The sequence below is a fragment of the Cupressus sempervirens genome, chromosome 8 (genome assembly GCF_028749045.1).
Source record: "Cupressus sempervirens isolate cs-2001-9-10 chromosome 8, ASM2874904v1, whole genome shotgun sequence".
NCBI lineage: Eukaryota > Viridiplantae > Streptophyta > Pinopsida > Cupressales > Cupressaceae > Cupressus > Cupressus sempervirens.
Window position 1 is genome coordinate 352489555 of NC_143125.1, and position 144179 is coordinate 352633733.

The 144179-nt window shown below is 34.0% G+C and overlaps 1 long non-coding RNA gene across 4 annotated transcripts; it reads left to right on the forward strand.

Annotated features, from left to right (window-relative positions):
- The first annotated feature begins 12682 nt into the window (after positions 1–12682).
- Positions 12683–56745, forward strand: LOC149542790 (uncharacterized). 4 transcript variants are annotated; one of them, XR_016355520.1, is made up of 4 exons: positions 12683–13040; positions 54773–54955; positions 55110–55633; positions 55724–56745. It is a non-coding gene; the product is annotated as an uncharacterized LOC149542790 (long non-coding RNA). The 4 variants fall into 4 exon arrangements; XR_016355521.1 differs by having other exon boundaries at positions 55110–55391; positions 55481–56745; XR_016355519.1 differs by having other exon boundaries at positions 55110–56745.
- Positions 56746–144179: the final 87434 nt, after the last annotated feature.

Consider the following 144179-nt stretch of genomic DNA (forward strand, 5'->3'; position numbering starts at 1 on the left):
GAAGAACTTCACACCACAAATGACAAAGTGTTTTGTGAGCTTTTTGACCAATATAGAGAAAGCATCTCTTATGAAACTTGAGAAAACATCATCATATAAGATGATCATATGTCAAAGATGCTTTGGAACCATGTCTGTGCCTGGTTTTAATGACTCAAGGACCTACAAGAAAGTGAAACAAGGAAGTTGAAACAAGTACAGATAGTTGAACTTGAAAAATCCTTAGTAAGATCAACTAACTCTATTCCTTATGGTTTTTAGATGTTTAAAGGGATGGTGAGCACTCCTAATGTGAACACTAAGGAGAGGCCAAGGCCTAAGCCTACACTTGAAGAGATCCATACAACTAAGGACAAGGTCTTTCAAAAGATCTTGTTGAATCTTGAAGAGACCCTCAACAAAGGAGATGACCCCAAAGAAAGGAAGATATGGGACCACCTCTGAAACCAATTCCACAATTTGAAGAACCAACAAAAAGATAAGAGAAAGGAACTGAAGTTCAAGATAGTATCTACATCTGATCAAGAAGCCCCCATGGTAATGTCACTTGATTCTAGTTCTCATATTATTGTAGTCTTTGGTAGAAAAGAGGTTATTCCTTATGTTATTTATCAAGGTGACAATACTCCATCAGAGCCCTTTGAAGAAGGATCTTCTGATGATCATCTGCCTGCACTAGAACATTTCACTTGTGATCTACCAATAGTTACAAATATAACTCTTGTTGAAGAAAGAAGCAATGAAGCTCAGCCCAAAGAATGGTTGTGTCAACATGAGGAGGAACTTCACGAACCCACTAGTAAGACTCTTATCCTTGATAAAGATGTGATTGAAGAAAATAATCCTGAGATCAACTCTCAGTCTGAATAAGAATCAATTCCATTGGTAGACACAACTTTTTCTTATAGTGAGGAAGAGGAGATTGTATATTGGTCCTTGCCACCCTCAAAATAAAAGAATCATTTGATGGCCCAAATACAAATCCAAATCAGGCTAAAGAAGAGCCATTAATGGTTGAGCTTTCTCCCCCTTCTTCTGGGATTATTCCTATTGTTTTCATTTATGAAGATAACAAGGATGCATGGGAGGATAGGGAGAATAGAGATTATAGCATAGCTGAGGGGGATTTGATTCTTGAATGCAATGAATTGGGTACCCATCCAATAACAAAATTTGTGCAAGAGAAGCATTTCTCTACCCTGTTTGATGAAGCCCAATTATGTGAGATTATAACTGAAAACCTCAGTTCTAATCACCTTACTCATAATAAGGAAGTGTACAACCATCTTCCTCTCCTAGAAGATTATCAGAAGGAGACTATAAGATGACCTAAGGAAGATGAAGTAATCTATGATTGGGTATGGTTGTTTGAACCTAAATGGGTATATAGCTAGCTAGTGAATATAATCAAAGAATCATTTGGAGTTTCCATGTTGTTGCTGCTACAAGTAGGAATCCTATTTAAAGGGAAAAACCAATTTTGGAGGAAGGGATCCTATTTTAGTCAATCAGTAAGCGGATTCACTCGAGTATCTTTTGTTATTGGTTTCATAAGATGAGATTCATATCACCTATGTAACTATGATGGGTTAGGTGTGTGTTTAGTGTAGTTGTCTTTCCTTGCTTTCCCACTTTCTGTGTGTTTACTTTCCTTTGTGTTGTTTGCCCTGCTTCTCCACCACCCAAATGCAGAACATCTCCATGTGCTACTTTAGACTCTGCAACCCAATGGACTAAGGCACTAATCTTTGTTTTTTAGTATTTTTTGTAATAAAGGAAGTAGGTAGCCTATTGTTGTGTGTTTTTGCAAAACTTTTTGTGAAACCAGAGATTATTAGGTTGTTGCCTAGGCAATAATATGCCTAGTTCCCCAGTTAGAGCTAGTTGTTTCCATGATTTCAATACACCATATTTTTCAAGCTTCCAAGTCAAGTGTTAAGTCATTGTTTCATGTCATGTCTTGGTATAGGTTGCCATTAGGGTTTCCTCTCTCATCTTTCCCTCTGAGTTGCCTAGGTGGGAATAGAAGACAAATGAAAATATTTTCAGTTGTGCTAGGTGATTAGGATGGGAAGGATAAGTTAATACATTCCCCAGATGAGAGAAAGAAATAGTTTTATTCATAAGAAATCCTAACTCTATGATCAAGTGTTCCATTGACAACATGATGCAGGTTGAATGAAAAGATTATGAGCATATCCAGAGAAAAATGGTAGTGAAGAACACAAGGACTAAGAATAAAGACCATGTTGCAAATGCGTAAACAAGCTAAAGAATGATCAGTTGACTTCGATGTGGAATAAGTACTAAAATATGTACAAGTATGGAAGAACATGGTCAAAGGTGGCAAAGACCAAATGTGCTCTTAGAATAATAGTGCAAATCACATCTGAATGTCCACATCCCAATTTGAAAGGATTGCATGGTCATACTTGGCTTTGGCTTAGAAGACTTTTAAGTTGTGAAGAAGTGAAAACCTAAAGATCGCATGCTATTCAAATTTACTCGAGGTTAAGGTCATGAAGATGCAAAAGATGGTTGTAGTTAAATCAAATGGGTTCTCACACCATTACAACTAATATAATAGTTAAGTCCCTTCAAGTCATGAGGATGTGATGACGAGCCCAACAATTAAGATTTAAGCTTTCTCATAGTCACATGTAGTTAGGGTTAATCATAAGCTAAAGGTGTGAAACCGCAAAAAGTAACCTGAATAGTTAAATTAAAAAGAGTGCAACATCGTACGCAGTCAACCAAATGATTCAAGTTCATGTTGCAAAGATGCGAGAAGTATTTGCAATTAATTCAGACAATTGTCACACTATTGTAGGTGACATTGACAATTGAGCTTTTCAAGTTGTGAGCTTGCAAATGAAGTTAAGATCAAACTCGAGGCAGTCGTCACAACTTCAAAAGTAGCAATATAGTCAAGACAAATAGTTGTGAAGATGCGATAAAAAAAATGGGGTGACACATGTTTACATGGGCCCTTCATATTCTATAGTCACTAAACTTTCTAACCAATGAAATAGCACCAATTTCCTACCATGATGTACACAATTGGAAGATGGACCCGCACTGCAAAAGTGAACAAGAGAGTTAAGACCTTATGATCTCATTCGCCAAATCTTAAAGATCAATGCTTATCACAAGTTTGTAGGTGATTAAAGATAACCCAAAGTTAACATGACGAAGTTGCAAAAGCCTTAGGTTGCATGGTAACAAGGGTTAAAGATAAATCATGAGTTAATATGGTGAAGCAGTGAAAACCATTATTCGCAGGGTCATAGGTGAATAAAGTTAGCTCGAGGTTAAGGTTCTCGCACCATTGCAACTGATATAATTTCCATAAAAAAAAAGATCCATATTACAAGCACAAAGAAGACATAGGTAAATCAAAAGATTTACTATGATAAACTCTACAGAATTCCTACCTCGATCTAATGCTAAATCTGACAAACACTTGAAGAATGCGAAAATTCCTGTCTCCCAAAATCCTTTAAAAAATTGCTCCTCCAAACCTTGTGTGGAGAAATGAGCTCTAATCTCCTAATTAATTTTTTTCTCATCCTAGGGTTTTAGTTTTATGAACATGCAAAAGCCTTTGCTTATATTATTTTAATTTATTTAATTCTTTGTGCATATTTTTTGCTTTTTAATAAAATAAAATTTATTTAAAGGATTCCCACTTCATTTTTATTAAATAAGAAGACATATTTAGAAAATATATTTATTAATTTAACTAATAATAATATTTAAAGTTCATTATTTAAATGAAACTTCTAAATTTATTATTATTAAATTAAATTAATATAATTATGCCAAGTTTGGTCTTTTAATTAAATCTTTAATTTTTTTCTTCTATTTAATTTATTTTCCAATTAATTAAATATAATTAAAATTTGATCTTTCTTTATAAAATTTTTGTTTACTTAAATCATTTCATAATATATTTGTTTGATTTAATTATAACTGAAAATCACAACAAACCCACAAACTTAATAAGAAAACTCATCTAAATGATCAAGTATGAATTCAAACTCAAAGGTCAAAAATCTTGAATTCATGTCACTTGATGAATTCAGAAAGGTAAATAACTTAGATACTTGTCCTATATTTTAGGACGATTGGCTCAGGTTTAGGATTTGGATTTGAGAACTATCTCTCCTCTTTTACCATTGAGATACTATGAAAGGGCATGCTCATCCTTGCAATTTAGGGAAGTCAATGTTTGGTACCTGTAATCTGCATAAAAGTCAAACACGTACATATGCATGTATATATCTAACTAAATAGACAATGTTAGGGAGTGGTACATCATGTAGATCCTGATTAGCAGGTGACTATGACTCCCTCCCTCAACCACATTAGAAATATCAAACATAAAGTAAAATATACATTTACAACATACACATGCAAGTATGGGGATAAGTAACCATAAAAATCGTATATAAATCATCCATCTCACTATCATCATGAAAATAACTAGAATCACTATATGAAACATACAAGCATCACCATCGAAAGAATAACCATGAACACATAAAATAACCGAGTATCAAGTAGCTCATCAAATATATAATCTAAGTATGAAAAGCAACAATCAAATTAGGTAACCAAGTACCACTAACTCATAACACATAGCCATAGAAGTTGGCCTAAAAGAACTCGACAATATAACATGAAAAGTAAACTAGGGGTAGGCACTACATAACCCTTCACTTATCCTATGTCCCACCTTAATCCTTACTCTGACCCTTAACCTAACCTTACTCCTACTCCTAATCATAGGTCTAACCCTAACCCTAACCATACTACTAAATGTAACCCTTTCCCCAATTGTAATTCCTAAGCCTAACTATATTGTTGAGTCTAAACCTTAATCATAAGCTTGTAATAATCGTAATCATAACACCAATCCTCATTGTAAGCCTAACCCTAGCCCTAACCATATTTGTAATGTTGACTCTAATTGTAACCCTATCTATAAGCCTACTTATAGCCGCAAGCAGAATTGTAACCCTAAATATAGGCATACCTATCACCTTAACAATTATCTTATTGTAACCCTAACCCTAGCCCTAACCATATTCTTAATGCTAAATCTAACTGTAACACTATTTTTCACCCTAATCCAAAACCTAACCCTAAATATGGATCTAACTATCATCACAACAATTATCTTATTGCATGTCTCACTCTAACCTTGACCCTAACCTTAACCCTATCCCTATCACTAGACCTAATCTATCTAATTATAATCCTAACCATAATCCTGATGCTATGTCTAACTATAACTCTATTCATAACCCTACTCGTAATCCTCACCATAAAACATATGAATTAAAGATTACAAAATAAAAAATTAAATAAATGACTAATATCATACTAAATTGAAGAAAATTAATTATGTCTTCAAGTTATGCAAATAAAACACTGCATATAAAATATAATTTAAAGAAATCAAAGAATAATTTGATACTAACCTTAAAAAATTATAGAAATAATAATTGTAATATGAACCCTAATCCTATTTGTAATCATATCCATAATAGAGATTTAAAAAAATAGAAAATAGAAATTTAAATAAAAATATTATCATCCAATTTTTTTCAAAGTGAAAATAATTTAAAATAAAAATACTATATTGCTTTCTCCTAACCATAACCATCCAGATTTCTTGTCCTTTCATGTGCACAACAAGTACTCCTAACTTATATGTACTTTGACTCTAGGTGTCTATTATCATCAAATCTTATGAGTTTCTCTCGAGTTAGAATTTGATGAAAATAAGCACCTCAAGAAGGATGACTCTTAGCAAGCGCACACACATATATAAACTAGTTGTATAAATAAGTATATTTTTTTAAAAATGTATATATCAGATAAATATATTTAAATATACCAAAATAAGAATAGAATATAAATATGATATTAGAATAGAGTAAAAATTGCTTACATTAGGTTCATCATGAACTATTTAGCATGAGCTATCAGAATACCATATTTAAGCACTACCATAATACTATAAAACATGACTTACAGGTTAGTAAGCCCAATTGTATCACTCTAACAACTATCAAAACAGAGTTAGTTTTAAGCTAAACAACCAAAGGATTTACATATAGATGATTATCAAAAGTTGTATTGGGTATTGATTATCAAAATAATACATGTTATTTATTTATATTCGAACCCCATCCATCATTAGACTCTAGAGCTTGTAAGAAATCTGCATCAGCCAGTTCATCATTCCATCCCGCTAGCACATAATCATTTGTCAACTGAACCTTTTCACCAGTAGAGACATCAAAAGCAGATTGTTGGGTATCAATGGAGATGTGCAGATCCTCCATCATTCTAACAATTTTTTTAATGTCATTCGGGTCCAACATATCCTTGAACTAATCAAGGTATTTGAAAGCCTTAACCTCATCTTTATGAATAATTAAAATTCTATCCCTGACCAATGTCATAAATTGCACCATAAAGATTTCCAAAGAGAGTGACACCTAAGACATAATGGAAAAATGTGTGAGTTTACAAGTAAACTTAGCAATTCCTCTATCCTTCTACCGAAAGACCTCTTCATTTATCGCTTTCCAAAGGAACCATACAATCTCACATGTAAGAACAAAACAAAAAGAATTAAGCTTAGAGTCAAAAACTTCAACATATCCAGCTAAAATTTCACTCCAAGATATACCTGGTTTTGAGTTCCATACAATAGGCTTGCCCAAAAAGATTGACCAAATCATAATAGCAAAATCACATTGAAAGAAAACATGTTCAAAAGACTCAACAAAATCATAACTTTGCAATGCCCTAAAGTAAGCCCTAAAGCTTCTAGATTAGAACCCATGGCAAGTTTTTTTAGCAGCAAAAGCCATTTTTAAAATACTTTTTTGGATTCCACTTTTGACTGTCATAGGTACTGGAAAAAGAAAGACCATTCAGAAAAAGGAGAACACATCCCCCACCCTTGGATCACTCTATGAAAGATTTCAGGATCAGACACAAGCATGGTATATAATTGTTTTATTATTACTTCATTAAGCACCGTTCCATCCTTCCACAACATTTGTTCGAGAAAATTGTCTAAGTCAATAGCCTTGTAGAAGTTACATTTACCAAGTGCTTTTCAAATTAATGTATATGTTTTCTTCTAAGTTTGTGTGATACCATATCTAGCTCTAATTTCATCCCAAGTACCCATCTGATTATCAACCATTAAGTCACAAATTAAAGATATTCCCAGCATGACATTCCAATGTTTTGCTTAGCAACTTCGTGTAAGTGCCAAAGGTTTTCCATTTAGGTGCAAGCCCCACCAAATTGATCTATCTATGACAACAAAAGATGGAGACAAGCCAACAACATCTCTAACTGGTAAGAATATCCTTGAATGGGTCCAAGCCTTCTAGAGGGTAGTAAAAACATTAGAACCAAATACCTTGATCTTAAAATCAACAAAAAGAAAATCACAGAATGGCATGTTCATCCAACTTTTACCTTTGGAAATGATAGAACATTGAATGTTATTTCTGATAAGGACTTTCCAAGGTTCATTACCATAAATGACCTTAAAAATCCACTTAAAAGCAAGTGCAATAGCATGATTTTTTAAGTCCTTCAAACCTAATCCACCATATTATTTGGGTTTACAACACCACTACCAATTTACACAATGTCGCTTTTGGTTTCTCATTCCATCAGACCATAGGAAATATCTCAAAAAAAATTCAATTTTATCCATTTGTTGATTACTCATTAACCAAGTAGAAGCAAAGTAACGATGATGTGAGGACAAAACTTTTTGCATAACTTGTATCCTTGCTACCAAAGAAAGATAGTAAGTTTTCTATTTAACATGCTTCTTTTGAATTTTATCAAAGACCCACTCCCACATGGCTTTAGTTGAAGGATTAACAACAAAAGGAATACCAAGGTATCTGACAATCTCATTAGGGGCTTTCCATTACCAGGACATCGACTGCATCTAGTTGCTCGAGGAGATTTAGACCAACCTAAAACTGAGGATTTATGGGGAGTAATTTTAGCACCTAAAGCTAAACAAAAGAAATACAATCTATCCAAGGCACTATGAAAATTCAATTCCTTGAGTTCCAAAAATAGAGAAGTATCATCAGTAAACTGAGAATTGAGAACAATATCATTATTGGAAGTAGGAGACCTTTCATAGGAGGACCAAGGGAGGTAGATATGAGAAAATAAAATAAAGTATCAACAACATTCACAAAAAGGGCAGGAGCAATGGGACAACCTTGTCTAATTGATCTCCCAAGAGGAATAGGGTTGGAAAGAGTACCATTCACATCTATGACATTGGAAGTCTTTGAACAACACCTTTATCCATTTGCAAAAATATTCAGGAAATCCAAAAGCTTGTAACATCCCAATAACAAAAGGCCATTCAATTCTATCACGAGCTTTTTCAAAATCTAGCAATACCATAGCCACATCCTGCTTACTCTTCTTAGCCCAATGCATGTCTTCCCAACTAGTTATTAAATTTTCTAGTATATATCTGCCTTTGATGAAACCAATCTGTGTAATTGAAATAAACCTATTGAGCAAATTCTCAATTCTTTTAGCTAGCAGTTTAGCAATAATCTTATAGGAGATGTTCAATAATGTTATTGGCCTCCTTTTTTTTAGCTCAACTTTGTGACCAGTCTTTGGGATTAATTTGATCATGCCTTTTCCTAGGGATCCTCTACTAAAAGAGTCTTCATAAAGTGTTGACAAATCACTAGCAATCCATTCTATGTTGATTTTATAGAACTCAATAGGAAGACCATCACATCCCGGTGATTTATCATTGGCTAAATAAGTAATAGCCCACTTAACTTCGTCCAAAGTAATAGGCATGTTTAACCTATTACTATCTTCTTCTGACACTTTTCTGGGAATCAATTGAAGACATTTATCAAGTGCCTCATAATTGGTATCCGACATCTTAGATGAAAAAAACACTTTTCTGGGAATCAATTGAAGACATTTATCAAGTGCCTCATAATTGGTATCCAACATCTTAGATGAAAAAAACAATTTTCTGGGAATCAATTGAAGACATTTATCAAGTGCCTCATAATTGGTATCTGACATCTTAGATGAAAAAAACACTTTTCTGGGAATCAATTGAAGAAATTTATCAAGTGCCTCATAATTGGTATTTGACATCTTAGATGAAAAAAGCTGAGAATAATAAACAAAGAAAGCTGACTGGATTAGTTATGGGTCCGATGACTTTCCTCCATCATAGTGAATGTGTTCAATATATTCCCTTTTGTTTTTTGCCTTAATAATATTGAAGAAATATTTAGACCCCCTATCACCTTCCAAATTCCAATTCAATTTGGATCTAGCTCTTTGCCCTTATATCTTGTAATTTTGGATCTTCCTCAAATAATGTTTAGTCTTAACCAAGTCAGCTTCTAGCTCCATATCTTGAATTCTGACTTGAAGATCTTTCTCTATCTAGTTAAGATTAGTCTATGCCCTAGTTTCTTCCTCATTTAAATCCATATTTTTTTCTTCCCAATAATCTGGAAAATCTTTTGCCAAACATCAACTAATCCTTCCCACAATTCTCTTGGCAAAACATCACCACTAGGCAGTTTAAAAATATCAGTGACCTATCTAAGAGCACTAATATTATCCTGGTCTTTAAGGATAGAAAGATTAAGTTTAAATGACTTATTAACCTTAACCCTAGAAACCAAAATTTCATCTTGCAACCTGATCTTAGTAGAGATAGGAGAATAATCAGAAACAAAAGCTAGAGTAACTGTGATAGGTGAATGCCCAGAATCTAAGTGAAAGCAAATAAGAGTATAGTTTGCATAAACTCTATCCAATCTACAATAAACCCTTTGAGGGCCCTTTTGGTTATTGCACCAAGTAAACCATATATCTTGAAATTTTTCTTTTCTACCTTTAAGAGGATCTAACAAATTAAATTTCCTCTTAAAAATTTTCCAGAAGAAAAATTCATTACCTTTCCAACTGAAAGAGTTACCTCCAATTTTATCCTCCCTATGTTCCACCATATTAAAGCCACTAATAAAGATCCACCTGGTGTTAGGAAAGTTATTTGCAGCCCATTCCCAAAGTTCTACTTTGTCTCTATAGTCATTAGGTGCATAGAAATTACAGAACCAAAAACTTTGGCCATCTTTACATAAAATGATCCACAAAGCCCTATGACAGGCATAAACACCTCTATTAACTATATACTTCACCCAATTAGGTCCCACAAGAATAACAACTCCTCCCCTTCCTCTTTCATGGTTGGAGTAAAAAGTAATACCATGATCCCAAAGCATTTTTAAAATAGTGTGAGCTTGAAATCCAACAACCTTAATTTCTTGCAAACATATAAAGTCTTTTTGTTTGAGATTACTGCACCACCTTCTGACAATGTACTTTCTATCATTAATCTCCAACCCTCTAACCTTCGAGCTATGAACGTTGATCATGTTCATGATTTTTAAGGTTGTTCTTACCATTGTTATACAATCTGTTAAAGCAATCAGTGATATCTCCCTGTTTATTTTTATAACCATCATGATTGGTTAATATCTGATTATCATTGCCCTTTCTTTTCTCATTACTTTTATTGGCGACATCAACAAAAGGGGGCTTGATTTTATTCTTATCTAGAGAAATTTCCATCCTTGAAGTCTTTGAGCCATTCAAGTGCATATTCTTATCAATCAAAATGTGACTAGTATTCTTAACCAGCTTTGCCCTCTCAACTAGATAATTAAGAGCAAGTTGTTGAGCATTAAGTTTGGTGGGGGTTTCTACCAAAGGAACAACAAGAACACTATCTTTAGGGAAAACAATGGATTTTAACTGGGTAGAACCACTTGGGATGATCTTAAAACTAGAAATGGGATCATAGGTTGGAGTTAGCTCAATATCATACAAAGGATTAACAATAGTCTCAAATTCATCTCCTAGAACATCATTAGAAGTTTTATTATTATCATTTTCCAAAGGCTTCTCTATCCCTGGAATGCTTTCAGCCTTACTTGAGGAGGGTGTCGAGGGATTCTCTGTATCAGAACTAAAAACTTTATTAGCATTACTTTTAGAAACCTCAAAGTTAGCAGTTTAGGGTCTAAATAAATCCAGACAATCCTTTCTTGCATGTCCATTCCTCTTGCAATGAAAACAAGCACCTAAATTACCAAGAGAAGAGACTTTACATGAAAAAGCTTAACATCAATATTAAGAGAGATTCTATTAGGGAATACAATTTCCAATTCAAGAGCAACCAAAACCCTAACATTTAAATGTCGGAGGGTGGTCTTAGATTGCTCAATTTGTAGAACCGAGCCAATAGGGTTCAAAAGCTGATGGATAAAAGGCCAAAACTCAACATTCAAATTCTCAATTTCTACCCAATTCGGTGAAGCTCTAGCAAACACTTCTTCTACATTCCCAGTCGACGACCATGGGAAGGCTCTAAAAAGAGATTTACCCACATTCCAAAACTTCTTATTAATTATTCTTTCTTGCATACTATGAGTCTTGACAAATACAACAAAGAACCCTCTTTGAACCATTCTACAAAAAGTCACATGAATCCCGAGTTTCTTACCCCAAACACTGACCACCCATTCATCAAATTTTTTCGAGAGGGTAAGAACCCTTTATCCAAACATGCAAAGAAAATTACAAATTTTTTTAACCGAGATTGCTTTGATTTAATAGCTCTTACCATATCCTCATTTAGCGAGAGAGAAAGGGTCTTCAGTTTATAGGGTGGGATCTTACCTTCCTCTTTTCCTCCATCGACACCAGAATTGGAGTTGCCTCCATCCCTGAGTCTATCTCCATTGGTTGCAGCTTCGTCTCTGTCGCTTCAAATTCCATCTCGAATGACCCTGCAAATCTTACTAGAAAAGAAAGCAGTTGGCGGGCAAGAAGTTGAAGATTCTTCCACCACTGCCTTATATGACAATTTCTTTGGTACTTCCTTCTATTGGACATTAGATTTATCTTGTTCATTGGTGCTATTAAAAACCTCATCAACTTTCATCATATCTCCAAACGCCTCTCCTCCACCATCGACCATAATTTCCATCCCTTAATTCCTCACGAGTGATCCAAGGTGGGAAGATGATGGCGAGCGGGGTAAGATTTAGCAATCACTAACAGGGAATCCCAAATGACACCCAAAAAAACACGAAGGATACTTAGTTAAGAACACCAACAATGAAAAAACAAGTACCAAAAACATAAAAAGCAATGAAATCCAGGGCACAAAAGGAGAAAAAGTTTGCAGAGAGCACGTAGCAGGGTACGAAAGCCAAGGCACATAAGTATCTGGCTAATAGAATATAAATATGTATAAAATAACATATAAATAAGGAAAATGAAAAATAAAAATAAAAAGAAATATATAAATATATCTAAATATACCCAAAAAAAAAAAAAAAAAAAAAAAACTTATATAAAAAAATATATATAATTAATAAAAAATGCTTTACATATATTAATCTATTTACGACCAAGTACATATGAATGAAACTTTAAAAAAACTTAAAAAGAAAAAACACCAATTAAACCTGAAAAAGCAATATATGAAAAAAAAGGCAAAAAGCAAATAAAAGCTGAAAAAGCAGTCATAAGTAAAAAATAAATATATACGTTGGAAGGAGAGCTAAAACAAACAAAATTTAGAACAGGAAAACAGAAGAGCGCGGAGAAATTTGAATGGTCTCAATGGACATCTCGAGCTCGAGGTCTCTGCAATTGGTAATGGCAGCCCTGGTTGGGGCCACCGTGGGGGCGGCTTCGGCTTACTACATCTACAAGCAAGCTTTGGTCCAGCAGGGGGAATGCTCGGAAGATAATCAAACAGTGGCACAGAGGAAATTCTAGGCATACAAACCCCAAGGAAGGGTTGGAGTGGTATGGCTTCGAAAATGGTGAAGATCAGACGATCAATGGTGAAGAAAATGCTTCGAAGCGTGCTGAGCGAGATGATAATTCTGTTAACCCAAGTATGCAATATGATAGATTTCAAAATCAGACACCTGATGAATTAGTACAAAAGAAAGATGTTGAACAAGATGTTTCTTCTTGAAATTTTAGTCAGAAAGTGCATGAAAAACATATCGTGAGAATTTGGAAATCTCGAAAATCAATCAAAAGGAAATGCGGTCTTGGTTATAAGGCTTCTGCTGGATCTTGTTGTTTAAAGGATTCAAAACCCATCATCTCTGTTTGTGTATGTGGAGGAGTTATCAATGCATGCCAAGTTGAATCTTCTTCTACTACTGTTCTATTGCCTAAAACAGAGTTGTGTTATTATTGTGGTTGTCATGGTCATGCATCGGTGTCATGTTTTGATTTACATCCGTGTTCTTCATGTGATCAAGATACCCATAATTCAATTCATTGTTTTCAGAAAAAAGTGCAAAACCCCATGTTGTGTTTCGTTAATCCTTTGTTTGAACAAGAACCGGGGAGGACTTAGGATGCTTCTCTAGATTTTGCAGTTGTGGAATCTTTAGTAGAAATTCAAACAGATGCTCCAAATAAGGCTACCGTTGATCACAATATTTATGGTGATGAAAATTTATTGGTGAAAATGATTTTGATAACATTGGAGATACAATTTCTGATGATTATGATGATGTTGGTCCATACTAATGTATTCCACCTATTCGAGGTTATGAAGGTAAATATGTCACCTCTGCCAAGAGCAAGTGAGTGGTAATTATCATTCAATGTGTGCTATTAACAAATTGTAACATTGACAAAACAATTCCATTGAACAAATTGTAATATGGACAAAACAAGTCCATTGCATCCAATGTATTCTATTTTTCATGTTTGTGTACCCAAAGTGTGCTAATTCAGAATGGACAAAACAAGTCTCAATTTGAAACCTATTAAAACAGTAGGCTCATTATCCAAATTTGAGACCAGCCAAAGCAACGGGCTCAATTACAAAAGTTTGAGTCCTGTCAAGGTAAACAGATAAGTTGAAACAGATTTTAAATATTGTCATTAAAACAGGCTTTCTAGAGATGATTCAGGTCAGCGAGCAATGTTTCCACCAAAGTGCTTGACTTTGGTCTAAATACGGGGAAGTTCAGAATAGTCTCCATTGAATGATAACCCTTTCATATTAAAGGGGAATGTTAATATATTAATCTTCGGGTTATTCCCGTTAGTTTTATTTTCAGTTTTGTGGGGCAGGTATGTTCCAACTATTTAACTGTCTTAAATGCCAATGTAATCCCACTTTGTGAATAAAAGATAACAATGTTGTTTTGGTCATCTGTTGTTCAATTGTAATTCCCCTTCATATTAAGGAGGGATGTTAATGTATTAACCTTCAGGTTATTCCCGTTATTATTATTTTCAGTTTTCTGAGGCAGTTATGTTCCAAGTTTTATTTTCATTTTTCTGAGGGAGCTATGTTCCAACTATTTATCTGTCTTCAATGCCTTTAAATGTAATCCACCTTTGGGAATAAAAAATAATAGCGTCGTTTTGGTCATCTGCTGTTCAATTGTAATTCTGGGAGAAAACTTGCCTTCACGGAATAAAACATGCGTCTGTAAAGTTTCTGATCAACTCGATGGAGCTTATTCATAAAATATTGTTGTCGTAAGAATTTCCTCTCTATGCTGGCTACAACTTTAAGGTTTCAGATAATTAAAAATTTGTATAAGTTATCTGCAAGGACATCTGTTTTTTATTCCTAGAATTTCTTTCCATAATGTTTCAACGGTCAACCAGAGACACACTTCGGTTTTGGCCATTCCTCTTTAACCCAGATGAATTTTCTATATTCCTGTATGTTTGATTGTGCAGAAATTTTCAAACTCAGGTAGCCATTTTTAGCAGAAAAATTACCAATGGAGTTGCCACTCCAAACTAAATTCATCTGCACCTCTTCTATTTCTGACGTGCATACATCTGACCCATTTTGAAGCTTGGGGCCATCACGGAAGATGGCTTGTTATTGAGGTAGAAAAGCTTGTGTCACCTGTATCTTTGTGATATCATCGCTTGCTTTCTGTTCCTGTTATTCAACATTTTCAGGGTGGCTTCCAGCTCCTCAAGAAGCTAGCAAATGTCTTGCAATTGCATGACACTTTTTTGTTTTTTTGCAAAGTTGCATGGATACGGATACAAATACAAATATGGGCACAGTATTGGATACAAATACAACCATTTTTAAAGATCTCTAACATGGATATTCATTAAAAACAAATGCACATATTTTTAACGCAATTTTCTAAGTTAATACAGGATTTTTCATTACTTTAAAAGGAATATAGACATTTAATTGTTACATACATAACTACAAGTTGATTTAAATATTACAATATTCTGAAAATGATATATTTGTTTTGGAATGTAATCCAGAAAGAGGTATCTAAAATAGAACAACATCATTTGTCTAACTCATTTGTGTTACAGGATTATTAGACAGAAATATAATAGAAGGATTAAGACACACTGAAATAGAGCAAAAACCACAGATTTAACATGGTTCACCAAATCTTGGGCTATGTCTACCAAATAGAGAGTCCAATATTATTATCCAGTAATTCAACCTAATTACAATTTGCAACCCTTTACAACTCAATATTGTTGTAAGAAGCTACTAAAACCATCATATCAAAAATCCCTAACCCTAAGCCATTTAATACAAGACTTTTGTCTGTTACAAAATAAGGGTTAGAATATGGCGGAGAGCGCTTGGGGCCCTGTCCCAGGATCTCATCATGAGGACACTGCCCCTAAACCCCATAGATAAATCTGGGGGAAACCGCGCCAATGGAAACAAGTAAATATTAACATCCGAGTCTGATTAGGCTCCACATAACAACAATTTGGTGTAGGTTTATTTTTATACGAACCAAAAAAGTTGCATGATTAGAATTTGTTTTAAATTAAGGGTGATTTATATCAAATTTTTTAAAAATCAAATCCCATAGTAGTTGGCACAGTCAGAAAATTAGGGACTGAGGGAATTCGAGGTGTATCCATGCCATATTGTATCTGTATCCAATACAAATACATGGATACACATGGCCAATGAAGGGTAGGGGAGTTTCTAGCTACTCTGTTTTTTGTATAAGCAACATCCTTCCAGGAGCTGCGTTTTGTGCCCTCTTCATATTCCAGGTGATTTCCGTTGTCGGGACTTATTTTCTACACCATTTAAAGTTCCATATTCGGGAGCTTGGATGGATAGTGGTAGTTGTAGAAGTCTGGTTGGCTCATCACTATGTAATAGGGACATCAGATGTGGCTCCACAATGTGTTACATTCTTTAACAACTCTCCAGCTTTTGGTCTTTGTCACCATGTCTCATGTAACGAACAGGATTTTATTTGTCTTTGGCTCCTTCAAGGAAGAATTACATTGCATATGGTAAATAAATTTTGTTATTTTGTGAGGACAAGGTGAATAGAAAACATGTAGTGGGTATAGCTTACAACAGTTTTTGTAAACTGTAGATTCTCCCTGCCCAACAAAATAATTTTACCCTCTATCAGTCAGCTGTACTTCAGTCAACTCAGTCTTAATCATAACGATCCATACCTTCCAGTAGTTTTGACAGTCCACCAACAAATGAGGGAGTTGCAGCCACAGTTATGTTTAATTATAGTTATTACATAGGATTTTTCTATTGACGTGTTTACTTACCCATTTTCTTCTCTAGCTGAAATGAGCTAATGGCTATAGTTCAGATCTTTGTTTCTGGTGCCAATAAGTACCATATGAAATTGCACCTATCCCTATCAACAGTGCGAATAACTGTAGTATGAAGGCATTATCTCCTTCCATGGATGCTAATATAAGCTACCTTAAGTTTTACTTGGAATCTAGCAATTAAATATAATGAAGCAATTATTTGTTTGTCGGTTTTCAGTAAACTCTAAAGAGGATCATCCATAATTCTCTTCTCTGTGGCAGTGAACTATAGATCATGGACTGAAAGGACCATGCATAAGATTGAGGACACTTGGTGAGAACAATAACCACTTGGATTCTGGGCAGAGCTAATTCTCCTAAAAATGCTTGTAGTGCTTATTTTGTTGAATATCATAGCTTCTTTCAAATATTTTTGCAGCATTTCCTTTTCCTGGCAAAAGTGAGTGTCTAATTGCTTTCGTACACTTTTCAGCTAAATGTTTGAAAACCTGCTGGATGGACTGTATCAGAGATATTTTTATTTAATTAGAGACATATTAATTGAAGTGTAGTAACTCGTAAAAAGATCAGTTTTTAATATTTTATGCTTAATAAACTCATATATAGATCTCATAGGGGGCTCCACAATGAAACCCATACATATTCTCAATAATGTTTTCAGAGTATACATCTTTTGACATTTCCTTACATTGCTACTCTAGAAGCAAACAGAGTAGCATGTTCTTTTCAACATAGTTGCTTAACTCAAACTTTGCATTTAGGTTCAACAGAGGCTTGACAAAATGCAAACACCATGAAAGATAGAGATTTTGCAAGGAATACAACTTTTACCATTCACCCTTCCTTAGATCAACGTTTAAGACATTAAACTAATCAAATGATTAAATGAATACAGAAGTGTATTTGAGTTGAAGGAACTGACGTTTTTAAACAAAAGATATTTTCAGAGTGTTTCAGATGTAAAGAACTTAAGTATTATGGCACCCATGGCATAAAAAACAAAAAACCCAACATGGACTTATGAACTACGGCAGAGAGGATCCTCTGTTACGCAGCCCAACATGACTAGCCAAGTCCTCCGTTCTTATTTCAGACAAGTTTGCGATACTGATGCAGACGTAGTAGCGTTCTTGAGATTGGGATTGAATTGGAAAACCAAAACTATAAATATCATTCAATTAGTTGGATTTAATTTTGGGAAAAGTCAATAATAAAAAGCGTTGCTTTTGCATCCAGCCTGGCTCAAAATAATTTTTATTATTTACTTCTAAAAACTAGAGTGAGATCTGCTATTCCCAGCAGGGTCAGGGACTGTGCTCATTGTGAGGTCTAGTTGCAGCTTCCAAGGTGTGCTCTCTAATGTGATATAGGGTAGGGTTGTAGGGGAGGGAGCACTCACCATCAAGCCCACACGAAGGCCTTTGAGAGCACACTAATCTTCATAGTGCATACCATTTGTCATGATTTTAATACTTTAAGTAAGCTCCAAGAATCCAGACACCAAGCCCTTTAAAAAATGTGTGTCAAAGCCATAGACTGCTAATTATGCCCTAACCATGTTTATTTTCCAGGTTTTGGAATTCCATACCATTTAATTCTTGTTTTATTTTTAAGGTTATTTATACTTCTAAGTTTTGATCCCGAGTCTCAGTGAATCAACTGGTAACCTGTTGAGGCTCATGGTCAAGTCTATATGCCTTGGATGGCTTGTCTCAACTTGGGACTTGCCAAGTCCCATCCTAGGTATTATAAGGTTGAGAATAATTAATCATTTTGCAAATTCTATCGTGTGCATTCTATTTCTTGCATATAGATAGAAATATGTCTCTTAGAAGCCTAATACTGTGCCCAATTTTTTAACGCAAACTTCTTTTTTTATCAGTCTTGGGAATTTGTTGTTTTCTGCACATTTCAGAATACATTGTATTTTTCAATATTGCTCACTACTAAACCATCTTGTAGCTATAGGACCACCATAACCCTTTATTTCTAAGCAACGCTTAATGCACAACCGACACTTCCACTGTACCACATATCCACAAGTATACAACAAAGTGGGGAACTGCACATGTAATGTACTCTATCAATGCAAATTTTGAAGTAGAACATACACCTTATCTGTTGGTGCTCTAAAGATAGAGTTGCTAGTTGATGCAATAAATTCTTTTTCTAATATAAAGCATTTTTGTTAGTGGTTCTTTTGTGGCACAATTGGTGGTCTTCTTATCCATATACGTAGCGCCTATTTATGCGAGTATTTGGAAACCCCATTTGATGACAACCATGCTTGTTCCCGTTCTATTTTTTCTTGTTTATCAAAGAGCTTTGATTTGGAGACACCCTTGGCTTCAACAGCCTCTAAGGTTAATTCAGTTTTGAAGTGTTCAGGAAATGTTTTCTCACTGCTATGCGTTTGTCTGCACTTATGTTTTATACCTTTAGCAGTTCTGTAGTCCAATTATGGGTGGTTTGGCAATGTCTAGATTAAGTCCAAGCTAGTTATGAGGTCAAAACCTAGTTGAACAAAATTTGAATTGTTAAATTTTAGGAACTAGAAATGCATAGAAAGAAAGAACAGATAAATCAAAACACAAGAACACCAGATACCCTAGGAAAACTCCCCTACTTGAGGGAAAAGCCCAGCCCCACCAAAAGTTCTCGTTTATTGAAGAATAAATCACAGAGTTCAAAATCTCAGCTCATTAAACTCTTGAGCTTTCACAACAGCACACAACGAATATTACGGATACAGATAATAGTGATCAATGTTTTCACTACCTCCGACAGCAGAATAATAATATGCTCTACAAAACAGAAATATTCAATGGCAAATGTACAGCTTCAATCCCTGCGGCAGAACACACAAGAAAATATCCTCCAAGAATACGTAATGCAGCGAAGATCAAATTGAAGCTGCAGAATGATCACTCACGCTCGTAAGTCACTATCCACTATTGCCAGCATTGCCCTATTGGAAGACAATAGTTACACACAAGAAATTGATTGAGCAGTCCCCTCCCCTACCCCCATCATACACACAGTTCTCCTTAAATTCTGAGAGTATCAACCACCGTAATCTCTCACAGTTTTTTATACAACTGATACTCAACAAGAACCAAAAAGACTCTTGTGTGTAATACTAATAGATGCCTGTTACTAGAACATGACAAGTTGGCAGTTACAACACGACATATAATAAATACAATTTATAGGAGACTCAAGTCATCGTAAATGTCATTCCACCAATGTTTGACCTGAAGAAAGAAATGCACAAACAGAGCTGACAATAAAACATGGATGACATAGGGGCACAGATCATACAGAGCCCGATAATGCTATCATAAATCTGGGTGGTGACAGTTCATGAAAGATACATAGCATCTGCTAAATAACAGCGAACAAATATGAAGGAGTCTCTTTGGAGATGAGAAGCAGCTGAACAGCCAAAAAAAGTGATCAAATCAAATGATAAACACAAGTATGAATGAGCTTTCACGTAGCTACCAAAGCATTAACACTCCCTCTTAGCAAGTCACATGACATAGTGTCTCAACCTGACAAGCACAATGGTTATGCTCATATGTGTCAGCAACAAAACTTTATCATTGATTCTCTTGACGTGATATTGTCATCTCAACATGACATTCACCATGGCTACTCCCAGAGATTGAAGAAACGAAAAACTAAGTCATAGTTTCACTTCCACCATGGCTACTCCCAGAGGGTGGATCCACCATAGCTAGCTCTAGGGGGGTGGAACAAGGGCTTTTACCTAATACTTCTCTCGCACAGAAGAATGCATTAACAAGGGATTGCACCTCGAACTTGTTCGTCACAGAGAAGAATTCATTAACAAGGGATTTCACCTCGAACTTTTTCGTCAGAGAAGAATTCGTTAACAAGGGATTGCACCTTGAACTTCTTCCTCACAAAGAAGAACTCATTAAGAAGGGATTGTGCTTTGAAATTCTTCCTCACAAAGAACTATTAATAAGGTATTGCACGTCTGACTTCTCCCTCACAGAGAAGAACTCATAAAAGCACATAAAAGATCATTTGAATGCTGAGACTCCCTTTCAGTCGAGACACCCTCTCAACAAGGACAACACCCTCCAACTTTGATTTTCACAATAATTAATTGACTCCAATGTTTGACCAACTAGGAGCTTTTGCAGTCACACTGCTAAGTAAGCTTGCTGATCTTTTGCAAAGGACTTGTCACTCTCCCTCTGCCACACAAGCTCCCGCTGAATCTTATTTCTTCCTTGGAATGCAAATACAATTTGATAGGTTCTCCATTTTTAATGAAGTTATGTGCCATTAACCCAGTCGCTTGACTGGAAACAAAGTGCTCGTGTTTGTTCATTTCTCCGGCTTGCAAGACTTTGCATGAAATCTGTCATCGTCCTGTTGCTTCTCGATTCGTATAACATTCAAGAGAGATTAATAATAATTTATAGAACCAACCTATCATGAAGAGAAATATCTAGATCAATGCTAAAAGCGTACAGTATTCCCAGTGAAATAACATTAATTAATATTAACTACATAAAATCACGATCCATATTCAAAGATATAATCATAAAATACTTCTTTTTATTGTCTAAATTTCCTCACAATCCAGAAAAGAGCTTTGGCTACCACAAAATTATAGTACAGACAAAGTGTACAAAATTTGAACACCAGCACATCTGCCATCAAGGGCCTACACGACCTCAAAAGAATCCCTAATTCTTGCATTTCTTATATTCCCAATTTTCTTATTCTGATTTAGGATCTTTACTAGACCTGGTTTGATAGCATGCTAAATTTTAGGAACTAGTACTGCATGGAAACAAAAAACAAATAAATCAAACACAAGAACACTAGAGATACCCTTGGAAAATTCTCCTACTATAGGGAAAAACCCAGCCACACTAAAAGTTCTTCTTTACTGATTATTAATAACAGAGTTCAAAATCTTAGCCCATTAGAGTCTTGAGCTTTCACAACTTACACAGAATGAATTTTACAAATACAGATAATAGTGATCAATGTTTTCACTATCCCCAACAGCAGAAAAATAATATGCTCTACAAAATAATAATATTTAATAGCAAATGCTTAAGCTTCAACAATTGAGGCAGAGCACACAAGAAAATTCCCTCCAAGAATATGCAATGCAGTAAAGATCAAATTGAAGCTGCAGAATGATCAGTCATGCTTGTAAGTCACTATCCACTATTGTCATCATTGCCCTTTTGTAGGATAATAGTCACACAAAAAATTTCTTGAGCAGTCATCACCCCATATGCACAGGTCTCCTTCAATTCTGAGAGTATCAACCACTGTAATCTCGCACGGTTTTTTTATACAACTGATAATGAACAAAAACCAAAAAGAGTCTTGTGTGGAATACCAGTAGATGCCTGTTACTAGAACATGAAAAGTGGGTAGTTACAACAATAAATGTAATAAATACAATATATATAAGACTTAAGTCATCGTAAAGGCCATTCAACCAATGTTGAGCTGAAGAAAGAAACACACAAAGACAGCTGACAATAAAACAAGATGGATGACATGGGAACACAGATCATATACAGCCCAATAATGCTATCATAAATCTGGGCTGTGGCAGTTCATGAAAGGCATCACTTCACCTTCAGTAGAATGCAAAGCATCTAATAAATAGCAACGAACAGATATGGAGGAGTTTCTGCAGAGATGGGATGCAGCTAAACAACCAAAATAAGTGATCAAACCAAATGAAAAACACAGGTATGATTGAGCTCTCACACAGCGACCAAAACATTAACATGAAAAATATATCAGAAAAAATCACAATAGAGTTCTCATTAACCAAATTAATGTTTGGCTTGGCCACGGCTTAAAAGAACCACCTTTACCTTTGGATACTTTGCTAACTTCTTTGCTGAATAGATTTTTTGTGATCAAGTTGAGCTTTCTGAATCATCACCTTAACAAGGACATTGTTGCTATAGATAATTCAATTTTTTTGAAGTTATCTGTTGTGCTTCTTAGCTTTGAAACTATCCTTTTGATAGAAAGTTTAGCCACTTGTATTATTAGAAATGCAGAAATAAAAAAGAAGAGTGTTTATCTAATATTTATAGAAAGGATATTAGGAAACTTATGTTTACCAATTTTATTCTTCATAAACAAGTCAGTGTGGTTGCAAAACTTAACAGCAAAATTAACAAATGGTAAAACGTTGGGATAGAAAAATAGGGGCTCCAATAAATTTTGAAGTACATTACTTTTAGAAGTAAACAAAGTAATCATCTAATGAATTTGGTCTTAATGGAGTAATATTGAGATTAGTGGTTGTGTGGAAGCCACCTCTTGTGAGTTTGGTTAAGCTTAATTTTGATGTTGCTTCAAGAGGGAATGTTGAGTCGGTTGGTGCATAAATTAATTTTATTTATATTGTATAAGGTTCATTAATATTATCATATGTTAAAGATATTAGGGAATATGTATATTTTGTACGGTTTATAGGAGATCGGTCCCTGTTGGGAGTTTACTTATTTTATCCTATATTTCTCTATTGGGGTTTGGATTGTTATGTCCCTTGATAGGAATAGCTATTTATCTTATTAGATATAAGCAAGGCTACCAGGAGATAGGGGTACTTGGAGACTGGTACCAGTTTTGGTACTTGGAGACGTAAATTTTTTTCATAATTTAAATTTAATAATTTCTAGAAAATAACATGTCATAGAACTTTGAAAGAAAGAACAACAAATAAGATTAAGTTTAAATGCACAAGTGTCAAATGACATAACTCACACTACATATTTCAATGTTTCATATTAGATTGTCATTACATATTGAAATCCAAAAATATTGATAGTTCAATGGAAAATGCTGATATACAAACAAAAAAACAAAAATCAGAAATCTATCATGGGTTGTGTTTTGATTTTTAATTTTTTTTGTTTTTGATTTTGACTTTTTTCAATGCGGGATGATTTTTCAACGGGAGTCTGCTTGAGACATCATTGTTCGAACCTTAAGCACTAACCAAGTCTTTAGAGCCATTTCCGAGACGAGAGACGAGTACTTGTACCTGGAACTCATCTGAGGGGTCTGGAGACGAGTCTCTTGGTAACACTAGATTTAAGTAATTTGTACAAATTGATATCATCCATATCCACTTTCTTACTACTTCAGCTCAATGAAGGAAGGATTAGGCATGCAACCAAGGTGCCTAGAGACCGATTGCAATGGGCTCCCTCAAAGCTTGTAGACCCAAGCCCGTAGCCTATCTTCGGACTATGCTTGCAAGGGGCTCAAGGTCGCTGGTTTGTGCCCTATCTTGAGACAGATAGTCATTGCTTGGATTTATTCAAGCCCCTCCTTGGAAACATAACAATCTTCCCTTCTTGGATTAAAATTGTAATAGGTCTTGACTATATATACATCTGTACAATATAATTGATATTTAATTCTTATATATATATGACCCTCTAAGGGTTCCTTATCATGACTAGGATTCAGATATATCTTCCTATAAATTAGTATTAACTCATAGACGTGTTACAACATAGTTTTTTGTCACCCAACGCTTGCCAGCATTGCAGATGATTTACTTCTTTCCTTATCTTATCCTTGCGAATAGTAACAATTAAATTTTATCATTTTCCTATTCTTCCTGTTCGATATATAATATAGACTAGTTTCCCCTTTTCATGATCGTATTAGATTATCTTATAATATATTCAAAAGACATGTATCTTGTCTCTTCCCATCGTTCCTCTTCATTAATCACATTAGTGCTTGCTGAACAATCATTGTATAATCCTAGTCACTGCTGCTATACTGCTGACTATGCTAGGACTTGGCAAGCTACGTTGAGACTCAGCGTCCAGACTTGGCAAATCGAAAAACCCAAGAAATTCAAAGATTTTTTAGAATTTATTTATTATTTATGCATCATTTAGTGAATTAACTTCAAGTAGACAATATTTGAGATAAATAGAAGCTACTTTGCACACACACAAGTTTGCATTGATCACTTAAGTATAAATGGAAATTTATGAAGGAAATTAGTTAACGTTAAATGAAATAACAAAATAGAAATATAGTGTCACTGTCAAATGTCTACAATATTTATGGGATCTGAAATCAACAGTATATATCAAAATAAATGCTAGCGTTTAGAAGACTAAGGCTCATAGGAGCCTATGTCCTATGATAGGTCATGGAAGACTTCAGAAGCATCCTCTCTCTCTCTCTCTCTCTCTCTCTCTCTCTCTCTCTCTCTCTCTCTATGCTTGAGGCTGAACCTAAGGAACATCCTCATCCTCCTCATCCTCATCATCTAAGTCTTCATCATGGAAGATAGGATCATCAATCTTAGCGGTCCGCCCTGCTTGTGGATCAACATCCTAATACAATAGGTGATGTGTCAGTGCCCAAGATTTGTCTGTGACGAAGGCAAAGGTCGTAGTAAACAAACACAAGATCATTCAACTTTTTCACTGTTAACTTGTTGCACTTCTTTGAGTGTTTATGCTTGAACAAACTCCCATTGTGTTCGCATCCTGAAGCACCACTCAAGATACAAATTGCAATCCTCTGTAGATTTGACATCTTAGTACCAAACATCTACCACCATGCATCTAAAACAAGAAAATTTAAAATCAATTCTATAACATTACTTTATCATTCTAAAATGGTAATAGAATTAGAATTTAGAATCATAGGTTTTTACCATGCATTAGTTTTATCCGTTTTTTCTTGCATAACTCTCGTGCAAATAAGTCTCCTTGAGCTTTCTTATACATTTCTAGCTCACAGATTGCAACTATTCCAATTGTTTCATTAGGTGACATTCTCTCTATAATATCATTGAGCCCACTCTACACCTTGTCATCAACCTTGAAACTTGGGCTAAATTGGAATGCTGGATTAAGGAAGTGGGTAGCTGCATCAACATGTATAAGCATGTGAAGTAGATTTTGCCATTGCCTATCAATGACATCCCATATGGGATCATATTTATCCTGATTCCTTGCACAAAAAACTTGAATGGCCTCTTTCACCCTATCCATGCCTTCATAAATGTATCTCATTGAGAGCTTCTCTCCATCAATAATTTGTAGGAGAACAATAAGAGGCTCTATGAACTGCAATCATTGTGAAAGTTGAAACATTAAGCTTTAAGTTTTAACTTTTTCTTTTTAAAAATGAACAATGAACATAAACAAGTGCAAATAAAATTGATGTAATGAAATGGAAATGAAGACCAAAAGAAAATTACCTTCATAATCTCCTTGGCCGGTTTCCAAAAGCCAGTCTCATCAAAAATCTGATCAATTGTCTTAGTCTTTGCTTTGCTCTTTACATATGATGATGTCGTTCCCTCCTCAATTACAAGCATGCATTTAAAACCAGCCTTTGACTTAAACAAGGATTGCAATGTGAGAATTTTTGTTGCAAATCTAGTGACCCCTGGACAAGACAATTATTTTTGATTTGTGTGTTGCCTCATAAGGTTGAGGATCCAAGCATGATTATATATGAATTTACTAAGATCTTTCGACGTGAGGTCAATGCTGAGCAACACAAGGGGTCCAAAGCAAGTGGCGGTGCCTCTGCATAAGAAGTTTACTTGCAACAATATAATTTTCTGCATTATTTGTGAATTTTTGCACCACAGTCTTTTCACACACCTCCTTTAACACTTCCTCCATTACCTCACAAAGATCCTCTGCATTTTTTGTTTTCCCTGAGGCATAAATTGATTTCAAAAACATTGTGGCACTTGAAGAAAAAGAAGCAATTTAATACAATAATCAATCATGATTTATAAATTCTAAGTTAAAAACATAATCAATACTTTACTACTAGTAAGTATTACTACTAACTTCTAACTTTCTAAGTACAAGCTCTACTTCTAATGTCTACAATTACCTGATGAGAAGACAAGAAAATTCAGTAATGTTCTATTTCTTTTGTTAATCCAGCCATCGGTCACGATGGTGCAACCCTTCGTCCTCCATACCTCATGCTACTTTTCAATTGCAACTTTTACATCAACCACTTGTCGGGTCGAAACATGACCTTTTAGCTTTTCATCATTAGGGGCTTTGAACCTTGGACCAAAGAACAACAACAACATCTATTGCAATTTGCCAATAAGGAGAACTAAAACAAATTAAATAAACAAATAAGTATACTTATTAAGTTATTAGTATATTATTATTAAATTTAAATTAAAGTAAATAAACAAATAAGCACATTCTTGAGTCTTGAAAGTAAGAGAAGTAAGACATAAAAATTAAAATGATAAGTACCTTGCTGCATTAAAAGGAAGGTTATAGAAAAATAAATCTCCAAGTGCCATTTTTTGCTTGTTCATGCTTCTCCTTATTCCAACCCATGCCCTCAAGCAATGGTTGTACGCTTGGAGTTGTGCGTGGGAAAAAGATGGAATTTTGTGTAGATTTTTTCTTATGAATCTGAGGCCCAATGCTCACATTCGCAAAAGCAACAATAGTATTAGGTGGAGATAATGGAGAGTGCAAGCTACAAACTTGCACAAACAATTAGCAATCGATATATGAGAGCCAACTGATTTGGTAATCTATTTCCTAAAACCTTAACACTCTTCTCTCAAGCATTTTTTCTCTCTTGTTTGTGTTTACAAGTGATAAAATGACCTTTTTAGGTCTAAGACAATGCATACAAACCCAGAAAAAGCAAGTTAAAATAAACAAATTGTGTTTTTATCAGTTTATTATTGTTGGCTTACAAAAGAGTCAGACCAACAGGATTTGCCGAGTTTGGTAAGTTCATGGATGCGACTAGTCTAGCCAAAACTTGTCCAAACTTGTCTGAGTTCAAGTCTGAGTCTAGAGTCTGGTAGCCTCTGGGAGCCTGACTTGGCTTGGGACTTGCAGAGTCCTAGCTAGACTCCCAGAGTCTTGGAACGCTGGTGTAATTTCACTACTCACTTACCTTCTGGTCGCTATGTATTATATTTACTTCTGCCATGTCCACGAAAGGACGTGGTTTCAATCATTTTCTTATTTTAGGAGTCCCTTATTATAACATTCTCTCCATTGTGAACATAGAAATGAAAGAATATTTTTATCTGCTGTACATCTCTTTCTTTCTCATCCATGTGTGGTGTTATTCCCCATCTGCTGATAGCGATGTAGGATGTGTCTTTGGTGTACATGTACTTGCGTTCTTATTTTCTTAATCCTTATATGTTGATTGCTTCTTATCCTCTATCCTCTTGCTGCCCTTTTTATTTTCCCTTGTTGTCTTTTATATCAAATTTTGTTTTAGAATAGGTTCGTGGGGAAAGTGGTTATGAAGAGAGTTGACGGTTCATAGTCATCGTCGAGTAGAATGTGATCTTTGTCGACCATAACCCATAGTGGTTGGTTTTAATAAAAGTAAATAGTTTTGATCAAATTATTATTGTTAATATTTATCTAAGTTGCCGGTTTGGATTCAGGTACGGATTTGGGTTCATATTTCGTTCAATTTTTTTGGGGATGGGTTCGGATTCATTTTGTGTTTTCCTATACAAGAATATCTATGAATATGTATATGTATAGGTACAAAATATGCACCAGCAAATAAGTTCATACATCACTATGCTAATTTTAAAGCAACATAGCAAAAAACACAACCGTATCAATGTTTCAGTTCGAAAACAGTAATGTCAACATTAATAATCAGCCATCCTGCTGTTGCAAATTAGAAGAACAAAAAGTAATGCGATAGGCCTGTTTGAGGTCAACGTTGTGATTGTGCCATATTGTAAGCTTCACACATGAATTGTTGTACTCGACGATTCAAAGAAATCAGCTTTGGATCAGGCTAGATGAAGCCAAGAAAGCAGGCTTTGGATCCAGATTTAACCACAATAAAACTCTCTTTAAATTTTGTTTAATCCATAGTTTTCTATACATGTAAGCCTATATGCACAACATACATTCCATAATAGATGTGTGACACTTTTATACATCTTGATTCTTCTCATGTAGCATTTAAGTCAAATAAAAAATGATAAGTAATTTGAGTCCAACCATGTGCTTGAGTCTAATTTGTCATTAAAAACTTTTTGAAAAAGTAAACAAAAAGGTGTTTTTTGACCAAATTCTATGCAATTCTATGTAGGTTCCTATGTTGGAATCCAAAGTTGCTCAAAGGTTGTCTTAATTTTGTTGGGGTTACTTGGAGAGAATCCCCAACAAAATTTGGTCTCTATGGCAGACTTTTGACAAAATCTGACAAGGACCAGACTTTTGAGAGAATTGAACCAGGAATTCCTAGGTCAGGAGAGAATCTGGTAACTTAGATATTTATTGATAATATTATGAACTTTGATTAATATCATTAATATTATTGATAATTATATTAATATTATAGATAGCATTGATGATAAATAAATTATATATATATTGATTATTTCTTAATTCTCTTATTATTTATTTGATATCTAGGTTTATTATAATTTAATATTAAATTTTATTTCTAGGAGGGGATATCACAATATACCTATTTTTCAAAAATAAAAGGAGGAGGGGGGGGGGGGGGGGGGGGGGGGGTGCTTAGAGATTCCAATTCAAAAAACTATAATTCAACAATCAATAAATTTGCTATATTAAAACTTGTTGGTAAACAGATTTGTCATTGTGAGTGCTTTAAAATTGACAATGTTTTCCTTGTGAGAAGTGACACTGTGCCAACAATTACAGAGATTGAAATCCAATCACGATCAAATCACTATCTTCCTCTGTGTTTGAGAGGGGTAGCTCCCTCATATGATAGGAGTTTTTGTTATTTTTGTGTACTTTTCACCTAAAAGTATAAAAAAGAGAGTAGAAAAAAAAAAAGAAAAAAAAATTCCAACAATAGACATATGAATACCATTTGAGATTCCACATGGATGATGATTACAAATGGGACTTTCTAACCTTGACATACAAAAAGATAAGCTATACCATCACATTCAAATCAAGATACCAAGAATTGGGTGCATTCTGCCCCATCCGTTACATAAGACTAGAAAAACAATTGGGTTTCACCCTTGCATAAAGAGATTACCAGCTTCAACATATGAAGAATTAGTAATAATCATTCATGAATACATTTCAGACATACGAATAAATGTATACTTCATCACCTCTATAAAATTATGTAAGTTCAAAAACACTTTTGTACAAATTTAAAACCCAAAAGTCTGTTAGGAAATTTCTCCATGATTTCTCCTTTGCAAAAAGTCCCTTTTTACATTGCAAATTGCCCTTTATTTATAGGCTCACAAAATAACATCCTTCTTTTCTAGATTAGTAACTAACTAAATTTTGTGTGATTTGAACAAGGTTATTAACTTCAGAAATTTGTGCAAAAATAGTCAAATTCTTAACTTTGGCCAAAATTTTATAAATATAACTTGAAACCTACACATTTTGGGAAGAGGGTTGAATAATTGATCTTAATGAAGTAGCCACCGAGTATTCTCTTGATCCTAGAATCATTCACCAATCAACAAATTAAGCTTCAAGAAAACATCTCATCTTTTATTGGCAACCTGTATAATTTTGTCGACTGTCTTTGGAAAACCTTGCCATTATAAAATTTCATGCCTGTTAATTGCAATTCCTTAGAATCCATTTGACATGATATGAAATGGGAAAGGTGAACATATTCACTTGATAAAATTGTGAATCCTCCATATCTTAACATGCTTGAGAGAGAGATTTAGAGTATGTGTGAAGCATGGATTTCCAATATTCTTACCTTGTTTGTGTCATCCCCTAGAATGAAATGTATCCATATAGAGACACTGCTATATGCTTCTAGAGAAACCTCAATTCCAGTCCAATATTTTTGTCCTCTTTTCCATATAGAGCCAGAGATTGGGTAGCTTCATCCGAACAGGACAAATCAAAATTCCATCTAAAGAGGAAAATAGGCGTAACCTATTAATTATGAACTGAATTCTCCAATAAAAGTACAATTACAAGCACAAACTTGTGGTGCTGTGAATGAAAACTAGTAACACTTGACGGTTGAGGAAGACTAATTAAAATAGACTTGCATGCTCTGGATTTATGGCTACTAAATCAACCATCTCAACACATGCTGGGATACTTGGAGGCCTAGAGCTGTTTTTCAACTCATTTATGTCATTTGTCATTGTCCTTGGCTCACATGCCTTCCATACAGTGCATTCACATATTGGAGCATCCTTGTCAATGGTGCTATTGTTTTAAAAATCTTCAATCCTTTTGATTTATTTCCAAAGTTATAAATTAGACCATTCCTCAAACTGAAACTACATTTCTTGTAAGGCATTGAGATAAATGATTCACATGCCTATCACATTTTGCATACATGTTGACTATGACATGTGACATAAATCCTATTCCTACTTGTTTCAAACTTTAAATATTTTCAACAGACCTACAATTGTACATTCCCCTTAGATAAAATCTCTTTGAGGTTCTCTTCATACATTTTATAATGCATTGTCTATGATTCCAAATCTGTATATATGCTAAGAGGAGCACCTGTGACAAATATTTCACTATTGATATGTTTTGATGCATGTTGATAACTTGTTTACAAGTTCCTATTTTGTGCAGACATGGAGGAGGTTCTAGCAAAGGTTTTAAAATTCAACTTTATGTTAGCCAATCGTATTATCCTTGAAGTTTCTTAAGCCTTTTCAGTAATTTCAATCTCTGCATATTATGCAATCATTGCATCCCATGTTTGGACATTTGTTTGAAACATTCAGTCCAACAATTATGGCATAGTCTAACCTTTTCAACAAATTTATCATGTGTATATCATTATGCTTTGGAGTGTTCATTCATTGTTCAAAGTTCCCGCTTTGGCGTAGTTGGGGAAGGATGGGCAAAAATCTTGTGGAATTGGCTATATGCTTGTCAGTTAGATTTGTGCTTTCAATAAAATCATTTAGTATGAATTCTCTGCAAATTACATTTGCTTGATTCCATTACCTTTTCAACAAATCTAATTTATATATACTTTGCGGTCATGCTTACCAAGAGTGTATTATCCCGACACCGAATATTTACTAAACTTTCTGTTCAACAATATATTCATAAATAAAACATTGCAGATCTTTTTCGGCACAATCGTACCCAGTAGAAAACCCAATAGATATTTAATCAAATTCTTCTTAAATATAATATCCAACTCAACATGGACAGATATAATATGATGTAACAATAAAACCAACAGATTCTCCACAAGAAAATAATCGTCTTTCCAAGATACTATTCAGGATTTGAACATATGAAAGTACGTCACAAATTAGTAATATAAAACCAGCAATGTAAACCATAGGAAATAATCCAACTGATAGATATCTGGTTGTTTCTTCAAATTGATATTCAACACTTGAATACAGGTAGATGAATTACGAAACACAATAGAAAATCAGAAGATTTACCATAAGATATTAACCTGTTCTTCTCACAATAGAATTCAAGATCCAAGCATATAAAATGCATTACAAACCAATAATATAAAAGACGAGTAAACTCTTATACAACTCCTTCTCCTTAGAACACGTTATTGCATTATAAAACAGTAATACAATAATTGACTTCCAACATCCAATCCTAAATACAGCTTAACAGTCAAATTGGAAAATAAAGAAAAGAACTTGGTAAGCACATGCGAAACACTTGAATTGATGTCTCTCTGGACAATGGGTTTGCGTCCACTATCTGCCAGCACGAGGGGCTACATCCTCATACTAGCTAAAAGCTGAAGCTTTCCAAACACTCTCGCAAGAGAGAAATTGAAATATGAAATAATAAATCAAGCATACCCAGGAATGAGCCTCTTTCCCCTTTTTAATACACAAACTAAGACTCTTCAACTCCTTTCAGGCTTTTTTCCTATTCCCTTGTGACTCTTCAACTTCTCTCTAATAATTTGTCGTATCCCTCGACCTTTTGTCATTTTTATAACATTAAATTGACCTTTTAATATTTTGGGTCTATGTCTCAGAGTCAATTTTAACATTATATAAAATAAGACTTCAATATTTCTAATGTCCCAAAAAGGGGACATTACAAATCTCCCCTCCTTAAAATTGCTTGTCCTCAAGCAATCAATACTAGGATCCCATACGAGTCTATAGGTAGCCCTATAGTCCAAATTGAAAACAATTCCGACCATATTGCGAAGCAAGATGTCACTCTGCAATCTATCTCTCAACTGGATTCTTGGATCCCATATAACTCTTTGAAACTCTGCACTTGTAAACTGAATAACTTTGATCATCATTAATACCATCGAAACCAACCTCAAACTGAATAGAATCATAACAAGGTCCTCAACAAGCCAAAAATACATATGATCAACACCTGGATCCCAAACCCTGCTGTCATAACCAGCCGATATGATAAGACAGAAATGTATTAGTGAACTATGCATAACCCAGAAGATGATGACAGCTCGACCTAAATAGATGATGTAACAAACAAGTCACTCAAAAACTGAGTGTAGCACCCTGGGCGTAACAAATACCAAACTGTCACCTTTAATCTGGAGAATCTCCGAGAACATCGGGTACTCTGAATAATAATGAAGCTGAAGGAGCATTCCCTATGATCAACACTAGCTCTCCTCAAACTACACCAAAAACTACCCAAAGGCTAATGTATGCAATACAACCAACTTTTGCATGGTGTGAAATCGGGAATCCTACTAGGATTGATCCAATGACGAACAACCATAGTCAATTCACCTCTTCCATCATATGACCTATATTCATTGCTAGGAATCGTATCAGGATACCATATCCTGAAATTAGAATCATCCTTTTCATGGTATTCAAAAGGAAAGTCCTCTTTCACCTCAAACAGGGGATTATCAGAAATCCAATCAGCGTCAACTTCAAACACGGGGTTATCGATAAGCTGAAAGTGATCTGAAACTTGGGTACTTGATCGCTTGGGACAATTATCCAAGGCATATGTTTGCTGAATGCTATCAAGTTCATCAATTACCTCTAGGAAAAACTCCTGCCTCTCTTTGTCCTCTGCTCTTTTGAAAGATCCCTAATGGATGCCCTTGCTGATTTGCTGTAGTTTTTAAATTAATAAACTATATTTTCCTGTGATTTCTTTGATGGTCTTTGAGAATAGATAGAAGTTGCAGAAGGTTTTTTTTTGTTTTGTGTTTTTTGATAGTTTTCACAATAGTAATGAATAATGAACAATAAACATGAAAGGAGACTGAAAATAAATAAAAGCATAGAGCCAAATTAGAATTGCTATAAATCGTACTAGACAGATTTTTGATTTATAAAGCCAAATAATAAATCCAATGCAGTTCTAAGGAGCTTACATCCAACAATGATACCAAACTAGATGGTGAATAATGAACATGAATCAAGGATGCATCTGAGGCTGAATACAAGCATTCCCTATATTCCACGTGGGTTGTACCTGCTGCAAATGGCAGCCCTAAGATTGCAAGGATCACGTCCCAGCTGAAAGAATCAATCTGCAACGCTAAAACCATAAATCTGCAACCTGAATCCACAATAAAGAATGGTGTACTCTATCCCTAATAGCAATGCACATACTCTGAAGAATCCAATGCCAATAACTGCTGAGGGCTACGTCCCAGCCAATCAAGAACCTGGGGTTTGCATCCCAGATGAAGAATTGCTCTCTTAGAGCCAATTCAAAAAAACAAGTTTTTCAATATGCAAAAGATAATAAGAAATTAGGTCTCCATCTCCTTATATCCCCTTCCAACTGTAAATCGAACCCTAAAGGGAAATTACACTTTGCCCTTTAAATAAAATATAATAAAATAACATTTTTCCAATTAAAGTCGTCCATGCTATAGGAAAAACATTACTTTATTAAAATTCCATAGTTGAACACACCAAAAAGTCTATAGATAGTAAAAATCATGTATAATAATTCGAGACCTTTCCAACGAGCTATAACACAAGTGTACCTAATCAACTGAAGCCAGAATCCCCTTATTACTCCAAAATGGTTACATTATTAACCTTATTTTAATTTATTTAATCACCAACTTAGAAAATATTTAAATATATTAAAATATTTCCCAAATGGTCCCACAAGGCCCAAAATGACCAATCAAACATGAATTTGACCTTGTCACCTGTCTGAGACTGATGCCGAACAAGATGGGTCAACTAGCAGTCCATCCCTAAAATCTAGGGATGCTCCTAAAATGTAGGAGACAACCCCAATCAACCAAAATTGAGTCCCAATGACTCTCCCCTACTGTGTGCACCTCTGAGAGAACTATCACTGAACTGGGAGTTCCTCCTAAAAAAATAGGAATGCCTCCTAAAAAATAGGAGATGCACTCTAAGTCTCCAAAACGTTCGCCGAGGTCTCCAAATGCCTCCTAGACCACTCCTAGTCAATCTCTACAAATTAGGAATCCCTCCTAAATTGTAGGAAACTGTTGTCTATTGCTCCAAACTACTTGGGAAGCTCATGCACGACTCTCAAAGCCCTTGGGTTGGTTCCCTCTACGCTCTGCTGGCCTATGGGAACCAGATAATAGACCAACCTTGCTAGAAATGTTGTCACTAAGGAAGGGCAGAAATTGGGGACATGACAGAGTTCATCAATTACCTCTAGGAAAAACTCCTGCCTCTCTTTATCCTCCGCTCTTGAGAGTGATTCATGATCTTAATCTGATTTTCTGCCTCCTCAAGAGAAAATCGAGCATCATCTAATGCCTCACGAGTATCCTTAAGCTCCCTTTTGAGCTCCATAATCTCATTCCTTTTATTATCCAGCTGATCAACATGAATTTCAGAAACCGTAACAATGTTATTCTTGTCGGAGAGCAAATACAAATAATTTGATTTCATAGTCTCAAGAGCTGTTATGATCACCCGCAAATCAGCAACAAGCCAATCTCCTTCCACTCCCTTTTGAACCTTTCTATAGAGATCTTCCACCAACTTGTGAGTGCTGTCATAACGTACCAACGATGCCACAACCATATCATTATTGTTCTGTTGAAGCGATTCATTGTTTTGCAGTGTCATCTTTAGATTGTTCCTCTGAATTTCTGTCATGGACGTAGGAAATATATGGTTCATCACACAAAAAACCCAACCTATATTATCTTGTGTGTAGCCGATCTCATTAACCTGCTTGTTAAAGCTAATGTCCCAATCACCAACGTAGAAACTTGCACCTTGTGTCACCTTTTCTGTGTGTTCATTAGAAAGTTGTAAATCAACGGGGGTTGATTGCTCTTCTTTTTCAAGGTCCCCTATTAAATGATTTTGGTTGGTTGGAAATTCATCATACATAGTTTTGCATTGGTCTTTTGCAAGGAGATCATGAGCTAATTCAAGGTACTTCATTTTTGCCAAATCAGTCTTGTTTTGGAGTTTTGGATGGAACTCTATGAAATCATTGAAGGCTAATTCTTTTTGAATCTTCGGAGGAAGTTTTTGTACTCATCATACATATCAAGTACCTCTATTTTGAAATACCATTTTTGGTTTTCGTTTTGCTAAATGATTGATGAAGCATCTCCATTCTTTTCCCAAATATTCTCCAAGTTCAAGGAAGCTGCTCTCTTTTCTAGTTTTGCTTCATAGTTCCACATTTTCACTATATCTGATTTCTTATAAAAGGTTCACTTGAAGGTCTTCAAAATCCCATGGATTTTCTTTCTATGACTTTTCTTTTCCCTATATGGATGGTAATGGTTCCAGTCAAAATATCTGAAAGAAAACTCTCTTGCCCATGTTTTACCTTTTGGACTAGTTATATGGTTCAGTTGATTTCTGAATAGTTCAGCCGATGTCTTCAATCCTCAAATGTAAATAACTTGCCAATCGTGTCATCTCAGACTTCTTGCTAGTTACATGACTTGCTAGACTCGTAACACCCACTTCTCTCTGTTATGTATGCCCTTCTTGTAGCTACCCCACCCTTCTTCAAAGCTTCTGCCACTAAAATAACTGGAAACCCGTCAAGTATAGACAGGTCACAATCCTTGCCTTATTCCACATAAAATGGTCGCCAGACAGGACAAATTATTCTCGCCTTCTTTGTAGATGTATTGGTTACTTTGATGTCTTTCTTCCGTCGAAAACAATCACCATCCTTCCACGATATAATTCGGCAAATTATTAAGTTGCAGATGTTTGCTTCATATGTCCGATACTTCATATGCTTTCGAAGTTGTCATCAATCAAACCTTTGATTCCATTTCCACACATTCGATGCGTTCCTTACAAACTGAAGTAACGCATCAATCCTGATTAGTGTGTCAAAACCCAAACGACAAAATGGAAGAATATTAATCAATCTTAATCTTCTCAACATATATATCTTCTTTTAAAGCGCAACAGAGCCCTGCATAGATTAATAAAGGCACAAATGCTTCCACTTATCTCTAGGATAGAAAAAGTCGCCGACAGTAGATTATGGTAATCCTTTAAAGAGTGTGAAGCCTAAAAGACACCTTTCTAATTTCTGTCAACTCATCAACAAAAATTTAACCTTCTCACTGAACATGTGGACTAGTGTGCTACCAAGAATACAATATACTGAAATGAACCAGTCAGTAGCTGCATTGGGGAAAAATAGTCTACGTGACCTCGTCCTGTGAACACCACATCTGATAGGGTCCTTTGACTATCAGTGTTCCAAAATTTTTATTATTTTTGCACCTGATTACTGACCCGTAAAATACACATGCAGTCATTTATGTCAGACGTCCCCCCTTGTAATGTTCCCTGCTCATGATCTCCATGTATTTGTCTGACTTCTTATCGACATGTCTTCCCAGGCATTACAACTCCCAAATCGATGCAAAACCACTATAAGACACATTTGCTCCTTTTTGTATTGAGGATTGGATAAGACATGTCCTGGTCTTTACTTTTGACGTGCACTCGAACCATCTTGCCAATTGTAGTCGGAACACATCGTTGCACAACAACTCATACGCTATGTAATGTAGAGGAGATGCCATTACATTACTCAAACCTTAGCTTGGATGTTTACAGTTCCTTCCATGTGGCACCACCAACTTACGATATACTAAAATAACGAGTTGTCCCAAACAGAGAAATGCTCGAGACAATCAATGACACATTAAAACATCGGCAATTAGCAATGGATTTGGCTTAATTCAATTCGACTTAAATGTGGAGTTGCAGCAACATTCTTCTTTACCAAATCGAACAACCTTCTCACACATAGCAGTTCGAACTAGGCTCTGTACGATAGTTCAAGGATAATAATCTCTGCAAGTATATAGGTTTCCTGCCTTTTTAAATTTTTTTTTTAACTTGAATTCATCTGCAACCTCTAGTGCTTGTATGAATGCATGAAGATGAGCGCTGATTACCTTGTTCAACATGTCTATATATGCTAAACGAACATCATGGTAGACCTCTTTTCCATGTTCCTTAAATGGACAAGTAAGATAGTTCTCCTGTGAGTTCATGCGCACAAGTGTTCGTATGTTAAATCCGAAGAGAATGCCTTACCACAACCTTTGTGAGGACATATAAATTGTTTTTCTCTTGCCTGCATAAGAAGTGTCTTTTCAGCTTAGAAATACCCATAAATTTCTCGCGGTGTCCTTCATAATGACCAACATGTTGTTCCTCGCTGTGTACATGGGAATGTTTCTGCAAAGCTCCTCCCTTAGGAAAGTCTTCCCATAGCCATCGTAATTGCAAGGAAAATTCTCAAAGTAATTGGTTCGGGTTCTAGTTCCTTCTTCTAATGTTTCTCCTTTAGTGTATTCAGTAAACTAATAATCCTTCACTTATCATTGTAATATAAACTCTGGCCTATAAATATTTCTCCCACCATTAGCAATTTCTACAGTCCTTAAAATGGGCCCTCCAATAAGATTCTTTCGGGTTGAGGTCTTTTCCAAAATACTGGTGGTAATCAAGGTAATGATTGGGGATGATATCAAAATATCTGTTCTTTTCAAAACTCAAATAAAGTGCAAATATCTAGTCTTTAAGTTCCAGAACTGAAGGAATTTATCTTCTTCAAACTTGTTCAAATTTCACACTGTTTAGATTTCACACTTATTGCCTGAACGAAACCTTTGTCACTCTTGAAATTTCCAAAAGATTCCAAGAAAATCATCTCTAATAAAATCCTTTTAACCGTCTACTTATACTCGATAGGATGAAAGGTTCGAGGCTCTGATACCACTGTATTATCCCGACACTGGATATTTACTAAACTTGCCGTTCAACAATATATTTAGAAATAAAACATTGCAGATCTTTTCTGGCACAATCGTACCCAGTAGAAAACTCAATAGATATTTAATCAAATTCTTCTTAAATATAATATCCAACTCAATATAGACAGATATAATATGATGTAACAATAAAACCAGCAGATTCTCCACAAGAAAATAACTGTCTTTCCAAGATACTATTTAGGATTTGAACATATGAAAGTACGTCACAAATCAGTAATATAAAACCAGCAATGTAAACCATAGGAAATAATCCAACTGATAGATATCTGGTTGTTTCCTCAAACTGATATTCAGCACTTGAATACAGGCAGATGAATTATGAAACACAATAGAAAATCAGAAGATTTACCATAAGATATTAACCTGTTCTTCTCATTATAGTATTCAAGATCCAAGCATATAAAATGTGTTACAAACCAATAATATAAAAGATGAGCAAACTCTTATACAACTCCTTAGAACATGTTATTGCATTATACAACAGTAATACAATAATTGACTTCCAACATCCAATCCTAAATATAACTTAATAGTCAGATTGGAAAAACATAAGAAAAGAACCTGGAAAGCACATGCGAAACACCTGAATTGATGTCTCCCTGGACAATGGGTTTGCGTTCACTGTTTGCCGGCACGAGGGGCTACGTCCTCATACTAGCTGAAAGCTGAAGCTTTCCAAACACTCTCAAGAGAGAAACTGAAATCTGAAATAATAAATCAAGCATACCCATGAATGAGCCTCTTTCCCCTTTTTAATACACAAACTAAGACTCTTCGACTCCCCTCAGGCTTTTGTTCTATTCCCTTGTGACTCTTCAACTTCTCTCTGATAATTTGTCTTATTCCTCCTTGACCTTTTGTCATTTTTATAACATTAAATTGACCTTTTAATATTTTGAGTCTATGTCTCAGAGTCAATTTTAACATTATATAAAATAAGACTTCAATATTTCTAATGTCCCAAATAGGGGACATTACAAAGAGACAATATATCTTTGAGGCATTCCTTTGGAAACGTTATTTAAAATTTCTACTTCTAGATTTCCATCTGCATTGATTGCATATTCCACCTATTGAGAAAGTGCCTTCCTTGCTTGCCTTTTTGTATATCTCCCTCCAGGACTTCTAGAGATAGTTGGTTGCCAATCTTCCATATTTTACATGGACTTCCCTTAGAGGCATCAATTCCCTTAGAAGCCATCAATCTTAACTTCGTGCTTTTGAGGCATTTATTTCATATGCTTGTTTATTTGATTTACACCTACCTTAACCTATTCTGCAATACTAACTTTTGGATTGGTCATTAGCAACAGGTGGAAGCTCCACCTGTCGTGCAACCGAGGATTTGGTAACCTGTTTAAGTAATTCCTCAGATGGCTGCATGGTGCATGGTGAAAAGACATGAAGGCAATTTCGTGATGAGGAATGGGTCTTTAATTTTATCAAGGACTTGTTTTACAACGAGCATCAAATATTGTGTTGCACAAGTTGATATCTCATTAAGACACTCTATCCATGTGCATTCCCTTTGCTCCCAAGCTTTACATCGACCACCCCTGAATGCCCTCCACTAGTATACTTTTAACGAGGTTCACATATTGGTAAAAACAGGGAAATCATTGGCAAAAGTCATGAGAATTGGTTTCACTCTTACTAATTACATTTCCTTGGAAGTTTTCATTTTGTAAAACAACCTATTTGTGCTGTGTGTGATTCCACATTGTGTAGTGCACTGTACACTCTGTATTATCATTATGCCTATATAGTGACCAACAAGTAGATTTGTTGTTGTTTTGAGAGGATGACCCCTATAATATTTCCAACTTCGTTGTTTGCAAAAATTATTTGTTCATTGTTCCTTTAATGATGCTAATATCTTCACTCAAATAAAAAACCTTAGTAATAAGTTTTTTCTCGACCATATGCTTTTTCTCAATGGTTTCTAAAGTTTGTTAAATGCTTTGTTGTGTGCTTACTATTGTTTTATTGACCTCTTTTGTGCATATTCAATCATCAAATACCTTGCCAATTAAATCATTTTATGTATCATCTGCAACAGTGGATTTCCCAAGCCACATCCCTTTGAGGTGTATTGTGAAACAGTTCACAACCTTGTTTGTGACTTCACATTTGCATTGCGTGTTTACTAGATTATTTGCAAAAACATCTTGTAAAAGTTCCCAGCCATTATGTGTTGATAGATGCCCATTCAATTCAGTGAGATTAAATTTTCATTATGACATTTTTCCCACAGAGTCTGTTGCTATGTGGTTTCCACATGCATTTCTTTACAAGTTTCAAAATTTTCCTCAAGGATTCCATTTTCTGTAAATCTTGCAACCAATTTGGCTTGTTCCTTGGGATGGCATCTCTTTGAGGAATTATGTCAGCCTGCTTAGGTACCCTGCATGTGCTTGTAATTTTGCATGCATGTCTATGTAAACTATTTCAATTACACTATACAAAAAGGGTCCTCCGTCCTTGACATCTGACATCCATAGGCTATTATAAAATTCCTTGATGCAAGAAAAATGGATTAATACCTTCTATTGCATTTGTTTCATAATCTCTAAAGCCTCTAACAAAATATATTTGTGCACACCATTCTGGCAAATCTCCAAATTTTTCTTCAGATTCTCATCCTAATCTTCTTCACAAGGAGTTACAACCAATTCTTGAAATGATTTTTTGGTTATAAGGTTAGCAATGCTTGATTTTTTAGCATGTTTAACCATTTGGTTATGAGTGCTCATTTTTTGATTATTCAAAATGTTTTTGGATTTTGGTTGTGTATGCTCATTTTTTTAGCATTTCTAACCCAAGAGGTCATAAGTTTTAGATTATCAAACATTTTGAGTAGGATGAGATGAAGTATTTTTAAATCATTTTTCATTTGAAATAACATGTTTAATGCGAAATAATTTTCAAATATATGTGAAAAATGTTAAAATTATATTGAAAAATAATTTTTATTATTTCTTGTTAAAAGGATGTAACCTTGATCAAAGTAAGTTAAAGGAAAATTTGAAATGCATGAAAATTCATGGTAGAGTTCACAAGTGAAGGACTTTGGGCTGAAAACATATGTATGACGATCGAGGTTACTTCTTTTGACATGAAAATTTCAAAAAAATTGGGTTAACAAAAAAATCTAGGCAACAAAACTTAACATATCATGACATTTTCCATTATGTTGGCTTTGTTTTTTTCCTTTCATGTGAGAACTTTTGTTTTCTTAAGGTTGTTTTAAATGAAAAAGTACGTAAACATGGATGTCTCTACATGCATTTTTGATAGGAATTCTTTTTGTGGATTATTCCTCCTGTCAAGGAAAGTGTATCTCAATTTTTTGTCCTTCCTTGAGGTGGGTGTTTTATTATAGTTTGACTTGGCAAGGATGAATGCGTTTTGCTGGTGTTGAAGGAGAGTATCACCTAAATGTATGCATCATCGTTATTCATTAAGGTTAACTTTGCCCCACATGGCTCTATATAAGATGGGTCGACGATGACAGTACATTGTATGTGCTCCTTCCACTTGACATGTGTAATGTCCCTTTTTTAGAATAAGATTTAATAATTAATAAATTAGTAAATAATAATAAATTATATAATAATTTATTATTAAATTAGCTATATAATATTAATATATTAACTAATATACTATATTATATGTTAATGAATAAATATAATAAATAAATTTGATAAAATACAATATTATTATTATTATTTTTCCAGAAAAGCGGCAAGCCACCATACTTTATTAATAAAATCTGGTTCCAAAGCTCAAGGAGGAAAGAGCCAAAAAGAAAACCTCTGATTCTTGCCCCATTACAAAAGGAAATGAAAAAATAATCCCAGGCATGAAGTTGTTTGGCAATATCTGCACTCACAAGCCTAGTTTAGATGCCAACTTAGCTAACAAGAAGGACTCTTTAAGGGAAGCGTTCAAGCTCGGGCCATCAATGAGCCTAGATCCCTAATTCAACTCAACCCCCTTGTTAGCACGTAAATCAGCAAGTTGGGTTGCCTCTATGAAACATTGAGAAAACTTGAAAGATTGGAATCTAGGGTTAAACCTCCAAACTTCCCCAATAACATATTGGATCTCCCACGAAGCAATGGAGAAAGAGGATAGAGCTGAAGTCACAATTTGTGAATCACCTTCGATGTGAATCTTAGTGATATCCATATCTAGAACCATTCAAATGCCTTCCAATAAAGTTCGCGCTTCAGCCAAATTATTAGAGCCATCTGGGAGTTTAGAGTAGCAAGCCCTTTGGATTTTTCCTAAGTGGTCACGAATGATGCAGCCTGCTTCCAATCTGCTAGGATTTCCTTTGGATGCCCCGTCAAAATTAAGTCTGACATAAGAGATAGAAGGGCAGTTCCAACAAGCCTGAGATCTCGCTTCCTTCTTGGATGACCTGCCAACCAAGACACCTCTAAATGGGATGGAAATCTGTTTCCAACAGTTTAGAACATTGGAATCAAACAAGGAAAATGTGAAGGATAGATTTTTTGTCCTCATAACATATGAGATAACACATAGAGAGATGGAATGTTCAATGCCTTCCCAAACTTAATCTAAATTTGTAAATTCCTTACTGAAGATCCTCTTCTTCCTCTCCCACCAAGTGCCCCACACCACAAGATAAGGGACAATGCTCCAAATTGTAGCAAAAAAGGAGCTCCTACGCAGAACTGGGCTTACCCATCCAGGTCTATTCATGACTGTACACTAGCATTCATGTGTAAATTTGCACGTAAGGAGAAGGTGATTTGCTTCTTCTCTAACATGGCCACACATGACACACAAAATTTTCTGAGATGTGTAGTCTAGGGAGTCTATCAGCAGTAAGAATTCAATTTTGTAAAGCAAGCCATAAGAATGCACCTGCCTTTGGAAGGACCAAATCATGCCAACAAAAATCAAACTTTATTATACTATAATATATATAATCTATTAATATTATGATAACAATCTAACACACACACACACACACACAGATATTAGGTCAAATGACCATGTTTTTTATTACAACCAAAATAGGCTTTGAAGGGACTCAAAACCATTTACAAGATGGTCTACTAAAGATGAAACATGAAAGCCCTCAATAAAGAATGAGTTTTAAGACCAAATGAGAGTTTTAATAATAGGCTCTCACAACCTGAAACAAACATTGCAAGGAAAAACCAAAGTAAAAACCAAGAGAGGGGGAGAAGACCAACAAACCCCCACCATCAAGAACAAAAGATGCTTGTCAAAGTGAAACTAACACATGAGAAGTAAACAAGCAACAACAAAACTAGAGAAAGGACAAATAGGAAAGCCTATCCAATCGAACCAAAAATCTAAGAGTTACAAAACATGAAGCCTTAAGGCAACCTCAGCCCTAACACCCACAAATTAAGATTTACCTATCACCACACCCTTGTTGGAGTGAAGAATCATACCAAAGGAGGGTAGAGATGTCTTATATTTTTTACCCTTTATTGTAATCCAACCCTCCTCAACCTTAGCACCCTCATCCTACCATAAAATAGGGTCTTGAGTTGGACACCCAAATCCGCAAGAGGAAAAGGTCAAATGATCATGTTGATCAGTGGTCTACAAAGACTATTAATTAGTTATGTTATTGGGTTTGGTTATTTTAAGGTTGGATAAAGGTTGGGTTCAAATTGGTTCCTGGTTTAGGTCCGGTGTACTTGTGGGTTTGGCCAAGGTTCAAACCCAGGCAGGTTGGTTTGTTCAGGCCGAACCTAGGTTGAACTTGTGCAAGCCCAGGTAGACCAAGTGCAAACTAGGAGCATTTCCACTGAGAAACATTCTATAATTTAGTGCAAGAAACAATTATTACATAATTTGAATAAATGTCTTTAACATTACAAAACAAAATTCACTTAGCTTCAAATAATTATTACATCAAATTAAAATAGCCCTAAATATTTCTTCCAGTGATTTTTTTATGTCCAATTGCTAATAATGACCCCTGTCTAATTAATTGTAAGCACTCTATAGTAATAAGTGATATCTCAAACATTAAATGATATCTTCAATAGGTGAAGGGAGTTGCAAGCTACTTTAACATTTTTCAAGAAGGATGTTATATACAGTGAAAAAGTAAAAAGCATTTGAGGACTTGGAAAGCAAGAATTTTAGTGGTGGAGCTGATCCCATTAGCATTGGCGCTATTTTTGATTGAACTAATGCCTTTGATGGTGATGATGGTGATGATGAAGAAGAAGATAACTCATTAGATGATTGAAAGCATAAAGTTCCAATTGTTGAAAGTCAAAACAATGATGCATGAACTCAATATTATTATTTTAATATTCTGATGTTGATATGATGTCGTGATTACAAGTTTATGGCATTTTTGTTATTTTTATGATATTATGTCACATTCTAATCTTAATACATGCTTCTATGTTTCATATATATAATTTTTACACATTTTTGTACTAACAAACCCAAACCCCGTTTTAGTATTTTGCCATACTGGTGAACTATTTCTTCAAATGCGCATCCGAAGTTGAACCCGGATCTGAATTGACAACTTAGTTTATTAGTAAAGAAAAACTAAGACTAATGGACAATTTTGACCAAGAGACTCCCACCATCAAACAAATCCTTTCACTTGGCACAAATAGAGGAATCAATTTGACATGAAAAGGGCATTCAAGGATAATTCAAAAGATTAATAGGAACAAAGATTAGTTTTGGATATTCACTTCATTGTAAGTCTATCATTGGGATTGCAGAGGGGCATCTATGGAGAATCAATAGGAGATTACACTAGTATAGGAGCGGTTCTTGATAAAGCCACCCGAAGTTGCAATTTGAGTTGCAGCTACATTTCTCTACTTGACTATAATCTACCACCATATAATCCCTTATTTGACACATTTGAGATATTTAACGATACCCATGGTTTAGGGTATTGGGAATTACAGCGGAAAGAGTTATCTACCAACATGGAATAAAGTTTGCAAGCTATATATAATCTATTGGGAAGAGTCTTAAAGTGGAGGACGTGGAGGATATCATAGTTGGCTATATAACCATCAAGAGGTGCATATTTGAGTCACCATCACATGTGATAAAGATTACAACCTAACATTTCTCAAGACAAACTTTTCAATGTCTATATATTCCATTAGTCTTATTCATTGTGAAGTTTGGCAAAATCTCAATTTGGGAGTACCAAAAGGAGTAACGTAATCAGAGGCATCGTATGGAATGGGACATCCATTCCTCAATACTCAACATCTATAATTCACTTGTTACTTGGAGGATATTGTGTCTTTAGAGAAACTAACATAATCACTTAGAACAATCAATTGCTTGATTAAATATTGAAGGCACATATAATGTTTCCATCTCCTATAGAGTTGTTGATTTTCTTAGATTGGAAGATTGCTGCAAATGTATTGGTACTGCCTCTAAGGTATGTACTTTCCAAATGGAAGCCATCTCTCTTATATTAGATGAAATATGGATAGATTTTTCCATTCTCGAGACATGTTAGTATTTTATATAATAGTTTGTTATTTAACACAAACATATATTTGTATATATAAATATCACACACACACACACACACACACACACACACACACATCTAATATATCTAATTAAATATATATCTCATATATATATACATACATACATATACATACATACATACATACATACATACATACATATATGTATATGTATATAGTGAGTTTTATCTGACTGAAACTACATTAACATTAACACTCCCTCTAAGATAGGGAGGATAAACATAGTACCGTATATTATCTCAATGTAATATCTTTGATTAGAAGATATTCAACATTTTGATATCATGAGTACTGCCCTCCAGAATATCAACAAATGATATTCACCAAATACTTTGAATAATGATATTGGGAGTAATGGCCTTTTGAATGTCATCTCATATAACATTCACCATGTAGTCTTTGAGCAATGGCCTCCTAGATGTCGAGTTTCAAGAAATTTACCAAGTATTGTGAGTAATGGCCTCCTGAATGTCATCTCATAGGATATTCACCAAGTACTTTGTGTAATGGCCCCCTGAACATCAATTTGCATGACATTCACCATGTACTCAAAATGTTCATAAGGTATGTGCATGCGCATTCTCATAATGCTTACCATATGAATATCCACCATGCAACGTATAGTCTATCATGATCTGCATAGACGTTGTAAGACATCCATCATAATAGAAAATTAAGTTATTGTACAATCATCACCTTTCAATAAATTTTTCAAATACAAGTGATAATCATTTGGAAGTTGTCACTTTCTCATGATGGACACAAGGTTAGGCCCAAATAGTCATAAATTATATTCATGAACCACAGTCCTCTTGACTACTACAATTTATTGATAACTGGAGAATCCATCTCAACATGGTCTACTCCCTCTGAATCAATACGACTAAGATCGCTAAAGCACGAAACCATATCCTCTATATGCTCACTCTCTTTCAAGGTTGCCTCTAACGAAATGTCAAAAGTCCTCTGGATTTGACATCAATCTTCTTTTTGTGCTACTTTTTTGTTTGTTATCCAACAATTGAAATCTCCATGTGGCTGCTCCCCAATGTACTTTGCACTTTGCCATGTTCCTGCTTTGGGGTCACTTGGTCTGCCCGTCATGTATGGAACACTAATTAGGTACGATCAAGCTTCTATGATCATATCTCATGAGCTCCTCACATTTTGCACTTAAAAAAAAGCGTGCCTCTTCACAAATGAAGGGTCTTCTTTAGACACACTTTTCAACCATGATCACAGCCTTTGTCTTTTGTAATTTGATGCCTCAAATCCAATTAATAACTTAATATCTTATAATATTTAGCCCAACCAATCCAACAGTTAGTGCACATTTGATACCGCCTAGATTGTAAGAAGAATATATTTTTTCATTTACAGAATGGTAACTATCCCATTTGCTTTGACTTCCAGTAGACGATTCTTGGTTGGAGCAATTATTGCATGAAATGTTTTATCAACAATATGGTTCTTTTCTTTATCGAGAAAGTCTTTAATCCTTTCCAATAATGTTGGGTAAGTTTTTTTTTTTTGCTAGGGATGAGGTACAGTCCTTTCTTCGTGGCATATATATTAACCACAACGCAACTTGACTTATAGATTTTTTGAGTCACTGGTCTCCCTTGTTGCTGACTGGCTTTCGTCCATTATATCCCATCTTGAGTGACAATATAGTCTTTTCTTTATGAGTTTGTGGTTTTGGGCCCATCTCTCCTTGGTTCCAATTGGGCATCGATTGAGTGGGTTCAGACATTGCTTTTGCCTCGCATCATTAGATGTCACATGTTCACTCTTCATAGTAGCATTCTTGCTGAGTTCGACGCTCATCCTTTCAGTCTCGCGACCATTTTTGATTTGATTTGGTTCCTCCATAGTTTGCATGGTTTTGTGGATTTGGTTGGTGAACGTGATCCGTACTCCTACTTGGCATACTTTTCCTTGGTTACTACTTCGAGTTTTGGTTCTGGTCTTCTTTGTTGGGGTCGACTAGGATTGACATTGATTGTCTCTCCCCTTACCAATTGTCGCTGAATGACCCTGCTCATCTTCTCCCCTCACGACAAGAGTTAAATGAGTGTGTCAAACTTGACATTTATAGACAGTACATTGCCACTACTTGGATTAACCCGTTTGGTGGTTTACATTCGAGGATGTCCTTTTATGCGGAGCACTTTTTGGAGATCTTTGATGGGATTATTGTTTGTCCTAGCTACCTCTCTCGGTGGTGGTCTCATGCCCTGCGTATCCCCCTAGGTTCCTCTAGAGTTGGCTCTCACCATCTTCAGACTTAGACTGACCATCATATTGACAGCGAAGAGCGGATCTATAAGCTGTGTACTTTGGATGAGACTGAGACAGAGACTCACTTTCTTTTCCATTGCCCAATCTACTATGAGATTAGAGGGATATTTTTTTGTCTATTTTGGGAGGGTTTCTCCTTTTTAATTTTTTCAGTTACTATGATCAGTGGCATCTTGCAATTTATCTTCAAGAGGCCACTAGGCTTCGTGATAGCACTCTACAGTCACTACTTCCTCACCAACATACTTCTAGTCAGCTCATTACTGCCTTTTTTACACCCTTATCTGCTTTGTGTGATGTGAAAAGGTTGTCTAGCTCTACCAACTCTTCTGGTCATTCCAGATCTGTTAGATCCCATATCGGCTATTTGTAGTAGCGATACTCCTCTACGAGTTCCAAGAGATAGAGCAAAGCTTCTACCCATCCGCAAGCATTTCCTTCCATGACTAACTTCTTTCTACCTAGAAAGGACTCCCTAGTCTTTTGCCTTGGCCTCTCTTTGTTTCTTTTTCTTCTTGTTTTGTTGTATGCTTTTGTTTTTGGACACTGTTGGATGCTCCTCCCATTGCCAGCCTCATTGTTGTAACCCTCTAGTCCTATAAACCTTTTGGTGGTCTTTTGTTGGACATTAATATCATTATCTTATCTTATCTTATCTTATCTATTATTCCTCATCCAAGAACAACTATCATCTTCTGTGATTCAATATTATTTTCCTTCCATCTTGCTTCTATCCAGCTAGTTTGTTTTGGATATGATAATGGATAAAATTCAATCGCCAACTTATGGGTGTCTTCTATAATACTCATTGTTGTCATGCAGATCATTGTTTATACATTCATCAGAATCATTTTGTATGTTGATGACTCATGATTTATGTTGCCTTTCCAATCATTTGCACTTTGGCTCTGATACCATGTTGCTTTTCTTAGATCGGAAGATTGCTGCAAATGTATTGGCATTGCCTCTAAGGTACTACTTTTCAAATGACAACCATCTCTCTTATATTAGATGAAATATGGATAGACATGTCCATTCATGAGACATGTCTATTCATTTGTATACAATATAATAATTTGTTATTTAACACACACACACACATATATTTGTATATATAAATATCACACACACACACACACACACACACACACACACACACACACACACACACATATATCTCATATATCTCATATATCTCATTTATCTATTTAAATATATATCACACACAATATTTTTATATATATCTTTAGTGAGTTTTATCTGACTGAAACTACATTAACATTAACAAGAGTTGTAGAGAATATAGGCAGGGTCATGATTGTACCAGCTTGTCTTCAGACTTTGAAGCACCAATATCAATTAGCGATTCCTCTTATTTGATAGTAGCAATTCCTTATTGTTGTTACTAAGTCACACACTAGAGATAGAAATATCAATTCATCATTGAAGGCACTTCATTGAGGAGTATAATATCCCTTAGGGTCCGTTTGGTTCGTGGAATTTAAAAAATCTGGATTTCTACAAACCTTGGTTTAGCCAAATCAAGGTTTTGCATATCTTCATTCCAATTTTTGGAATTTTATTGAAACTGTTTGTTTCACTTGGAAGATGCGTGTGAAGTGCGTAAGCTTGGAGTTGAAGGCAAATTTCAAAAAGTAGTCCAATCTATTGTTTTTACACGCCTTAAAAAACAAAACCAGGTTTTAATTTTCAATTCCTGCCTGCTAGTAGGAATTTGGAAAACCTGGTTTTGAGGCAAAATTGGAAGTCGCGTATGCTAATTCCATTTTGAAAATTTTGAAACAAACGCACAAATTTTCAAATCCGAGTTTTGAAAAAGCCAATCCCTATCATCTTCCACGAACCAAACGGACCCTTACTGGATATTATCCCTAGGAATTTGGTCAATAAATTTTAGAAGTATTAATAGATGATTTCATGCACGGTTTTCAGCAAATACCAAAATAATGACCAATAAAAAATAGTTAGAATTTTTTTTGGATTATAATATTGATCAATACAACAACTTCTTAAATATTCCAATCATAAAAATAATGGCCAGATTGGAAAACATTAATATATAGAAATGAGCATGCAACTCCAATGTGAACTTCGTCACCTCCAATGTTGAACCAAGTTTGTGTTTGATTTGCCGAGTAGAGCTTGAAGGTTTTTGTCCTTAGGTTCTAAAAAAGAAAGTTGTATGCTTCCAAGTTTCTCTAAGAGAATTGATATAAAATCCAATAACCAAGCATGCTGAAATGAGCTCCTCTTCCTTCTTTTAAGCACAACCTGGTGACTCTTCATATTCCCCTACTTGTCTCTTCATTTTTATTCTCTTTTTGTTTTAATTTGTCCTTTTTCCACTTAAGATATTAATATAGCCATATAATAATGAAGTGACTTATAAAGATGCATTTTAATGTAAAAGTCACCTTATTAAAACTATGTAATCTTCAGGTACTACAATAAATAACTAGTCAGACTCTTAAAATCATATGTGATAGCTCGTTGTAAAGAGCTCGACGAGGCGCTCCAAGTCCAACACTAAAAAACTGGAATACGGATCCTTGTTGACTTACTATAAATAATAAGTTTCTAGAAATCCTGCTATCCGAACTCCAATCTGCTTGAAACAGAAGATGCCTATGTCAAATCTTACACTAATCCCTACAAAGTCCTTGTTAGCCCACGAGACCATGGTGAAAAGGGCTAGCAATGCATCAAAAAATAATGGCCTAGAAAAAGGGGACATTACAGTCCTCCCTTCCCAAAGATTGCTTGCTCTCAAGCAATCTGCATCTGAATGTTCTGACTCAAATATTTGATCATGAGCAACTCTAACATGAACAACATGTCCATAATTCTGAAGCTACTCATCAATACCCCACAACAACAATGCATCAATCATAATAATACCAGGATACCAAATCACCCCATGTGCATGATCAATCAAATCAACCTGCCATGTGTTGTTATCATATACAAGAATATCCTCAATACAACTGAGAACCTCACCCCAACTGAAATTACAAGCACCACTAAGGTCAAATAGAGGTGGAAACTCAACATTATGCCAACCAACTCTCATAAAATTACTAACCATGAGAATGATCCCCACGGGTCCCACAAACCAAAAGGCCAGTCACCTTCCCAATTTTCTATAATATCTTGTCACTCCATACCTATAGTAGGTGAAATATCCAAGATGCCCAATAGCCACAAGGCTGCCCCCCTAACAAATAGTCCAAAATGATAAGTGTACTAAAGAAGCAAACTAGCAACATTGTGGGACATGGCTTCCTCCATTAAGGAAAGTGTACCAAACCTACCACATATTACACACCTATGCAATAATCAAAAAAGCTAGTCCTCTGCAAGTGGACTGAATGGAAAACAAAATGCATCCCATACAATGTGGCCATAATTTGTTGTACTAACCGACTCCTCTAGGCATCCTGAATTAACACTAGGATTCCATAACGTCACTCTATACTAGGAGTCATTACAATGCACATCCTTGTGTGAAAATTCACACCATGAAGCATACCAAGCTCAACCATCCCATACTGAATAGACTCTACCCAAGTGTTATCATTATGATCAACTTTTGTGATGTAGAGTTACCATAAGTAGTGGATGAATCATTATGGTAATGTGGTTGAGTTCTAGCTACATAAAATGGAGAACAAATCAAGGGATGCTCATCAACAGTATCCTTTCTCCTTATATGCTCATTGTTCAAATTGTTAGCTAACTCTTTATCCAAGGTTGATTTGTAATCAATAATATGTCCCTCTGTCAAATGTTACAAGGCAGCCACCTCCTAGTTGCAATCAACATCAATCTGAGAGTCTTGATCAACTTCAAGAGTTTTTCAATCATCCAACTCAAATATCCAATCAGCATCCATCTCAAAAAGTAAGCTACCATGCTTCATCCAATCAACATTATGATGGCTCAAAGTATTATCATCATAAGAATGAATATCCTCATGCCTTTCCTCAGCTGCTGCTACACAAATAGCTAATTCAAAAGATGATTTATCAACCCTATAGTTGTTAACCAAAGGACATGATGTCATGATGCATGGAGAATCCTTTGGATTCCTAGGTGGCTAATCCCTGGTTGTATTGTTTCTAGCCTTGTGGGTTCTAAGAATACCATCAGCTTCATCCCTACCAAGCTGCCCATATGATTGAATTTTGTCTTTGTTTTCATGGCCCTTAATAAATTGAAAAAAATCTTGCTTTCTTTATTCTTTAATCTTACCCCTTGTTAAAAATGGTTTCAATTTTTCCTCGCATTGTTTGATAACATTGTTAACCAAACTACAAGCATTAGAAGAAGTAACATGTGTTTGTTTAAAATCAGCCAATATGGTAGTTAGAAGTTTTGCGATTTATCATCACTCTCCTCAATGATCAAAGACATAATGGATTGCATAAAAAATAAACATTTTGCTTGTCGTCCCTTTTTAAATGACAATAAAGAACTTAATCATATAAACCTCAGGAAGGAATTGCGTTTCAATATAAGGAGATTATTTCCTGTGTATCCCTATATAGAGCGATTTTATGCTGTCTTCCCCTATACTAATTGGAGTCACCTCTAATCATTTATTGCCCCTACAAAAACTAAGAGAAAGCTTCATATTTTATATCGTATCTTCTGTCCACTATATTTCGAATAATGTTCAGCTCTCAGCAAAGTCAGTATGAAAATTTTAAAATTATAAACTTTTGTCACCACTTCTATAAACTTCTTTGAGGTGTGTTCCCAAGCTTCGGTTCTCTTAGAAATGATACAATATGGCTCTTTATCTTGGGATTCTCCTGTTCGTGGAGATGTTTCAGATGGACAGATTCAAAATATCTTTGTGATTTATTATGCTTAAGTTATACCAAGTTAGGAAATCTCAAGGATAAACTTAATGCTTACATTCTTCATCTGGCTGTCAAGTGCGGGTCTTAAAATTAATTTTGATTTCTGCAAATTATTTTATTTTGTGCTTCAGTTCAAATGAAGATATCAGGGGAACAACAGAGGAACTGAGTGGAAGCTTGGCGTGGGAACTGATAACCCTGCACTGGGAGATATAACTAGTTGTTGTCCAAAAGAAGAATTTGTTGTTTGTTTTTGTTGAGATCTTGCAATTTACATAGATGGACTGCTGGTAAATCTCTGTAATGAGTGTTGGAAATTTCCAATTTGTTAATTATTCCTATTATTTCAAAAGATAGTTTGATTTGGGCTAGGAAACATTCTTTTGAAGAGCCTAGTGTAAAATTTGCTACTGAGACTAATGCTAAGGGAGTAGGGGAGGAGATTGGGTGCCATGTGAAATATGTGCTCACTGGGGAAATCTCAGGGCTGTCTTCTTATCACAGATATGGCAAGGTCCCTGTACATCTATTTGCATGCCATCTTGAGGATGGTGGATTTTGGTACAATGATAGTTTTTGTCCATTTATGGTGTCACCTATCAGGTAGTTAGACCCTCCTCTTGTTGGTACATGAGTTCCTTTTTGGTCTGCAATTGATCATCAGAGGCTTACAAGTGCCCAGATTTATCTGGCTGTTGTATTTTGTGTAGTTTTAAAATATGGGTGGGTGCCCCATTAGAACCCTCAACATATTGATAAAAAATGTATGATATTTTATTTAAAAAAATAATTGGTGTATTCTATCTCTAGTTGACATCTTCTGCTCTTAAAATGAAAAATAACTATAGCTATAATTTATTGTCATAATTTGGGTAGTTGTTACTATTGATATGCTATGTTAAAAGAAATGTGATTTGTGACAAGATACATGAACTCTTGTATGGTCTAGAATGTATTCATATTCTTATTCATAATGTATCCATATAAGTTTGACACAACTTTTACTTTTCCTTGCAGAGAAAAAGGTCACAAGTGGCTTGGCAATTGGTGTAGCAAGCATGAAGCCGTTGAACGTCAGCTATTTCATGTGGGATGGCAATTGGGTTATGGGGAATAAGGCATCTTTTATTTTCCAAATGATCCTCCTAAGGCTGATCTCGTATACGAGATTGAGATTATTAGTTTTCAGGAAGCAAGGAGGTGATTCCTAATTCTTCTTTCTTCACAATAATTGGTCACACATTTAGTTTTCCAATTTACATTGGAATGGCTAGTATTAGGGACAGAAAAAGGTAAAGGATGAAGATATATGTTGATGCTAATTGTATATTTTATCATTCTTAATATGTTATAGTAAGATGATGGGCAAGCTTTGTTCCAGTGTAAAGTTTGAGTGCTGCTGTCGAGTTGCTGGGGGTCTTCTTCTTCAACAATTGCAAATCAGACTGGATACTCATCCCAGAAATCTTGAGAGCCTATTGTTGCAGAAGAAATTTCCTTAAATATAATTTTCTTTTCATTTATTATAAAATGTAAGGAAAGGCGCCTGGTGATATGATAGTGGAGGGACGGATTGAAGTAGCTGATATGAGATGTATAGAGGGCAATCAATTTTTTAGAGGGGAAATTAGCAGAGGTGATGCAACAATATCAAATGGTGACATATTTTTTCAGGTAGTTTACCTACCTAGGAGAATTCTCTAATACATAGTTATATATGTGCAGGCCCTGGTATACATTGGAGATGATTTTATGTTCCAGTTATTTGGAAAATATAAGGACATGGTGAATGCTATGAAGAATATATTATGTCTCAACATGGTTGCATGTTTAGTGAAACCGAACTGTTATGAAGACGTCATTGGCCAGTGTAGAGTGGTATGAAATGATGCATTCAGAGCCATCTTGTTTGTCTGAAACTTATGATATTTTTGTACCCAATCTAAATTGAGGCCATGGATTCCACAGATTGTCTGATGTTCAATTTACATTATCTGCGGCTGTTAGTTGAGCACGAGAATAATGTGAAGGCTTTATTCAGATATGAAAGGGAAAACTCTACTCTTGGGCAGACAGATGATGCAAGAGAGGACTTCCAAATGATTAAGATGCTTTCTCCTGAAGATAAGGCAGTGGTGTGAGCTCTCTCTCTTTCTCATCTGTCCCTCCCCCCATCCCCCTTTCTTCCATCTCCCTCCCCTTCTCTCATCTCTTCTCCCTAATTACCATCTAGATAACTCATGTTCTCACCCTCTCTACCTTCTCTCTCTCTTTCTCTCTCTCTCACACACACATATCTCTCTCCCCATAATTATCCTCTTTCACTCTCTCTCTCCATCCTCCCTCCATCTCTTCCCTGCTATTTACCCCCCCTCTCTCTATCCATCTTTGTCTACTCTAGGCCTTAATTATCCTCTTTATCTCTCTCTACATCATCTCTCTCCCCTCCTTCCACTTTTTCCCTCTCACTATCTCTTCCCTCGCCCTCTCCCCATTCTCTCCCCATAATTACCCTCTTTCACTCTCTCCCCTCCCTCCCCTCTCCATCTCTTCCCCCTATTTACCCCCCCTCTCTCTCCCCCTCTCCCTCTCCATCTATTGTGATCACCCTCTTTCTCTTAACCCCTTTGGTTTGTTTACCTCATCTCTCTTCCCTCTCCCTAATCTCTCTTTTCTCATCATTCTTTGTTTGTTATTTAGGATTTGTTTTAAGGAAAAATAACCCATATGAATTTTTCACACTATAAATGTTGGGTGCATTTAACACGAAAGGAATGTTGGGTATTTAGCTCAAAAAAACTTGAATGGGTTTTGAGCAAGCATAATTCATTTGTGTTCTACTCAGTGAAATTGTATTGTGAATGACCAAATAAGCACTTTTCCAACTTGTAAAAGGCCCCACTGCAACCACTCACAATTTTCTAGGACAATACCAAACAATGTCAAACATGCTTTTTTCACATATGAATTCAATTGATTGAATTGTCGTACTGCATTGTTTTTTCGATGTTATTTTTTGTGTTAACAGTTTTGGTTCTTAAAAATGATGGTAATTTATAGTTGTTTTAGTGATTTTTCATATATTTCAAAATGATACTATTTAACACATTTGATATTAACGATGGGAATGAACACGTGAGGAACAATCAGATAACAAGAGGTAGAAAAGGAGAGACAAAGGGTGTATATGAGGAGATTACATGAACAAATAACAATGAAAGAATAAGTTACACTATTTACACCATCTCAATTTGATGTACCAAATGAACCTAATGCAATTAAACAAGAAATCACAATGATAATCAATCAAGGGATTGAGCCTAACACAAATGAGAAGCATGCACCAATCTAAACACCTATAATTATTTGTAGAAAACTAAAGTTTCTAATTGACATTCATGAGAATATTTTGAGGCTAATGCCTTATAAAAAAATTAAACTTGTAGAAGAATGGTTAAGAGAATATGGAATAACTATTTTGAAAGCTTGAATCAAATTGGAAAATGTCAATTAGTTGTTGGAATGGTTAAAAATCTGAAATTTAGAGAGAATGAAAATTTTGTAGTTAAGATTGTTTGAAACTAATAAGATAAGATAGATAGATAAGATAAGATAAGATAATCTAAGATAGATAAGATAAGATAATAGTGAAATAACTATTGTGAGAAATCTATTTGATGCATATCAAACAATTGGTTCGATGTCAAGTATTAAACATGCTAATGTTGCTCAATGTGTTATCATACCAACCATAATGGGAAATGAATTGGAAAAAGTTTGTTTAATAAGTAAAACAGGTTGTTAAAGATAAGTAGAAAAACATTACGAAATGTCTTAGGGAGAGAAAATTGAGGATCCTAACAATAATTTTCCTTTAGCATTCTAGGGTAGACTTTCATAGTTGTTGATGCACTAAGAACATTAATTGAAAATTTTGGCATGACAACACGAGTTTCATCCAACCAAAGAGATGTTATAAGACAAATCAGATCTACAAATTGTAACCCACATCTAAAATACTTTTTGAATGTCAAACACAATTTTATGAAAAATTCCTTCCAAACTTTTCTCAAATAAGAATTAGTCTAGGATTTAAAAAAAAAAAAAAAATCTTTTTATGTTAAGATTAATCATGCACTACTGCATGTTGTATGGTGCATATATATGTTGTACTTTGCACATTAATGATGTTTGAAGGAATGTGGTCTACAAGCACCTTGTAAGTCATCAAGTGAATTGATTTCAAGTGTACAATACAAACAAGATGATGATCACATTTGTGTATGATACATTTGAAATTCTCTTTTACCTACATTTGGTAATTGCAATATTTGTGGAGATGTATACATCTAGAGAGCACACATGAAATTGGTAATAAATTAGTTTCTTTTGGAAAATACAAGTCAATCACATATGGGGTTCAATTTTGAAAAGAAATGAGCAAATGAAAGTTAGTGAAAAAGGATATTTGTGAAGCTAAACTTATGGAGATTTTTCAAGAGAGACTAGTTTATGAGTACATAGCAAATACACGTAGAGCTTGATGGTTTCATAACAATTCAAGTTATGTAAGGATACTTTTTCCCTTGGTACCACTGTCTCTATCATCAATTTTTCTGAGAGTTATACACCAAGCCCTTAAAATGAAGTGTAACATATGCATTACCATTCTAAACAAGTTTTAACTTTTGTATACATAACATTTGTGCTTGTATAATAGATGCGTAAATGATTGTGCAATGTTATAACATTATGATGGGGTCGGTTAATGAAAGAAAGTCTATGGTTTATAGATATGTTTGGTTGATATGTAAATCTAACATTGAACATTATCTAGATTGTTACAGACAAAGATCAGATGCCATGCATTTGTTAAGAAGCTTAAACATAAGGTTATTAGTTATTTAATTCAAACAAATTGTATGCTTTTGCTCTTTGTGTATGACCTTTTACTAGGAAGAATGTGTATCAAAGGAGTAGGTTGACTAATGGTCTTATAGAAATTTGGAGCTCCTCGATAGATATCAAATTCCTCGAGCATTGCAATTGACCAAGATAGAAGCATCAATGAATTTTGACCATGTATCTAACCTAGTTAAACCATATAATTTCTCAATTGATCACATAGATGAAATTAATATTTAAATCATTTTCTTATATTTTATATTAACTTATCATTCTATAAAATGTAGCCTGTATTTATGCAGTTGTTGCATCGAGAATAATGAAGAAATGACATTATTTTTTTGTGTCCTATTAAGGCCTTTTTTTGGAAATCACAATTATTGATGGAGCGAGTAATGAGTACCCATTAGGGCTTGTTATCATGACATGAATATTACTTAGAAGATACCTATTAAAAAAATTCAGTGTGATTATTTGAGGATTTTGAAACACATAGCCATTCTTCGTTACTCTAACCTTGTTGCAACAAATATTTAATTGTAATGTCCCTACTTGGTAGCGTTAATTGGATTGGTCAAACTTGCAAGAAAACTTATTAGAATAAAAAATAATATTTCTATTTGCATTACTCTACCCTCTAAGCTACCCCCATCTTAAGGACGTCTCTAGATCGGGCTTCCTAGCTCATAGCTACTTTACCATCTTTTCGGGAGCGCATCTCTTAAGACTCTTCTCGAATGAGACATCCTCTATCCAAGGCCAATCGCATATGCATATGTTGACAACATTAGAATATTCTGGCACATGAAGATTATCTATTGATTCTTGACCATGCTAGTCAGATGGAGATCTTAACATCTCACATACTCCATGCTACGAGTCTAATTAATCTCCATGGTGATAATGTTGGTATGAGTCGTCCTTGATACAATATTTGAAAAAGGTGAAAAAGGTATTTTATATTAAAAAGAGCCTTTGAGGAGTTCTTTTTATATGTTAGCATGAATGCTAATGATACTACTTTAGGGGAGTATCCTAAGCATTGGAGAGTATTGACATGTTGCATTCATGAATGTGTTTGTCATTGATGTCAACATAGCAGTAAGTCTGTGAAGACTAACGAAGTAACAGAGAGAGATTGTAGTTGTATAGACAAGGTTTTGATTGTCTGGTGATGCATGGTCATGGACATGTTCAATACAATGTCTTGATGATGTGGTTCTATGTGCATCATGTAAGTCAAAGACATACATAAGTTGTACTTGATTTATAGAGAGTAGTACAAAAACAAAGTATTAGGAAAGCAGTTCTTGATGTTTGTTCACTATCTTACATTTGAGATGCAATGAAGAGATGCATGATTAGCTAGTGGCAAAGGACAATTTTTTGGTGATGTCAGCAAGTGCGCAAGCTCTACTATCGCACGTGTGAAGTTTTGTATAGACTGTGAGCCGACAGTGCTATTGTAATTGTAATTAATTAATTATCTTATTATAATTAAATGGGAAAGTCTCAAGGCCGACTCAAGGAATTATTTTGAAGATATGGTATAAAGGAAAGATGTTTTCCTTGTTTGTAAGAAGTATCCATTATTGTATGAAGTGCGAAGTGCAAAAAGGAGCAGTGTTTATTGAATGTGAATAAGTGATCCAAGGGATTACTGGATGCAAGATTTATGATATGGTTACAAGATCAGAAGGAGAAGAGGTCCAAGTGATAGAACATAAGGAGGAAGTACAATTAAATTCTATTATTCTACTAGGAATAATATAGAGATCATTTGGACAATGGTTTCATTGGTCTTAACCTTGAAACTATTTGCGCAATGGGTCTAGCTATCTTCCACAACTCCTAATAGGGTTGACACAACTTCTAATAGGGTTGGAATCTCCTAACATGGATTGAAAGTCTCCTAATAGGGTCTGATATGTATTGAATGTTGTTATAAACTCCTAACAGGGTGCATCCTCTAACAAGGAATATTTATATTAGTACATCATCTTGTGGGTACCATCCCCACTGAGGTTTTCCCTCTGATCAAGGGTTTCCCTAGTTAACATATCTAGAGCTATTGTGTATGAGTATCTTGTTGCAGTTTATGATTATATTACTCATATGGTTAAGTTTTTTTAAAGTTGACAATTGTGGTATTAGTTGGATAACTAATTTCCCCCCGTCTCAGTTATATTGGTGGACTATATATTCTAACAATTGGTATCAGAGCATCGGGTCCTTGAAGGAAAAGCTTAACATCTTTGGGAGATCATGGCAAGAAAAGATAGTCCAAAGTTAGATAGAGAAAATTTCATCTCAATGAAGATGGACATTCTTGGTGAGTTTTCAGATATGTGAAAAGATCTGAGCATTGAGTTTCCTGATCTAGAATCCTTTTGTTGCATACAAAAGAATAGAAGCGCATATGAATAAGACATGAAGATTCAAGAAGGAATTGATCTACTTATGAAAAGAGAACCATAAGGTATGCATTTTTTTATTTGTTGAACATGTAAAGAGTTAGGTCATTTTTCATCAAGATGTCCTATGAGAGCAAGAAAATCTAGATAGAGTTCACTTTCTGATGAAGTCATGAAACCTTTAATGGTTAAGAAAGAGAAAGAAAAAGAAGAGCTAGCTCTAGTAACTATTGTTGAAGAAGATAATTCTAGAATTGTTAGACAAAATGCAAAAGTTTTCTTTTAGACTAACAAGGATTTGTAGAATGATGTATTAACTATTGAGCAAAGAGGAGAGTAGAGATTTGAATGTAGAGACGAGATAAGAGTTGAGATGTCAACTCCTACCCCTAATAGGAATTTGACAAAGAATCACCCTCTAGAGCAGATAATTGGAAGAAAAGACAAAGGTGTGATGACAAGAAACATAGTTAATGAAGAGATATGTTTGATTTCTCAAGTTGAACCTAAGAGTGCAAATGAAACATGTAAAGATGATCATTGGATTCAAGAAATGAAGGAAAAATTAGATGAGATTGTGAAGAATGAAACATGGGAGTTAGTTCCTAGACCTAAAGATAAGAATGTGATAGGAAACAAATGGGTATTCAGAAACAAGATGAATGAGCAAGGTGAAGTTGTGAAGAACAAGGCTAGATTTGTATGCAAGGGATATTCAAAGCAAGAATACATAGAATATGAGGAGACATATGCATCTATAGCTAGAATGGAAGCAGTAAGAATGTTCTTGGCTTATGCGGCGAATAAGAAGTTCAAGGTATATTAGATGGATGTTAAATTAGCCTTCCTGAATGGAGAGCTTGAAGAAGAGGTATATATTGAGCAACCTGAAGGTTTTCCTCTGACAGAAGAAAAAAACATGGTATGCAAACTAAAGAAATCTTTTATATGGTCTGAAGCAAGCACCTAGAACTTGGTATGCAAGGTTGGACAACTATTTGGCAAAGTTTGGTTTTGCCAAAGGTACAACATATAGTAAGTTATATTTGAAAGAAATTGAGAATGGTTTGCTGATAATAGTAATATTTGTTGATGACATCATATTTGGAGGAAATGATGAAACAAGTGATAAGTTTTTTGAAGAAATGAAGAATGAGTTTGAAATGAGCATGCATGATAGGAGAAACAAAGTTTTTCCTAGGATTGTAGATTGTGCAAAATAGTGATGGAATTTTCATTTCACAAGCTAAGGACTTGAAGGGCTTTTTGAAGAGATTTCGATTGGAAAGTTGTAAGCTAGTTGGTACACCTATGATAACTAGTCACAAGTTATCTAGCAAAGATGAGACACCTACAGTTGAGTAGAAGAAGTACATATCCATGATTGGAGGTTTGCAATATTTGAGTCATATCATACCAGATATAGAAAATGCAGTTGGGATTGTAACTAGATTTCAAGATGATCCTAAGGAATATCATTATGTAGCAGTAAAGAGGATATTCAAATACTTGAAAGGAACATCTGGCTATGGAATCTGATATGATAGATCAAGTGACTTCATTCTATGTGCATATACTGATGCAGATTGGGCAGGCAATATGGATGACAAAAAAAGCACTAGTGGTGGAGAGTTTTTTCTCAGAGGAAGATTGGTTTCTTGGCTAAGAAAGAAACAAGATTTTATGTCTCAGAGTATGTTGCAGCAACAAATAACTGTAACCAAATGATGTGGATGAAACAAATATTGAAGGATATTATAATTGAGTTTGTAGAGCCTGTTATCATTTATTGTGATAACACAAGTACAATGAGTATGTCTAAGAATGCTGTATTGCATTCTAAGACTAAGCATATATCTATTAAGTATCATGTGTTGAGAGAGAAAGCAACAAAAATGGAGATCAGATTAGAGTATGTGAGTACTAAAGATTAGATTGTATATATCTTTACGAAGCCCTTACCTAAAGATACATTTGAGTACTTGAGAGGTATGCTTGGGGTTATGCCCCTGCCTACTTCTAAGTAGATGATGCAATAAGTGCATCAATCCAGTGGTACAAAGCACTATTGTTAGACTGGATTGAATGCCGATGCTTCTTGTATGGGGGAGTATCTATAATGAGTAGAGTCATTGAGGAATCTTGGTATCTAGTCTTGAACAATGTCTTTGGACACTTGAGTTGGTTGAAGACTTGGAGAAGTAAATTGATATAATGAGGATTTTGCCATTGATGTCAAAGGGGCATAAAATATGCATAAAAAATGTCTCCTAAGTATGTATGGGGCTAGTGCATGGAAAACTCTACCTTATTAGGGAGGTTTAGAAAGATTCATGTAAAGGAGGAATATCTCTATGCGAGAAATATGTATTGCGAGTTGTTTACTATGAATAATTGTTGCCGATCCTAAAGAAGAAGAGGATTTCAAATTTGATTAATGAAGAGGATTGGAGAAGATGGGAACAACAACAACAATAATAGAGTACTATTCTGGTATTCTTGGATCTTAGATATTTTTCATCTATGTTTCCATCAATACAAAAGGGGGAGATTGTTAGCATGAATGCTGATGATATTACCTTGGGGGAGTATCCCAAACATTAGAGAGTATTGACATGTTGCATTCATGACTTTGTTTGTCATTGATGTCAACATAGCAGTAAGTCTGTGAAGTTTGATAGAGTAATAGAGAGAGATTGTATTTGTAAGGAAAAGGTTGTTCTTGTCCAGTGATGTGCGGTCATGGACATGTTTAGTATAATGTCTTGATGACGTGGTTCAATGCGCATCACGTAAGTCAAAGATGTACAAAAGTTGTACCTAATTTACAGGGAACAGTATAGAAACATAGTATTAGGAAAGCAGTTCCTGATGTTTGTTCGCTATCTTACATCTAAGATGCAAAGAAGAGATGCACAGTCATTAGGTGAAAAAGGAAAATCTTTTGTTGATGTCAGCAAGTGCACAAGCCCTAGTATCGCATGTGTGAAGTTTTGTATAGACTATGAGCTAACAGTGCTATGGTAATTGTAATCAATTAATTATCTTATTATAACTAATTAGGAAAGCCTCAAGGATGATTCAAGGAATTATTTTGATGATATGGTATAAAGGAAAGATGTTTTCCTTGTTTTTAAGAAGTATCCATTATTGTATGAAGTGCAAAGTGCAAAAAATGAGTAGAGTGTTTACTAAATGCGAGTAAGTGATCCAAGGGATTATTGGATGTGAGATTTGTGATCTGGTTACAAGATCAGAAGTAGCAAAGGTCTAGTTGACATGAAAAAAGGAGGAAGTAAAATTCATTTCTATTATTCTGCAAGGAATAATACAAATATCATTTGGACAATGGGTTCATTGGTCTTAACCTTGAAGCTCTTTGGGTAATAGGTCCAATTGTCTTCCACAACTCCTAATAGGGATTCAAAGTTTCCTAATAGGTACTGATATGTACTGAATGTTGGTATAGACTCCTAATAGGGTCCATACTTTAACAAGAATTATTTACATTAGTACATCATCTTCTGGGTGCCATCCTCACTAGGGTTTTCCCAATGATCAAGGGTTTCCCTAGTTAACATATCTGGTGTTATTGTGTATGAGAATCTTTGCTCCTGAATTTCATTAGTGTATAAGTATGATTTCATAATTACATTCAATTTAAATTCATATTTAAATGCTTTACATGTATTTCAAGTTCTTAATAAAAGTGTAAATATTTGTGAAAACTACCCTGTTTTGATTCACCCCCCTCTCAGAACACCCATCTCTTCCGATAACTAACCCCATAGGTTAACACAATATTGTCCAATTTCCACTATTCCTCATATATAAGGAATTGGTTATCACAAGTATGTTCATTTCATTTCAATAAAAAAATATCATTCATAAATATATTCAACTATTGTATTTCTCATATCTACCATACCCTTATGTCATAATAACATATTTAATAAACTTGGGATCAATAATAATAATATTCCATACTTCGGTGAGGTGGCTCAAATGGTGGTGGCACAGTACAAGGCAAGAGAATCCCCAAAGGAGATGCCCTAGCCCCCAACAAATGATCACACAATGGAATACAAATAATAATACCAAGAATTAGATCCACATAAATTCTAATTCTTAGAATACAATCATAAGATTTACATCCAAGATGCCTTGTTGTGAGGCCTTTTGGGTTACAACCAAATACATAACCAATTACAATAGTAATTCTAAAAGACCTTGCAAGATCCAACCACTAGCTAACCCAAACCCACAATCTAGTAGAAAACCCCAAGAAGAATCTAAACTTGTGCTCACAAGCCACCAAGCAACCTTCTTGTTTTCCCAAGCCCACACTTAGCTACTAACTTTGCTTAACTTTTCTCCTCTTAGCTACTCCATGCTCAATCAATAATGCCTCTAGACTCCATAAGACCCTCTACTTATACTAAACCAAGCCACAATTCAGCCTAGAATAATATACATTAAATAAACACTCACATTAAATAGACCCTCAAGCCATAAATCACCTTGGAAACAAACATTAAATACATGAAATAATTTAATACTTAGGTAATGCCCCAAGTTTACAAAGCATAACTAACTCATATTACATCATAAGAGTACGCACACTTAGACATAGGTCCACGTTCCATCCAACTATCCAAATCCAAGAGCACACACATAAAATCCCTCAAATTGGAGCTCATGAATACAATCTGCAAAGTCTGTCAGCAAATCAAGAATAGAAGACGAACATTCACTAAAATGTCTCTAACTCCAAGATGATAACTCCAAAATCTACGCGAACTTAGGACAAGGTTTCCCAATATGTATCAAACATAACCCCAACCACATGAACCATGACTCCAAAACTCCAAGCTCAAAACCCCTATAACTAGTTTTGGTTTCTGCCTTGCTGGATGCTCTTGCACTGGTAAACCTATTTTTGCACCTGCAACTTGAAACTTTGCAACCTAAAGAATTCATTGGAGAATGTACTCTGAAATCTTTCTTGCAAAATCAACTTGCAATGATGACTTAATAAAATAATAGTGTTTAATGATCCATTAATTCAAAAATCTCGTTGATAAAGTTCCACACATGTTTGGCTTGCATAAGTACAACATTCATGTCTTTTCCACTTGAAACTCACAAAATTTTCTTTTTACTTTCCAAGATATCCTAACAACAATCATCTTGCTTTTTCACATGCTTATCTGGCTACCCTTCCCAAAATTGCGATGACCATTAATGCAATTGAAACCTTTTCACCATTTCAAGGCACAACCTAGACACCTCCTATGATTTGGCAAATAATCACTATTTTGCACAGGACCTCAATTATGCTCTCTAAAACCTCAAAAATTGCTAAATCATGAGCACCTGACAAGATCCCTAGCGAAATCTTGAAAATTCACCATTTCATAAGCCACATCATGCTTTTCTTTTGAAATCATGACTTCACATCACCCATATGAAACTTCTTTTGAAATAGAAAAATCATGTTTTCGGACCATATTCTAATTGCTCTTTGCGATATGGCCAAATTTCTCCATTTTGCACCACCCTTCATACTATGCTTGTGAAGTTTTGATTTTTTTTGTTTTTCTAATCTTTTACATCCACCCTTCTAAAATAGTGAAAATCCACCTTCATGAGATTTTGATGCCAAATTTAGGAAAAAATTGAGGGTTCCATCAATGGCTCTTTTTCGGATGCATATTTCTTCTAAATATGGTGAGAATCCAACTATCTCTAGGACAATAAAGACAAAGGAGAAAAAAAGGAAGTTAAAAAAATAAAAATTAAAGGATCCATCCAAACTAGGAGAAGAAGGGTTTAAGGAACTATGGATGCACATGGAATTCCTAAGTGCTTCCATCTATCTCCTATGGGAAATACAAATTTTCTCCTACCTTGTCAGAGATAACAAAAGGGCCTAGCCATAAGGCATCAAATTTTCCATGCTTGCCTTTGTCCTAATCTTTGACATTCCATTTAAGAACCCAATCTCCAACTTTAAATGATCTCTTAGTTGATTTCTTATCGAGAAGGAATTTGATCTATTTCTACTATTCACTATTATTCTCTAATGCTAATCTTCTAATCTCATCCAACTCAATCAATGCATTTATGCTTTCTTCCAGAAAATTAGTATCCTCAAGCCATTCCTCTATCATATACTTGTATATTGGCAATACATTATTTAGTGGGAGTCTGGCTTCTTTACCATAAATATGATTAAAAGGGAAAAATCTTGTTGACTTCATTATAATTTGGTCAACCCACACTGCCAAATTCAATTTAGTGTCCTACTACTTGATTCTACTTCATCATTTCCTTGCGGGTGATATGGAGAAGAATATGAAGTAACTTTATCATATTTATGGAAAAATTTAGAGAATTCATCTGATCTAAAGAACATATCGTTATCCATAATAAGCTTGTGGGGAACTCCAAACCTGGTTATAATATTCTCCATCAAAAGCTTGATCACAACTTTTCTAGTAGATTGCTTTGTAGGTATAGCTTCTACCCACCTAGTAAAGTAATCAATAGCCACAAGAATCCAACTATACCCTCCCCTTGACTTATTAGTGATTTCTCTTATAAATTCAATCCTCCACATCCGAAAAGGATCTTGAGTTTGTAAGGTCATTAAAGGAAGGGATCTATTATATTTCAATTTTCTAGAGAACTTCAGACATGCTTCACATTTTTTGGCATAAGCATGACAATCCTTGAATATATAGGGCTAGTAATATCCCACATACAAAATATCATGGGTTGTAGTCTTGGTTGGAAGGTGATGTCTAAAAAGTCCTTCATTGAACATTTTCAAGGTAACCTCTGCTTGATATGTATCTATAAAGAGAAGTAATACACCATCTTTATTTGTCGAATAAAGATCACATTGGATTAAAACATATTTTGATGCTTGAAATTTATAGTCCTATTATAATTTTCACCCATATTGTCATGAATTTTCATGTGTCTCAAATAATAAATAACTTCTTTATACTAGGGACAATGTTTAGTACTAACAATTATATCCTCAAGGGTCACTTGATTCACTTGCACTGTCTCTAAGTTAGCATCAACCATAAGTTTTTCCAAGCCTTGGCCTCTTACCAATTTTGAGATTTGAACATTTATGTTAAATTCTTGAATTTGATTGATCCACCCACATCTCCTTCATGTATTTTATGTCTATCTAAAGATATATTTAACATAAGAATTTGGTACACATGCAATCACTTCAGCATCATCTAGATATGGTCTAAAGAATTTGATAACTTTCACCAATACATATGCTTGTTTTTCATTTATTTCATAATTCAATTCAAAACTTTACAAACTATTTGCTAAAGAATGCAATTCATTGTTCATCTCCCTTGTTATTCTTCTGCAATATTACAATAACTATTGTATGATATGAGGTAAAATAAAATAGCTAAAAGGGTTTCTTAAAATCAGGATCCTTTCACACTGGTGCTTCCTTAATTTCCTTTTTCATGTAAGAGAAATATTGTAGTGCTTCATCATCCCACACAACCTTAGTTCATTTCTTTAACATTTTGGAAATAGGTTTGACTCTCTCTACAAAATTTGAAACAAATCTTAATATTGTCAATTGCTTCTACTCTTTTAGGGCCTATCCTAACTCTATCCTTAAATGCAACGTGTTCAAGGAGTTTCCCTTTTGTGGCTCCAAATTGACACTTCTTTAGGTTCAAAGACACTCCATATTCAAGGGCTCTTCTAAATTTTTTCTCTAAATAGTTGCAATGATCCTCTATCTTTTTGAATAATTATTGAGGTTATCCTAGTATACCACAAGAATGAAGTCAATTTAATGTAAAAAAAAAACATTCATAGATCTTTGAAAGGTAGCCCCTACATTGGTTAAACTGAAGGGCATCCTTGCATATACATATGTTCCCCATGGAGTGGTAAAAGTAGTCTTATATTTCTCTGATTCTTTCACTTTGACCTAGTTGTAACCTAAGAAACCATCCATCATAGAAATAAGTTCATTCACTGTTACCTTTTTTAATAATGCCTCCATGTTGGGAAGAGCATAAATGTCTTTTAATGATAAATTGACACATAATATAATATCCAAATTCTTCTTTCTTATAGGGACAAGATTGGAAACACATCTAGAGTGTCTAATAGGTTTAATGATTCTTGCATCTCTCATCTTAATAAAATCCTTTTTCATTTTTTGTGCCAACATTGGGTTAATAGGCCTCTACTTCTATTTGAAAGGCTTAGCATCTAGCTTCAAAAGTATTTCATGTTGGAACAAATCATCTTTATAAGCTTTTAGTTCATCATAAGACCATGCAAATATATGACTATATTTTCTGAATAAAGAGATGAGGTTTGATCTAACCTTAGGAGTCAACCTTTTACCAATAAATATTTCCTTTAGGAAATTTTCATTCCCAAGACTAACTTTCTCAATTTATTTTGGTATAGCAATAAGCTTATTAGTTTTGATATTCTCACATTCATCAGAAATCCTTTCCAATGCCACTAATCCTTTGGGTGTTTTATTAGATTTTAGTTGAAGAATTTCTTCTCCAAGCAAGGTCTGTTTATCATCACAATTCTCACAAAACCATTCCAACCAATACTTTGATCCAATTAATGTCCTTCACATGTTAGATATTCTAGAAAATCACTATCATCATAAAAAACTTGCCAATTATGCACATTGTCTAGTATAGATGGCCTATTTTTCATTTCAACCTACATAATCTCTTCCAATAAAATTTTAATTTTCTTGATGGATAGGTTATCCATCATATTAGCTAATTTTTTTTCATTCTTATCACTCCATTTTATTGAAAATACATCAAAAAAATTGAGTAACTCCCGAACATAGTTTCTATATTGCTTCAATCTTGAATTCTTAGTGGTAAACTAACTTCTAATATGAGACATTGTCAATTCAAAATCTCCAAAGACTGATAGAATTTTAATCTTTTGCATTTTATCCATTTTTAATCCTAATATCAATTCTTCATATTCAACAATGTTATTAGTGCATTCAAAATTTAACAAGAAGGAATATCTAAAGATCTTACCAGAGGGAGATGCAAGGATAACTCCCACACCATTACATTCCCTACTACAAGATCCATCAAAATACATTTTCCATATTTCATTACTCTCTTCTTGCATTAAAAAATTCATTATATTTACTAATGCACTGAATTGGTTTACTTGACCTTATCTTGAAATTGTGTATATTAGTTTGACATAAATTGACTCCATAACTAGGACTGGACATTTCCACCACATATGTTAATATTGGTTCCCTATTAATTATGACATATCATCCACTCATAGGGATAGTTGCATAAGATAATTCTAATTGGATATGTCCTCTAACCAAGTTGGACCATTGTCTTATAAGTAACATACCATAATAAGCTAGTATTTCCACCATAATGACATCCATCTTGTATGACACAATAGAACATGAGAGAAACTTGACCTCAATTCCCTTCACAATTCCCACTAATGGTACTGACCAATTATCCATTGCATATCACTTCCCATAAGGTGTGTCCAAAGTTAAACCCAATTCTTTCATGACATCAACAAGCATAATGTTCACATCAACGCCCGAATCTATCATACAATTTCTCAACAATATATTTTTAATTAACAAAGAAAGATAAAAAGGGCCCACATGTGGTGAGTTCTCACTAATATTCATCCCAAGAAAAATAACCAATGTACATCATTGACATTTTTTCCCTCTTGAATTATCCTCCTTGTTCAATTTAGATACGAAATGTAAAACTTATTTTCCATACTCAGGGATCTTGGCAATTTCAAAGAAAGGAATTGGAATTTTTACTTGAGACAAAGCATTCAAAATAAATGAGTTAGCACTTACCAATTTCTTACCTCTTGTTTTCTTTTCGAGAGGATTTACCTTCATTTGTTTCTTATTTAGTATTTCCTTCTCCTTATCCTTTTTGTGAAAATCTATCTGTGGCATGTTGGCACTTACTCCTGGTAATTTCTATTTTTAGTATTTATATTCTTTTTTGTCAAATGATAACTGCTTTTGGCTTGCTCCACTACTCCAATGGTATAAGCTTTTCTTTCTTCCTCAGTTGACTACCTTACCCTTGAATTTTTCATTTTTATTAGAGAAAACTTGTCATAAACATTGTTGCCGTACCCTCATCAATTTAACATTAGGAATATACTCATCTTCTAAAGAATCATCATCTCCTCAAAGTGGTTTTGATGAAAGAGTGTTAATGGTTGGTTGCTCTTTCTATTGTTCTTTCTCTTCCAAGACACTATGAGCAATTAGACATTGATCAGGAGCATGTGGCAATTTAAAAATTTCACAACAAGGACCATTTTCCACAAATTATTGTTTCTCTTTAGAGGGTCTGGGGTTTCATTGTTCCTTATGGGTTTTCCATCTTTCCAACTTTTATTGTATGACATATCTTGCAATCTCAACTTCTAGGGTCTGTCATTTCTGTTAGATCTAAAAGCTTGATTTTTATTTTTCTTAACCTGTAAATCTTTGATCATATTCGACAACTTACAATTTTATCCTCATCTTTACCTTGTTTTGAGGCTTTGGGATTGAACAACCTAGGTTGTTCTCTCTTTCCAATCTTACCATAAGCCTTCCTATCATTTTCAATGGTCGTTGCCACCTTGAAAGCTTCTTGTAATGTATTGTGTGTATGCCACCTTATCTCATAGTTAATTTTACTATCAAAGACACTTAGGTAGAAATTTATCAGAAAATAATCCATTGGTCAAATATCTCTTAGTATCCTACTCAAAACTTTATTAAACCTATTATTGAAATTAACCACTGATTCATTGGAATTATTTTTTATTACAGTTAATTCATGAGAAGAAAAATATGTATCACTATGATCCCTAAATTATTCAATAAATAAATGCACAAACTCATGCCAAATAGAAATAGAACCATCAAGGATTCCTCTATACAACTCAACAACATCATTAGTCTGGAACTGTACAAACAATTTCATGAACACATCCTCATGGTTTTCTTCTAATTCTTGAATGGTATTTTTTAAGTTAATAACATGTGCTTTAGCAGATTGAGTTTCCTCTTTAGAGAATTTAGGGATTGAAATCCTCAACTCATTTGTTATAGGATTTGGGTATCCTTTAATTCCTATGAAATAAAGCTACCTATACCTTTCAATCACCATAGGAGGTTTGGCCCCTTTTCCTATATTTAGTTGATGTTCATTTTGCCCCCTCTGATTATTCACTACATTTTTCTGATTGTTCTAAAAATTATTCCTAGTGTTGTTCACAATTCTATTTATACCATTACAATTTCTATTATTATGACATTCATTTCTCTTAGTTTGATCTTGTCTCCAATGCCCACTAGTTTCCCTCCTTTTGATGTGAATTATTGAAAATTAAATCCTTATTCTTATGCGGTGGGTTATATTTTGATGACTTACCATCTTCCTGGTTCTTGTTGTCACCAAATTTCTTAGGAGTAACAATCTTATTCCTAGTGTTGTTCACAATTTTGCCCCCTCTAATTATTCACTACATTCACTACAATGGTGTTGATTTTTCCCCCTTTGATTATTCACTACATTTTGTTGATTGTTCTAAAAATTATTCCTCGTGTTGTTCACAATTCTATTTATACCATTATGATTTCTATTATTATGACATTCATTTCCCTTATTTTGATCTTGTCTCCAATACCCACTACTTTCCTCCCTTCTACTTCTTTCATACAAAGGGTTTTTATGTGAATTATTGAAGATGAAATTCTTATTCTTATGAGGTGGGTTATATTTTGATGACTTACTGCCTTCCTAGTTCTATTTGTCACCGACTTTCTTAGGAGTAATGATCTTATTTCATTTTATGCCAATCTTTTCAAACATCTTGCTAGGAACCTACCTTAAAACCTTGGCTGCCTTCTTGGGTGGATGCTACACAATATCTAGAAGGCTACATCTAATTTATTAGTGTCTTCTTCATTTTCTTCTTTGTCTTCTTCTCCCACTTCATCTTAAACTTTGTAAGTTTTTGGCTGATTTTCATCATCAAGAGTTCTCATATTATAGAATGGATTTTTTCTCCCTTTTTGAAGTCTTAATCCCATTTTTCTCACCATCTTCAATGAAAGGCCTATTTTCCCTATCAACAAGTCTCTTGTACCCTATATACAACATGTCAAATGATTGGTTCTTTTTTCTTTTAGTTCTTTTCTTTGGAGCCCAATCTAGAAACTCTTTCCCTACGTGGATAGACATCCTACATCCCCACATACACTCTATAGACAAATGCTTATAAGTTTCCTTTCTTTAAAAATGAAAAGGTCTGATCATTCACAAAATTTTACATAGAATTTCCACTTCTATCTTGAGGAAATATTTTAGCAAATTATCTAGGCTTCTCCCTTTAGCATAGTACACTTCAAAACAAAAAAAAAAATCACTTCTTTTGGTCTGCAAAACTGAAAACTCTAGGTAACCTCACAATAGAAATTGTGAGCAACTCTCCCCAATAGAGTCACCAATCTGTCAGTTCCTCAAATTATTGGTTGAAAAACCTTTGAGCCTTGCTTGCTCAATACTGGGTAGTTCAACATAAAATTTTCAATTACTAGGATTGATGCTTAATGATCAATTCATCTTGACTTGAGGATCTGTCAACCTATGCAGGCATACCTTATGAAAATTGATTTAAATCTTACTTTTGCAGATTTGTTAACTGATGTTCTTGATATTGAAAGTTATTCTCAAGGAGATATCAAAATTCTAAATGTGTATAATGCCATAATGTGTATCTTATGATTTTAAAATTCACAAAACTTGAGTACAATAGAGAAATCCACCAACTTCAATTAAGAACAACCCTTATTGAATTAAATCAGACCAATTCCTTATTTCAAATGGACAAAATAAAGTCAGATTAGTATCAACCTCAAGATGATCAAAACATTTCAGAGACTATATACACATACCATCAATCACCAGATAGAGAAAATTAACACAAAACCCTAGTTCAATTATTTTTAACTTCAAACTCAGAAGAGCATTTGAGAAAAAAGAACAATGCTTGTGGTTTTTGATTATCAAGATATGCTTGTGGTTTTTGATTATCAAGATATATCTTGATAATCAAAAACCACAAGCATTGTTCTTTTTTCTCAAATGCTCTTCTGAGTTTGAAGTTAAAAATAATTGAACTAGGGTTTTGTGTTAATTTTCTCTATCTGGTGATTGATGGTATGTGTATATAGTCTCTGAAATGTTTTGATGATCTTGAGGTTGATACTAATCTAACTTTATTTTGTCCATTTGAAATAAGGAATTGGTCTGATTTAATTCAATAAGGGTTGTTCTTAATTGAAGTTGGTGGAGTTCTCTATTGTACTCAAGTGTTGTGAATTTTAAAATCATAAGATACACATTATGGCATTATACACATTTAGAATTTTGATATCTCTTTGAGAATAACTTTCAATATTTAATTTATCAATGGAAATATGAATTTGAGAGGACAATCTACTTAGTACAAATGAGGATTATTTTGCAAAATTTCTAGAAGAGAAAACGAATTATTTTATTAATTTAAAAAAAGGTGTACAATTGAATCATGACTGGTTGCAATATCTACTCAAAATATGCATATATCATATGTTTCTACACTATGCCATTGTTTTGTGCATATATCTTTTGCTATATTCAATCTATATCCTATCATAGGGTCCCAGTACCTCTTTTTATAGAAAATGAATAGGTTCAAAAAAAGCTTCAGACCCTTCAAAAATAACTAAATACAACTAATTGCAACTAGTCACAAAATATTTACAATTAGAAAAAGAGATATTTTCATGATCATTAAGGAAGAAAGCCACATAACATGTCCAACATGTCATTCAAGTAGGCATGATCACCTGGCTAATCTCCTTACTCTTCTACCATCTACTTAATTTCTAACCTTTTCTTCTTCCAACTTGAGCTCATGGAAGTCACTCACATAACTAGCATAATTTTTTCTGATATCCCATATGGCCACATACATGCTGTTGATAATGTCATATTGGCCTTCTTCTTCAAGAGAAAGATTTGGCTATGTAACTAGTTTTATTTCTTTCCCTACTAGATGCTCTTGCATTGGTAATCTTATTTTCACACCTACAACTTGGAACTTTGCAACCTAAAGAATTCGCTAGAGAATGTACTCTGAAATCTTGCTTGCAAAATCAACTTGTAATAATGGCTTAATAAAACAATAGTATTTAATGAGCCATTAATTTAAAAATTATGTCAATAAAATTTGACACCTATTTGGCTTGTGTATGTATAATATATATGTCTTTTCCAATTAAAACTTGCTAAAATTTCTTTTTACTGCCCAAGATATCTCGAAGATGGTCATCTTGCATTTTCACATGCTTATCTGACTACCCCTTTTGAAACTAAAATATCTATTAATGCATTTAAAACCTTTTCTTCATTTTGAGGTACATCTGAGACACCTCATACGATTTGGTGAAGAATTGTCATTTCACGTATGACCTTACTCATGCTCTCAGAAACCTAAAAATTACTGAATCATGAGCACCTGACAACATCCCTTCCAAAATCCTAAGAAATTACCATTTCTCAAGCCACATCATCTTTTTCTTTTGAAATCATGATTTCACATCACCCATATGAAACTTATTCTGAAATAGCAAAAATCATGTTTTTAGACCATATCCTAATTGCTCTTTTTGATCTAGCAAAATTTCACCATTTCACACCACCCTTCATGCCGTGCTTGCGAAGTTCCAATTTTGGTTGTTTCATTGACCTCTACACTATTGAAATAGAAAAAATCCACCTTGATGAGTTTTTGATGCCAAACTTAGGAAATTTTTTAGGGTTCGACCAAAATCTATGAGGATGCATGAAAGAATAAAATAAGGGGAATGATATATGGGTTTTGTAAGTTTATTACAAATCTAGGGGTTTTGGGTTTGTTGTTATGGCAGGTTGTTGAAATATTTTGGGCATGTGAAATTGTTGGTCAAAAGGGTTTTTTTGATGTTTCATTTAAATGAGGGTTTTAGGAGGAGCTTGCAAAAATGACCTACCAGGAAAAAATAGACCTCACTAGTGGTTTCAGGTTGGCCATCCCATAAATTTTGATATCTAATATTCCCTAGTTTGGCCATGTAGAGAGAAAATTTAAAAGGTTTTTGTTGTAGGTGATGACTGCCATCAAATTTAATCTTGTTGGAATTTTTGTCATTAAAATTAAAAGAATGGTTTATATGAGTAAATAGTTTGTGTTGTTAAATCAACCATAACTCTCATGCAAGATGTTAGATGTTTGACTTCTTACAGTCATTTGAAAGCTAATTCATAGAATTATAATTTGGTATAGGTCTGAGTCTATGAATTAACAATTTGGCTAGTTTTATGAGCTTGAAAGTTAGATATTGTTTATTTTTAGCATAATTTTTGGCATACAAAGTCAGATATTGAACTTTAAATAGTAAATGAGAAGCTCTTGGAGAGCTTTACATATTGGTTCAGATCTAGTACAAGTTTGACATGTTTTATTTGGTGATATATTGATCTGAACAGTTTATGATTTATATTGACTATGGTAAGATTATGAGTTTATGGAACTGTCAGTTTTCAAGATTTGAGATTTCATGCCATTGCATACTCAACTTGTATTTTAAATTGGTATTATAATGATATGGTTACCAGTATTTGATTTGTATATGTATGATGCATTGTTGGGTCTACAAGTTGTGTAGTGTTGTAAGCAATATATACTTATAGTTTGCATTTATGGCTTGGATATGAGTTGTATTTACTCATTGATATTTCATTATTGATGCATATTTAAATTGGTGGATTGGATTTGGGTTATCTATGCCTTTAGTCACCTGATTTTCTATTTTGTCTTCATGTAGAGGAGTTGAGATATTTTTACTAGTTATAATCATGGTGGAGGATTGTAGTTGACTATTTTATGTTAACACATTGAACAATTTGAGACTTAGATGCTCAGTTCATGGATGTGATCATGGTGCTATGGATTTTGGTATGACATAATTTTATATATACAGTTACTTCATTGGTGTTCTTTGGTTTGAATTTTTGATTTGGTTATGAGAGTGTCTTCTATTGAATACAATTGGTTAATTGTGTATTGTCTTTGATGTTAGACAAAATGTCATATCTTTTCTAGTCAGTGTATGCTGAGCTCACTTGGGTGATGAAGACAATTTCCTGTGTCTACCAAGCATTCCAGAGTTTTCCAACTTTAGAAATCAGTGTCTACCGAGTTCACTTGGGTGATAAAGAGAAGTTTGTAGAAGATTGAGTGTTAACCAAGCTCACTTGGTTAATGAAGGAAAAGTTGGATGGAACCAGTGCTAACTGAGCTTAGTTAGTTACCAAAGGAACTTTGTAAAGATGCAGTATTAACTGAGTTCACTTGGTTAACATACGAAAATCATTTCTGAGTTAGTGTCTACCAAGCAGGGTCGACTAACAAAGGATTTTCTTATTTTGGCATATTGAGTTTAATAGATTTTTTTGTTGGTTCTACCTGACTGAGGAGATGAATATTATTTATTCTTAGTTGTATCCAAGCTAACTTGAAAATATTTAAGATATAAATATAAGTTCAAGTTGAGGATTGAATGCGTGCAAGTGAATAGAAGATTTGAAGATGCTTATAGGAAGCAAATTAAAAGGATAAGCATAATATCCTTAAGGAGCTACAAAGATACATTCGATTAGAAAGGATCAAGTATATAAGCTAGAATTGAGATCTGTAATCTATAATTTAGTGGCATTAGAAATTAGGTCATCTCATTATTACTCTCTAACCATTGTAGCAATGATCTAAATCTCTTAATAGAGTTGGCTTAACAACTATCTGTAAATCATCTAACAAGGTGGAATTTCTAGATTGAAGTGTCTAAAGACCTCTAACAAGGCCACTCTTAATAGGGTGATTAAATACTCTAATAGGTTCAAACCTAACAGTGTGTTTTTTAACCTTTAACAAGGTTGGATCCTAACATGGTTCACTTCAAAAGAGTGAAAATCAGTAACTAGTCGTAATTGGTGGTTTTTCCCAAATTGGGTTTCCACGTTAAATTTTGGTGTCACTTGTGTTCATGTTGTTTCTTTTATGTGTATGCAACTAAGTTAAGTAAGGTTAATCATAGATAATATCTTAAGATTTACATGTTAAACATTTATCTAGTTATAGTTGCTATTTCAATGCTTACCGAGTTACAACAATTGCTAGTGTAAATTGAGTGCCTGTGTGTTTGCCGAGCATCAGTATTTTCAGTGAAGTTTGTATTTTATGTCAACATCTAAGGGATCTGGAATTTATTTTAGTGACAACTGATTCACCGCTCCCCTCTTAGTTACTCCTCTTATATTTCCAACAATTGGTATAAGGGCTTCTTGGTGCTTACAAAGAAGGTTTTATGGACCTAAGCTAAATATTAGGATGTCTTATAGAAGGGAGATCCGCAAGATGAATAGAGATAACTTCAAGGCATGGAAAGAACTCACGAGACTGCACTTGAAAATTGTTGGATATTTAAGGCTAAAGTATCTAGACACCAAATACATGATACCTGCTAGAACTGTGATTGTTGAAGAAATTGTAGAAAAGAAGAGTTCTAACATCGTGATGATTGATATTACTTCATCTCTCAAATATGTCAAATTTGATGAGGTCAAAGACTATGGAACTATTTATGAAATGTGGATCAAGCTGAAAGCCATCTATAGAGGAGATGATAATGTAAGAAGAGCTAAAGCTAAAAGTCTTAGAGGATAATTTGATCAAATAAAGATGAGAGAAGATGAGAACATTGTAAAGTATATTGACAAAATCAAAATTGTGTTTGTGCTATCAAAGCTTCAAGAGGAAAGATTGAAGATGAAATAGTGATAAGTAATTTTCTTAGAACACGTCTTCCTATATATGCAATGAGAGTATGAACAATTCAAGAAATGAGATGCAATACAAAGAAAGATATAACATTGGATGCAATAGTTGGAAGATTGACAACATTTGAGCTAGATAACTATGATAATTATGTTCCTAGTTCTAACAATCTTGAGTCTACATTTGAAGCCAAGTTGTCCCTCGAGAAGAAAGTCAAAAAGTCAAAAGCCAAACAATCTGAAAGTGAAGAGGAAGATAGTTCTGACAGTGATCTTGAAACTATTGAGGCATTACTTGGAAGAAGGTATCCCAAAGGCAAAGGAAAGTACAAAGGTAAAATCCCCTTGATCTATTTCTCTTGTGAAGAAGTTGGACACATTTTTGCAAGATGTCCAAATAGAGAAGACAAAGATGAAAAGAAGCACAAGTACAAAGAAAAGAAGGATTTCAAGAAATGCCAAGACTACAAGGAAAAATGTAAGAAATATTATTTTATGGATAAAGATTCAGATAGTAGTGAAGATGATGAAATGGTCTTTATTGCTGTAAAAGATGAATTTGATGATGAAGGAGATAAAATGACACTTATCTCTCATGTTAGAAAAAATGATACATGGATTATTGATAGTGGCTGCTAACATCCTATGACTAGTGACAAAATAAAGTTTTAACATATGGAACATTATGATGGTGGAGGTGTTGGATTTGGAAATAATGAACCATGTTGCATAAAGGGAAAAGGTTGTATATTACTAACCAATGAACTTAGATGTGATAATGGTTATTGGGTTGAAGGACTAAAGCATAATCTACTAAGTGTGGCACAGTTAAATAATATTGGATTTAAGGTACAATTCATGAATGGGAAGGCAAAGTTGCTAGATGGAAAAAGAAATCTAGTTGGGTCTGGTAATCAAACAAAAGGTAACCTATTCTACCTAGATCTCAATGAAAGTTCATGTTTTATTGATCAAGTAGAAGAAAGTTGGTTATGGCATAAAAGGCTATGCCATGTGAACTTTGATAATTTGATCAAGATAAGAAAAAACTAAAGTGTGAGGGGTATTCCTAGCTTAAGGAAACCTAATATGGGCTTATGCAAAAATTGTCAAATTGGTAAGATGGACAAGACAAGTTTCAAAAAAAAAAACTATCATCCTAAAGAAGTCTTAGAGCTAGTTCATATAGACCTATGTGGACCTATTAGAATTGAGAGTTATAGTGTAGATAAGTATTTTATTTGTTTTGTTGATGATTATTCTAGAATGATGACTATAATGTATCTAAAAGATAAGTTTGAAGTATTTCAAAAATTTAAGTAGAATCTGGCAAGAGTAGAGAAAGAAATTGGAAAGAAGTTGAAGTGTTTGAGAGTAGACAAAGGTGGTGAATTCATTTCCAATGAATTCAATGAATTCTACATTGAAAGAAGAATTAAAAGACAAGTATCAGCCCTTGGTACACCACAACAAAATGGTACAACTAAAAGAAAGAACAAATCCATCATGGATTGTGCAAGAACCTTGATGATAGAAAAAAATGTTATAATCAAATACTGGAAGGAAGAAATTAGTACCATAGTGCATACCTTGAACAAAGTATAGTTGAATAAAGACTCAAATAAAAATCCTTATGAACTATGGTATGGATACAAACCTAATGTAAGTTGAAAGCATTTGGTAGCAAATTTTATATCTTGAAGGAAATTAGAAAAGGTAAATTTGATGTTAAAGTCAATGAAGGCATATTCCTAGGATATTCCTGTAGAAATAAAGTATATAAATGTTTGAATTTATCAACTTCTAAGATCATAGAAAGTGCACATGTGAGAATTGATGAGTTTGCAAAAAAGAGTGAAGAAGAAAGCAACAAGGAACTTGAGGATTACAAGAAGTTTATCTACTATGAAACTGATACATTGCCTAATCCAATTGGAAGTTAGTAGAATTCACCTCCCAAGTCCCCAAAATCTCCAAAGGCTACCGAGTTGCAGCTAGTGTAACCCCAGTCAAAATTTGAAGGACTTGAGTCATAGTCATAAGCTACCAAGCTATTTGCTAGAGAAAATTGAGTCTGAGAGACCCGAGTCACAAATAGTAGGACTCAAGATGGATATAGGAGATCATGATGAAGCTAGTGGAACAAGTTTAAATCCAAAGTACCCATATTAACAAGATATGTCAAAAGGCACCATGCACTTGATCAGATCATCAAAGACAAGTTAGATTAAATAATGACAAGAAATAAATTGAAAGGTACATGTTTTCTTGCTAAATTTGAACCTAGATAGGTTAAAGATGCTTTGGGTAATGAAAATTGGATTGAAGCTATGAATGAAGAGATAAAATAGATAAAGAGGAATAAGACATGAACTCTTGTTCCTAGACCCAAGGATACAAATGTAATTGGCACTAAGTGTGTTTTCAAAAATAAGCTAAATGAAGATGGAGAAGTCTCAAGAAACAAAGCAAGGTTAGTATGCAAAGGTTATTCTCAAGAAGAAGGTAATGATTATATTGAAAATTTTTCTCCTATTACAAGATTAGAAAGTGTTTGAACTTTACTTGCTTATGCTGCACATAAAGGATTTAAAGTTTATCAGATGGATGTGAAATCTGCATTCTTGAAGAGGAAGTTTACATAGAACAACTAGAAGGTTTTGTAGATCCTAGTAAGAAGGATATGGTTTGTAAACTACACAAGGCATTATATGGACTCAAGCAAGCTTCTAGAGCTTGGTATGAAAGACTTCATAACTACTTGATAAAGATTGGTTTCTAAAGAACAAATGATAACAATAGCTTGTATATCAAAGGACCAGATAAGAAGATTGTATTAGCCGAAATATTTTTAGATGACACATTGTTTATAAGAAATGATGACTTATGTAAAGAATTTTTAGAAGAGATGAGTAAATAATTTGAGATGTCCATGTTTGGAGAGATAAAATTCTTTATTGGATTGCATATTCAATAGAAGAAAGATGGTATTTACATTAATCAATCCAAATATATCAAGGAGATACTAAATAAATTTGGAATGGAAGATTCAAGACCAGTTGAAACAGATATGTCTACTGGACATAAGCTTTCCAAGAATGATGATTCCAAGGAGGTAGATCATACCACATACAGATTAATGATTGGAAAATTGCAATATGTAGTGCATACAAGACCTGATATTGCATTAGCAGTTGGTATGGTGGCAAGATTCTTAGAAAATCCTAAAGAAAATTACATGATGACAATCAAGAGAATCATGAGTAAAGGGTACTAAAGACAATGGATTATGGTACAAGAAAGAAGGCAATCTAGATTTGAAATACTTCACAAATGCTAATTGGGAAGGAAGTGTTGATGATAGGAAGAGAACCAATGGAGGATCATTCTTTCTTGGTAAAAGACAAGTGTCTTGGACAAGGAAGAAGAAAAATTGTATTTCTCAGTCTACAACAAAGGCATAATATGTAGCAACAACAATTAATTGTTTCAATGTTGTTTGGTTCAAGAAATTGTTGGCAGATAGGAAGATAGAGATCAAGGATCCAATGGTGATCTTCTTTAATAACACTAGTGTAATTAATATATCCAAGAATCATGTGATGCATACCAAAACCAAGCACAATGCTAAAAAATATCATTTTATGAGAGAATTGGTGCAAGATACAGAGGTAAGATTGGAATATGTGAATACTAAAGAACAAATCTTAGACATATTCACTAAGCCATTACTTGAGGATGCATTTTTATATCTAAGAGGTGAGTTAGGGGTCATTCCCCTATCTGAAGCTCAGTGAATAAAGTTTAGTGATGCATCAAGTAGAGCATGTTGAAGATCAGTCAAGTTGATGCAGTATTGAAAAGGGCATATTGCATATGAATTAGTACATGAGGTAAATTGATATTCACTAAATATTGTCTTTGGCATGAGATGTCAAAGAGGGAGAGTTTGCTCTTATATCAGAAACAAAAAAATTCTAAAGAGGGAGAATATTCATTTCATAGAAATTTTATAAAGAAGAGAATGCACTTGGTCTAATATCAAAGAGGTAGAGTTTGCTATCAGAAGAAGATGTTGAAGATAGAGTTTTTCTAACAGAGGGAGAAACTAAAGGAAGAGGGATTTCACATTGATAGAGGGATTTCTCATGGATGAGAATCAAAATGAAACTAAGGATATGTTCCTTTCTTTATTCTTGCTCTAAAATTTCATTGAATTATGAAATGTTGTGTTGCTATCAATGCCAAAGAGAAAGATTGTTGAATACAATTGGTTAATTGTGTATTGTCTTTAATGTTACAAAAAATGTCATATCTTTTCCAATCACTATATTTTGAGCTCAATCAGGTGATGAAGAAAGTTTCCTGTGTCTACTGAGTATTCCAAAGTTTTCCAAGTTCAAAAGTCAGTGTCTACCGAGTTCACTCGGGCAACAAAGAGAAGTTTGCAGAAGATTGAGTGTTAAGCAAGCTCACTTGGTTACCAAAGGAAATTTTTAAAGATGAAATTTTAACCAAGTTCCCTTGGTTAACATAGGAAAATCATTTATGAGTTAGTGTCTACTAAGCAGGGTTGGCTAATGAAGGAATTTCTTGTTTTGGCATATTGAGTTCAATAGATTTTTTTGTTGGTTCTAACCAACTGAGGAGATGAGTATTAATTATTCTAAGTTGTATTCAAGTTGAATTGACAATGTGTATGATATAAATATAAGGTCAAGTTGAGGATTGAATATCCACAAGTGAATAGAAGATTTGGAGATGCTTACTAGAAGCGAATTAGAAGGATAAGAAGAATATTCTTGAGGAGCTGCAAAGACACATTCGATTAGAAAGGATCAAGTATAAAATCTAGAATTGAGATCTATAATAAATAATTAAATTGTATCAAAAATAAGGTCATCTTATTTTTTATCTTTAACCATTGTAGTAGTGATCTAAATCTCTTAACAAATTTGGCTTAACAATTGTTTGTAAATCCTCTAACAAGGTGACATTTCTAGATTGAAGTATCTAACGACCTCTAACAAGACCACTCCTAATAGGGAAATTAAATCCTCTAATAGGGTCACACCTAATAGTGTTTTCTGTAACCTTTAATAGGGTCAGCTCTTAATAAGGCTCACTTTAGAAGAGTGAAAATTAGTAACTAGTTGCAATTGGCAGTTTTTCCCAAATTGTGTTTCCACATTAAATCTTGGTGTCACTTGTGTTCATCCTATTTATTTTATGTGTATGAAACTAAGTTAAGTAAGGTTAATCACATATAATATCTTAATATTTACATGTTAAGAATTTTTTGAGTTACAATTGCTATTTCAGTGCTTATCGAGTTACAACAATTGCTAGTGTAAACTGAGTGCCTGTATGTTTGTTGAGGATTAGTATTTTCAGTGAAATTTGTGCTTTGTGTTGACATATAAGGGATCTGAGATTTATTTTAGTGGTAACTTATTCACCCCTAACCTCTTAGTTACTCCTCTTATATTTCCAACATCTTCTTGGTTGAGGATCATGGTTATTTGGTTTCTTTGAGGATCTCATGATGTGCACTTTGAATTTTTTTAATAGTTTTATGCCTTAGTTGATTCTCATGGATAGTGAATAGTTTTCATCATGTTGTAATAGATATCTTGAATACATAGTTTAGTGGGATCTTTTGAAAGTGATGATGTGGTAGTGAAAGATTGGTTCCTAGTTTGGTTTGTATCTTCTTGGTTTGGAGATCTTAGTTTATAATGTCATGGGTGACTCAGTATCATAATTGGTATTGATATATTTATTGAGTTTTTTTAGATGCTAGAGGAAGTCTTAGATCCTATTATTGTAGAAGCATCTTTGACATTTGCATGGTGCACTTGGTGGTGGTGATTATCTTCATGGTGCATAGAGATGGTTGTATCTTGAGGAATCATGGGGTTTTTGGTAGCGATGTGGTTTATGATTTTATTTGAAATGTTATCCTTGGTGCTAGGATGAATTAATTATTATATTATGGTATACTCTTTCTACGAATTATCTTTAGGGAAAAATAACACCAAGATCATGAAGATCAAACACTAGCATAATATGGACCAATAATGGATGATCAGAATAACAATAATGAGAATATCATATGTGTACACACACACTAGAAGTTCTTGTAGATAAAGGCCTCTAGACTGACTAGGAGTTAGCAAAGTGATAAGCCTCACAACTAAGCACATGTCCACCAAGAGTGGGTTATCCTCCATTGAGCATAAAAGTTAGTGCGATGATGTGAGGATAAAAATATCGAGGTGTATCTCATAAAGAGATGTTTTAGACACCATGTGATTAATTAGAGTGCAAACAACTGTGTTGTCTACATGACAACTCAAATAATTATGCAAACTCTTGTGTTGTCAACAAGACAACTCATCTAACTATGCATATTTCTAGATGTCTATATGATAAATAATAAAATAATGCATTTAACCTAAGTAAACTTAAGTAAAGTGTAATAATAGTTAATTATTTACACTAACACCCCTCCTTAAGTGCAACTTAGGGGAATGCACTTAATCTCACTAAAGCTAGGATGAAAATGCATAATGGATCCCGACTACTAGGCCATATTAGGTACCCATGTACAAATGCAATGCTTTATAATGCGATGCAATTTCTTTAAAAATGGAGAAAGAGTGAAAACTTCATGGGAAAAACCCTCCCCCAAAAAGAGATAAAAGTACAATAAAGAAGTATCATAAGAGGAAAAGGTCCCCCCATAAGAGAGAAGAGACCCCCAAGAGATCTCACAAATGAATATACTTGATCTCAATGAAGAGTTTAGTGAAGATATCTGCAACTTGCTCTATTGTAGAACAATACTGCAATGCAATGACTTGCTCATGTATAAGGTCTCTGATGTAGTGCATGTGAACCTCAATATTTTTGGTCCACTAATGCTAAATTGGATGTTTTGAGATCTCAATAGCACTCTAATTATCATAGTGAATGACTATGGGTTTAGGTATGTCAAATCCAAACTCCTTTAGAATATGTTGTAACCAAATAGCCTCTATAGCCATAGTGACAACTCCTCGATACTCAACCTCAGTTGAAGAAAGAGAAATAGTATTTTGCTTCTTACTTTGTCAAAAAATGGGGCTGGAACCAAGATGAAACATATAACATAAAGTAGACTTGTGAGAATCAAGATCCCCTGCATAGTTTGAGTCTGTATAACCAACCAAATAAAGTCTAGTACCCATTGCATAGTCTATCCCATGAGTATGTGTACCTTGTATATAGTGCAAGATGTGTTTGGCAGCCTTCCACTAAATCTCAAGTGGCTCTTGCATGAAGTGAGAAACCATGCCAACTACAAAAGCTATGTCAGGGTGTGTATGTGTCAAGTAGATGAGACTCCCAACCAACTATCTATACAATGTAGCATCAACAAGTGGAGTGGAACACTTGGCCTCTAAATTAACACCTAGAAGAAAGGGAGTAGGAGAAGGCTTGCAGTCACTCATGTGAAAGTGAGCAAGTAAATCAAGAGCATACTTGGGTTAAAAAATTGTGATCCTAGCTAAAGACTATGTGATTTTAATACAAAGGAAATAATGAAGTAAACCCAAGTCTGTCATGGAAAATATGTCCTGCAAAGAAGTATTGACACTGGCAATGATGGATGAAGTTCTTCCTATAATGATCAAGTCATATACATAAAGCATGAGTATCAAGTGTGAGTCATCCCTCTGAAGAATGTAGACATTTGAATCTAAATGAAACTTGGTGAATCCTATTGAGAGTAGGAAGGAATCCATCTTGGCATACCAAGCCCAAGGAGCCTACTTAAGACCATAGATAGACTTTTTTAACTTGAAAACCAAAGTAGTATCTTGAATGAAACCCTATGGTAGCTTCATAAAAATTTCCTCAAGAAGATCACCATTCAAGAATGTGCTCTTCACATCCATCTGATGAACAACCTAACCATGAGTGGCAACAATAACTAGTGTCAAATGAACGGAGTTCATCTTAGCTATTGGTACAAAAGTCTTTGTATAGCCAATACCAAGAACATGTGAGAAACCTCAAGTAACAAGTCCAGCCTTATGCTTATCCACACTTCCATCCTCTACAAACTTGGTCCAATAAATCCACTTACACTGAACCAAATTTCTTCCCTTAGGAAGAGGAACTAAGTCCCAAGAGTTGTTTTTCATCAAAGAGTTGTATTCTTCCTCCATGGCCTTGTCCCATTCAGGAATCCTTGATGCTTCCTTGAATGACTATGGATCAAAAGCAATAGAAATATATGCATGTGGAAATGATTTGTGTTGTAACCTTTTCCCCATAGTATTTGAAGGATTCCCCACCAATGAACCTGCTGAATCAAGTGTTTGTTGTGTCCAACAAGGTCTAGTGGAAGAAGAAGAAGGAATATCTGTAACTATTTTTGAACCTTGCGAAGGTGGTGTCCTGTGAGTCAAAGTTGAAGGAATATCATCTTCCAAGTCACTATCATCACTTTCCACAAAGGAGGAAGGAGGAGTTGAAGGAGCCAAACTTGGGCAAGTTTCTTCAAAGTGAACACTTCTCTCAAAGAAGATTTCATGTGTCTCTGGATCTATGAGTTTATATGCCTTAATGTAGTTAGTATATCCAACAAATATACAAGGTTTTCTTTGAGGTTCCAATGCCTTTCATTTTTGTGGAGGTATCCTTGCCCATGATGGAAAACCAAAAAATTTAAAGTTTTTTACACTTGGTTTTCTACCACACCAAGCCTCAAAAGGTGTAATTCCATCTAAGGCCTTATGGGGACTTCTATTTTGGATGTAATTGGCACAATTCATGGCTTCTACTCAAAAAACTTGATCTAGAGACTTATGTTGTAGCATACAAGTGGTCATCTCCTTAAGGGTTCTATTGTTCCATTCAACAACTCCATTCTAATATGGAGTGTGTGCAACTAAAATTTGAAGATCAATACCCTCATGAGTACAAAATCATATAAGCCTTGAGTTCACATATTCCCTTCCATTATCTATTCGAAGAATCTTGATGGCTTTCCCTAATTTCTTCTGAATTTGATCTTTGAAGGTGATAAAATTATCAAACACTTCACTCTTATAAGCAAGAAAAAAGACCCAAGTGTAGTGTGAAAAGTCAACAATGAAGGTGAGAACATAGTGAGCCTTTCCAAATGATGGTACTAGAAATGGGCCAGCTACATCACTATGAACCAATTCTAGACCAACAATAGCTCTACAAGACTTCCCCTTGTCAAACTTCTATTTGAGATGCTTGCCTACTTCACAACCTAGACATACACCCTCTAAATATTTGACTTGAGGTAGACCTATGACCATATCCTTGTTGCTAAGTTGTTGAAGGTAGTGGTAATTGAGATGTCCAAACCTCTCATGCCATAGTTTACTTTGTGAATTTGAGTGGGTCAACAAGGAAAGGGAAGTGGACTTAGGAACAAAATGAGAAAAAGAATAAAGTCTTGTCTTATGATTAGCCTTTCCAATTGCCACCATATAATCATCCTTTAGATTTTTCACCACAACTAAATCAGGAAGGAACTCCACTTTGTTGGCACATCCATAGTGAGTTATTTGGTAGATTGAAAGAAGGTTGGTGCTAAGGTTAGGAACATGAAGAACATCCTTGAATATTCCATTGTCCAACTCAACATTCTCTTTTCCTTCAACTTCCACTTGTGTGTTGTTTCCCACATAGATGAAAGGTACATTTGATGGTTTCAAAGAGGAAAAATGATCCCTTGAAGCACCCATATGATGTCTTGCTCCTGAATGAAGAACCCATTCCTCATAATTATTTGTACTTGCTACCAAAGCTTGTCCCTTACCTTTGGAAGTGGTTGAAGATCCCTTATCCTTATAGACATTTGGTACATCAATTTTATGTTCCCTCATTATGTTTAGCAACTCATCAATTTTCTTATCCTTACACTCATGTTCATCATGACCATTCTTCTTACAATAGGCACAAGTTTTCTTCTCCCTTTTGTTGAAGTTATTTCCCTTCTTATTGTTTTTGGAAAAAGACTTGCCTTGTTGTGAAGAAGATTATTGTGTGGAGGAAGATTGTTGTGTATCATCTTGTGGCTTAGCCTTCCACTACTTTTGGTTCTTGTTGGAATTTTTACCACCTTGATTCCCTTGATTAGCTACTGAGGCTTTGGTATTTGAAGACTAGAGAATTCCCATACTCACTAACTTTTCATGTTCTAAGACTAGCATTCCTAAAAATGACTCGAATGGAAGCTTAGTGAAGGCACTACCCATTATTAACTTGTGAGTATTATAACTTGAAACAAAAGTGACATATTCAAGAGGAATATGAGTCATCACATGTTTGATCAACTTTCTATCCTTAATGGATTCACCACAATCCTTAACTTGTGCTCTATACATGTCTACTTGGGTAAGATAATCTTTGATGGTGTCAAAATTCCTAGGATCCAATTTGAGAAGATTTTCCTCAATGGTGTAGGCTATATCTTCATCTACTATCCCATACAATGGTAAGATTTTATCCCAAACTTCTATTGGATTGTTAATGTTCCTGATGTGATATTTGACAGGATCTGAGATATTATTTAACAAGGTTCCTAGGACCATTTCTTGTTTTGATGCCCAGTCTTCTTTACGAAACTTATTAGCATCATCACTAGGTTTCTTTGCTACACCAGTTACATAACACAACAAAAACTTTTTCAACCAATGGTTCCTTTATCTTTTCTTTCCAAGTAGCATAATTATGTGGTGTTAACTTAGAAAAAGAACCCATAATGCAAAAGAAAGAGCACAATATCAAGGAGACACAAGAACACAAGACACCCCCTCCTTTTCACTCAATCAAAGAACACCCCCCGCCCCACCCCCAAATGAATTCTTGAGGCACTTTAAATGTAGTGCATTTACAATAGGCCACTTGTCAAAATGGACAAAAGTGGACTTCTGATTTTGCTATTTACAACCTCCTCTTGGAGTTCAAATCATGTAGTTCAGATATACAACAATTTTGAAGTTTAATCAAAGCAATACAATGCAAAAAAGGACCTATTTCTGAAAGTGGTATTTCTATCCACACAAGCCTAAAATTTGATTATAGATTTGGAAAGTAGACAAAAAATTATGCACTTTCAAAAAAAATGGAACTTGAATATGTGTCCAGATGAGCCTGAACTAAGCCTTTGAAGTTGCAAAAATTAGGATTTGTGATTTGAAGAAAAATTTAGGAACAAAAATCTCAAACATCCTACACCAATGTGTAGATCATGAAATTCTACCCCAAAACAAAACAAAATTGCTTGAAAAAAGGAGTCCGTATGAGGGAGATATTGCTGTTTGAAAATCACCTATGCAATTATTTTTATTGAATCACTACCGTCATACCTCCAAAAATCATTTGACTCTAGATTTCACCTCAAATGTCCAATTTTGATGAAACAAAATTTGATTTGGGTGTTTTTTGACCTTCTAGATATGATGCCAATATCTGATTTGCACTAAGAAGCTCCAATCTTGTCCTACAAAAAATCTCTCCTACTGGCCTAAAAGGCCAAATTTTCACAAAATTTTAGAAATAAAATACAAATCTGAAAATTAAAAATGTAGAGATGCAAAAATATTCAGATTTGAAAAATTAATTGTACAGATCTAAAGAGATCATACCAATTTCGCAAATCGAGCCTTCGGGTTTTGGTTTGCAAATAATTTTTGCCTCAAATTTGACTATTGCCTAGGGAAGGCAAATTTATAATCAAAATTCACCAAATCAATCTTTCAGATGCAATGGTGCGGTCTAATTTGGCTCTAGATGCTCTCAATAACTGCAAATACTCTAGATTTGAATCGTGGTCCTCCGAGAGGTGAAGCAAAAATGGTCTCCAATGGCTATGTGAAGAGAAGCTCCCTCAACTCTGATACCATGTAAGAATTTTCCTTAGGGAAAAATAACACCAAGACCACGAAGCTCAAACACTAGCACAGTATGGAACAATAATGGATGATCATAATAACAATAATGAGAATATCATATGTGTACATACACACTAGAAGTGCATGTATATAAAGGTCTCTAGACTGACTAGGAGTTAGCAAAGTGATAAGCCTCACAACTAAGCACATGTCCACCAAGAGTGGATTATCCTCCATTGAGCATATAAATTAGTGCGATGATGAGAGGATAAGAATATCAAGGTGTATCTCATAAAGAGATGTTGTAGATACCATGTGCTTAATTAGAGTGCAAACAACTGTGTTGTCTACATGACAACTTAGATGATTATGCAAACTCCTATGTTGTCAACAAGACAACTCATCTAACTATGCATACTTCTAGGTGTCTATATGATAAATTAAAAAAAAAATGCATTTAACCTAAGTAAACTTAAGTAGAGTGTAATAATAATTAATTATTTACACTAACACTCTTAATACATGATTAGATTTTTGACATGTTATGATATGTTCATATGGAGCATGTTATCACTTTAGTTGAGATGGTTAAATCATGCTGTCATGTTTATATTCTTGAGGCCATGGTTGGAACTCTGACATTGATCTTGGTTTAGTCTCTTGGTAATGAGTACATAGATTATTTTTTGGATATTTAATTGTATTTCTATGTTTCATTTGGATTTAGCATGGATTAATCAGTTACAGGTGCTCATGGACTCTTAGACATATAGTGATGCTGAATTATCTTGGATTAGAGATGTATTTGCTACGCTAGTTAATGGTTTCAACAGGAAGTTTGAGGGGAATGCATCTGATATGGACTTGAGAGGACATTGTTCTTAGATTAGTCTTGGTTGAAGACTTGGATATTTTGATGAGAATTCTCATTCCACACTCTTGGCCTACTTGGATTTTTAGTACTTGAGAGGTAGAGCCCATTACTTCTCTTAGGTGCATGATGACTATGATTGTCTTTCATGTATATGGATTTTGAGCTATAGTACATGAATTAGTTTTGGAGGGTTCATTTAAGATATTGTTTAGCATTGGTTATCTCCTTGTGCATATGTTGTCATGTTGGTTAAGTTTAGTAGATGGTTTTATATTGAGCATATTCCTTAGATTAGGAATGGTTATTCCCTAGTTTAGGAATAGTTTATGAATTTGATCCTTTTGTGAGAGGATTACATCCATGATTAGTCATATGGTATGGTTTGGGTGTTGTTGTGACTTCTTGATGGGGGTTTTATGGAGGTCATACTTGACATAGTTTACATCTAGAGGTGTGTGTAGAAGGACATGATACATGCTATCATTTGTATGGTTTCTGTTTGGTCTTAGTTATCTACCTAGATGTTAGGTTTCACTTAAATTGAATTTGAGATTATTGGATATTGTGATCACTAGTTTCTATTGATGTATGTCATGTGAGAGATAACATGGTTGTTCTTTATCTCTTTCCTTTGTTGGTTGTGGAGGACTTGGGAGAGTGTGGGAGACATTTTATGAGAGTTATTCTTGTAGGTTATTGGTTTATGTATTGTGGATGTCCTTGATATTACATGGATTCACTTCTTCTAGATGTTGTGAGTGGATTGGGTACACATTTGACATTATCTTTTGCACTAAGAGCTTCTTGGTGTATATGCAGAAGGTATTGCTCTTGAGGCTAGTGATTATAGGTTATAGATTGGATATGTTGATTATGTAAGATTCACTTGGTATAAATTTTGAGGTATGGATAGTTGGATGGGTTGGTACTTGCTATGGGTTCTATTTTAGATATGAATTAGGACTACTTTAGATGCATGTGATTACCTTTCGATCTAGCATTTTTGCTTGGCATTTTAGTTGGTACGAGATTTTATGATTCTTGTGTCATATGTTGGGTGGTTTTCTCTTTGGATGGATTTTATGTATGTGTAGTGGCAGTGTCATAATAGGAGGTGGGATCATTCTTCATGTTCGAGATACTAGATAGTTTGATTTTGTTACGGGTACTAAGATAGAGTACATGATGTAGTTTAATCAATGATGGTGGATGTGATAGGAGGGATTATTTCCTTATTGATTTATGTGACTACAAATTGACCTTATATAATGTATACAAGTAGGATATTGCTAAGATTATGTGCATTTCACATTGTGCATAATATTGATTATATTATGTTATTTTATTTTACTATGTTATGTCACACCTAGGAGAACCTAGATAGATGCGCAACATATAGAGATTCCCATGAAATATACTTGATGAGTTTTATTGACACATTGTGATAATATTTGATATAATTATTTAATATTGAGGAAAAATATGATAAACATCGAATATTAAATGTGGGTCAATGGGGGTTTGGTAGCACATGGTTCTAGCACATGATTTATGTAATACAACTTGGTATTATTGTGGGAGCTTGCTACTATAAAAGATACCACAAGGGTAGTTGTTGATGTGAGAAGAAGCAAGACAAGGTGAGACATATCAGCCAAGGGGGCATTTGTGAAGGTTGGAAGCATGTCATGAGATGTGTGGATTCATGATTGTTCACATGAATTTCTTAGCTATGATTGTGGCTTTAAAAGCTTCTATGGTTGTATTGTAGTGACATTTTTCTCAATAATACATGGTGATGGATGCTTTTGGAGGCTGGGTGTTTTTCCTTTATGAGGGTTTCATAGGGTATATCTGTTAGATTAAATAATTAATAATTAATAATTTATTCTATTTACTTAAGCTTACTTAGGTAAATGCATTTCATTTTTTAGTTGTAGCCTAGGAGTTTGTAATAAGTTGTTGACAATACGGGAGTTCATTTTCTCCTAAGTCATACTTATTCTCTCACCTTGTTCAAGGACTTTCCACCTCATGTGGATGTATGCTTAGTTGTCACACTTATCTCCTAGCATATTTTAGCTTGTTCTAGGAGATTCCTTGAGCTCTTTATATTCGAGCCCCCTCATTGTGTTTGATAATGCATTCTCATTGTAAATACATTTTCATTGTTTTGCATATTTTCTCTCTCATGACCATTTAGGGTTTTTCCCTAGCTCCACGCTCTTCTCTCTTTGGGTTCCCTTTGACGGGTTATTGCATGTAGGTGATCTTGGGTGTCTTCAGAGTTGGATTTCATCAACTCCAACAATATCTTGTGTCACATTTTTGGTGGTATATTGTCTATTCTCTTTTATGTGGATTCTAAGTGCCTATTCATTGAGATTGATTATGGGTTATGTGGAAACATTGATATTTTGGTTGCAAATTTCCTTACATCATCATCTTTGTCTAGTTAGTTAGATTTATATTAGTACATACTCCTCTTTTATGAAAGTTTTTAGGTACCAGGCATTGACTTCCATTAATTGTTAGGATGAGAGTGCCCTATCACAATATCTCAATGGTAAGAGAGGGGAGATAATGTTCAAGTCCAAATCCCAACCTAAGCCTACTATTATCCTGAGGAGGACAAGTATATCATTGACTACCCATTTGTATTTGTCAAGGTGGCATGGATTCATTAACCTAACCTCGAGCATGATAGTGTTTTTGATTTTCTTTCATGTGGTTTAGTCATGTGAGTTTGGTCATATATTCACTCTGTAGAATTAATTTATTAAGATTAATTATGATATATGAATAATTAAATCATATGAGTGTTGGAGTATTAAACATTGGAAGAATTAAGTATTATAGATTAACTAAATATCTATATTTAATTTAAAAAGTTAATAAAAATCTAGTTGTAGAATTAAATATTTAATTAATTTTTAAATGAAACCCCAAATCAAAAGTTGCACAAATAATATGAATTGATTTTGAAAAGTCAAGTTACATATTAAATTATGCTAAATTTATCAATTATAATTTTACATATTATAGTGTGCTAAAAATATTAATTATCAATTAAATATTTATATATAGTTAAAGTTACAAATCAATTTAGTAAAGTTGAATAAATTGAATTAAGTGATTATTAGTTGAGTTACATATTTTAAAACTAATTAAAATAAAAAAATGTAACTTAATTATTATTATTATTATAAAATTAGAACCTTATATTTAAAAATAAAGTTAAGTGACTTAACTATAGAAATTAATTATTAATTTAATTAATTCATTTTTTACATAATTGAGTCTTTTACCTTAGAAAGTGTATTGAGGCTTCTAGATTAGAGGGTTTTGGGTTATTATTATTGGGACATTTTTATCAAAGTTTTGGAATTTGTCTAGATTTTGGAAGTTTAAAGAAATTATCTAAAACTTGGATTTTTTTTAAGGGTTTTTTGGAATCGTTCTTCAAGGTTGCAAGTCATTTTGGTGGATTAAAGTAGGGTCGTGAAATTTGTTTGTAATATTCTTTTGAAAATATTGTTTGCATCATGCTTGCTACATTGTTGAAGGTTTTTGATTTCTATTATTTTAGGGTTGGAATGGAAGGACTTTTTAGAGTCATAATTTTAAACCTAGATTTCAAGGTTAGAGTATATTCCTTTGTAGAAAAATTAATTTAAAAAAAGAAAAAGAAAGTAAAATGAAATAATATATTTATATATTATTAGGCATATGAGAAGACAAATTTTTTTTGATAGGTAAAAGGACACGAGGCCCAAGATTGTGTTTAGATTAAAAAAAAACTCAATTGGGCACCAAAGAGAAGAGATGGATAGGTATCATTGGTGTAACCCTTACATAAATGTCTCAAAGTAATTTAACTAATTTTAGTGCTTGTTTTTTATTTCTGAGTTTATAATTTTACTCTTAGTAATTTGTTATGAATATAACCCATAAATTAGACTTGGCTATGATCAAGTTGTTAGAACAAAAAGAAGTATGCTGCATAATAAAAAATGGAACTTATCTGATATTAACTTTAATTTTAAAATCAAATTGTTTATAAGGAAATTTTTTGAATAATCAATTTTTTTTCACTTATTAACATTAAACTTCCATAAGATGGCGAGCAGAAGTGAGAGCGGGAGTAGTGTAGGAGTGGTGGGTGGGAAAAATGGATTCAAAATTTTGGGGGGGAATGAGACAGATTCGACTGGATCGGGAGTGCATTCAGAGTCAGCAGGGGACAATACTTCAAAGGGAAATGATCAAGATGATGGGAGGACTAAAAAGGATCTTGGGGGGGGGGGGTGTCCTAGGCAAGCTATTGTTTTGCCAAAAAAATTGGCTTGTTTGTTTGGCATCAAACCAGCTGGCAAGTCTACCTTTTCACTGGTCAAGAATATTTCTTCAAAGGATAAAGGTATGTTTTCAATAGAAATTTTGGATCAAATCATTGATAATAATATTTATAGGATGGATTTGACCTTGGTAGGAAGGTTTTTAGGTGCTAGGCCCAATATTGAGGTTGTCAGGGCCTTCGTTCGAAGGAAGTGGGCTTTAAAAGGCTAGGTGGACATTGCTGCGATGACTAAAGGATGCCTCTCTTTTGGTTTTTCTTGTGGAGAAGATAAATGTGAGATCCTTTGCAATGGTCCCTAGGTTGTGGGTAAACATACTTTGATTATGTAGAAATGGGCTCCAAACTTGTATTCTCTAGATGAATCTAGAATTCAAGCTCCCGTTTGGATTAGATTGACAGGGTTGCCAATGGAGTTTTGGGTGGAGGATGTGTTTCAAGGTATTGTTGGTACCTTTGGTGAGCTCCTCTCTATGGATCTAGGCATAGTTTTGAGGAGAAGAATGACCTATGCTAGAATCTGTGTGGGTGTTCTTCAAGGTACAAATATGCCAAAATTTATTTTGCTCAAGTCTAAACTTGGTATACGAAAGCAAAATATTGAGTATGAGACTATCCCCTTTGCTTGTTTCCATTGAAAAATGTCTGGACATTGGGCTAAAAAATGTCCATCTTTGAATGATGCACCCAATTTAAAAAATCTGGGTGTGTAAAGGATTGAATGATCAAAATGAAGATGAGATATGCAGTGGTAAGGTAAGGAAATCCCAGGAGGTCAGTGGTTTGGTGAAGGGAACCTCAATGGTTGATGAAGAATCTTCTCAACTAAAGATGAATACTGATGGGGATAATCAAGTTAGGGTTCCTCTAGATCATGGTAGTGAGGATAAAGGTCTGACTCATGAAGGAGGTGTGATCAATCCTAATAATGGGGATGAAGAAGATAGTGGGGAGATCCAGAATGATACCACTATTGAAGATGTTTTTGATTCATTTAAGGAACCTAATTCTATCATCATGAGTAAGGAAAATCAATGTTCAATTGAACCTTTGGCATATGTTACTGCCATAGAAAGTAATCATAATAGGGGGAGGTTGAGGAAATCTTTAAAGTTCTACAGGGGGCAGAGGAGAACTTTGGTGCAAACTGGACTCTAGTTGGGGGTAAAAGAATTTCTAAATCTAAAAAGAAAAATGAGGGTGTATCCTCAAAAAAGAATAAAGAGAATGGTTTGGTTAAAACTAGGAGCAATAAGAAAGGAGATATCCCTAGCACACCTTTGAGAAAAGGCAGTAAGAAAGGTAAAATGAAGAGCAACAAGGCTAGGGACTGCTATCCACCTACAACACCATCAGGTTAAGGTTTTAAGGTTGGAGATGTTGGTTTATCTCCTTCTTTAGCAAGTAGACCATCTAATATATAGAGAAGAATTGTTGAGACTAATAGAAGTATTGTAGATGATAGTTAGAGGACTATCTTAGACTCAAAAAATTTCCATAAGAAATGAATTTCATACCATGGAATATCAGAGGATTAAATAATACTCACAAACATGGTATTATGAAGAATATGAGTAGGGATAACAAACTAGATATTGTACAAATTATACGAAACTAAAATGTTGAAGGATAAAGTGGAAGGTCTCTTGGTTTTTAGGGGAGGCAAGATTATTGGGAATGATTCAGATGGGGCCTTAGGTGGTATGGGAGTTTACTGGAATGATAAATGTATTGATGGGGAACTTATCTCTCAAAATAGAAATATGATGAACATCAGGTTTACCAATTCTAAGGATGGCTCTATTTGGGTGATTACTAATGTTTATGCTCCCAACTCTAAATCAGGTAGAAAGGCTCTTTGGGAAGATATCACCAATCAAAGAAAAAATTTTGTGGAGCAGAACTGGATCATTATGGGGGTTTTAATTCTCCTCTAAAAGAAATTGAAAAGATGGGAGGAAGTTAGACTAACTTGGATAATAGATTGGATTAAATGGATTTTATTGATAATCATCTTCTACATGATATGGATTTGCATGGGATTGATTATACTTGGAAAAATAGAAGAACTGGAAAGGACCTCATCCAGGTTAGGTTGGATAGAGCTGAGTAGTGATTGGTTCTTAAAATATAAATGCTCTCTTACTACTCAAGTTCGTATTGGACCGGATTACTATCCCATTTTTCTTGTGGCTGATCTATTAACCTTTAAGAAGAATTACCCATTTAGGTTTGAAAAAATGTGGACTCTCCATCTAAGACTAGAAAATCTTATCAAGGAATGGTGGAGCATTTGCATGGAGGGTAGTGCCATGTTCAAAATTTCTACTAAGCTGAAAAATGAAAAAATAAATAAATAAAATGGAATAAGGATACTTTTGGGAACATTTTTGAGAATAAAAAGAAGGTTTTGGAGGAGCTTAAATAAATTCAGGACAATATTCAGGTTGATGGATATGAGACTATTTCTAAGGAAGAAGAGAGTTTTAAATTGATTGAGATTCATGATATTATTACTAAGGACGAGATGTTCTTGAGGCAAGGGTCTAGAAATTTTTGTTTGAAGGAAGGGGATCAAAATACTAAGTACTTTCGTATGACCACTTTTAAGCATAGGATGGCTAATAGAATTTCTAGACTCAATACTAATGGAGAGCCAATGGAGGATGAGGAGATTATAAGGAGGGAAGCAATGCATTTTTTTAGCAATTTATACAAGGTGATCCCAATTTGGACAAGGAAAACCAAAATATGTTTCTGGACTGCATCCCAAAGTGTATTTTAGAGGATTAGAATAAATTACTAACTTCTATTTTGTCTAATGAAGAAATTTCCAAGGTTGTTTTCGATTTCGATGGAGACAAGGCACCAGGCCCAGATGGGTTTCCTTTCTTGTTTTTCCATAAGTATTGGGGTATCATTAGTGATGATGTTTGTAATGGGGTTAAGGAGTTCTTTGGTTCGAGGAAAATTCTCAAATAATTGAAAGATACCATCCTTTCTTTAATTCCAAAGAAGTTGGATGCTGATAGTATGGACCAGTTATGACTAGTCATTCTTTGTAATTCTTTTTATAAAGTTATTTCTAAAGTGCTAACTCTCTAAATTTTGTCTCTTCTCCCTAAGTTTATATCCAAGAAACATAATGGTTTTGTTCTTGGTAGGCAGATTTTGGATTCAATTATTTTGGTACATGAAAATATTCACTCTCTCAATATCTCTAATAAATAGGGGTTTCTCCTTAAACTTGATCTATGAAAAGCTTATGATAGAGTGGATTGGGCTTTTCTACAAAGAGAGCTCAAAGCTTTTTGTTTTAATAAGAGATTTAGGGATCTCATCTTTATGCTAGTTTCTTTTGCTACTTTCTTAGTGCTTGTGAATGGTTCACCAACTCCTTTTTTCTGAGCTTTGCGTGGTTTAAGGTAGGGGGATCCACTTTCACCTATCCTCTTCATTCTAATGGCTAAATGTTTGGGAAGATTTGTGGAAAAAATGGTGAATGTGAGGGATTTTGTTGGTCTAAAACCCTCATCCAAAGAGCTAATTTTTTGCATTAGTAATTTGTGGATGATTCTATAGTGATGGAAGAACCTTCAGTTAGAAATGCTAGAAACATAAAGAAGGCTTTGGAGGATTATGGGAAAGCTTCAGGTCAAATTATTAACTAGAACAAAAGTGTGATATATTTTATCAATGTTAATGATATTAGATGGAACAAAATTAAAAGGATTATTGGCTCTGAGATTGGCACCTTACCAGGTTCTTATCTAGGATTACCCCTTTGTATGGACCCACTTGGGATCTTTTGGAGTTTACTGATTGATAAAATTCATTCAAAGTTAGTAGGGTGGAAAGGTTCCCTCCTTAGTCAGGTTGGCAAGGTTATTATCCTTAAATCCATTTTATAGAATGTTTCGCTATATGCTTTGAGTGTTTTTAAGAACCCTAGAAAGTTTGTATTAGCAATTGAGAAAATTCAAAAGCTTTTCTTATGGACGAGTATGGAAAAAAAGAAAAGTTTGCCCCTGATTGCTTGGGAGAAAGTTTGCATGCCTTTTAATAAAGGGGGCCTTGGCCTTAGAAGAGTTACCACTATGAATGATTCTTTTCTTACCAAGTTGTTATAGAGATGGCATAAAGAGGAAGGTGAATGGCATGATATTTGGAACGATAAATATAATAGGGAGAACCAAGATCTTAAACACTTTCTTAATAATGAGTCTGTGCAAGGGGGTTCAATGATTTGGAAACATGCTCAAAAAAATAAATAGATCATTAAGAAAGGGGTCATATGGAAGGTGAGAAATGGGAGGACTGTTCTTTTTTGGGATGATATTTGGATTCTTGATCATCCACTCAGTGCTGATCAAAGGTGGAATGGTTTTATGGAGTAGTGTAAGAATCTCTTCAGGATTTTATTAGAAGACTATTGGGAGGAGAATGAATGGCTAGATTTCAAGAGAGTGGATAGAAACCTAATTGATCTCAATAAGATTTTGAATGCTATCTTTTTAAGCCATGAGGAGGATGCGTTGATTTGGAAATATAATCCTAATGGGTTTTTTTTCTGTGTCCTCGGTGTATGCTAATGCTTTTGAAGAGCATCATGAGACTTGTTGGGCTAAAACATAGTTTAAAGGTATGACCCCCAAAGTTAACATATATATTTTGGATTCTTTTGCAGGAAAAAATCTTGACAACGAATAATTTATTGAAGAGAGAGTTTGACATAGTTAATAGATGTCACCTTTGTAAGAATGATCCTGAGTTGGTTAACCATATGACTTTGCACTATTCTTATACTAAAATAGTTTGAAAAAGGGTTTGTGGTTTGTTGAATATTGCTTGGGTTTTCCCTGCTACCATTCAAATTTTTTTCAATGATTGGAAGCCTCCTAATAATGCCTTAGTTTTGAGATTATGAGATTTTATTCTCCTATTCCTTTGCTGGGGTGTTTCGAAGGAATGTAATGATAGGGTGTTTAGGGGTGTTGAGTCTAATATAGATCAAGTTTTCTATAAGATAAAGAATATGGTGACTAAGAATATTAGATCTAGTGGAAAAGGTCAACATCCTCAAAATGATTGGGAAGAATTGGTGATTTAGAATTGGAATTTAAATGGCATCAGTTTGATTGAAATTGGTCCTAACTGATGAGACCAAATATTGCCTTTATTTCATGATAGTTTTAAAACACTTTGTTGATACTCTATTTTATCTTTGTCAAAACATTTGTGGACCTATGTTTACCAAAACCTATGATAAACCTATGGGTAGATACTATGCCATCTTTTGCTAGTATTATATATATTATGTAGTATTTCATATAGTTATCAAAATGTGTGTTCTTATATTTGAATTTAATTTGATAAATGATTATTTGCAAAGATGTCTCCGTATTATAACTAACCCATTAGCAATGAAGCTGAAAGATAATTGGAAGAATTCAAAGATGAGTGCCAACAACATTCAAGGAGAAAAGAATGCTAAGTTGTAGCCATAGTGGAGGAAAGTTGTAATAGTTCCAAAGGACATGGAAGCTAGTATGGAGGAGCTATGAAGACTTATTACCTTCTTTGTATTTATTCCTATACCGAGTAGATGTTTAGACTTTATTATTCTTGCCTTAAACCGTTATCTCTTCTTCCTACCTTGAGTTGTTATTTTCCTTCTTTCTCTCCTGTAGATTTAAAGCTAGGTTATTTACTTTTTTGTTATGGGAATAAGTGTCGATCTCCTATATATAGGAATCAACCCAAGTGTGTTAGTTTAGCTAGTTAGAAGAAAGAGTTTATGAGAATAGACTGTTAACTTTGAGTTGTGTTTTTATAGTTCTATGCGTTATGTAATGAATTTCTAAAATGTAATAAAATAGTTTTTGGCTTCTATCTTGTGTTAGTAGTTTAGTTGAAGCTAACCAAGGAGGCCCACTTGGCAGGTGGATTAGATTAAGATAGAATAGATTTATTTCCAAGCATTCTTAGTATTGTAAGTAGAAATTGTAAGTTCCTTCCTATAGCATCACACTTCATAAATGTTCCTGCAACATATGTGAGAACAATTATAGTGGATGAACTGAGTTGGAATATTTGTTAGCCTTTCATTGTATTTTTAGTATTCATAGAGTTAAGTGTGTTAGTTTCCTGCAGTAATAGTATAAGTTCTTTTCCTTGCATTTTACTTTCCTGCAACATAATCTTAGTGACTCATTAAGAGACCTAGTGCACATACTATGCTAACCATTTCAAGTATACATCTCTGGGTTGACAAGATTAAATGCATCTCATGGTGGGGAAAATAGTCCTTAGTTTGAATATATTATTCCTAAGCATGGCCTAATGCATGACTATGATACACCTATTGTGAGGCAAACCATTTTTAGTGCCATTGCCGAGGATGGTGTCAAGCTAGGAGCATTTTTGAGTCATCGTTCTTAGATAAAGTTTTTTTTTAGAAATTTCTAGTTTTGAAGCTTCTTTCACCAGTGTGAAAAGTTTAATTGCATGCATCATAGAGGAAGACGATGAGATGAATATGGTTGATTTCTTCCATGAGAGTCTGTTAATTTGAACAAAGAAATTGAAGAAGATGAAGTTTTTTTACCTTTTGAAGATGCAAGCCCTATTTTTCCCACAACATCATCATCAGGAGCTAAACCAATAGAAACAAGTGGTCTTCTACCTTTTACTGAAGTTTTGGCCAGTTTTCTTGATAACACTGCTTCAAATCCACTAGTTGTTAATCATCCAATACCCAATGTCCCTTTTCAGCAGCAACCTCACAATCTAATACCTCTAGTCATGACATAGCCTAATTTTCCATTTCCTCTCCCTAGCCTTGTAAATATTGATAATCTCAAGAATATACTTGCAACTGCCCTTCCAAAGTTTTGTGGCCTTGTGACCGAAGACCCTGATACTTTCTTGTTTGTGTTTAATATACTTTGTCATAGTTTTGACTACAACATTGATGCCCATAAGCTTAAAATATTTCCAACAACATTGAAAGAATCAACTCTATGATGGTTCATGGGCTTAGGAGCCAATGCAACAGGAAGTTGGGATGAAATGCAAACTTTTTTTTTGGATAAGTACAAAGAGTATTGCAAAGCATTTGGTTTAAGAGGAGATGATGTCTTTAGGATATCTCAGAAGGAGGAAGAAACATTGGAAGACTATGTTTGATATTTCTTATATACACTGCAGAAGAACCCTTAACATGTGTTGTCTGAGGATTCACAAAAGCTAGTCTTTCTAAGAGGTGTGAATGATGCTATCTAGAATCACTAGACCTAATGGCTGGTGGTGATGTATATCAAACTTCCTAGGAAGAACTTAAGAAGATCTGTTAGAACTATTCAAAGTCAACCATGAAGAAAGGTTGAGGACCTCATTCCATAGTCATTAAAGGACTCAGTCAAGGTATTTCAAAGCTTGACATATCTAACCTATTTTTAGATTTCAAACAAGACATCAGTAATGATGTCACTATACATCTTGATACAATGATTGCAAAGAAGAAGTATGTAGAAGTCAAGCTAAAAATAACTGAATACTACCCTCATTGCTGGAAGCAAAATAAGGATTGCCAATGTAAACTAGTCACAAGCATGGAGAGCCAACATCTTCCAACTGAGTACATCAAGATAGATGGAGATAATGAGCAAGTATTCTTTGTTGCTCAATGCCGACCATGGGTCCAACATCAAGGTATGCCTCAAGACCCTTTACAAAATTCAAATTCATATGGTAATCAATGGAAAAATCATAATCCCCAAGGTCCTCCACAATATCAACCTAATTGGAACAATGTTGGGAAAAACAACCCACAAAAATCCCAATGGCCTTAGAATTCCCAACCACCCTGGCCTATTCAATAGAGTAACCAATTGAAAAACTAACATAACTACTAGCAGAACTAGCAAAACCAATGGTAACCAGCCAAAGGGAATTGGCAGTCTACGAACCAATGGAGGGGATCTCAACAATGGTCTAACCAAAATACTGGTACTCCATAATTACCACCTTCAGTTCAACAACCTACTGTAATGCTACCACCTACAAAGCATAGACCTCAAAAGTAGACACAATTACCTACACAACCTCATCCAAACCCAAATAGCCAATAACCATAGCAACCCATGTATAGTGCTGATGCTTAGTAGTATCCTACTTATGCTTTGGGTGTTATAGATATACATCTGAGATCTAGTACAACTTTACCAATGCCTAAACCACCTCTTATAACTAAAATACCAGACCCTCCTATAGCATCAGAACCCTCCTATAGCATCAGAACCCTCAATTGCTGAAATAGTTGACCCAATCAATGTTACCATGTCAACCCAAGCTCAACCAATAATAGAACCTCCTTTTTCGAAAAAGCTTATACAAGAGAAACCTATACAAGCAAAGGAACAACCTTTTAATATTGTTGATCAGTTGAAAAACATTATGTCCAAATACCCCTATTTCAAGCCATTAAGGATGTTATAGTTTATGGAAAAACCATTAGAGATGCTTACCTGAAGAAGCCTGGAAGGAAGAAAAAGGACCCCACCAAAGTCCACGTTGTGGGACAATTGGATGACATCCTGTTAGGGAAATTGATCACACCAAAATATTCTGATCTAGGAAGTCCAGTAGTGAATATTAGTATAAATGGTCAATTTGGTAAAAATGCTTTAATAGATCTTGGAGCTTCCATAAATGTCATGACCAAGGATACTATGAAGAAGTTGAAAATAGAAGGACTAAGGGCTACCACAAAAATTTTGCAACTTGCAGATAGTTCTACTCTCACCCCTAATGGGATGATAGAAAATATAGTTGTAATCTTAGATTCTCTAGAATATCCTATAGACTTCATGATTTTATCCCCCAAAGTTAATCTCCATGGTTCCCCTGTCATCCTAGGTTGACCATGGTTAGCCATAGTTGATGCAAATATAAGTTCTAGATCAGGGAATATGACCATATGAAATGGCCAAGCAACAAAGAAATTTGATTTATATCCTCTAGCCGAACCATTACCAGATTTGAGCACATATGTTTGGCCAGATTTAGAGGATGAAGAAGAAGAGTTAAAATCTATAGTATAACTCATGATCTTACATAGACAGTCTTTTCTAAAATTGTAAGAGGAAGATTCAATACTTCAGAGTATCCTTACTAATAGTTGTGTGATAGAAAAAGATGTATCTGAAAGTTCTGTGTTGGAATTAATCACATATGAAGAATGTGATAAGAATTGTACTTTGCTCAAATAACCTAATATTCTTTATCCACTCTTACCATGTGAATTAGAATCAAGTACAATCTCTAAAGCTACTATGATAGATTCCACCACTACTGTTGAACTGACTAAAGGTCATAATCTCCATGTTAATCCCAAATTAACACCCACACATATGGAACAGTTAAAAGAATTGCTTCAAAGGCATGAAAAGGCCTTTGCATGGGACTATAGTGATATGGAAGGGTTGAGTCCTAAATTGTGCATCCATAGGATATAAATAAATGAAGGCTATCTACCACTCTGTCAACCCCAGAGAAGGATAAATCCAAGCCTTAGAGAGACAGTTAAAATTGAATTGCAAAAATTGCTTGATACTAGTTTTATTTATCCTATATCTAATAGTAGATGGGTGTCACCCCTAGTCATAGTGCCTAAAAAGGGAGGAAAATGGAGAATTTTTGTAGATTATAGAGGATTGAACAAGGCCACCAAAAATGATCACTTTCCTTTACCATTTATAGACCAAGTTTTGGACACTCTAGCTAGAAAGAAGTATTTTTCTTTTCTAGATGGGTATAGTGGTTATAACCAAATTAGTATTTCTCCTGAAGATCAAGCCAAAACCACATTACATGCACATGGGGTACTTTTGAATACTCTTTTTTACCATTTGGTCTATGTAATGCTCCTGCAACATTCCAACAAGTAGTTATTAGCATCTTTGCTGATATATCACATGATTGTATGGAAATATACATGGATGACTTCACAACATTTGAAGTCACTTTTGAGGAAGCAATGGTGAATCTTGAAAATGTTTTGGTAAGGTTTCAAGAACATATTTTGGCACTTAATAGTGAAAAGTGTTTCATGCTCATGCAGGAAGGCATGGTACTTGGTCATTTCATATCAACTTCAGGAATACAAGTGGATGCAATTAAGATAGAGGTAATTCAAAAATTGCCCATACCTACAAAGTCAAAAGATGTAAGATCTTTTCTAGGTCATGCTAGATATACAGACATTTCATAAAAGATTTCAACAAAATAGCTAGTCCCTTGTATACATTACTCACAAAAGAAGCCTTCGTACAACTTAAGAAACTTCTAACTATAGCCCCATTTTTACAAGGCCTTGATTGGGATTTACCTTTTCACACACACACACACACACACACATGCCTCTGATTATGCCATAAGTGAAATCCTTGCATAGCAATCCCAAAATCTTGAAAATGCAATCTATTATATCAACAAGAGCCTTCATGGACAAGAATTAAACTACACAGTGATAGAAAAAGAACTACTAGCATTAGTTTATGCCTTGAAAAAATTTCAGCATTACATAACTGGCTATTCCATATTTGTTCATATTGATCATGCAACAATTAAATACCTCATGAATAAACCTACTATAACTTGCAAATTAGCAAGATGGTTACTATTGTTGAAGAATTTGATATAACTATTGTTGATAAGCCTGGAAAAGCCAATGTTATAGCTGATTATTTATCAAGAATCCATCATTATGATACAAACACTACTTTGGTAGATGATGCATTTTTAAATGAGCATTTATTTCATATTACTGTTCAAACTTCATGGTGTGCAAACATTGCTAACTACATTGCAGTTAATAAAATATGAGAACATTTTCTTACAAGGAAAAGAAGCTTCTTGTAGAGAAAAGTTTATGTTTCTCCTAGATAGATAATATCTTGTTTTACACTGGACTTGATCAAGTTATGAGAAGATGTGTGAGAGAGGATGAGACATATGATATTCTACATGCATGTCATAATGAACCATGTGGAGGACACTTTGCAGAAAAAAGAACAGCCTTGAAGATCTTGACAACTGGTTATTATTGGCCTACACTTCACAAAGATGCAACCAACTATACAAAGAAGTGTGACAAGTGTCAAAGGATGGGCCAACCAACAAGAATAGATGAAATGCCTCTTAATCCTCAAATGGAATTAACACTATTTGAAAGATGGGGCATGGACTTCATTGGTCCAATTAATCATCCATGTAATGGGAAATATTATATTCTTGTGTGCACTAACTACTTGGAAAAATGGGTTGAAGTCAGGGCCATGAAGCATGCTCGTGATGAAAAAGTTGTTGAATTTTTGTATGAAGAAATTTTTACTCTCTATGGTCTACCCAAAGAGCTAGTAACTAACCAAGGTGCACAATTTACTTCTAATTTGACCTTAGAGTTGATGAACCAATATAACATCAAGCACCAAAAATCCGGTCCTTATCACCCTCAAGCTAATGGACAAGTATAGGTCACAAACCATGAACTGGAGAACATCCTAACAAAAATGGTTCATCTACATTGTAGGGATTGGACCAGTAGGTTACAAGAAGCTATTTGGGCTTATAGAACAACTTGGAAGACTACTACAGGATTCACACCATTTGAGCTCCTATATGGAAAGGTAGCAATGCTTCCAATTGAATTTGAACATAAAACTCTAAGAACAACATTGGCATTGGATATTGAACTTCTTGTAGCACAAAGAGAACATCTTCTACATCTTAACTCTCTGGATGAAATGTGCAAAGCTACTTTAGAATACATTGAACTTATTCAAAAACAAAGGAAACAATGGAATGACTCTCATATTATCACTAAGCAATTTCAATTTGGTGACTAGGCACTACTATATGATTCCATATTTAAAGATATGCCAAGAAAGCTACAGACAAGATGGCTGGGACCATATGAAATTAGTAATGTGTCTGATAATGGAGCTATTCAACTAACTACCATTGATTCAATACCTTTCAAATTATTAGTCAATGGTCACAGAGTCAAATTATATAAATGGCCCCAAACAAAATAGGACTTCTTGCAGCACTTCCAATGGCCTAATTCAAATACAAACAAGGTAACTCTTCCTGTAGCCGAAGGTGTCAACCTTCTGCCTGCCGCTCTTCAACATTAGTTTCTTTGTGCATGCTCATAATAAAGACTTTATGTTCAAATAAAGTTCACTTTTGATTCACTTTCTCATTCCATCTCATATCTTTACCTTCCACCCATCCACTTCATCTCATTTCTCTATCTTCCATCCATCCACTTTCCATGTCATCAATTTCTCATGTTCTCAATAAACCCCACGAGATGTTGACAGATGCTGCAAATGTTGATATCACTTTTGCCACCTTTTTGGAATGTTCGATGATTAGTTGATAGGTATAAAATTTTCAAATTATTATTCACTTATAGTCTGTAGATTTTGTTAAGTATATTTAATACTGCATAGTTTATATGATGGCAACATTATGCCAGTCCCTTACCCATACTAGGTTTGACAAGTATGGACACTTGTCCATATTTAGTAGGGGGTAGGGAAATTCACTAATATCCAATGGCATTCCTATTTATCCATAAAGATTTTTTCAAATCTTCGTATTTATTTCATTGATGGAATTTAATTACCATAAGTACACAAGTGAGGTGTTGTACCCCTTATTCTTGAATGATTTTTTGTGTTAGACTGCAATGTGACTTGTGCTTAAATTTTATGTGATATGAACTACATTTTCACATGATTCTCACACATATTCATGATTTACCTTCATTAAAGCCATATTATTGTGCATAACAATTTTTTATGACATTAATTGCCTATTAAAATAAAGAAATGTGAGTTGAGTTTGTAAAACAACAAAGCAGCTTGAATTCAAAAGGGGGAAGACAAAGCAGATAAAGAAAGTGTTAAGAGATTGTCTTTGATCACTCTCCTCCCCATCCTAAAATTACAAGCATTCCCAAAAATCCTAATGGGGAATGTAGGGATGAAATTAAAGAAAATCCAAATGATACCCTAGCAGACCAACCAAGTACTTCAAGCTATAGGGATAAAATAGTTCCTAAGCAAGTTGATCCAAACAATACCCTAGTTCCCCATAAATCAACATAGATTATTGGTTTTGTAGAACATTTATGGAAGGAACAACATAAGAGGAAAAGAAATATTGAAGAAGACAATGGTTCTATTACACTACAGAAACTCCTTTTTCAGTTGTTTGGACAACATCTATTTGTTGAGGCCTTGTGGGAAGAAGAGAGGAAAAAGATGAATAAAGTTATAGCATCTCAAGGTGAAGAAATCATAGATTTAAAGGAACAATTAGCAAGTCAAAAGTAACAGATGGATCATGCCCTCAATTTGGCTGATCAGGCACTTGCTTGTAGACCACCACCAAGAGTTTATGCTCTCTATTTGAAAGAACAATTTCTTTTCAATTAATGTTAACTCTTAAGGATATTAATGCAAAGTTCAAATCAACACAAGAATTTTATGGACTATATTAGACTCTACCACCTTGGCAACACAATTTTCTTTGTGAATTATATGTTCATAATTTTGTTATCCCTTTAGAGACTCAATGGAATCCCTTGCTCTATATAGGGGATATACATTTAAGAGCTCTCATGTCCTAGATGTCCAATAAAGAAAATTATGATACGTAGCTAAATAATTATAGGGATAAGGAAAAGGACAAAACCCTTGCATTTAAGAGCCGAGAGTAGCAAGCCATATGAAGTTCTCAAGGATTGGTTTACATTAACTAATGGAAAGAAGAATCTAGAAGTAAGGGATAAAATCTTTGCTGTTAGAGCTAAGGCTTATGCTGATCATGAGAATTTTCCCTACTTTTCTTTCCAGAGAGCTATGACTAGTTCTAGGAGTAGATGGGCCAGATTTCCTAAATCGCTTAAAAAGTTAGAACCACATAGTCCCATAAACTTGGAGGTAGCACTTCACAGGGTTTCAAAGAATCTAGAATTAGGGAAGCAGGCTAGACTAGAATTATGGTGTCCCCTAACCATGAAACCTCCAATGCTCTTGTGGCCTTTGTATGACATTAATGTCGATAGACTCGACAAGCTTCAAGAAGATCACAGAAGGGAAGTGTGGGAAAGAATAAGAGGATTTTACTATAGCTTCAAGAGTAGTAGGAAAGGAAGGGTTGAGAGGAGAGTTTAGGTCATTAACAAGGAAGTGCAATGCTTTAAGACAAGCATTAGTTTAGCAGGGGGCAGATGATGAGGCCAAATATTACCTTTATTTCATGATATTTTTAAAACACTTTGTTGATACTCTATTTTATCTTTGTCAAAACATTTGTGGACCTATGTTTACCAAAACCTATGATAAACCTATGGGTAGATACTATGCCATCTTTTGCTAGTATTATATATATTATGCAATATTTCATATAGTTATCAAAATGTTTGTTCTTATATTTGAATTTAATTTAATAAATGATTATTTGCAAACATGTATTTGTATTATAACTAACCTGTTAGCAATGAAGCTAAAAGATAATTGGAAGAATTCAAAGATGAGCACCAACAAAATTTAAGGATAAAAGAATGATAAGGTGTAGCCACAGTGGAGGAAAGTTGTAATGGTTCAAAAGGACATGACAGTGAGTATGGAGGAGCTATGAAGACTTATTGCCTTCTCTGCATTTATTCCTATGGCAAGCAGATGTTCAGACTTTATTATTCTCGCCTTAAACCATTATCTCTTCTTCTCACCTTGAGTTGTTATTTTCCTTCTTTCTCTCTTGCAGATTTAAAGCTAGGTTATTTAATTTTCTATTATGGGAATAAGTGTCAATCTCCTATATATAGGAATCGACCCAAGTGTGTTAGTTAGCTAGTTAGAAGAAAGAGTTTGTGAGAATAGACTATTAACTTTGAGTTGTATTTTTATGGTTCTATGTGTTATGTAATGAATTTTTGAAATGTAATAAAATAATTTTTGGCTTCTATCTTGTATTATTAGTTTAGTTGAAGCTGACCAAGGGGGCCCACTTGGAATGTGGATTAGATTAAGATAAAATAGATTTATTTCCAAGCATTCTTAGTATTGTAAGTAGAAGTTGTAAGTTCCTTCCTATAGCATCACACTTTGTGAATGTTCCTGTAGCATATGTGAGAATAGTTATAGTGGATGAACCAAACTGAAATATTTGTTAGCCTTTCATTGTATTTCCAGTATTCATAGAGTTAAGTGTGTTAGTTTCCTATAGCATTAGTGTAAGTTCTTTTCCTTGCATTTTACTTTCTTGTAGCATAAGCTTAGTGACTCATTAAGAGACCTAGTGCACATACTGTGCCGACCATTTCAAGTATATGTCCTTGGATTGACAAGATTAAATGCACCTCATAGTGGGAGAAATAGTCCTTAGTTTGAATATATTATTCCTAAGCATGGACCAGAGCATGACTATGATACATTTATTGTGAGGTGAACAACTAACCTTAGGGATCTAGGTAGATGAGATTTTCCCTCGATGGATTGGTATAAGATAAATTTTGATGGGGCTTCGAAAGGTAACCCATGAACTGCTGGTTGTGGTATCATTATTAGGAATTTGAATGGGTGGAATGTCCATTCCTATTGGGATTCAAACCAACCATGTGTTAGAGGCTAGTGCAACCCTCTATGGTCTTAACTATGCAAAGAGTTTGAATTTGAATAATATATGGCTTGAGGTGGACTCTCTTAATATAATTAATTACCTTAATAAAGTTTCCAATTATTCCTAGACTATCAATAATATTATTAGTCAAGCCATAGATCTTATGAATTCCTTTGATATCTATGTTGTCACTCATAATTATAGAGAAAAAATCAAGTTGCTAAGTGGGTGGCTAATGTGGCATGCAAGAGTGATGAAAAGGTAATATGGAACCACAATGATAGAATACCTATTGAGGGGTGCTTACTAATTGAACATGAAAAAGTTAGAAGTAAGAAAAAGTGCTTCATTAATTATGAATATGCCAAGAAGAAGTAATTATTATATGGGAAAAATTGGGAAGCAGCAAGCTATTATGAGAAGGACAGTGTATTACCATTCAATTCCACATGAATTGTGTGTCTTATTTGCCACTTTTTTCCTTGGCTACGATATTGACAATGGTATTCAGTTGTAGAGAGCTTTTTTGAGAGGAGAAGAAATTCATCTTGGAGATAAGAAGATGGGAGGAAAGAAAAAAAGAATTGAACCAACTAGTTGTAAAGAGTGGAGGAAGAAGAAGGAAATCTAGGAAATTTTGGAGCAAGGTAACTTTATTGGTTTTATGGAAAAGTTAAAAAGAAACAACCCTACTATTACCTATAAGTTCATTAAGACTTGGAAAGGTGGGACTATTATAGTGGTAAATCAAAGGATGGAGGTGTCTGAATACATCATTGCTAGAGCTATAGGTCTAGAGATGGAGGGCATTAATTTCTATTGGGATAGGAAGCTCTCAGATAGGGCGGTCAACGAGTTAGCAGATTCAACCAAAGAATGCAATAGATTGGTTAAAATAGGTAATTCCTACTTTAACCCAACTTCTATTTCGCAACCATAGAGATTTATTGTGTTTGTGATTATTGAGTATGTTACTTTGGATGGGCACTTCACTAAGATTTATGGTCACCATTTCATGTTAGTTAATCATTTTAGGTATGGGGTTAAGATAAATCTTCCTTTTTACCTTAGAAAATCTCTAGGTAATTCTATTCTTTCCTTTAAAAATGACCTCGAAAGAGATCACACATGCCAAGAGGGGTTAATGGTTCTCATTATGAACCTTCTAAAGTCAAAAAAGGTGGATAGGCCTAGGCAGATTAAGAAATTGATTGATTATGAGACGGAGGGTAGTGATTTGGAGGAGGATTTTGATAAGGATATCAAGGATGAAGTGGATGAGGTGGATGTAAAGAAGAAAATGAAATGGGATTTGGGAAATTCTTCCAAGAAGAAAAGGAAGAGAAAGGGAAGTGAGTTGGATCAAGACAATGACTACAAGGAGGAGCAAAGAAAGGGCTTTCAGAAGAGAGGAACCACAAGGAAGGTCTCAGGTAACAGGGGAAAGAATGTGGATAGGGTCTCTATTCCCTTTGATGATGAACCTTTAATCAAAAGGATGGAAAGAAAAAGAAAAATGGCATCTGCTCAGGATGAGGGTGATGACAATGTTCCCAAGGAGGTGGAATTGGATAAAGACAAACAAGGGGAGCAGGAGCACTATTTTGAACATAACAGGGAAGAGGATGAGAAGGGGTTCTTAAAGGGAATCATGGGTAACCCAAGGTCAATTTTGAAGGATACCAAGACCCTTAAACTAAAAATGTAGGAGATTTCAAAGGATTTTGATCAGCTCAGTAGGACAGCTAGCAGGGAGCATACACTGGGTTAGCACATTGATAGGTTATCTGAAGTCATTGGCAATGCAGAAGAGGTCAAAAAATTAATGAAGCAAGTGCTAGAAATTGAAATAAAAAATAGAAACATTGAATAGGTGAAAAAAGATATCCAAAAAAGGATGGAGATCCTAGATGCTAGAGTAAGTAAAATGGAAAAAATGATCAAGAATTTGGCTGATCAAAATTGTAGTATTTTGAAGACTGTGCTGATAACTTCAACACATTGTTGAACAAGATGGATCAGACTAAAGGACATGACTCCTCCACTGTGAATGAGGACTACTACTTGAGAAAGTGCACAAGGGCCAATTCCAAGAAGAATGAAGGAGTGAAAGCAAAAAAGATGGATGAAATGAAAGCTTCTGCAGAAAACATGAACATTTTGGTAGATCAAGCTGCAAACCTGTTGAAAACTCTATAGCTATTCGGGTGTTGTCCTTTTGCTTTTCTTTTGTTATTTTTTACTACATAGCTATACTTAGCCTCCTATTTCTATGTTTGTTTAATTATTCTCTGAGGCCTTTTATTTTCTAAAATCTTTTGTTTGTACTTCTTTGAATTTGTTAAAGGTTTGGAGTCTTTTAAAACCTATTTTTACATAATCAAAACATTAAACTTCCATAATATTAGCTAAATTTTAATATGTTTATTTTGAGAGGAAAAGTTCTAAACCAATTTCACTTCAAGAATAAGTGTCTAACTTAATCTTATCATATTAGCTTGTCATATTAGAATCTCTTGTTCATTTTCTCCTTTGTTAGCGATATTATCTACTTCTCTATTACCTTCCCTATAAATATGTTTTGTGATTATTTCTTTGAATTGATCAATGATGGCTAGGACATATTCAAGTTTAGAATTAAGGATCCAATTTGGGGTCTCTCTTTTTCTTAACACATTTAGGATAGTTAACGAGTCTCCTTTAATAACTAATTTGTTAATACCCATCTCTCTACTTAGAGTTAAGCCTTCTATTACAGCCTCTAATTTGGCTAAGTTATTAAACATTAATCCTAAAGGTTTATTGCATTTAGTTAGGCATGAATTGTTATATGAATAAATAATACATCAAAATGTAACTTTGACCAACCTATCAGAGGAGGTTCCCATTTACATTCTTTCTTAGCAATATGTTTGGTTTTGTGTATATAATTGGTGGATTAATTAGTTTAAACCAATTTTTATATATATATTTGCATCCCATTGTGAAAAGAAACCTTCCCCTTTATATGAGTTTCTAAGATTATTCTTAGCTACCTAAATAATACAAGCCTCCAATTTATTAAAAAGGATGTTAGATCCATCTTTTCATTACAAAAAATACTTCTATTCCCTTCTTTCTATAATTCCCATAGGAGAATGGAAGGGAATATTTTCCATCAATCACTATAAACCTTAGAATAACCATGTTTCAGCCAACATTTAAAACAAAATTAATAGGTTATCAAGGAATGTGGTTTGAAAATTTAATTTCTTACATAAGCAATAAAAATAATTCTTAGCAAAGGAATAGTCATAAAGAAATCATTTAGATGTTTTAGATTCTTTGTCGCAAAGTGGGCATCTAGATGCTCTTTCAAAACCCATCTTGGTAAACATATCTACAGTTAGAATTCTTTTTTTGAAGAACATCCCAAAAGAAGATATCTTCTTTGAAAGACATGTACTTTGATCCCAACATAGATTTAGAGGGATTCCAATCTTATACTATTGTTGAGAATTTATTATCTTTTCATACCCTAGTTTGACTTTATAATTTCTTTCATTCGAGGCTCCCCAAATTCATTTATCTTTCCTATTTTATGATTTGCATGTCTACTTTTTAAAACTTGATTTAAAATCTACTTTTCCTATGATGAAAATGTAGTTTCATCTAGGGTTTTCCATTGCCATCCTTTATATTGATTATTGTTAATTTTAATTTTATAATCACTCACATTCTTACCCCATAGAGTTGAAAGAGTATTTTTGAGCCCATCCCATGAATCTTCCTTGAATAAAGCATCATTGCTAAACTGATATCCCAAGTTAAGTTATTAGTAATAAATGGGTGACAATTCAACATAAAGTTCCAAATTCTTGAAGCTTTTGGAGGATTGTTAGTTCTAAACAAAGACAAAGGGTTATTATTCTTTAAATGTTTATGATATAAAATTTTGGCCCATTTACTATTATGTTCTTTAAACATTCTCCAAATAAGTTTTACCCCTGATGCCTCATTCTGTGAACTCAAATTTTCTATGCTTAGGCCTCTCGATTCTTTAGGTCTACATATTTTTTCTCATTTTATCAAAGCTTTTTTTTTGCTATCTCCAGTACCTTATTAGAAGAAGTTTTTTAAGTTTAGAGTCTAATTTCCTTTTCACACCTTGGGGTAGGGGAAGACATGGCATATGATATGTGGGGATGGTCAAAAGTACTTATTTGATAATAGTAATTCTACCCGCTTTAGTTAACCATTTCCCTTTCCAACTTTCCATTTTTAAATCCAAACTTTCTAAAATCATATCCCAAGATTTTATTTTTTTAATGCATTTTTGAAGTTAAATACTAAGGTATTTGCATGGAAAGGGTCCTTTTTTGAATTCCATTAATCTATAGATTTATCTCTCCATTTCCTCTTTGGTATTAATAAAAAAAAATAATGATTTGCTGGCATTTACTCTTTGACCCGATGCTTCCATGTAATTATTTATTATTTTCTTTAAATTTTGAGCTTCTTCCAAAGTTCTTTCTTCTAATGGAATTGTATCATTTGTAAATTGTTGATGTGTTATTTTAGGGACCTCAGTTACCATGATTCCTCTAATTTTCCTTGTAGTTTAAGACTTTAAAATAGCTCTTCCATAATAATGAAGGAAAAGGTGATATAGGATCCCCTTTTCTAATTCCTCTAGATATGCTTAAAAAGCCTTCGAGGGTACCATTTATGAGAAGGGATATTTTTGGTGTCAAAATATGGTTATAGATTTAGTTAATCCATTAAAGAGAGGATCCAAAACCTTCTAGTGTTTTACATATATAAGAATATCCAATCCATTTTATCATAGGATTTTTGGATGCATAACATGATTAGAATAAAAAATTCCTTATTGATTTGTACATAATGAATTAATTCTTGGATTATGATAATACCATCAGGAATTGACCTATTAGGAAGAAAACTTGTTTGTTCCTCTGAAATAAGCTTTGGTAGTACTGCGGCTAGTGCCTTTGAGAGTATTTTCTAGATTGTATTACATAAGGCTATGTGCCTAAAATCTGTTGGATCCATATGTTCAATTTTCTTTAGAATAGAAGATGGGAATGTATTGTTAATTTTAGTTAGAAGGGATCCAAAATTCCTAGCTACCTCAATAGCCTTTCAAAGATCTTCTCCCAAAATATGTGGACATTTTTTTAATAAAAAAGACTTGAAAGCCATCAGGGCCCAAAGATTCATCAGGATTAAGTAGATAAAGGGCATCTTTAATTTATTCTTTAGTAAATTTCTTATTAAAATTTTTGTTATCTTCTGTAGTTATTATTTTTGGAATGGATCCTAACATCTTATTTTGAGCTATTAAATTTTATGATTCAAAATTATTAAGGATATCTATATAATAATTCACAAAAGTTTCCACTAACTCATTTGGGTTTTTAATTACCCTTCCTGTATTATCCTTGATTTTAATAATTCTATTAATATTTCTTCTATTTAAAATAGTACTATTATGGAAAAAATAAATTTTATCACCTTCTAACAACCATGTTTCTCTTGATTTTTGTTTCTAGAATATCTCTTCTTTTGCTAGGATATTTTCCTATTTAGCCATAAGTTCTTTTTCTTTGATATATTTTTCCTTATCCATTCCCATCTAATGATTTTTTTAGTAAGAAGGATCACTTATGCAAATGTAATAACACTTCCATTCTATATTAGTGTTTTCCAAATGTAGATTTGAATGACTTATTATAAATTTGAGAGGAGGACACATGTCTCATGAAGAGATATGTCTCTATAATTAATCATCATTATATATATATATATATATATATATATATATATATATATATATATATAGTCTAAATTTTGATTTACCAACAACAACGTATCTCATGATCGAATCAATCTGACTCAAGCTACAACCTTAACACCCCCTCTTATCTAGGGAGGGTTGTTACAAAACACTTTAAGCTCTCAAGCATATGGAAAGATATCACCTCAATGTGATATTCTTGGAATGTAATACATACACACACACACACACACACACACACACACACACACACACACACACACACACACACACACACACACACACACACACACACACACATATGTATATATAGATGAATGAATGTATGTATGTATGTATATATGTTGATATTACATTCCAAGAATATCACATTGAGGTGATATCTCTCCATAGGCTTAAGAGCTTAACCATAAACTTAGATGTTATCTTTCAATTTAATCCAATGTATAATTCAATAAGAAATATTAATCATATGATATTAATCATACTTATACTCTTTTGGTATGTGCACTCACATAAAATTTTTGATACCTACCAAAATAATATGCTATATCTTAGAAAGATCCGTTTTATCTAATCTCCAACACTCCAACATACCAATTGAATATAGTCCATTAGATAACAACCATGATCTTAAGGTCAACAACTTAATGTAGTCCATTATGACAAGTATCATGACCTCTGACATACTATGGGACATCAACGTAATGTAGTCTCTTAGGATACATTCATTATCATGATCACTAATACATTACAAGATAATAATGTAGTCTATCATGATAATAGAAAAAGAACACAAGAACAATAAATATAGTATCATTAACATCATAAATCAATGCTTGATACATGAGAGGAAATATCATAACATCTATATATATATATATATATATATATATATATATATATAGCCCAATCAGGGCATCATCATAAAATATCAAATAACATGAGATATTAGTATGTGAAGTAAAACAAACATATACATATATGTATGCATATGCATTTACATATGTACACACATACACACACACACACACACAGATATCAAGTCCAACTGAAGCTATTACTTTAACACTCCCACTAATATCAAAATGCTTATATACAATTATATCCCTTTACGAATATATATTATTTGACTTACAAAATAATCGAGGACACAAACATAGATGATCAGATAGTCAGTCTTGATCTCATGATTTATGGCTCAATCCAAGACTATCATGATTTACTTATTGTCATGACTTTTGACATAGTTTGGGATAACAAATTAATGTAGTCTATCATGATAATGGATCACAAATACAACACAACAACTACAATATCATGATTTATGGCTCATTCCAAGACAACAATTTTATTTTTTCGATCATGATACATTTTTCTAACATGATTAGTGACACATTATAGGACAAAAAATTAATGAAGTCTATCTTGATAGCATGGTCAAGATATTGCTAAGATCATCACCTTACAATAGTGACCTCACACATTTATCGAATGAAATATCATCATCTTTCATCATATAAATCATAATAATATCATGTAGTAACTCACATTATATTCACCATGAACTAAGTTAGAGGGTGGACCCACCATAGCTTCTCCTAGATAGTGTAACAAGGGTTTTCACCTCAAACTTCTCTCTCATAGAGGAGATTACATTACAAAAAAAATTCACTTCAAACTTCTCTCTTATAGAGAAGAGATCATTAATAGTGGATCACACCTCAAAATTCTCCCTCTAAAAAATGCACGTGGGAAGTCAGGTCCTTTAGTTATTCCATTAGAAGCTCTCTTCACCCAAGCGTTCCTATCAAATTCCCTCTGAATTTGATATCAATCTAACAAATTTTTGGTAAAGAATTGTTACTTTTTCATGATGTATAGAAGGGTAAGCCCATTTAAATCATGTAGTCACACACATGTATTTTTAGACTCCCTCTAAATATCAATCTTCTAAGCTACTACATTTCCTTTGAGAAGTTTTAGACTCCCTCTTAATGGAATAATACCCATAATATCAATCATCATAGATATTCACTTCAAGAGCCTCACTTTATCTATTTTGATCATTTGATGACTAATGAATTCTAGATCACAACTTATTTAGAGCTGCTACCATAAGATTGAGTGTGCAAAAATATTTGGTAAAGTACTAACCTTATTTTCTTTCAAGAACATCCTCAAACATAAAGGAAAATATCAAGGCAAATAAATCTTATAGATTTATATAATTAAAAATAGGAGAGAGACTAATATGAGTAGATAAATCTAAATGATAAGAATACTTATCTACACATAAGGTTCCATAGATATTTGAGAATGGGACATCTCCTTTCTAGAGATGATTCAAGTGAGAATATAACATTTGTTATTATTATTCCCCCAAAATGTCAAATTCTCACTCATTTTCTTTTTAGGTACATAGATAAGAATCATAGAGACCCTTGACCTCAATTTTTTTCAAAGGTTTCAATTTCTCTTTACCAAATTGATTTGTATATATTGTACAACAACCACAAATTAATATAAATGCATGCTTCTTAATATATGATCCATCTATTTTAGACTAAATTCCTTGTCCAATGACGGTTGTGGCTCCAATATAATATCTCTTTATTTCCAAGCATAGTCTTCAATCGGTTACCTTCATCCATAGACCCTCATGTAGCACCTTCTCTATATAAATATATGAATCTCACCAAATAAACAAAATGACCTATCTGATTTGATCAACTATTTCATCATTATTTGATAATGTTATATGGCTAAATATAATCCACTACTAAATAAAGATCACATTGCTAGATGCCAAATCAACAATGAGCCATGCATATAAACTTCTATGAACTCCCAATAATTCATTTTATTTGGACCAATGTGATGTCTTTGTGAAGTTGGCTCCTCCATTCTAGTTGTTTTAAGATTGGGTGATTCAATTGAATTATTTGTTCTTCCTATGAATTATCTGATTCTCCATGAAGACTAAGTATCTAGAAGCATATTTTTACATTCTCATTCTTAGATTCTATGTGATATCCATTTCTAATTTTAGTGTGATGGCAGAGTATTTATGTTCTTTGAAAATATACTTGCAAGGTATTTTCTTAAATAAAAATCCTTCTAGTAAAATTTCTTGAACAACCATATAATATACTCTCTATGATATTAATATTTTAGATGAACATCAAACAATACATGTAATTGCCACTATCTCTGAGTGTTACTGAAAAACACTATGTTGTTGATATTTTAGTCATGTTTGTTATTAGTGACATACACTTATTTAGATTGTGAGTTCATACCAAGCATATTGTATAGTTAACAGTGGTAACCAAGCATTTTAGTTGTTACTGAGTCCTACAGTTGCTACTAAGTCCTATGGATAGACTTCAATTTGAACCAAGTAGTTACTATAGAGTTGATGAACAATAGTGTAAACTGAGCATCTTAGCGTATGTGGAGTTTACCAGTGTAAACTGAGTTGTGCAGTGTTTATTGAGTTCATAGTTGATGTGATGTAAATCTAGTGTTAACCAAGCTACATAGTGTTAACCAAGAGACTCAATTTATATCGAGCTTGAGGTAATAGTGTTTATTGATCTATGCAATGTGAATCAAGTGATTCAGTTTATATGTTGAGTTTCACAGTATTCATCGAGTCACTAATGTAGACTAAGTTCAAGACTACTTGGAAGTGATTAGTATGGACTGAGTTTCTACATCTACCGAGTGCATGATGATGCCAAGAATTGATAGTGGATGTTGAGTATTAGAACCTCATAGAGTTAGTCTTCAGAGCTTGAGTTTCTACACTTTGGTCGACTTTGTGATATTTGTGTAAACTTGTATTGTTGCTAACTTTGTAATTATGTAATTGGATTGATATATATGTAATTCATTGTATCACATCCAAATATATTTAAGGAAGTAATGTAATCATTAGAGAAGAGTGAATTACAAAAGGCTACAATAGTATAAGGAGAAAAAAAGATCCATCTATCACAATAAGGTGATTTGTACACTCAGAGGAATCTCATTTAGAAAACCAAGTTGTAGATAAGAGATTAGCTACTATTTCATCCTAATAGGTGGATCAATCAAATCCTTTATTAAGGTAGACCTAATAGTCTTATGTAAATCTCTTTACCAAGTGCATATTTCATTTTATATTTGTAAATCTTTTTGCAAGGTGGACCTAGTAGTCCTTATTGCTCCTAACAGGGTAGATCATCAAAAGTGATCATTGTAAGCCTTAATAGGCCAACTTTATACTATAGTACTAAAGCTTGTGGGTATCATCGCCACCCTAGTTTTACTTTTTATTTGGAAGGTTTTTGGATCACCAAATCTTGTGTTAAAGTGTTGTGTATGCTTTTTTGTTTTTTAGTTTCTCATGCATGAAGTTAGATTAGAATTCATATAAAGGATTAATTGCTAATTGGGATAAGAGTTTTAGAAGTTATTGATTCACCCCTCCCCTCTTAGTAACTTAGCTTACCATAATATTTCCAACAATTGGTATAAGAGCATTGTGGTTCTTAGTAGAAAGTTTAATAGCTTGAGCAAAGATCAAGGCAATGGAGGTATTTAGACATGACAAAGCTATTGACAATGAGAAGCTAGATTTGGAATTGGCCATTGGACAACTCAAGAAACAAAAAGAGAAACTCTCCCAATCCCTAAAAAGAATAAATTATCTTGCAATCTAGATGAATGATTCACTCTACATTGAAGAAAGAATTGAAGACATCATTTCAAACAATTGAGATGAAGTTGATGAAGCAATCAAAGAACTATTTGAAAAGAATAGTACTCTTCAAGAATAAGTAAGAAAACTAAGAAGAGAGCAAGAAATTCAGTCAGTGAGATTGTGTGAAGTCATGGAAGAGAAAAACAAGATAAGAGAAGAGATAGAAGGAAAGAACAATGAAACTCAACACCTATCTCTTCAGCAAGAAGACTACATCGATCAACTCACCAATGCAAATGAAGAAATCATGAACTTGAGATCAGAAAATGAAAGATTGTAGAATGATCTAAACATTGAAGGGAAAACCAATGAAAGAATGTTGAAATTCCAAGCAGACATGAATCAGTTGAATGAACAAAGTCATTTTAGACAAAAAGGAAAAATACAAATTGGATATATAGAAGAAGGAGAATCATCCAAGTAGGGAGCTCAAAGGAACCAAAAACCTACTTGTAGTCACTTTGGTAAGATAGGTCATATTTCAAACAAATGTTGGAGCAATGGGAAAGCAAAATTCAATGGAAAATACTATAATTGTAATCATCATGGTCATAGAGCAAATGAATGCAAAGAGAAACCAAGATTTGAGGGTAAATGTCACAAATGTAAAAAGCATGGGCACAAGTCATCAAAATGCCAAACCAAGATATTGAATCTAGTAGAAGAAGTTGTGAAAGCTATATTTGGTTGAGACTATAACACTTGGTGTAGATGCCATTGTTATGGAGAATTTGGACACATTGGAATGAATTGAGTAAAGCATCACATGAGAAAAAGAGATACTACTAAAAGATGTTTCATTTGTATAGAACTTGGTCATCTTGCCAAGAACTGTATGAATACTGAAAGAATTAAAGATGAAAAGAAGGAAAAAATTGATAACATCAGAAAAAAAGAGAGACAACAATGGGTTCCAAAGTCTATTGAGAATGCAAGTCTGAGCAATGATGATCAAGTCACTCAAGAATTGGGTGACTCTACCATTTCCACTTGATTTCTCAAAGGAGAACTGGAACTAGGCTACCAAAGAAGACATCTAAATAAGTTACAATTGACATATCAAAAGATCCATATCAGCATTCAAGATGCAAAGGGATCACCAAATAAGAGGTACCAGTTACTATCGAGTTACCTTCCTTACTAAGTGAAGTCAGGTCACAGACTCTACCACATGAGGTTGGGAGTAACTAAGTTTTATATGGCTACCAAATGATGGAAGACTCTACCGAGTAATCAATGCAAGTGAAGTGGATGACAATCTATCAATGTGATCTAACATTCATACAAGAAATTTATGGAAAAAATTGATAAAAGGAATGAAATCGAAGTCATTTTTCCAGCGTGAATTTTTGAGCAAATTGTGCAGAGTGATCTTCAAGAGCATTCAAGCAATTTGAGTGAATTTTTATCAAAGTTTTTGAATTCTCTCAAACTCTATTGAGTGAAGATGGAAGCTACCAATAGAAAAGTGAAATGATGATCATATATGTTGGTTCATGGTGTAGAATAGAAGGCACCATATTTTAAGCTCACTTCTATAGTCGCGAAAACCCTAGATCCAAGTGGAGCACAGTCACAAATCCCTCCCAAGGTACTATTGATAAATGAAATTCATTCTCATTTTAAATGTGCGATTCAAGGTATTAGTGCTCTATAAATAGATGAATGTTTAAAGAAATTATACGTGGATGGTGTTTTGAAACCTAAGCATCAACATCTCTAGGCTAAAGGTTTAACCCATATTCATCACATGCCCCATGATTTCCAAGTGAAATGGATTAGGCTTGTCCTCAGTCATGTGCACAATGAATAGTTGTGGTTGGAGCAACCAATTTTGATTACCAAGAAGATGATCCATAGGATCACTGGTCTCCCAATGTTGGCTAAAGCTAAAATGACTAAAACCCTAGGTTGGGTTGAAGTAGAGAAGAAAACCCTACCTGAATGGGATGGTAGGGGAATGAAAATTAGCAGTTTCATTGACATGGAATTGAATCTTAGTATTCATGTCATTGCACACAAGATCTACAATTTGAGCAAGTTAAATAGTGTGTCTTGTGAAGTAATTGACCTGGCATACAAGGTAGTCAAGAACAACTTGTCTCTTGACCTTGCTGAACTACTGTTGAATCAATTCAACAAAAACATGGAAATAATCAAGACATCAAAGAATAATCTGTGTAAGTTTTGCTCACTTTTGACATGTTTATTCTTTTATATTCAAAAATTCTTTCCATGAAAAGGTACTCTTGTTTGGAGGAAAGATGTGCCAATATTCTATCATATTAATGAATACATTGCTAAGATGGGAGAAAATTACACTAGTATCATGGATAATTATTTTGATGCATTCAAGGAGAAAATAAATAACAGATACTAAATCCCCAAGAAACTAGTTGAGGACTATAAGGATGATGTATGTTTTATGGTGGATAGTGATAAAGTATACATTCAAGAAGTTGGGCCTAGAATTGCGTTTTTGAAACCTCTAGGATATGAGGTCAACATTGATGAAACAAAAGATATAATTGAAGCATTGATAATTGAACAAATTGACCCCAAGGTTTCATATTTTGGCACATGTGATGAGGCTAAGGCTCAGATAGAACTGGAGATCAAGCTCCCTTAGGTGGTTAACAAAGGCAAGAAAAGGATTTCCAAGTTGAAAACAAGTTTTACTCTCCTATTGACCAAGGGCAAAGGTGAAGATGAAGAAGAAGAGGATGAAGAATTAGAGGAAGAGGAGCCACTGAAGAAAAAGGGCAAGGTAATTATTAGTAATCCCACCAAGACAACCAGTATAGTATTCACCAGGAGATCCTCTAGGGAAAAAGTAGACAAAGAAGGGGGAGACATAATTTTCAAGAGGTCTTCACCCACATTTGAAGAGAGGATGAAAGTATTGGAATTAGGTTGTGGAGTAACAAACTTCAAGGCATTAAAGTATGCGACTAGAATAGTTGATGAGCAGAAGCAAATTGAAGACATGTTGATATCCAAAATGGGAAAATGGAAATACTCACCTGATTAGATCACTAAAAAAATTCCCAATGATTTAATAGATAAAATAAAGCTAAGATGGGAACAAGAAATGAGAACTAAAAAGGATATTCATGAGAAGACCTTGAAGCAACTTATGCCAAATCTAATTGACAAGGAAGTGAAGGAATCTTTAAAGAAAAATGAAGAAAAATTGACTTTAAGATTCAATACTTGTCTTATTTTGTTGAATGAAATAGAGCATGTTGTAAAGAATGCAACAAATAAATGGAAGAATATCAAGTGATTTTCTAGTAAGTATAAGTGACAAAGATGATGATGATCAAGAAAAATATGAAGAAAAAGATGATGAAGAAGTAACACATTTTGATAATGTTGATGATGAAGAGGAACAAGAGCAAGAGGCTATTGATGATGATACATAGGATGTTGAAGAAACTAACCCAATTAAGATTTTTTTAGTGGTTATTGCCTTACTTCCTCACTCTCCAAGAAAAAAATTGACAACACCAACCATAGATTCAGCCTTAACAGGATTGATTGTGACAAGCACTGCAAGTAAAAGCATCCAATCAATCTTTGCACTAGTTCAGCTCAACACATCATTGACTAAAGTGCCAAGTACTTCATCTACCGAGTTGTAGACTCTTCCCTCTTCAATAGTTTTGGATACATCAATTTTGGCTACAATAGGTATTATATCTACTAGTATTTCTACAATGAGTACAGTATCAATTTTTATAGTGAGTCTTACTATTTCTAATATTTTTTCCATTCTAAGAACACATGCAATAAGTGCAAGGATAGTTGAGACCAAGCCTCAACCGAGCACAAAGTTTTTGGGCAAAAGAAAAGAAAAGGATGAAGATATAGATCTTGATGAGGAGATTGTCATTCCAAATTGGGACATCTCCTATCTTACTCCAAATCAAATGAAAACCTTTGGTGAAATTCTTGAAAAGAAAGCCAAGTAGAAAAGGCTAAGAGAAGAAAGGAATAAGGAGTTAAAGATCATTGAGGATGCAAAGAACATTCTAGCAGAGGCTATAGACATAGAGGTTGATACTTCTCAACCAATTTTGTATCAGTTGGAAGAAGCAGTCCAAAAATACAATGAAGATCTAAATGAACAAGACAAATTATTATAGAGAGTAGAGAAAAAGTTTAAGAACAAGGTGTTAGAACTTATTGCTCAACATATTGCCATTTACCAAGTAGAGTTATCTACTATTTTGAGTTCTTTGGAAACTTCTTGTATTAATGTATCATTACTTTTTGGTAAGTTGTGTGACACATCAATTTTGACAAAATAAATAAAGGATAAATTATCTAAAATTGATGAAGATTTGAAGGCAAGTGCACAATAGTTATAGCTTGACCCAAGTTCTAGCTCTACTCACTTCAACAGAATTAATTTCTAATAGATATGCATGCAGAACTACTCAGAGAAGAGGCTAGAATCAAATCTACTTTGATAGATATCCAAAATATGATTCTCCCTAACATGGATGCACTGTAGAACCATATTGCATATTTAAAAACTCTCATCCATGATAATAGTTTCTCTATTACAGACCATATGGTTGAACTATAAGCAAAAGTGTAGGTAGCATTGCACACATGTAGGGTCTTTCAAGAGAACCGGGACAAGACCTTGGCACTTATACTAAAGGTACATTCAGACTTCTTGTCTCATTTTGGCATTACTATGTAAATACATATAGGATAAATCTTTGGCATTAATGTCAAAAAGGGGGAGAAGATATAAGATAATATAAAGGGGGAGAAACTATAGAAGTCATGAGGAGAAAGATGTAAAAAGATAGGGGAATAAGATTGTAAGAAGACTGTAAAGAAAATGTATATTGTATAGTATATTATATATTATACTATGGAGGAGCATTACAATGTATAGAAATGTATCCTTTACGAAACTAATTTTGAAAAAATATCAAAAATAGTATACTCTACTGAGTTGGAGACATAAGGTGATGGATAATTCAGTTTTGACTGATAAATGTTTTTATCACTAATACCAAAGGGGGAGATTGTTGAAATTCCAGTCATGTATGTTATTAGTGACATACACTTATTTAGATTGTGAGTTCATACCAAGCATATTGTATAGTTAATAGTGTTAACCAAGCATTTTAGTTGTTACCGAGTCCTATAGTTACTACCAAGTCCTATGGATATACTTCAATTTGAACCAAGCAGTTACTATAGAGTTGATGAATAGAAGTGTAAACCAAGCATCTTAGTGTATGTTGAGCTTACCAGTGTAAATCAAGTTGTGTAGTGTTTACCGAGTTCATAGTTGATGTGATGTAAATCTAGTATTAACTGAGCTACTCTGTGTTAACCAAGAGACTCAATTTATACTGAGCTTGAGGTAATAGTGTTTACTAAGCTATGTAGTGTGAATCAAGTGATTCAATTTATATGTTGAGTTTCATAGTATTTGTCGAGCCACTAGTGTAGACTAAGTTAAAGACTATGTAGAAGTGATCAATATGGACTAAGCTTCTACATCTATTGAGTGCATGATGATGCCAAGCATTGACCATGGATGTCAAGTATCAGAACCTCATTGAGTTAGTCTTCAGAGCCTGAGTTTCTACACTTTGGTCAACTTTGTGATATTTGTGTAAACTTGTATTGTGACTGACTTTATAATTATGTAATTGGATTGATATATATGTAATGAATTGTATCACATACAAATATATGTAAGGAAGTAATGTAATCATCAGAGAAGAGCGAATTATAAAAGGCTACAATAGTATAAGGAGTAGAAAAGATTCATCTATCATAGAAAGGTGATTTTTACACTCAAAGGAATCTCATTCAACAAACCAAGTTATAGATCAGAGATTAGCTACTGTTTCATCCTAACAGGTGGATCAACCAAATCCTTTAACAAGGTAGACCTAACAGTCTTATGTAAATCTTTTTATTGAGTGCATACTTCATTGTATGTTTATAAATCCTTTTGCAAGGTGGACCTAGTAGTCCTTATTGATCCTAATAGGGCAGATCATCAAAAGTGATCATTGTAAGCCTTAACAAGCCAACTTTATACTGCAGTACTAAAGCTTGTGGGTATCATCCCCACCCTAGTTTTACTTTTTATTTGGAAGGTTTCTGGGTCACCAAATCTTGTGTTAAAGTGTTGTGTATGCTTTTTTGTTTTTTAGTTTCTCATGCATGAAGTTAGATCAAAATTCATATAAAGGATTAATTGCTAATTGGGATAAATTTTTTAGAAGTTATTGATTCACCCCTTCCCTCTCAGTAACTTAGCTTGTCATAATATTTCCAGCATATGTATGATATAGGAGCACCTTAAGAAAAAGGAAAAAAGGAGGCTAAGTTATCTTATATGAGATATTGAAATTAATTTGAGCCATTTATGATGTATTTGAGTCCATTTAATTGAGATGTAAAGGCTAGAGAAGCCATTTGTAATAAGTTGTCAAAATTGTGAAAGGAGGTCTTAAAGTGGTCAAGAAGGTAAAAATTTGAAAGAATATCTTATAAAGGATAAAATTGATGTAAAATGTTTATTTAAGTCCATTTTAGGTTTTTTCAAGTGTCCATGCAAATATTTTTCAAATTTGGAGTTAAACTTGGAAAAGTTGTAATGTAAAAATGCATAAAATGTTGTCATGAAAATGCATCATGATTAAATTAATGTAAGGATTTGGTTCAAAGGGTAGTTGGGAAGTTTTAGACCACCAAATAGTATATAAAAACTGATGTATGGTCGACCCAAAGAATAATTTAAGGAAATAGTTACATTTGAAATAAATTTGGAGTGATTCTAGGTTGCTATTTTGATTGGCTTTTTAGTTTTGTGTTGGTTCCAGGTCTTGTACGACCATGTAAAGCCTAGAAACCATGTATAATCTATAAATTTTTATATTAAGATGAATAAAATTTATTTTAGCTTTGGTTTGGGTTTATCTCATGGATAAATGATTAAGTTATGAAAGTTTTGGTAAAAGTTGTTATTTGCAGATTTGCGAATGCCCAACTATAGTTAGATTGAAATGTTTGATACAGAAAAAATTGGATTAATCAAGAACTTTGGTTGTATTAATTGGAAATATATGTGAAATATATTTCATTTGCAATTTTTTTGAGTTTTTTTCATTTAGATTTGTGTAAGTTATGTGTATTGGAGTGAAGATTGGTTTTTAAGGATCTCCATTGAAGTTACAAACAAAGATTGGTGTTTTTGTAATTATATATAAATTGGAAAAATTGATGGCTTATAGATTAAGAAACTAGACTCATATATTGTTAATTGGAAGTTGGTTTAGTGTCATTTTTAATTTTTTTGGGAAAGTTATTAGATTCCCTAGGTAGGGTTACTGGTTTTACTTCTAGTTTATGACAGAAAATATGGGTTTTGGTTCAAAGAGCATAACTTGTACTTGGTTTATTATATCAGGCTCATATTTTGATATATTTTAGAAAAAATAATTATGAAAAAATTACTCCAAAGGGTTTGTTAGGATATTTTTGGGAACAAAAGTTATGAATAATGGAATCAGATATAGAAATCATGATATTTAATTCGAGAAAGGTTGATGTTTTTGTGTTGATTTTTGTTTTGTTTTGCCTCATGAGATGCCTCTCACAATAAAATTTATTTAATGGATATTGAAGGGATCATCCCGTGCCCCACTTATTGGCCATTTTGTAGGAGGCTTTGCATCAATCTATAAATCCTTTGGCGAATGAGAGATCATTTTAAATATTTTTCTCCTCAAGTCTTACAATTTATTCCATCCCCCACTCATCACTTCCAACAAGAATATTTATGCATTGATTCAAATCCATAAATCTTTGCATTTTAATATAAAGTTTCCTAAAGAAAATGTCATAGAACATCTTATTTTCCATAGACCTACACCTATATGCATTGGAGCATTGATGCTATAGCAATTTAAAGTTTGATAATCATGTTGTATGCAAAGAAAGTTAACATCATGAAATCAAGATATTCCTCTCTCATATTCAATATAAATTTCTCCATTCAAGATCCTAGACTTTATCTAAATGACACTTGAAACCCTTAGAGACAACCCTATCTCTAAATGAAGATCATATGTACCATGATACCTTCCCATGGGATTGATCTCATGATGATTTATTTTGAATTGATCAAAATTTCTATTCTTCTTCATTGTTATACATTCCTTCATTATCAACTATCACATCTTGCACATCTTGGTACTATATATATCTATACATTCATGTGCTTAAATATCTTTTGGATTGAGGTGGATTTTTCTATCAATGTGGATGCCATTTTAACAACTGTAGGAGGAATGTCATAGGAAGAAGACTTCACATTATTTGGGATTCATTCTATAAAGTACGCATATTTCTTTGTTTTGATATGATAGAAATAATAATATTATATGCAAACATGCCCATTTATTCTCTATAATTTTGATAACAAATAAAAAAGATATGAAGCTTCTTATCGCAATGTGTAGATTGTTATTGTACTCATCCAACTAATCTCATATCATGCATGTTAGTGAAAAGCTCAATCTGTGCTCCTTCACAGGAATGATTGTTGGAATTACAATAGGAAAGGTAAACTTCTAAGGTGGTGGGGGCGGGGGGGGGGGGGGGGGTGTGGTGAATCAATAGTTTAAAATTGGACCCATAAAATTTTCACTAGACATCCATCTCATACATTCAATTAGTAAACTGAAATAACATATAAAGCATATACATCTAAATCATGTAAACACATAAGCAATCATACACATATGACACCAGATATGATTACCTAGAAACCCTCCAATGAGAAGGTAAAACTGGGGTGGGGATGACGCCCACAAATCTTCACTACTGCAGTAATAAAGTGTATCCAATGAAGGTTACAATGTTTTGACCATGAAACATGATCTACCCTGTTAAAGGCTTACAAAGACTATTAGGTCTCACCTTGTTAGAGGATTTCAACACCCTGTTAGAAGTGTGCCTTTCTAAAAGACTTTAACTTACAACTAAGTAAGCACCTTCTTAGAGGATTTCATATAGCCTCTTAGGACTACTTTGTTAAGATATTTTGACTCAAATCACATGTTAGAATGTGTTTGCTTTGATCCCATGGTTAGAAATTGCTTGCTTGATAACATATAACCTCAAAACTAATGTCTTCTTGATCCTTCTTGATCAGATGTCTCTTTGCGGTATCCTTTTCCTTTCCTCTATTCTGCTCTAACTGATTCTGTAATGCTGTTTCACTTCATAACTTCTAAGACACCATGAATGCTCTGTTTGCACATGAAAAATTCTCTCTTCACTCCTTCAATTCCTTACACACTTACTCATAGATAATTTAGGGTTTGTCCTCCTTAAGAAGAATTAGTGACTTAGGGTTAGGTATGAATCTACAGTTGAGATTCCTCCATTTTGCCACTTAATCCTTCCCATTTTTTGATTAGCTACATGTAATTGCATAGGGAATTCAACTAGAGATTAGTCCTTATCTCCAAAACATTGAAATTCAATCTTAAGTCAGATCAAAAATAGTTTACATAGTTATTTGTACCTTTACAAAAAAATATGTCAAAACTATCTTACTTGGCATCTAAAGTCTCTGATGCTCGACATAAACTAATCTCTTTGTTGTGACTTGACACTTGTATTGCTTGGCACTTATTGTTTCCTTAGCTTTTGTGTCACTCAAAATATACTATCTTACTATACACTTGAGTGACTCAGCACATGAGTGGCTTGACACTCACTATGACTTGACATGGTCTAATATATACATGTTGTGCTTGACATGTACTACTAGTTTGACATGAACTAAGTAAATAAATTAAGTGTATTGACACTCACTTGTAAAAACCAATCTGAGATCAACAATGATGTCTTCTTGTAATGAATTTTTTGATTGATATTAATTGGCTATTTATTTATTTTCCAGAATGTCAACCTTTCTTAGTTGTCAAACACAATATCTGTGCACACAATTCTTGTTTTTGGTAAGGAAGAAAGATTTTAAATGAGTTTAGTACCCGAACCATAGAGCCACCACTATAAATTTTAATGTGATCATCATTATCCTCCATAAGCTAAGGCTCTACCTTCTCTAACATATCTATCTAAACAACCTTTCTCTATGTCTAATTATTTCCCATGATTTTCTCTAATTATTGATCTCTAAATTCTCAAATACAAACATATGAAAACTATCCTCAAATTGTAGGCAGATATAAGTGCCCCCATGGAAGAAGCAACTAAGGTAAGCCCTAGATTTGAAAGAATATCTCCTCCATCTGATCATGTATACAAAATTCTATAAGAAATGGTCTCTTCTAACATTGGCTAAGGAACAAGACTTTTTCATTGCTTCCAATGATTGTAGAAGATATTGGTTTGGTTCTTCCTTTATAATATAAGCCAAGGTCTTTGTGCTACTATAGAATAATTATATTTGACTCTCCTTCTTTCCCAATACATGATACCGTTGTAGAAGTTTGTAGTTTGTGCTAACACAAATATTCCATATTAGTGTACTTCTTATCCATTTCCCTTGTAGTTTGTATGAATTCTTCTCCTATTGTATAGATGTGTATATATACATTTATATATATACACATACATATGTAAAAATAAAGCTTTCTTTCCTTTTTATTTCATTCTATTCATTTGCAACCTGCTCTAATTCCATATTGAGTAACAATGATAACTTCTCCAGATCTAACAATACTGCCATCATATATTGGTGTGTTCCAAATGAAGTTTTTGTTATGGTTATTTAGCCCCCTAATATTCCATGTTATTAGCTTCATGGATATATGGGAATGGACTTCCCTTTCCTTAAATTCATAAGAATGTTAATCTTGTTTTGATTGCTAGCCATTCCTGTAGCTACTTTAATTTTAGGTAAGGATTTCCTTCCTCTTTTCCTTCTTTTTTTTTCCCCACATATTGGATGTTCTATACCTTGTAAGTTTTCCATGATACCAAGATTGTCTAGATTTTTACTAGTGTTCTGGACACACGCAACAATAGATTCATCTTCCACTTTATCTAAATATTATTTTTCTAGTTCTTTCATAATTTTTTTACTAAATCATTTATCATCCTCATCCATTTATATACTTATTGTTTTCTTAATTTGACTATTTACATCATTTATATTATCTATCTCTTTCTAAAATTCTTCTCATTCTTAGATTCCAAACTCCTCCCAGTTTTGAACTTTTCATACTTTGTTCCTACCTAGATTATTCAATTTCCATTTTTTTGGAATCTCTTCTTGATTTATCAATTTAGATTCCCGTACAAGAATGTCTCTACCATAGTAGGAATATATCTGCACTGTCCTTCTCTTTTCTCAACTTTTTATTTGGAAGGTGGAATAGATTCAATTTCCTTTTGTTTTACATTATTATACTCTTTTATTATTATTATATCCAATTTTTTATCTTCCTCTATTCCAATGGAAGTACCTATGTTTGTATTTTTATCTAATATTGATTCACTATTTCCCTTGGTATCTTCTAAATTGTATTTTGCTTTATTATTTTGCAAGTCCTCATCTTCAAATTATTCCTTATCCAATTCAATGATTCTTTCAACTAACCATCTTCTTTCTCTTATAAATTCTTCACTTCTTCATCTTCTTCTTCAGTGTCAAGATCCTTAGGGAAGTCTTCTTCATCTAAGTCAACTTTATCTAATGGAATGGGAGAATCAAATCAACCTGTTATACAACCTATGTTCAATGTTGTTTCCTCAACTTCTATCAATTGATTCTGAACATCTTTTGTTCTAATTTCATTATTTTCAAGATTAAAAGTAAATTTTTTCTTATTTTTCCCTTCTATATCTAGTTAGTTTCCAAGCATCTTTTCATCTTCAAAAGAATATCTACCTTCTATTTGTGTTTGCTAGAACTTATGTAGCTTTTGATTCTTTTTTAGTTTTTCCTTAAATATATTAGTATCCTCATTATCTAGTTGTCTTTTTATTTCTTGAGTTTCTTTTCCTATTGATGTAGGAGCATCCTGGGTTATCTTGCTATCTTTCTCATCTTTGATTCATTATGCCTGTTAGTGCCAAGTTCTAGTGGCTTCTGAGCTATAGTTGCTGCCGAGTTGTTCAGTGTTCACCAAGTTTCCAAGCAATAGTTGTTGTCAAGCTATTTAGTGTTGGTCTAGTTTCCTAGTATTGACCAAGTGCTTTGGTGGTCAAGTTGTTCCTTTATACGCTAAGTGAACTTGATGTTTTATGATGCTTGGCTCCTTCTTTGACTGAGTTTGTCTATGATTGGTTCCTAGTATGATCCAACTTATGTAATTAATTAGGATCACAAATTTAATGCATGGATCTTGTATTGGGATGTGTGCAAACCATTTTGAGGTCAACCTTCTATTATGTTATAATCTAGAATCTTATGTAAGCCATTTTGGCAAGTATAAATAGAGGTGTTTAGGTTAAGTTAGGGATGTTGAGAAGGAGGGTGTGAAGTTGAGGGAGCTAGAAGTCTAAAATTTCATAAATCTTGTTGGCCATAACCTTGAAGGCATCACAATCGGGCATGTATGTGGACAATTTGATGAATTAATAAAGTAATTATTATTCCTTTTCTCTTTGGTTTTGTTCTCTATGTTGTTTGCTTCTATTGTATTTACTCTCTAGGATGGATGGACGGTTAGGTATGCCTTTTTTGGCCCTAGATTTTTATCCCTCCTTGCTTCACCTACATTCTCTACTTCTACATTTTCTAACATTGGATTAACATCTTCTATACTAATATCATGATCTAATGATATAGGCTATTTTCTTTTTTTTGGTATTTCGTATCTTATTCTTTCCCCTCTTACCTTCTCTATTTTAGACAAGTCTCTGACATCACCCCCTGTAATACCCCAAAATTGGCACATTGCCATGCTAAACCAATTCTAGTCTATTTAATCAATCTCAAGTCCTATTTTACTAGGAAATTCTAAATTCTGATGATCACTACTTGACCTAAGTGTCAAGTGTAGAAAATCCCTAATCTGCATTAATTAAATAGTCTATTTAATTACTAAGTCTAATCAAATTAGCAAAGGTAAACATATTTATCAATTTAATTTAATTATGAGTCCTAACACTTTAATTAAATTAAATATTACCCCTTTTGCTAAAATACACATTAAGGAATTAAATGTATTTAATTTAATTGAATATATCCTAATTTTAATTATTTAATTAATTAAGATTATGCATTTATAAGGTCATATTCTATTTTATTAAATTTAATTTATTCTCTAATCCTCTCTTCAGTTCAGAAATGAAAACTCTGAGTTGACTGAAATAAAAAAAGGAATTAAATTAGTTAACTCCTTATTCCACTCAAAAGAAACCAGTTAACTTACTTTTCATAAGGAAACTTTCTATTCTAACTAAATCTTCTTCAGATCTTGACCGTTCATTCAATTTTATCTCAACCGTTGAACAAATTCTCAGTTTCTATTTAAGGATCTCTCAATTCCTTATTTCAGAGGTTCAAGGTGAATTACATTGAATTTATGCTGAAATAGTTAATCATTATTCTTGTAGTCTTAGCTTAATACTCTCATATTTGCAATCTCATATAGATTAATCATGCATACATATAGATTAATATGTTATTTATGTTCTTAGATTTACTTGCATACATCTAGATAAATATTTCATATCATTTAGCTTAAAAAAAATCCTTCATTCTAGATGTCTGGTTGCTAGCTTCTCAATTTGAGAGCGATTGGAAAAATCATTCTAGTTAGGAGGCAACATATTGACTTGTTGGTTATTTTGGATGGATAATGCCATGTTCATTCCAGGATGATTCTTTAGATGATGATCATTGTAAAGTGTGTGTGAATCATAGAGGCTCACATTTCCCACTCAAATTTTTGGCGCTCACTGTGGGGTCGAGAAATCAAGTTTCTGGCCTCATCTTTTCCTTTTTCTAATTTTTTTTAATGTTCTATTACTTTCATTTGTACAGTTCCTTAGTTTCTCATACAAAGAAACTAAGATTTTGCTCCCTATTCTACACTTCCTCATGCAAAAAGGTGTATAATTGTGTGGTTTCTCATGCAGTACACACCATTTTCTCATGTGAGCCTATGAAGAATTTTGTGCAAAATTAGGCATCAGTAAATGCAAAATGTAGTTTTCAAATTCTATTTTTATCATGATGATTTAACTAATGGTTTTTTCTGAAGCATTTCATTTTTGGTTTCTAATCTTCAATAGCTTAATAGTGGTTTGTAGATTACCTATTGAAGACACCCTATTATAAAATTTTAAACAGTACTGACAGTTTGATTGCAAGAAATTTTATCAAAGATACACATGTCAAAGAATATATTCAAACCCACTAAAACATCATGTTATTTTTACTACTTTCTTATACATAGTTTAATAGAACTTTTGAACTTCGTAGGGCTTTAGACAAAGAAATAGGGGAGTATGCTCTTTGCTAGTTGTTCCAAGAGTAAATTAGAAACCTAGACACCTTTGGAAGATGGTACCTATGGGAGGCAAGAAAGTTAGTGGTTCTCCCAAGCAAAGATTTTTATGAAAAGATATTTTTTTTCTTTTAGGTGATCAAAGTCTTGGAAAAAGACAAGTTGGGATTAATAAGCTAACTCAGTGATGAACATGTTCTGCATGTTTGGGTAAGGTGATGAGGTAGATGAGTATGCACTTTCCCCTTGAGGGAAATCAGAAACTTGGACCCTTAGATCCAAACCACTAGTCTGAGTCAACCTTTAGAAGGCCTATCAAAGTGATCCAACCTTCAAGAATGACCCAAGTGAGCACACACCTTTTTCTAGTGATTCCAGCTCACTATAATAAAGAAACTTTGTAGAGAAAAAGACTCCAAAGCCATATTAATTTCTTCCTCTTGATTCTTGATATTGCATATCAAGAGGAGGCGTTGTCTATTGCACCAACTAGTGCTAGCCCCAATCTTGCTAGTCAAGTGTGCACACTTTTAGATGCTGGTGTGGGCTGCTAGCCTCAACTTCATTTGTGAAGCCATTGAGGATTAATGTGAATAGAAGCCAAGTAATTTTTTTTAGATAGTTGCTACCTGGTTCACCTTCGAAAGGGGACATAATCTTTGTGCAAGGAAGGGGAAGAATCTCTCTTGTAAATCCTCACCATAGACATGTACTTGGATATTGGAAGGTGGTATATACACTTGACCCCTACCACAAGGGTGCTCATTTAGTGTATATGTTATTGAATCCTTGGAATACACCAAAAACATGGGCTTCCTCTAGTGGGGTGACATGACTGTGTGAGGTGAATGCATGCACATAAGTTGTGAGACAAAGTTTTTTCTTCCTCTACCATTTTTGGTTATAGGGATAAAGTGTTTTTTTTTTTAGTCTTTTAACTTGTCCAAATCTGTCAAACAAGCAAAATGTGAAGACCCCCCTATCCCTTTGAGTTTCTTTTTCCTTGGTTGGATTGTTTGCAACTACTACTTGCTTCCTGTGTCTAAAAACAACTATCTACTTGTAAACCAAAATGATGTCCAAAAATTGAAAACTATGCCGATATCTACCTGAAACTTGTAAACACAGTCAATCTTCTATTTAGAATTGTTAAAACAATTGAAAATTGCTTCAAGTTCAGTCAAAACCTACTAGTCTAGTCCTTTTCTCGTGTCTAGTTCTACAAAATTTGGGTGAGAAAACTATTTGTCTGCACTTCCTCATGGGGTTCTTTGTAGTTCCTTGTGTGAATTTCTATGAATCTTCATGTGAGACATTGCCCAAACACTGTCATTTTCAAGTCAAAATCCTATCTCTTTTAGTCAAACTATCAAATCCTTGCATGACTCTGTGCAAGTCCTTACGCGAGAAAACTATTCTAAAATTATTATTTTGAAACTTTGCCTAGTTCTTTGTACTTTCTCTCATAGGTCTTTGTGAATCTTTGCATGAGGTATTATCCTAAAACTATAAAAAATGGTCTGTTAGTTGTGTTTTCTCACTTGGTTATCTATATTTCCTCACCCAAGAGTCATTTCTCATGCAAGTCTATCAAAATCTATAAAATATAGTGAGCTATTTTGAGCTCCCTCTTCAAAATATGATCCAAGTTTGATCTGTATGTAGAACACTTGGTCATTCCTTTGTTTGCAACAATGTCCAACTTTGACTTCTTGCTTAGTTGACAACTTGTGATCTGCATATGAACTAGTCTCCTTACTTAGTTATCTTATTCTATACTTTTGTATTCATCATACCTTGTGTTACAATAGTCATAACTCTTGGTTGTTCAAGCCATTACTTAGATGACTCATACCTAGGTATACAAAATTCTTATCTCACTTTGAGGCTACATTATAGTGTGATTCTTGTCTAAGCTTTTCTTTTCATCACTATCTATAACTATTACAACAAGGAGTAGAAACATGTTTCCTCGCTATAGACTTAGACGAGGTAGAGCTAGGGTTCAGAATCGTGGTAGAGGTCACTGCCCAATTTATACATGGTCTAAATCTAGTGAATCTAGTGAGGAGTCTTCATGATCTTCTTCACTTGTTAGACCACCTTGTGTTAAAAAACATTTTCCGTAAACTTTTTAACAAACTCAGAATCCCTTGTATCAAGAGAATCCCAAAACTTACAAAACACATACATCTCTAGATAAAATAGATGAATTCTTAATCATAAGACCTTTTCAACCAATGCATATTGAAACTTATCACATTCCTAAAATGGCCGATCAAGACCAAGAAAATGGAAAATATAGTAGAGGATAAGATCACCAAAGGAATTAAAGACATAAAGAACCTTTCATTGGAAAGAACAAGAAAACTGAAGAAATACTTCTCGAAGACATCAAAACATGTTCTAAGGATAAACACTTCTAGAAAGTCATGGAGATCTTTCTCAACAAAGAGAATGAGAAATACTTTCTCAAACTCACTCAAGAGGGAGAAAAACCACCTCAACATTTTAATGTTGAGAAAATCATCACACATGAAGAGGAAACTGAAACATCCAAGTTGCAAAAGCAAATGAAGATCATGCAAGAACAGTTGGCCCAAGTGATGCATGATAAGGAAAAATCAACTAGAACATACACCTTAGACACTCTTTGTCCATTTCATTTTGATAAGAGTTTAGACATGCCTACTTTTCCAAAAGGAGTTGAGTTGCCCAAGTATGATAAATAATTTGAAACCTCTAATCCCCAAGATCATTTGAGGGATTTCAATGCTTTGTCTATGTAATATATGCACAATTAGACATATCTTATGCATTTATTCCCATAGAGTCTAGGTGATCAGTCCATGGAATTGTTTTCATGATTTCCTAATGGTATCAAAAAGTTTTATGAGATTGCTAACCTATTTTTTCAATAGTACTCACACAACATACAACATCTAGTTAACATACGTGACTTGTGTAACCTCAAACAAAAAGTTGGGGAACCTTTCCTCACATTGCTTCAGAGGCAGTGACAATTACAGTTAATATTCATGAAAGATACCTAAAATGAAAAAAATTGACATCTTCACAAATAATCTTTTACCTGAATTTGGGTATAAAGTTAAACTTCAAGGTCTACACACCTTTGAGGACATGGTCACACAAGCTATCCAAATAGAGGAATTCATTGTCAAAAAGGGTGAGATAACCCTTCAAAAGGATACAAAATAAGGATCAACCTCTAGTAAGGATAAATCCAAGTATATGAACAAGAACTAAGAGTTAGCACATGATAGGGTCATTGATAACATTAATCCTAAACCTACTAAAGAAACTTTCAATCTTACAGACAATCTCAAAGCATCTAAGAATTTTGACAAACCTCCTCTTGAAAACAAGACATTTGGAAACAAAACAAAGAACTTATCTTGGGTTACATGTCAAAAATGAGAATATACACCTCTTGTTGAGCCTTTGGATATGGTCCATAAAATCTTGTTGCAAAGCAAGCTCATTTCTCCATTGGATAATTCTCGTCCTTATGATCCACAACCATGACCTTCATGGTGGAATGAAACTACATTTCATGAATACCATAAGAACAAAGGTCACAAAACCATCAACTGCATCAACTTGTGTCACAAAGTGCAAGACTTAATTGATGATGGTGAAATTATTGTGGATGGACATAATAAGAACTTGGACCAAAAGGCATTCAAGGAGCCATTTCCACACTATGAGAAGGGAGAAAAATATAAATAGAAAGCTCATAACAAGGTCAACTATATGTACTCTAATTATGTTGATGTGATCAACATGGTTGAACCTATGGATTTTGAGTATTGTAACATCATCACAATCAAGGGAAAAAAAGACAACACTAAACCTAAGACTCAATTTTTCTTAAGGGGTGTTACATCTACTACATATGACCAAGAACCATCACAATATTGTGCCAATTTTGTTACACACTCTCATGCCAAGATAGTCCTTAAAGGCCCTGTGTCTTCTACTCCCGAGTTAGAACAACACAAAGACAAACCTCTTGTTGGTCCATCTAGAAAAGGTACAAAAATTACAACATCTTCTACAGCTACTAGCTACAGTATCCTTGATCAATTGCAATGGAAAAATGCTCAAATAACAATATTTGAATTGCTCAAAATCTCACTTGCTCATAGGAAGATTCTTGACAAAGCCCTCACTGAGGCAAATGTACCTTGAGATCTTGATCTTGATAGGTTCGAATCTATGATAGGTCATCTGACCTCACCTCACTATATGTCCTCTGAGAAGGATGAAAATTCACTAAATCATCCACATAACCAACCATTGCATATTGAAGTCATGATACACCAAAGACATGTCTTCCATGTGCTTATTGACAATGGAGCTAGTTTAAACATTGTCTCTACTAATCTAGTTAGATAATTGGGCTATTCTGTAGAGTCCATTTATCCTCATCACAAGATAACCATCAAGGCATATGAAAAAGTCAAGTGTAAATCCTTAGGAATTGTTGTGTTCCCTCTTCAATTTGGTTTTGTAGAAAGGGATGTCACTTGTCAAGTCCTTGAAATTCCATTAATGCACAATATCCTACTAGGGAGACCATGGATACATGAAATGCAAGCTGTGTCTTCAACTTACCATCAATGTGTCAAGTTTCCATTTCATGGCTTTGAAGTCACCATACTTGGAAATACTAGTTACACCTATAGCATGTTGAAATTAGTTGAAAGATTTATACCTACTAATAGGGAATATATAGACCATAATGTTGATAAGATGAAACAAATTGAGAAGTCACTCAAGTTGATAGAAACTGAGATGGGTGAATATCACATAGAACCTGTTCTATCTTTGACATCTCTTCTTGAGTCTCCTCGTCATTATGGGAGACCATTTGAAACAAAGAGACCTTTTGTGCTATCACCTCAAACTAAGTACAATGGTACCTTTGTTAAAGCTATTGTACCTCTAGAGGGGGAATATGAAAACAAAGCCATTGGTTCATGGATATATAAAGAGGAAACTGCAGTTGATCTCACAGAACAATCTCGTGAGATTACTCTTGAAAATTAAGGTCTAGGTCTTAAACTCATGAAACACTTTGGATAAAAAGGGAATGGTATGATTAGATGAAACAAAAATAGCCTAATTGATCCTATCAAAGCAATAGCTAGAAGGTCTTGAGATACATTTGGTCTAGGTTTCAAGAAGATTCCCTTCCATCTAGGGATTAACAAGTTTATACCAGAATCTAAGAGTTCATTTGAACATGAGTCACAAGATGAGTTGGATGATCATGATGATAATGTTGATGATTAGGATCCTTATCCTTATCCAATTCCTATTAATCTTTCTAAATTCTTCATAGAACCAGATGAATTTGTACCACATGTCAGCACTGTGGATGGTGATAGTGATTCTTCTGGAAACACTATTGATTCTCCCCATATCCAACAAGAAAAAGGAGAATCAAGTCATGGTTTAGTCATTGAGTGACTTTGTACAAATCTAGATGATGAAGGAGAATGGGTCCTTATTACTGCTAGGGAATTCTATAATATGTCTCCATGCAACACAGATTCTTGAGAATAGGAATTTTATTCTTTCTTAGAAGCAACTACAAACAAAGATATAGATCAAGTTCATGTGTATGAAAATTAACTCGAAGTAGGTGAATCATCTAGGGTTAGATCAAATGAGTCTCATCCAACTAGTATCATTGAGTCTTTGATTAATGATGTTAGAACTCAAAGGCATTCAAATACACTTTTGGATGAAGCCACTCTAGGTCTCAAATTACTTGTCCAAGCATTTGATGACTATACTTTGAATGCCATTGAACCCACCACATCTCTTTCATTCACCTATGTTGAGCTCATAGATTGGAATTATAATGCATCTATTGAAATCCATATATTATAGAATGGCTATGATATTTTATACTACTTAAACACTGTCAAACCTATAATGTCTTCCACCAATGAACAAAGCATCAACATGATTGAAGTTGACATTAAATATCTCAGTCACACAATAAAAAAGAAAAGAAATAGAAGGTTTGACGGTGAAAACCACATTGTGGTAGTATCAAAACCTAAAATAGTAAAAATAAAAGATGTATCCAAAGGTGAAAACCTCTTTGAGGTGCCTAAGGATGAGATATTTAATGCACTTCCTAGCCATTTTCAGGAAAGATCATCAGTATTGATAGAGTCAACATAGCCGATCAACTTGGGAATAGAGGAACAAACTCACATGATACATCTTGCACAATCTTAATCTATAGAAGAGAGAGAGGAATTTATTGCCTTCTTCCAAGAGAAAAAGATTAATTTTGCGTGGAACTACTTAGACATGCCAGGATTGGATCCTGACCTCATAATGGATCATTTATCTATTGCACTAGGAGTAAAACTAATCAAACAAAAAATTAGGAAAATGCATCCTAATGTTACTTTACTTGTTAAAGCTGAACTGGAAAAGTTTCTAAAATTGGGTTTCATCCATGCTATTGACTATGCTAAATGGATAGCCAACATTGTTCTAGTCTCCAAACATGACAAGTCTATCAAAGTTTGTATAGATTTTTGAGATCTAAATTTAGCATTTCTGGAGGATGATTTTCCACTCCCTAATTGATATGCTAGTGGGATATGAAATTTACTCACTCATGGATGGTTTTTCTGGTTATATTTAGATCAAAATTTCACTAGAAGACTAGGATAAAACTGCTTTCACTTGTGCATGGGGAACCTTCTATTGGAATATGATGCCATTTGGTCTAAAAATTGCTAGTGCCACATATCAAAGGTCAGTTACTACAATCTTCCATGATATGATGCATAAGACTATGGAGGAATATGTTGATGATACCTTGGTTAAGAGCACAAAATGCAACACTCACCTTTAAGATTTGGGACCCATCCTAGCTCATACAGAGAAATTTGGTTTAAGACTCAACCCCAAAAAATGTGCATTCGATGTCACTTCCAAGAAACTACTTGGTTACATTGTATCTATAAAAGGAATTGAGGTAGATCTAGAGAAAGTTCAAGCAATCAAGAACATTCCTCCACCCTATAATATCAATTAGATGAGGGGCTTGCAAGAAAGACTTCAATCTATTCATAGATTCATCTCATAGTTGGTGGATAGATCACAACCTTTTACTAAGACTCTACATAAATGTGTGAAATATAACTGGAGAAAAGATTGTGATCAGAGTCTAACATAG